Source organism: Phocoena phocoena, chromosome 2 (genome assembly GCF_963924675.1).
Source record: "Phocoena phocoena chromosome 2, mPhoPho1.1, whole genome shotgun sequence".
Taxonomy (NCBI): domain Eukaryota; kingdom Metazoa; phylum Chordata; class Mammalia; order Artiodactyla; family Phocoenidae; genus Phocoena; species Phocoena phocoena.
Window position 1 is genome coordinate 119440167 of NC_089220.1, and position 144179 is coordinate 119584345.

The 144179-nt window shown below is 41.6% G+C and overlaps 2 protein-coding genes across 2 annotated transcripts; both read right to left on the reverse strand.

Annotated features, from left to right (window-relative positions):
• Positions 1-3071: 3071 nt before the first annotated feature.
• On the reverse strand, positions 3072-21691 carry HYKK (hydroxylysine kinase). Its single transcript, XM_065872755.1, has 4 exons — positions 21346-21691; positions 20304-20443; positions 10969-11152; positions 3072-3532 (listed from the first exon to the last, which is right to left on the reverse strand). The coding sequence occupies exons 1-4, from the start codon at positions 21689-21691 to the stop codon at positions 3072-3074; spliced, it is 1131 nt and encodes a 376-aa protein (XP_065728827.1).
• Positions 21692-31923: 10232 nt separating this feature from the next.
• On the reverse strand, positions 31924-79083 carry IREB2 (iron responsive element binding protein 2). Its single transcript, XM_065900192.1, has 22 exons — positions 78992-79083; positions 77063-77152; positions 59726-59891; positions 58162-58299; positions 57057-57275; positions 54639-54708; positions 53962-54145; positions 52770-52909; positions 50121-50292; positions 48087-48187; positions 45932-46048; positions 44709-44868; positions 43771-43906; positions 42514-42598; positions 41994-42150; positions 41556-41680; positions 39385-39489; positions 39146-39288; positions 36343-36490; positions 36135-36257; positions 33256-33441; positions 31924-32539 (listed from the first exon to the last, which is right to left on the reverse strand). Exons 1-22 carry the CDS (start codon positions 79008-79010, stop codon positions 32429-32431), a joined length of 2895 nt encoding a protein of 964 aa, XP_065756264.1. The 5' UTR covers positions 79011-79083; the 3' UTR covers positions 31924-32428.
• Between the last annotated feature and the right edge of the window lie 65096 nt (positions 79084-144179).

Sequence of the window (144179 nt, forward strand, 5' to 3'; positions counted from 1 at the left end):
TGAAATGTCTATTTAGGCCTTCCGCCCATTTTTTAATTGGATTTTTTTTTTTAATATTGAGCTCCGTGAGCTGTTTGTATATTTTGGAGATTAATCCTTTGTCTGTTGTTTCATTCGCAAATATTTTCTCCCATTCTGAGGGTTGTCTTTTTGGCTTGTTTATGGTTTCCTTTGCTGTGCAAAAGCTTTTAAGTTTACTTAAGTCCCATATATACACTACCGAATGTAAAATAGTTAGCTAGTGGGAAGCAGCAGCATAGCACAGGGAGATGAGCTCAGCGCTTTGCGATGACCTAGAGGGGTGGGATAGGGAGGCTCAGGAGGGAGGGGATATGGGGACACATGTACGCATATGGCTGATTCACTTTGGTGTACAACAGAAACTAACACAGTATTGTGAAGCAATTATACTCCAATAAAGATCTATTAAAAATTATAACAGGGGGTTTCCCTGGTGGCGCAGTGGTTGAGAGTCCGCCTGCCGATGCAGGGTACGTGGGTTCGTGCCCCGGTCCGGGAGGATCCCACGTGCCGCGGAGCAGCTGGTCCCGTGAGCCATGGCCGCTGGGCCTGCACTTCCGGAGCCTGTGCTCCGCAGTGGGAGAGGCCACAGGAGTGAGAGGCCCGCGTACCGCAAAAAAAAAAAAAAAAATCATAACAATACTTTTCTCACAGTTTTTTTTGTAGAGATTAAATGAGATAATGCATGTAAAGTCCTGTGATATAATATGAAATATATGTTTGGTCTTTGTCCCCGGTTCTGGCACAAAGCTTCTAAAACTCTTGTCATTTCCTGAGTGGTAGGGGAGAGAGGAGCTTCTTTTTTATTCATAAGAAGCCCCTTTCGGCTACACATGAATTTATGCTAATGAAGTGGGTCTTGGAGGATGGGAGCTGATTATTAGAGGAACCAACCAAGTGACTAGAGGGCTGGAACTTTCAGCCTCACCCCCCACCTTCTGGGGAGGGGAGATGATTTGATCAACCAGTGGTCAATGATCTGATCAACCGAAGCCAGCATAAAAGCCCTAACCAAAGAGGTTCAAGAGCTTCTGGCTTGGTGAGCAGATCTACATGCCGGGAGCATGGTGCACCCCCAACTCCACAGAGACAGAAGCTTCTGTGCTCAGGATCCTCTGGATCTCACCTTATGTATTTCTTCCTCTGTCCATTTATTATTATACCCTTAAAATAAACTAATAAACATAAGTAAGCATTTCCCCGAGTTCTTTGGGCTGGACTAGCAAATTATAGAACCTGAGGAGGGGGTCATGGGAACCCCCAACTTACAGCCAGTTGGTCAGAAGTACAACCTAGGACTTGAGGCTGGCATCTGAAGTGGAGGCAGTTTTGTGGGACTGAGCCCTTAACCTGGGGGTCTGCTCTAGCTCCAAACAGTTGGTGTCAGGATTGCTTAATGCGCAGGAAAACTCCATATGTTTAGCGTCGGAAGTGTTGTGAGAGTAGAGAGAGTTTTCTTTTAAATACTTAGTACTCAATAAATATTTGTTTTTATTATTTATTGTTAAACAGTAAGGCAGGAAGGACAGGGATTTGATCATCATTTACTGATCTAAAGTTCTGATTCCTAAGAATCAGATCACTGATTGAATATGAGAGAGGCAAAAAGAAAACTTCTCCAAGATTTTGAGTTTGGGTAACCTGGTTCATTCATTTAGTAAGTATTTATTAAGTATTTTCTATGTGCCAAGCCCTGTGCTAAGAACTTTGCATTCATTTCTAAGAAGTCCTCACAACTAACTCTATGAGGTACTATAGGCACTATAAGATAGGTACTACTTCACCTTTACAGATAAGGAAATTAAGGTGCCGAGAAGTTAAAGGTGAATATAAGAATGATACAAGAGTGATACAAGAAAATTCAGAGATAGACCTAGTTTGGGGAGTATAGATAGCTGTATAGGTAGGTCATTAGATGGAGAGATATAGAATCAATGTGTTCTCATGTATATGGAAAGAGATAACTACTGAGAAGGTGTTTGAATGGCCAGGGTTCTAGACTTGAGTCATCTCTAGAGAATGGAGGGTTAAAATGACAAGAAGTAAACAGCTATTTACTATATCATACTAAGGGGGACATGAAGAGAAATCAGTGAAGGAAATACAGTGGTATGATTAAAGTCAAGTAGTACACGTGAGCTATGTTCTTCAATATTACATATTCATATGAAAAGAAACATAAATTGCAGAGAATTTTAAAATATCCTCTTAGGGTCTTTCTTAGTATCGATATGAAAACTATTTCGGTACTTCAGGAGTTAGTGGCCTTGCCTGGGTGTGTTATTTGCTTACTTGCAGTTCCAGTGAGTTCTGGCATCTATCTCTGGAGTTACAGTTTCAATTGCTCTCTCAAACAAGTTAAAGCTTCCTCTTATGAATACCATCTGTGTTTCCTCCTAAGGCACTATGTGTGCCTTATTTTCTCCAGCCTTTCTTCTAGGATACATTAATTTTGTAAATATTTTTAAAGACCATGGGAAAGGCACTATACCAGGTGTAAAAAGGGATGAAAGACAAAAAAAGTTTTACATGGTTTCTGACCTCAAATAGCTCTTAGGCTAGATGACTACACAGCCATCATCCATGATACCAAGTGATATGCCATACAGAAGACAGGGTACAATGGGATTCTGGACAACAAAGAGATGGGAGAAGGCTTCATAGAATTGGTGATACGTTAACTAGGTCTGTGTGTTACATCCACTTATTTAAAATATGTGAATATGTCTATACATATATATTCCTTTCAAAGTTTAAAAAAATCATTGATCTCAGGGCTGCAACAGACCTTGAGAGATTATCCGATTCAGAATATCACTCTACATGTTTGATACACAAGGCAAGTGAGACCCATAGAAAGACATGCTTGTTCATGTAGTACTTTCTTAGGTTTAAAAAATGGTCATGAAATTGCTAGAAGACCTTAGTGGTTTCATGTGCATTGCAATGTTTCATCAATTCATTTTTAATTACGCAGGGAAACCCTTTATGGAATTAGATTTGGTCCTACTGGTTTTTAATTACCCAAGTTAGTGTGCATTTTTATCTGGTCACATGGAGATCCCAGATTCATAGGACTTGGCAATTTCAAACCAGATTTCTTCTACAGCTTTCTGGCCCATGTCAAACATTTGCTGTAAGTGCTTCCACCCAGTTTTTGCAGTAATCATGAGGTACTCTTTGTTCTCTGGGTATAGCTGGCAAGAGTATGCAGCTAAGACAAGTGACTGACAAAAACGACTGCAAACAAGTAGAAACAAAGCACCCCTCTCCACAGGTGTCAGTGGGACTACACTTTCAAACCCTGCAAGGACATGACCTCCTACTTGTATAGGAGTCTTGCTTTCAATCATCATGTACATGATGGTGATTGCCACTTCAAACACATAGTAGCCATAGCTCATGTCATCAAAATCTAAAATCCCAGACACTTGATATACAGCATCTCCAAAGGCTGACTTGCTGGACTCTATTAAAATGTTATGGTCGTTAAGATCTCCATGATTGATACCTGAAAGGAGAAAAATCAAGCCAAGTAAAAACAGTTGTTCAATACCCTAGTTCATTCTCTTTCCATTTCTCTTCCTCAGGTATGGACATTCAGATAATTTGATAAGCAGTCAGAGATAAAGAGCTAATCCCTCTTTTTCTTGAAATAAAATAATTTCCTCTGAAAAGGATAAAAGCAGTTAATTTTGGTGGTTGTTTTTGCTTTTGTTTCTCATCAATACAAGACCAGAAGATGGAGACTGTAGTCATTGTGAACATCTGATTTTGGCTATGAGCCAAGTAAAGGGAAAGAACTGTACACACACACACACACACACACACACACACACACCTACGTGTGTGCCTATTCATATTATTATAAGAAGCAAAGAGTCCTAGAATGAACCAGATGTGCCTTTATTTTAACCTAGGATTTCTAAAAGAAATTTCTGATGACAAGGTAATTCCGAATGTCCCCAGTCTTTTGATTACTGGAATAGGTGGTGTTATTTTAAGACAGTACCGCTCAAAGTGGGGGGCCTGTGGCTAGTGCTGGCCCACAAACTGTTATTAGTCTGCATCAAATAAAAACAGAAATTGAGACTGTTTAGATAATTTCATAGTGGTTTTTCATCAAAGAGTATGACAGGGGCCTTATCTCATTAACAGTATAGGCCAGTTTGGGTGTTGTCAAATGTGCATGGTAAGTCATATATGGTGTGAGCCGTGAACTAATCTTGAATAGTAGGGCCATGTATCAGGCTGCAGTGGGTTGGGAGAAAACCCCAAACTTTTACCATGGATAGTTTGAGAAGCACTGATTTAAACCACTGAGTGAGGGGACTTCCCTGGTGGTGCAGTGGTTAAGAATCCGCCTGCCAATGCAGGGGACACAGGTTCAAGCCCTGGTCCAGGAAGATCCCACATGCCACGTAGCAACTAAGTCCGTGTGCCACAACTACTGAGCCTGTGCTCTAGAGCTCGCGAGCCACAACTACTGAAGACTGCACGCCTAGAGCTCGTGCTCCACAAAAAGAGAAGCCACCGCAATGAGAAGCCCATGCACTGCAACGATGAGTAGCCCCTGCTCGCTGCAACTAGAGAAAGCCCGTGTGCAGCAACGAATACCCAACGCAGCCAAAATAAATAAATTTATTTAATAAATAAATAAATAAACCTCTGAGTGAGGATTAGGAGGAGATGGGGATGTCCACGCCTACTGAAGCAGTTAGTCATGTACTTTATAAGTACATGATATAAAGTCCACAATATTAGCTTCTAAATATAATGTTGATTTCTTCTATATGAGTTAGTATTGTGTAATTCATGTTAGGTGATATGGCACAGCTGGTGGCCTGTAAAAGCAATGAATATTACTGTAAACTACATGCTTCTGATTTTGGGGTTCATCATACAACTGATGCCATGTCATAGTTTTACTGGCAATATTTTTTCTTTCTAGAGGTTCATAAAGTAATTGGATATCTTGTACAGTCAAATGGCATTTTAGAATCAATGAAATGTTACTTCACTAATGCAATCTGTATATGCAAAAACCTCTCTCATTTTGTTGCTTCTCTTCACATGTCCAATGGCCTATTAAGAAATGATACAGGGCTTCCCTGGTGGCGCAGTGGTTGAGAGTCCGCCTGCCGATGCAGGGGACACGGGTTCGTGCCCCGGTCCGGGAGGATCCCACATGCCGCGGAGCGGCTGGGCCCGTGAGCCATGGCCGCTGGGCCTGCGTGTCCGGAGCCTGTGCTCCACAACGGGAGAGGCCACAACAGTGAGAGGCCCGCATACCGCAAAAAAAAAAAAAAAAAAAAAAAAAAAAAAAAGAAATGATACAGCTACTCAATGCTTGGAATAAAATGACAAAAGTTGTTGAATTTGAGAATTAACGAAAGAAAAGAAAGAGTTCTGATCCAGATGGCAGAGTGAATTCATTCTTTGATAACCCCAATATACATAGCAATGATAAAAGTAAAAAGAGAAAACAATAAATATACAGCCAGCCTCAAAACCAAGATAGATTTATACACTAAAAACAGAATAGAAATGCCAAGCACAAGCAGAGCAGGAATAAAGCCACAGGCTTGTCTATTGTGTTCAGATCAGCAGTGTGCTTTCCCCCTTTGGGAGAAGGAACTTAAAATGCTACCTGCTGGTTGGGAAACAGACTCACCACATGAAGCTGGAGGCAGTGATGAGGGCTTCCCAACTCTTAAAAGGATGACAAAATCTGCTACAACCCACTGTTTAGACTACTGCAGGTCAAAGGAGGCAGAAGGACAAAAATATAGCCTTAAAACCAAATGCCAAACCAGGCTGCTGTGTGACTATATTCTATGCCTGATCATTCGAGTTACTGAAGTCTTTGGTTCAGTGTCTATAGTCAGTTTCTTGTTCTTGCTCATGATACCTTATTTCCCTGTGTGCTGATATAGAGTATGTTCTCTGGCCACAAGGCAGTTACTCTAGAAAAATAATCAAGAAGAACTTCTAAAACTGAAAAATACAATGAAAAAATTAAAAACACAATGGTTGGGTTTAAGAGGTTAGACATAGCTAAAGAGAGAATCGATAAACTAGAAAATTGTTGAAAATGCAGCACGGGCAGAGAAAAAGGTTAACACACACACACACACACGTGTGCGCGAGAAGGTAATATACACAGAGGATTCAGTGAGAAGGTCTAACATGAGCTTAATTGGAGTCTCAAAAGGAGAAAAAAGAGAGAAAGGTGCAGAGGCAAGAATTCTCCATAAATGGTGAAAGACCATGTACACACACAGATTTGAGAAACCTGAGTAGATCAAGAAAAAAAAATATTTTAAGAAAACATCTGAAAAGCATCCCAAAGGAGAAAAAGACAAAAGCAACAGACTGACAGTTGGCCTCTCAGCAGCAATGGAAGCTAGAAGACAGGGGAATTCTAAAATTCTAAACCCATGAAATCTAAAGTTCTATAGGCTGTGAAAATCTCCTCAGGGACGAAGACAAAATAAAAAACATTTTCAGACAAAATCAGAGAGAGTTCACCATTAGATAACTGCATTAAAGGAAATTCAGAAGGTTGTATTTCAGGCAGGAATAAAATAACTCCAGACAGAAGGTTTGGGGTGCTGGAAGATAAAAAGGGAATATATAAGTAAATCTAAATAAACTAGACTCTAAAACAAAAATAATAATGTCTTTTGTGGTGAAAATATAGAATTAAAGTTTACTAAAACAGCAGCATATGAGTCAGGAAAGAGATAAATGGAATGAAAGTATTTTAAGGTCCTTGTATTGTCTTGAATAATATCAGACTTTGATAAGTTAAAGTCACATGTTAGAATTCCTAAGGTAATCATTCAAAGAATAGAGAGTATATAATTTTCAAACTGCGGGAGAGAGAGAGAAAAAAAAGACAAAAATAATTAGCACAAAAACAATTCACTCAAAAGAAGGGCAAAAAGGAAAAGAAAAAATGGAAAAGAGAAAAAAATCAAGAGAACAAAAATATGATGGGATAGCTATATAATGTCAGATGGAGTAGACATTAAGGCAGAAAACAATGGCAGAGATGAAGAAGGATACTTTATATTGATAAAAGATACAATTTCCTAGTAAGACAACAATTCAAATTTTATATGCATGTTGCCTTGAAATATATAAAGCAAAATTTGACAGAAATACAAATAAAAATAGACAATCCACAATCAGACTGGGAGATTTTATATATACTTTTCTTAATAATTATTAGAACAAGCAGACAAAAAGATAACAGTATAGAAAACTTAAACAACATGATTAACAAATTTGACCTACTGGACATATGTATAACTCTGTACCCAGCACCTACTAAATACATTCTTTTTAGCACACAGGGACCATTTTTTAAAAATTACCAAATGCTTCATTATAAAGTAAATCTTAACAAATTTCAGAGTACTAAAATCATATAGAGCTGCTCTGTCCCACATAGTAGCCACTTGCCACAAGTTACCATTTAAATTCATTAAGATTAAATAAAATAAAAAATCCAATTCCTTAGTTGCACCAGTCATTCAAGTGCTCAGTAGCCACACAAAAGCTAGTGTGTTAGACATCACAAATACAGAACATTTCCATCATTGAAGAAAATTCTACTCGAAAGCACTGATACAAAATACGTTCTCTGACCATAATACAATTACAGTAGAAGTCAACAGTAAAAGGACAATCAAAAATTTCATCGTATATATCTTTTATTGATCTATATCAATGGAGAGGTAGACCAATGTTCATGGATTATCTTACTCGATCTTATAATAGAAATATATATACCCATTTTCTCCAAATGTGTATATAGATTCAATTCTAGCCAAAATCTAGCCAAAATCTCAACAAAATTTGTCTTTAAACATGACACGCTGATTCCAAAACTGATATGGAAATGTAAAGGACCAAAAATACTCAAGACCCTCTTATAGAAGAACAAGAAGGTGGGAGGACATGTTCTACCAGATATGAAGACTTAAAAAGTTAAAGAAATTAAGATACTATGGTAATCTTTAGGTATGCTCAAAAATATTCCACTTATCTTCCTTCTAGGAACATGCTGGGTTGCAATTCCCTGCTTCTCCAAAAGTTGTATGCGGCCGTGCGGCTTTTTTTGGCCACTTACATACGAACAGAAATGACATCACTTCAGGGCAGAAGCTTTAAGATCCAGCGTACAATTTACTACATTTTCTTTCCCCATAGCAACATTCCAGTTGATGAAAGTTCCATCAGTCTAAATCCCAAAGTGAGAAAACACAGAGCCCTAGTGAATCCATGATAGACCTGCAGCTTGAGTTGGAACTAATAAACCTTTGTTATTATAGTCCACAAGAATTTGGGGGTTATTTGTTACTGCAGCATGACCTAGCCTAGCTGATACACAGTGTGGTATGGGTGCAGAGACTGACAAATAGACCAATAGAGTAAAATAGAGTCCAAAGACATATTTGATTTACAACAGAGGTAGTACTGGAAAACAAAAGGAAAAACATGGCGTTTCAATAAATGTTGGTGAGAAAATTTATCAGCCATAAGAAAAATTCACACCATATATAAAAATAAATTCCAGATGGATTATAGGCCTATTATGAAAGGCAAAAAACTAAAACTTTAGGAAGATAATATAGGGTAATATCTCATGACCACAGGTAGGGAAAATTTTTTTCAGAAAACACTTACCATGAGGTAAAAGATTGATATATTTTAAACCAATAAATTAAGGATTATTCATCAAAACATATCATGAAGAGAGTGAAAAGACAAGCCACAGAATGGAACAAAATATTTGTAACACATATAACCAACCAGGGGCTTGTATCCAGAAAATATTTTGAACTTCTAAAATCAATGAGAAAAAAAATCCCAATAGAAAAACAGGCAAAAGACTTGAATAGGCACTTCACAAAAGAATATATCCAAATGGCCAATAATTGGGAAATGTATATTAAAACCACAATAAGCAACCATTACACACACATCAGATTTGCAAAAATTAAAGTCTGATAGTACCAAGGTTGTAGAGGAATATAAATTTTTTTCTCTGCTAGTAGTGGTACAAAGTCATACAACCACCTTGGCATTAATAATGCCACCTTGTTTGGCATTATCTCTGAAGTTGAAAATGGACATGAACTATGATTCAGCAATCCTACCCCTGAGCTCATGAAGTCATATACTCAAAGAACTCATGAACATGTATAGCAAGAGACACAAGAATATTCACAGAGCACTGTTCTTAACAGACCCAAACTGGAAAGAACTCAAATATCTTTAAAAAGTAGAATAGCTAACGTGTGGTATATTTATGAATCACATACTCTACAGTAATAAAAGTTAAAAATAAGCTATAGCCACATGCAACAACATGGATAATCTTACAGAAGTACTATTAAGAAAAAAAAAAAAGGTTAAGACACAAGTGAATATATACTGCAGGGAGACGGGACAGGGAGACCAGTTAGGAGGCTACAGCAATAATCCATTTGAGAAATGATGGTAGTTTGGACCAAGTGGTGGTAGTAAATGTGGGGAACAGGGTTAGAAGTAGGGTATTCTTTGAAGTTAGAACTGATAGAATTTGACTGGATGTGAAGTGTGGGAGAAAGAACAAAGTCAAGCTGATGACTTGTAGGTGTTTGGTCAGATTAACTAAGCGAATGGTGGATACTATTTTAACGGAATGAAGATGACTGGGAGGGGGAAACAGGTTTGAGGGGGAAAAAGATCAACTTTTTTTTTTTTTTTTTTTACCACATTGTGTTTACACAAAGTAAGTGCTATTGGACTGAACTGTGCCCGCTCACCCCCCCCACCCTGAGTTCCCTGCAAATCTATGTTGAAGCCCTAACCCTCAGTGCAATGGTATTTGGAGATGAGGCCTTTGGGAAATAATTAGGTTTAGGGGAGATCCTGAGTGTGGGGCCTTCATGATGGGATTAGTGTCTTCATGAGAAGAGATACTGGAGAGCTTGCTGGCTCTCTCTCCACCATGTGAGGAGGACACAGAGAGAAGAGAGTCCTTACTAGAACCTGACCATGCTGGCACCCTGATCTCAGACATCTAGTCTCCAGAGCTATGAGAAACACATTTCTGTTGTTTAAGCCACCCAGTCATTTGTGTTTTTTTAATGGCAGCCTGAGCTGACTATTACAGAAAGCAGAGGACAAAAAGGATGTTCAAAGCCTATCCTCGGCTTTATTAGAAATGCCCCCTCAGTTCCTTGCCCTTTGACCAGTACTTCATTCTGGGTCAGAAGGTTTGTTACACCCTAAAGAAATTGTCGTGCATGTGCATAAGGAGATATGCCCTAGATTGCTCATTGCAGCATCATTTATACAGAAAAAGAAAAAGGAACCAACTAAAATTCCATTACCAAGAGGATAGACCCAAAAAAATTACATTAAAATAAATTGTGGAACACACACACACACACACACACACACACACACTATGGAATATTATTCAGCAGTTAAAGCTAACCAACTAAATGAACTAGAACTACACATATTAAATGGATCAATCTGAAAAACAATGTTGAATAAAAAAGCAGGTTGTAGAATGATAATATACAGCGTGATGCCATTTATCTAAAGTTTGAAAGCATGCAAAATACCACTGTAGGTAATTTATGAATATATACATATGTAGTAATATTAAAACATATGCAAATTTAGTACGGAGGGGAGAGGTAGAATCATGTAAAGTTTAGAGGGGGCTTCAAATGTAGCAATTTTAAGGGATTACAGGGGCTTCAAATGTAGCAATTTTAAGGGAAGTGAAAGTATTATTCTTTAAAAGCAACAGGAGCAAATCTGACAAAGTTTTAAGATTTGATAAAGCTAAGTTGTACCTCCATACTTTGCTGATGGCTTGAAATTTGACAATTTAAAAATCAAGAAAAATACTGATTTGAATGGGGGGATACTCACATTCTCGAAAATGACTTAATTTGGTCATTACTTCATCCTTGAACAGCTGAACAACCTGTTCGACAATCTCTCGATTCCGATTCTGGCCCAAGGCATACAGGTATTTCTCCAAAAGAGGAACGTTTTTCAGATTCCAGATGAAGTTCTCCCGATGAAGACTACTTAACTTTGGGTGATGGAATTTCTAAATCAAAAGCAAAGAAACTCTTAGACTTTTAACAGCACAACCACTATGGAGAGGTCCGCACCCTCCAAAGGGTGGGCTGGGTGTGCCTTAGGGAAAGAGCTGGCATTCTCTCATGGTCACTGACTTGCTCCATTGACCTTCATCCACAAAGTGGTAATAACATCATATTTCTAGAGGATCTCATAGTTTTGAGAACACATTCCCATCTTCCCCGATCCTCACAACTGGGCAAAGATAGGTGCCACCATCTGCAGCCTACCAAAGGAATGGAGGCAGCTCTAAAGAACTCTGTGCTGGGCCCCCTGCTCCCTCTCCGACTTCGTCTTCAACAACTTGTTTTCACTCTCTTGTAACCACACTGACACTGGCCTCCCTGCTGTTCAAGGAACATGCCAGGCACGTTCCCACCCTTTTACGTTTGCTGTTTCTTCCTCCTGGGGACCCCAGGAATCCGTATGGCTAACGCCCTCGTTTCCACCAGGTCTTTACTCAGAAATCACCTTCTGGGGGAGGGTTCCCTGACCACTCCATCTAAAATTTCAACCCTTTCTCCAATATTTCATATCCCTCCTCTCTGCTTTTTTTTTCTTTGTAAGCACTTGGTACAAAATGCTGTCTAACAGTCACCATGATTCCCTTACTTACCTTGTTATCCTTGCTAGAACGTAAGCTCCATGAGGGTCAGGAGCTTGTTTTGGGCCTGTTTTGTTCACTTCTGTATCCCCACGTCTAGAACAGTGCCTGGCACATAGAAGGCACTGCTCAAGCAATATCTATTGAATAAATGAATGTTCTTAGCATAGACAATTCTAGAATTGGAAAGGCCTTTAGATGTTGACCACTCTATCTAAAGTTCTAAATGGCTTTGACCATCATTGCACAAATGAAGAAAAGTTCAGAGAAGGATGATGAGTTGCCACTATGGGGCTGAGGGAGGACCCGGGTTTGCAGACTCCAGTCCAGATCCCTTTCACACAGTGAGTGCCTGAAGGGGTCTTGGTTTCCACCCAGTGGAGTAGCTTTCAAATTTTTTTGACCATGACTTGCAGTAAGAAATACGTTTTACATTGCAACCTGGTATACAGGTAACACACACCTAGGGGAAAAAAGTTTCTGTAACAATACTTACAACCTTACATGTGCTGTATTCTGAGATTTTTCACTTTATTCTATTTCTTTAAAAATGTTCCTCTAAATTGATTTTAACACCCACTCTCATGACCTGGAGTTTGAAAACCTCCCCCTGATGCTCCTGTTACTATTATCATGTCCTTGCTAAGTGGTCATGTAACCTCTGTTTGAATACTTCCTGCAGGAGGTACTTTTTACCCTCATTGAGATGGCTCTGTGTTCTCTCTTTTGCAGAGCTAAAAGCTGCCTCTCCCATAGTGTCTATGCAATGGGTTCCAACTGTGACCTCTGGGGCCACGGGAACAGGATTAGTTCTCCCCCACATGACTGTCCTCTTGATATCTGAAGACAGCACTTCTGCCCCACAGTCTCTTCTGTAGAGTAAACCTTTCTAGTTCCTTCAGTTGTTCCTCACATGACATGGTTTTGAATCTCCTGACCATCTGCTGTGTTAAATGTCACTGTGGATCACAAAAATACTCTACACAGTAAGCACTGAAAAACACTGTTAGGAGTTGTGACTTCTGGGGAGTAGGACTGGAAAGGAACTAATAATGAAAATGATGGTAGAGAGAAAAAAGGTTCATTTTACACCTTTCAGTACTGCTTCAGTACTGATACTTTTACCATGTGCATATATTACTTTTATTTTTAAAGAAGGCAAAATATAACACTCTTGTTGGGTTTGCAATAGAGCAACCATCCGTTCAGGGAAGGATCCGAGTCAGTTTCTAAAATGGTAGCACTGTTACCCCGTGCATCCCACTCTGGTATGGAGTAGTGGGAAGAATACTTGGGATCTGGACTTGGAATCAGACAGATCTGGGTTTCAACTGGTTTTATCACTTAATATCTCAGATCTTAGTTTCCTTAACAGTAAGATCAGGTATCAATACCAACCTCACAGGGAATGTAAATTGGTGTAGCCACTATGGAAAACAGCATGGAGGTTCCTCAAAAAACTAAAGAGTTGCCATATGATCCAGCAATCCCACTCCGGGTCATATACCCAGACAAAACTATAATTTGAAAAGATACATGCATCCCTGTGTTCATAGCAGCACTGTTTACAATAGCCAACCTAAATGCAACCTAAAGCCAACCTAGGAAGCAACCTAAATGTCCATCAACAGATGAATGGATAAAGAAGATGTGATACATGTATACAATGGAATATTCCTCAGCCATAAAAAGAATGAAATAATGCCATTTGCAGCAACATGAATGGACCTAGATATTATCATACTAAGTGAAGTAAGTCAGAAAGAGAAAGACAAATAGCATACGATATTACTTACATGTGGAATCTAAAATATGACAAAAGTGAACTTATCTACAAAACATTAACAGACTCACAGATAGAGAGGGAAGACTTGTGGTTGCCAAGGTGAAGAGGAGGTGGGGGAGGGAAGGACTGAGAGTTTGGGATTAGCAGTTGCAAACTATTATATATAGGATGGATAAACAGCAAGTTCCCACTGTATAGCACAGGGAACTATATTCAATATCCTGTAATAAACCATAATGGAAAAGAATATGAAAAAGAATATATATACACAAGTATAACTGAATCACTTTGTTATACAGCAGAAATTAACACATTGTAAATCAACTATACTTCAATAAAATAAAATTTAAAAAATACCAACCTCATGGTCATCTGTTGATAAGCTAAGACATGAAATAAAGATTTCATACATAATAGGTTCTCAATAAATGTTTGTTGAATGTGAACCTTGCAGCTTATGTGCCTGACTTCTCCGGCCTTTCCATCCTTTGGCTCCTTAGCACACCAACCTGAGTTTCTGATAGTTTAATCACTACCCTTTATTAGCCTATCTAAACCTACCCCTTTTCAGCTTCCTCACTCTACCTCTGACACCAATTCCCATTTCTCAAGCACCTTGTTTCCTCTGCTACAAAGCTCTGACCACACTTATAAGCCCACCCTATATTTTCTCCTTTCTTGTACTTAAATGAATCTCCTAAGATTGACCTCCAGCCCATTTGTGAACCAAGCAGCAACCAAATTCCAGTACAGATCAGTTGGTCCCTTCACTTGTGAACGCTCAGTTATGGCAACAACCAGAACTGCGCTGTACTCTGGGCTCCTTGTACTCTGGGCCCCCCAGGCCTGCCCAGCCACTGGAAGCTTCAATGGCCCAGCCACATCCCCAGCAGAGCAGTCACAGCCTCTGCCACACCCCTGGGATTAAAATTCTGCACCTGTGTGGTATCTTGTGCAGACTCCGTGGTTCCTAGTGCTTATACAGAAATTAAAAACTTACCACCTGCAAAGCCATGGGGGGAGGTTAGGTGAGGGGATGAACAATGGGAATAAAGCATGATAAAATGCATTATAATACCTAGTGGGAAATGCTTCTCTTGGTTTCCTCTAGGACTCCCCTGTCCCCTGCGAGACAACTTAAGTTGCACAGCAGAGTGGCAGGTGGTTAACTACACAGCAGAACTCACTGTCGGCAATAATGTGGTGCTATCTCCCCCTGAGAACTGTATTTTCCATTTCAGAATTTAGCAGCAAAAGTTGAAACCTCAATGGCAACAGGCATATTAATAAAGGCCACAGGTAGTGTAGAAGGAAAGATCAGTAATAAAAAAGTCCTCTGTAACAGACACTCATCTCAATAGCTCATTTTGTAGATTTGATTCTGAGGATGGTAGAGAGACTTTCCTGAGCCTTCCAATCCATTCAAAGGTCTTTCTAAATAAAAGTAATATATGAAGAAAATTTCCTAACTGTACACTTAATTAGGAGAGCCTACTTCAATCCAAATTATATTAATGTTCAGAAATTGATGTTTTTAATGGATGTCCACAAATGGATTTACCCCAAATTAATTGAAAACTATTATGACAGAAATGCTTAAACATTTACTAACCAAACCCTCAGTAAATATCTATTGAATAAACAAATAGAGTGCAAGGTGAAATGGTAATTATTGTCAACATAGAGAAAAGTCTTTCAATTGGCAAACATTTACTGAGCACTAACTATGGGATAGTGTGGTCTCGGACTCACAGAATGTATAGTTTAGTGACTCATTTTGGGGTGATGGGATTACTATTAACTTAAAATTTTTTTGTATGTTAATCTGACTTTCTTTAATGAGTCACTGAAAGGGCTTTTAATCAAAAAAGAGTTATTTCTATTTGGGGATAAAAAGGTAAATAAATACTAAATATTTCGAGTGTAATATATATTTCAGTTTCTGGCCAAGAGGGAGTAACAGGGTTTACCCTCCTGGTTGAAATAGTTACAACACTGGACAAAATATATAAAACAATAGTTTTAAAGTTACTAGACATCAGGCAATGAAGGACAGGGATCCCTGAGAGATGGAGAACAAATGAGGTGAGTTTGTTTCGGATTTTGGCCTTGATAGAGGTGGAAGCGCAGGGAGGGGAGACCCAGGCAGAGCCCAGGGAACTCTCTGAGTTGAGGAAGCAGAGCATCTAGGAAGACCAAAGCTGCTAGAGTTTTCAGGATAGATGACCAGAAAACAGGTTGCTACAGAGAGAGAAAGCACTCTAGAGATCTGGAGAATCTGGCAGATCAGTGTATGAGTATGAGGAAGCTACTCAATGCTGGGGAAAGAACCACCTGAAAGGATTAGAGGGAATAGTACTTGGATACACAGGGTCAGGAATAGCACCTGTTCCCACCAATCATACTCATAGTTCATGGGACATTGGGTAGAGAACTCAGAAGGGTCTTGCATTAATAGCGGGAAATAATTGTCCCTAGACTAAACCCAGCCCTGGTCCCAGCAAGTACTGAAAGCAAGACACAAAAGCACCAAACTGCTTCAACTGCATCCACTCAAGGAAGCTCAATGAACACAAAGCACAAGAAACATGACCAAAACTATACCAAGACACATCATGATCAAAGTGCTCAAAAGTAGAGATAGAGAAAATCTTAAGGACACACACACACACACACACACACACACACAGAGGACATATTACGTTTAGAGGAACCATCTGACAGCAGATTTCTTGTCAGAAACAATGCAAGAGAAGAAAGTAGTGCAATGTGTTTAAAGCATGTTGGAAAAGACAGTCAACCTAGATGTTTATGTCCAATGAAAGTATCTTTCAAAAACGAAGGTGAGGGCTTCCCTGGTGGTGCAGTGGTTGAGTCTGCCTGCCGACGCAGGGGACACGGGTTTGTGCCCCGGTCCGGGAAGATCCCACATGCCGCGGAGCGGCTGGGCCCCGTGAGCCATGGCCGCTGAGCCTGCGTGTCTGGAGCCTTTGCTCAGCAACTGGAGAGGCCACAACAGTGAGAGGCCAAAGTACCGCCAAAAAAAAAAAAAAAGGAAGGTGAAACAAAGACATAAGAAAGCTGAAAAAAATTCATTACCAGCAGCCTGACACTGCAAGAAATATTAAGGAAGTCCTTTAGGTAGAAGGAAATAATATGGATCTACAAAAAGTATGAAGAGCACTGGAAAAGGTAACCATATAGTCAAATATATCATTTTTCCCTAATTAAATCTCTTTAGAAGATAATTGAAAGTTTAAACAAAAATAATAACAATGTATAAGTAAAAGGTATGACAACAATAGAATAAGGACAGGAAGGAAGAAACAGAAGTATACTATGTCAGGTGCATATACCATACATGAAATGATATAACTTGAAGATAGACTGTGATGTTAAAGATGTATTCTATAAACCCTAAAGTAATGACTAAAATAAACAGAGTTATAGCTATAAGCCAACAAAGGAGATTAAATGAAATAAAAAAATACACGAACCAAAAGAAGGCAGAAAAAAAAGCAAATTCGAGAATAAAGAATAGATGTGACAAACAGAAAACAAATATCAAGATGATAGGCTTAAACCTAACCATATAAAAAATCATATTAAATGTAAATGGTCTAAACATCCCAACTGGAGGTCACAGATTATCATATTGGATAAAAAAGCAGGACTCATGTATATGCTGCCTACAAGAAATACACTTCTACTATAAAGTACCAAAGAATTTTCCCCTTGTTCCCAGAAGACTATAAATATCAAGTCTCTGAAGGTAGAGAGAATTTAAAAAATCTCCTAAAGCTTATTGTTAAAGTGTTCTCAGCCCTGTCTCATCTCTCACTTAACTCTCCTTAATGTTAAAGTGTTCTCAGCCCTGTCTCATCTCTCACTTAACTCTCCTTAAGGTTCTACCTTACTCTTTTCTCTAAAGCACCAACCAGATAGAAAAAAAAACTGTGGACAGAATCAGGGAGTGGGAGCAGGCAGGCTGATCCCACCGGGTACTAATGGAGCACATGTGAAATGCGTAGAGGCTGATCTGCTTTCCTGTATGGCAGGAAACCTTAGCTTCCACAGATCTCAACACTTTCTAGACCCCATCTCTGACATTTTCCCCTCCCTCTGGTCCTTTGTTCTAGGCTGTGGAGGCAACCACTTGATTGCTACCAGAGAGAACCCTGCCTACTTTAGAATGGAGCTGTGTCCCAGCAGACCCAGGTTACAGTCCATGTCCTGCTCAGTCCTTTCCTCTCTCACACCCTTAACATTAAATCAGTCACCAAATTTGGTTGGCTCTTTCTCTCTATTTTTTTTTGTGGTACGCGGGCCTCTCTCACTGTTGTGGCCTCTTCCGTTGAGGAGCACAGGCTCAGCGGCCATGGCTCACAGGCCCAGCCACTCCGAGGCATGTGGGATCCTCCCGGACCAGGGCACGAACCCGTGTCCCCTGCATCGGCAGGCGGACTCTCAAACACTGCGCCACCAGGGAAGCCCTGGTTGGCTCTGTCTCTTAAATATATCTTGAACCTTTTCTTGGTTCAAGCCCTCAATCAGCTTTTTCCTGATTACTGTATTAGCTTCCTAGATGCATTCCCTGCCTGCATTCTGGCTTTCTGCCAATCTACCTATCATATTGGCCCTCAGAGGGCTATAAATTAGAATTTTTTTTCCTGTTTAAAAACCCACCAAGTCTCCCTACTGAGCAAGCAAATAAGACAAAGTCCAAACTCCTTAGTGTCATATATGATAACATATTTTATAATCTTACTCCACCCTATGTTTCCAACTTTATCCCCTGTCTCTCTCAGGTTTAACCCCTATACTCCAGCCACAGTGAATTATTCAGAGGTTCTAGAACATAGTCATTGTACTGCCATGATTTTTTCATGCTCTTTCCTTTCACTGAGCAAGCACCCTTCCTCCTTTTCTCTGACTGACTGATGGATTTGAAACTTTTAAGAACTAGCTCAAAAGTTTTTTTTTTTAGTTAAAATTTTTTTTTTATGAAGCCCTCCTTGAATACGTACTATGTGTTTGACACTGCTAGACATGAAGGATAAAAGACGAGTAATTAAGATGTAGACCAATTTCTTAAGAGGGTCATTTCTTCTTATGTAGCATATGTAACAGGAAGCACAAGCAACAAAATTACAATACCATACATGATAGACTGTTACCCTGATGGCTCCCTATGAACCATGCCTCCTGGTGTGCATGCCCTTGTGCAGCTTCTCCCGGTTGACTTTGGGATTAGACACGTCACATGCTTTGGCCAATGGAATATGAGCTAGCATGATTCAAGCAGAGGCTTGATAAGCATTTGTACACTGGGGCTTGTCCTCTTGGCACTCTCTCTTGGAAGACAGCAGCTGTGTTGTGAGGATGCTCAAGGCCATCCTGGAGGATGAGACACCAGGTGAAGAGAAGAGGACACATGGAGAGGATCTGAAGCACCGCAGCTGAACTCCCAGCTGCATATAGCTGCACGAGTGACCCCAATTAACACCAAGAAGAGCAGAGAGGCCAGTCAACCCACAGAATCATATGGGTTGACAAGATGTACAAGTTCTGATGAAGCAAAGAGAAGGAAGTGATCCTCTTCGTACAGCCTGGGAAGAGAAAGAAGGGTCCAGGGAAGATTTCACAGAGGAGGTGGTGCCTGGGCTGTGTGTTGAAGGATAAGTAGGAATTTTTCAGAGCAGGGGAAAATGTATTACTGGTTGAGAAGATGGCATATGCAAAGGCGCAGATGCATGAAACAGAAAGGCACATTCAGGGAATGACGGGAAGTTCTATTCTGGTGGTAAGAGAAGCATGAAAGGGGAGACATGGACAATGAGACTGAGCAGGGGAGAGGCAGGGATGAGGCCACACAGTGCCTCGTCTGAAAGAAACGCTGAGGACCTCGGCCTTTACTTTGAAGTCAGTGAGAGGCCACCGAAAGGTTTTAACTATAGAACTGACATAGTCAGATCTGTAATTTTAAAAAGTAACTTTGAACTGGTATAAAGAATACATTGAAGGAGAAAAACACCTGAATGCAGGGCGGGATAGTCGAGGCAGGAATGGAAAGAAGAAGATGGATTGTAGAGACATTTGAGAGGTAGACTGGCTAGGATTTAGTGAGTAATTGGAAATGTTTCACTCATACAAACTGTTGTTTACTTTTTCAAGAAAGTGTCTATCTGTCCCCCTGGAACACACTCGTCTAGGACAGGGGAATCTTTACCTTTCCCACAGTGCCTGCCATAGAAGAGGTACTTAGTGAACATTTGTTAATTAAATGAAGATGTTTCGGTAGGTCTGGAAAAATATTTGTCAAACAAGGTACTATTTCTATAGGACCACAGCATCCTTAACACAAGTCATTTCAATCCATTTGTAACACAGCTATTGCTTCATATAGAGGTCTGGCTATGTCTTATCTGGATGAAAACTTCAGGTTTTAATTTGTGAATGCAGACTGTTTTCAGTGAGCAGCATAAAGAATACCATGGATTTCTAAAGATGTAGGTAATCTTGCTAGTAGACTAGTAAAGTACAGACCTGGGCAGAAAGAAATCTTTTACTGTCATAAAATGTATGCATCTACTACCCTATTTCCTTCATAACACATGTTAAGAGGCGCCATATAAAAAGAGAGTCTGGCCCTAGGTGTATTTAAAGTAAAATAAATCAAAACCAACAAATAAAAAATTCTTATAAGCAAAATAAAACTCCAGATCTTACCTCCAGTGTTTTATCCAATTTGGCAGCTACTCTTCCAATTTCATATAATAGCTGGGGGCTGATGGGAATCTCAGCTATAGGCCTTCCTGGTAGATAAGTCAGCAGCCTCACCAAGTAGCTTTTGATTTCAGAGTCGCTATCTAGATGGATGGAAGTATATATCCTGTCAATTATTCTTGAAAAAATAAAAAGAGTAGAAGCTATTCTGCCTTTCCAATTACTATTGCAAAGAATAATACAGAACAAGAGAAAAAACATGCTAACCTAGGACAAGTCAGCAGGATTCTGTGAAGTAGGGCCAAATGGATCAAGCAAGCAGGTACAACAGACAGACATTAGGACATTGGAACCAGCCATTTACATACTAACATAACTGTGGCCCCAAGTCTGCTGGCCTTAGCTCTAAACATAAATCACCTTCTCTGGTAAGTGAAGGCCTAAAAAACATTTTTTATAAATTTAAAATCGAGGAAGGTATGATAAAGAAATGAGTGTTTCAGAATCACAGGCTTCTTTAGGGACAAACTGCTGCTTGGAGAACTCTATTAGATACATCTTAAGAAAAAAAGAAAGATACATCTTAGAATTGAGAGGAACCAAGTTTCACAGATGAGGTTTCCTTAAGAATTTAAGTTGTGTACCCAAGGTCACATGTACAGTAATTACAGAGCTGGGATCTAAAATTGCTGATTCTGTGTTCTTTCTACAAGATCACAGCACTGAAATATACAGCTGATCTAATGAATAAAAATATTTAATTATTTTCCTAATTAAAAATAAAAGTTCCCTTAGTTTCCACATGTCCCTTTAGGTGTTCATCCATCAGATCCTTCCCAGGCAGAAGAGTTACACCAGACCCAGGCTCTAACCACTTCTGAATCACAGCCCCAGTCTCTACTTGGGTGATGCTGTGTCTTCTCCCAACTGCTGAAAAAGTAACCCTGTCTACACTTGGAATGACATACCTGTTCTTGATATTTCTACTTGTAGCCAAAATGCAGTAATGCACATGGACAGGTGACGACCAGTGGTAGTCTCGTACCTACTGATATGAGAGAGGTTAAGTTGTCTCCTTTAGTACGACACATGGAGGCCGTTGGAAATCCAGCTGCTCTCAGAAATATGATGATGTGACTCTGCACTTCAATCAGGTCTGGAGTTTTGCTTGACTCGCTGTTGCTTATTTTGAGGACATACTCATTTGGGCCATCTGTAGTGTCTTTGGTTCTTAAAATGCATACATGAAAGTTTTGGTCATCATAGCTAGGAAGTGGCTGGATCTTGGAAACTTTTAATCCAAATACCGATTCCACTAATGCAGAGGCTTGTACCTCACTGAAAGTGGGTTTGGTAAGAGCCTGTGATTGCTGACCACCTCCACTTGACATTATTTCTAAGGAAAAAAAAAAAAAAGCCCCAAACAAATAAACTAGAAAGGGGACATATAATGAATATACTTATTTAAAATATTTTTCTTAAGACAGACCAATAATGTTTCCCAGTACTGATTCTGTATTTCTCTTGATTATGAATTTTCACTCATAAAGTTAAAAAAATCAAATGAGTGTATGAGATAAAAAAGCAGTGAATAAAAATCCTTGTACCATAAATGATTTCTAAACTCACCTCTCAAGCAAAAGGTATGTTTCCAGGGACAGAATGAAGACCAGGAAAGCACCTTGGTATCAGCAATTCCTCCACCCCTCCCAGCACCATGAACTTTATTTAAAGGGGGAAGTTAGGTCCTGAGAGGTTAGTGTCTTGCCCAAAGTTATATATAAAGTTACAGTGAGAACTCAGCTCTCTAGACTCCTAATCCATAATTATGTACTTTGGACTATATTACCATCAGTTTTGGTTTAAAATATAAATTCAAATACAGTGATCTTACTTTTCTGTGTTAAATTACAAAGGTCATCATCTAGCTTATTGCACATACTTTGAAGGGTGGGCTGATGTGCAAAGCATCACGTGAAGCACTGTGGGAGACAGGAAATGCACTTAGAGGGCTCTGAAAAGTTAACTCACGGTCACAGATATCCCAAATAATAAAAAACATAAAAGCTGTTCAAAACAAGTTATAAGGCAGTACGTGATAAACTGATAGAATGCCAAAGAAAACACTGAATTGAGTATAAACCTGAAATGACTGAATTATCACTGAAGTGACTAAGTTTACCTTAAATTGTAAAGAATAAAATTTCTACTGTTAAGCAGAATAGGGGCTTAAAATAAAAATTAAGGAGGCTTCCCCGGTGGCGCAGTGGTTGAGAGTCTGCCTGCCAATGCGGGGGGACACGGGTTCGAGCCCTGGTCTGGGACGAACCCACACGCTGCGGAGCAACTAGGCCCGTGAGCCACAACTACTGAGCCTGCGCGTCTGGAGCCTGGGCTCTGCAACAAGAGAGGCCGCGATAGTGAGAGGCCCGTGCACCGCGATGAAGAGTGGCCCCTGCTTGCCATAACTAGAGAAAGCCCTCGCACAGAAACGAAGACCCAACACAGCCATAAATAAATAAATAAATAAATTAATTAAAAAAAATTAAGGTCACTTACAAAAAGTAAAGGTGCTTCTGAGTTTATGCCCTATGAAATTAATATCTACAAAAACTGTGGTAGAAATTCAGGGGAGACAGAAATTACTACAGCCTAAGGATATTCTTGAGAAGATGGATTTGAATTGAGTTAGTAAATATGAGTTGGATACATAGGATGGGGGAGACTGCTTTCTTCCCCTTGATAATGCCACCCCCTGCTGCACATACTTGGCATATTTCCTGAGTATATATATCTAGAGAGAGAGAGAGAGAGACAGGAGGCAATGTAAGGCTTCTGAATATCCTTTAGGACCCAAATATTTAAGATCTTTGCAATCTCCCCCTTTTCCCAAAATAGTTTTATTCCAACCCTTCCTTCATAGTAAATTGTAAATAATTAATAACGTCTTGGGGATGGGTTGCATTTTAGGGTGCAAGTTAGATTGCTGTTCAAGGGATGTAATGTTATATAAAAAGAATCTCATAAACAGCTAGTTCTTGTTGTTTAGAAATCAGAACAGCTGTTGCTTCTGGCAAGAAGGTGGCATGAGGGAACAACTTTCTGGGGGGAAAATGTTCTGTATCTTGACTAGGCTTTGGTTACATGGGTGTAAACATTTGTCAAAATTTAGCTTAAATCTTAGGTCAGAGTAAGATCTGTGAATCTCACTGAATATAAATTTTACCTTAAAAAAAAGGCTTTGTGAGAGACTGGCTAGGACAGATGGTGGGGTGGGATCTTAGGACTTTCTCAGAGCTCCCCAAATCAGAGCATATGCCTGTTAATGTCTAATCACTTCAGATCTATGACAAAGTCCAACTTATTGCAGTGAAGGGAAAGGGATAAAATTCAGGGAGGTACACTAGGGCTCTCCTATATGACCCCCTCCCTGACTCAGCCCCAAGACTATAGCCTGATGACTCAAGTGATAAGAGTATAAACCCCAAATGCCAGTCCCCTCCCCATCCTTCCTTGCCTGATCCTCCTAAGTGATTCCTCCTGCCTCTAAACTTGCATAGCCTCTGGTGCCGCTGTAGGTTTCCACCACCTGTTATAGTTATTGCATTCTTGCCTATTGCTTCTCATGTCTGCTTTCTGACCAGTGCATTTGCTTTCACAAGCAAATTAAGTCGTTCAGATTTTGTTTACTAAAGACATGTGACAAAGCCTACATGGGGTTTGAAACCGTCTTTGCACCTGAAACTTCTGGGAACCAATATATCCCGTCACATTGTATATGGGCTTAAGACTTCACATGGGATTTTAACATTCCTTCTGGAGATTTATAAACAGGTGTAAGGCCCATATTCAGAACGTAATATGAACTAAAGCTTTAAATTCAGGACAAAATCCTGGAGTAATTTTTCAAATCCTAAAGCATTAAAGATGTCAGGATAACTCTGAATTTGATATGAATTATAAATACTTAAAGTTGGAAGGACGCTTAGAGGCAGTTAGTGAAGGCCAATCTGCCTTCCAGTCTAGAAAATGTTTCTGTAACATTCTTGAATGGGGTTTGTTAAGCCTCAACATGAAGCGCCCTTGTTTTCTAAAGCAATGTAAAGCAATGTTGGCAGCTCTAGCCATCAAAAGACAGCCTGGTGTTAACAAAAAGTTGTGCTGGTTAAGTGTATTTTACCACAATTTTTTTTTTTTAATGAAGAAAAGAGGTGCTCTGCTGGGAGAAATAAAACATATTTTATACCTACCGTCTGAAATTTTGGACTATTCACATCTCCTCTAAAAGGGAGTTGGACTAGATCATCCCTAAAAATCCCTTCTAGTGCTAACGTTCTCTTTCTAAAGTTCTTTCTTTTTGAGCTTAAATTTGCCTTTTTTTCTTTGTCTACAAAGACTCCAAATTATGGAACTAATGACACAGATCAAGTCAGCTGCTGTAAGTAAGTAAATACAGAGAAATATACGTTAAGAAATGTCTGTCTTAACCAAATGTCTTTTGCATGGGTGGAGGGGGCAAAGAAGGGAACTCAAATCCTGTAGGTAGTTGATCTATATTTCCTGCCAACAGTGTTTCACTTGGCTTCTGAGAAATCACTCAGGAAGCAAATGCTTTCCAACTCCAGGGCTTATGCCAGAATCTCAAAACCTTTGTCCTACAACCAGGGGAGCTGGACCTTAAACTCTGCACTTTGTGTAAAGTATACCAGAAAATAAACAGGAGTCATTCTTGATTCCCCTCCCTCACAAAGTGTTACCAAGTCTAGTAAATTCTACCTTCGCATGTCTTCCAAATTGCCCTTCTTGACCTGCAATTCTTTCTGCTATGCCCTTCCAAGGTTGGAGAGCAAGGATTATACCCAGTAAACCTCTGTACCCCCAGCCTAGACTCTTATTAAATATCAGAGGAACTAATGAAAGGAGGGTTGCCTTTACTCAATAGGTTCAATGGGGCCGTTTACCCTCGAAGGGAATCAGGAAACAGAAAGGCAGGGAAATTAGAATCTGTAGTTTTTCGTTGCGGAGCACAGGCTCCGGACGCGCAGGCTCAGCGGCCATGGCTCACGAGCCCAGCCGCTCCGCGGCATGCGGGATCTTCCCGGACGGAGGGACGAACCCGTGTTCCCTGTATCGACAGGCGGACTCTCAACCACTGCGCCACCAGGGAAGCCCTGTAGAGAACCTGTAGTTTTTCAGAAGACAACAACAGGTGCTGTGAGTTCCCTTCCAGTGAGAAGGGTGAGAGGGAAAGAGTGGTGGGCGAGCGGGCTGCAGAAGAGTCAGGAAAATAAGGGAGAAGGAGGACACACAAGTTCAGAGCGTTATTACTTTAGTGAGGTCCAGTTGAGCCCTAGAAATTGTTCCCACCAGACACCTGGCCGTGAGTGCCAGGCGCCGTACCTCCCCTCTGTCAGGGTCTCCGCACAGGTCTGGCAGAGTTGGACCAGATGGCTTCTCGGGTCCTTCGCCCCAATTCTGGGATCTCAACCCAGCCCTTCTGGGTTACAGGTGCGATCCAGGGAGGAAGGTGACTTGTGCATCACCTACGCAGCGAGTCTGACGTGGATCAAGGATGGGAGAAGCCCGAGGCTCATGACTCCTGGCCCGACTTGCAGCAAGCCTCCCTGCTCTCTGGGCCAGCCTCCCAGCGGGTTCTGGGGTTCATCTCTGCTTTCCCCACCCAGCTCACCCGCAACGACCCGAGGTCCTGAGGTGACTCCCGCTCTCCAGCAGCCCGGGACTGTAGCCGCAGTCCTCCGCTCTAGCTCGGAGGTCTCGCCTGACTCGCAGCTCCTGGGTCCGCCCCTCGTCCGGGACCGAGAGTCCTGACTTTTGATTGGCTCCTCGAGATCCCACCGCCGCCAATCAGCGCAGACGCTTGGAAGGCGAGGCCCGTCCAGGCCGACCGGGGCTATTCCAGCCCTGTCCCCGGCCTAAGAGGCTGCGAACAAAAATTTCGAGATCGGGCTTCGGATGGTCTTTCTGCAATCCCACCCCGCCTTCTCTCGGTGGTCACCCCAGTCAGAACTCGGCCACCTCACTACAAAACTGGATTTCTTGTTTATGATTGGCTCTTCCAGATTCCGCCCCGCCCCGCCCCTCCCTTTGGTGAGTAGCCATTTAGCAGGCTTTCAGCTCTTGAGTGGCACCCTGCAGTTCCTCCCAGTCCACGTAGCTGTGGAGGCTTCTTGGCCTTATCCCAGGATTCTAGTTGTCTGGGTAGAATTCGCGTCCTCGTTTTTCTTTCCTCGCCCTCCCTTCTCTCCTGCTGGAAACACGTATCCCAGAGGCTTCGCAAGCGTGGCCGAGGTGGCCTCAAACCCATCCTGTCGCCCAAAACATCAAGAGCTCGGAGGACCTGGGAGTTTGACCTGGCAGTGTTCCGCACAGGACCTGGTTCTCCCGGGATACTGGAATGTTAGAATGTGAAATTGTCTAATTTATCAGTTATGTCCACACGTTCCTTGTATTGATGGGGAAACTGAAGTCTAGAGGGCACAGAGCCTCAACCAGACCTGGTTACCCAACTTCTAGTTCAAGCTCTTGCACAGTGCCGAGTTTTCTATTCTCAAGATGTAAAGGAAGCGTGAAGGCCGCCCTAACAGGTCATCCCGGGGTCTGAGGTGACCACAGTTCAGGTCTGCTGTGATAAGTGTGATTCATGTACACTGAGAACTGGTAATTGGATCAGAATCCTTATTTAGGTAGTTCAATCAGTGTATCCTCCCTCTGCAGGGAAGTGTAGAACATGATCATCAGGAGGCTGCCTTGGGAATCCTAACAGCCAGGCTGGTTGGGTGACCTTAATTGTCAAGGTCACCTGGCTGATAGCCAGTTTGATATACGTCTGCAACCAAGCAGAACCTGATAGTACAGAGCACTCTCTCTACTGGAGGAGAGTTCTAGACATCACTCATGTCTGCAACTTGGTCTGTTTTTGTCCATGCACATCTCCCTCTCCCCCTGTGCCCCCGCCCCCCCCCCCCCCAGGATACAGCACACTCTGGTTAGAGTGACCTTGATTGATTGACTTGGTGGTTTCCCAAACCGCTATCAACCACCTATTGAGAGATCACCTCTTTTCTCCCTTTAGATATGCTTCTTATCTGCTTCACTTCTAATTTCCAAGTAGCAGGGCTTTCTTACAGCCCCAGGGCGGCATTCTTGATGTCTCATTCCTTTAGGGTGTCAAAGAAAAACTTTGATTTGGATTATCTGTAACCAGAACCTGACTCCCAATGGCCTTGTTAGGCCCCTCTGCATTCTCTTCCCTCAGGCAGGTCCTGAATTCTCTCCACCCTCTCACTATTCGACCTCTACTGATCTGGTTAATGTCTTTAAGATACACTGCTCAGCCATATTACTGGGTCTAAGAGAATGAACATTTCTAAGGCTCTTAATACATGCTACCAAATCATGTTTTTCCTCAGTAATGCCAATATTGGATACCATGATAATGAAAAAAGTTCCACCAATCTGATAGACAAGAAATGTCCCGTCACTGTTGTATTAACAAGTTTTTTCCTTCTCCACCTGGCCACTAGGACACTTAGGTATTGGCTCTCAAAGAGTTTAGTGATCAAAAATTGGAGTGAAACAAAATGAACAATCTGAAGAGATTATAGATATGATTTTATATTATAAAACGTCCTATAAAACATAATAGCCCACTAGTTTTATGATACAACTATATATTGCAGGTTGTTTAAAAGGCTAAAAATTCAGTGCCATCATCATGTAAACACAAAATTCACAGAGACAACACAATTGTCATTACACAAGCAAATTCTGTGGGGATTACATCTGCTTCTGCAATAAATGTTCCCTTTTTGTATACTAAACACAGCTTTATAATCTGATATTTTGGAAAACTTACCAGCCAAACAACTCATATCAAATTAAAACAAGCTGAAGCTAAACTTATAATTAAAAAGCAAAAGTGGCATCAAGTGAAAACCATAAACTAAGAAAACGCAACACTGGTGTTGCACTAGGCTTCCTTGAAAACTCCGGATATTCAAATATTCAAACTATCACCATGTGTCTGTGTTGATATTGTAAAGCAAATAAGTCTTAGGATACTGAATTGGAATCCTTAGAAAACTGATAATGTACTAATTTTAGTTTATGAATACCAAATTTTAGTAGATTTCAATTACTCATTTAGGTTGCTATTAAGAGTGGGAGAAAGGGCAGATATTTTTAGATCAGTGGGCAGCTGACCATACTTACAAAACATTACTTTAGAGGCTCATGGCCCTGGCTCCTGGCTCCAGATGACTTGCTTCAAGAGAGTGCTGATGAATAGCCAGTGGAAAGAGGAAGTGACACCACCAGCTGGTCCTAAAGCATAGAGGCTCATGAAAACATAGCACCTCCATCCTGCATCCATCAAGAAAAGGCCCTTTCCTCCTGTAATACACAACTTTGTAGCATGAGACGAATTCAGTCCTAAATGTTCACTTTAACATAAATTACCTCCATAAAAAAAGATCTAGAGGGCTTCCCTGGTGGCACAGTGGTTGAGAGTCTGCCTGCCGATGCTGGGGACACGGGTTCGTGCCCCGGTCTGGGAAGATCCCACATACCGCGGAGCGGCTGAGCCTGCGCGTCCGGAGCCTGTGCTCCGCAACAGTGAGAGGCCCGCGTACCGCGAAAAAAAAAAAAAAAAAAAAAAAAAGATCTAGAGTATGGAGGTTATGTTCAGGGCAACTTGTGGAGGGTCCAACTTATTCATCAGAATGGGCTGCCTAGCACAGTCTCCCATCTCTTGAATGTTCAAGAAAAGGTCGCCCAGTTAGATGTTATGTAGACAAGGGATCCTGCTTTGGGTGAGAGATTAGTCTTTTCAACTCTAAAAATGTTATTCCATGAATCTAAGTACCTGTTGGAACAACCCTTGAATCAAGTTCAACTTTACTTACTGTTTCCTCGAGGCTATTCCTACTGCAAACTTTATCTTGGTTTTCATTCTCATTTTGGCAGTTATATTGGGAATAACTAATGTCTGAACATTTAACTAACATGTTTGAAGAGGAATTTCTGGATGGTATCCTATTTCTTTTTAAGTTATCATATTTTACTTTTCAATTACCACAAAATATTTTATAACAAGAGTCAAATATGTGATAATACAATTTTCTTTATTAAAAATAATTTACAGCATCAGTAACATATACACAATTGTCATCAACTGAACTTTGCCTCCAATATATTTCTATACAATACTTAAAATTATTGAACTTAAAACTGTTATACTGTTTTGTTGGCTTTAAATAATAGACAATGATTTATATTTACTTAAGTGAGATATATGGTTTCATAATTACATACTATCTGTAAAACTGATAGAAACATCAGCACTATCACACTTTAGGGGAAAAGTCACTAAAGAAGACTAAGTCCACCTCCTTCCCCTCTCTTTTATAACTCCAAATCAAACTAAGATAGGGTCAACATCCAGTATCTTAGCACTTTCTCCTAAACCTAAAGGCAAAAGAAAGGTGTCTTTTAATTCAACCACAGAAAAATGTCAAATAATTTCTCCTCATCCTCTCACTCAACACTGAGAAGGCAAATGCACACAACACTGTTACCATATATGCAAACAACGAGAATTCTGATTTAGGTCTTAGCTGTACTTTTTGTCCTTTAGTACCACTGAAGTTTGATTCCCAGTGAAAAACTGAGCAATTTAGCTAAAGGGAGTCTAATACCTCTCATTCAAATGTCAGCTTGGAGATAAAACAGGAAGTAACAACTGTCATCTTGGAAACTTTTTAGGTATACTAACGGCAATTCAGTGACTGGATGACATTTTCAGCGATTAGCAACCCAAAGGCATGACATATGGCAATGGTATGTAGCATAATGTTTCTTAAAATATAACAAAAATGCTGCTGTTGATAATGACCTTTGAAATTGTACTTTTAAATTCACAACACTAATTTGCTTCTCTAAGGGGCCTATTATACTTCCTGCCACAGTATTTCTGTATTCGTTTTAGAACACCAAATTATCCAGATATATTCAACAACAGAGATAAGTAAAACAATAAAAACCAACAGGGGCCACATTTTTGCAAACACAGAATTTGGCTGGAGGCAGAAATATAGGTATGCTTTGGGACACACATCCATGACTCTCCTCACAAATTGATAGCCATTGCTTACCAAGCTTTTTGGTTCATTGTATATAAGCAAGAGATTAAGAGAACCTTGATTTTGTTCCTGAAATACAAGATCTGCTTGTATTATTACTGGACTAGGTAGACTGGAAATTTAAATGCTTAATTCACAGCTGGCTAGCTTTATCATCTCTTCATCTCCTAGATGTGCTGTTTATGATGATGCCTAGGCCTCTGCCCATAGGTTACATATTATATTATAGTATGGCTTAAAAATGAAACAGATGTTTTCCCCACACGTAACAATCTGGATTATCATTTCTTCAAAGCCTGTAACAGATATTTTAATGTTCAACTTGTAAATTCTCCATCCCTAATTCATGTTTTCATGTAAATTAAAAACATATGCACTGACAAATACACAGCATTATAAAATATCAAGAACATGTGATTTGAAAGTATCAAAGAAAATATTTATAAAAAATTTAAATAAAAGGGAAATCATTTTGCAAACTCTAGTCCATCTAATTGTCTAAATATATATTTGCAGAATATTTTCAAAAGATTGTATGATTTGATTATGTGCAAAGTTCTCAGTGGTCTTTACCCACTGGTTTGGTAATTTCAGCATTTTAGCTTAAAACAATTCTTTATTCTGTGCAATGTGAGCTAATTCTGAATTGCAGTAACTTAACTAGGTCATATGATGATCTCCATGTGGGAAAAAAAATCACTACAATTAACCTTCTGCCTGCTAAGTTTAATTTCTTAATTAAAAAAAAAAGGTATAGGACTTTTTGGAATTAATTATCCAACCTTTTTCTTAAAAGTTGACAAACTTCTTGTTGACATAACATTTGATGTGATAAATAGACATGCAAATAGAGAAAATACAGTATTCAGACAGCAATAACTTAAGTGTTTTATCCTGACGGTTAGCAAAAGCATACATAATTAATAGTATCATGCTTCCCAGGTAAAATGATTCAAAATGACAGGAAATCGATTTAAATAATTAAGAAGTAACCAACATTTAAAAACTGTTTAGGGTTGAGCAACCATATAATTTAGGGTGGATAATTTTAAAATCTAGAGGAAATCATGTTAGCGTTTAATGATTAAAGTTCTCTTTAGCAACCATAAATGAGTGTGGAATTTTAGTTAATAATACCTAAAATATTAGGTTATAGGAAGTTACAGTATCACACAGAGTGAGCAAAATAATCCAATTGATATAATGCCATCTGAGGCTTGCCAGGGTCACAGCAGCAAATTACTGAAAAATTAAGGGCTGCATATGTGATACACATTTTCACTGCCAATACATGGTGCTACGCGATCAATTGTATTCTGTAACAGTCCACCTTCTGATGTGGAGGAAACCTTGGCTGGGTTGGACAGAATGATTGTGTATGGGGCAGGTTCTATCCCTTGCAGTTAGACTGAGACTTAGGATAACCCTGGCTTATATTACAAACTAAGAATGACAACTATGTGCAACTCAATTCTGAAAAGGAACGAATATATCTGAAAATCCACTTATAAATCAGATTTCACCTTCCACAATTTTAAAGTTATCTGGCTTGTTATATTTCAATCTGCTACTCTTAAACCAACAAACAGTAGTATACAGTTTTATAGGTGCAAAACTAAACGAAAGACTTCAGGAAGGTTACTCATATAAGAATCTTTAACACAAGTTCAAATTCTGCCTTTATTTACAAAATGGTCTGATAAAATACCCCCCCATACTTACAGGCCTCTTCCACAACACACTTCACACGCTGATTTTAGCAATGTTAATAGCACCATTCGTATATTATTTAAAATCAAGAAGATTTCATTTCAGTCACTACGTTGATTCATAATCATTTACATCCATGGATGAGATAAGTGAGCATACTGGGACTACCTGCAGCTCCATGGTAAGGATTCCTGGGTCCAGCACAAAAGGCTTTGTTTGCAGTTACCAGTTATGAAAGGTATCCATGGTGAGTAGATACTATGAGAATTTTCTTGCCACAAAGTTTAATAATCCTCCATGTTTGAACAATGTTATTTCCACATCATTTTCAAAGGAAGCAATCACGCTGAATACTTTTCCAGTGCTTGTCTTTAAACAAACAAAAACATCTCACATGAGTGGTAAAATCTACAAAGTTTTACTTAGTGGTTAAGACCATCTGTCTTCATATTCAATGACTATACTCATATTCTGTCTGAGAAACATTTCTCCTGCTTGAAAACACCTAAGATACCAAACCACAGGCTTCACACCTAAGTAGAAAAACATGTTATTTTAGTCCCTAATTCTAAATAACAAGTATCGCATCACCTAAAACATTAAATCAAATGATTTAGATATTGACTTACTAATTAGGGAAGTTGTTACTCATGGTCATTTTATGTTAAATTAAATATTCATCGCATATAATATTGCTACTTTTTCCTTTCTTCTTGGTTGTAAAGTCTGTGTTATTCTAACCCTGAACACTCAATTTTGGCTTCTCCTAAAGTGGTGTACGTGCCTGGGATAAAATCAGATCAGGACAGAGAGAGCTGATAACGAGGAAAAGGAAGTTAACGTGTGTAATTGGAAGTCCATGTCTTCCTTCTGGACTAAGTATACAGTGTTTTCTACTTTTCCTCGGAGAACATCAACTATATTAACATCGGTTCAAGTACAGAGAAAACAGAGCCTTCTCAAACTACAACTTGTTCACTAACTGACATTAGTATGCAATTTACAGTAATTGTTTCTTACTCAATTTACAACCATCTATTTAAATATATAGTACACAATCATATATTTGAGAATTTTAGATATACCTTTATATTTAATGTAACTCCAGGAGACAGTTCTTCAGGAAATGTTAAAGAAAATGTTTCTCTGCCAGAGAGGCCCAAAGAATCTGCATTTTCTCCTGGAAGGAACTGAAGTGGAGCTATGCCAATTCCAATCAAATGATCTTTGTGAATTTTTTCATAACTTTCAGCCAAAACAGCTTTCACACCCTGTAACAAACATGCATTTTATTTCCTCCATTCATCTCTGAAAGTTGCTTTACTGAGCATTTTAAAAGGAAAAAAATTCTACTTTTGGCTTTTCTGTAGAAACTTTAAACCCAACACCCCATACTAAAGGTCAATGTTATATCAAAGTATTTAAAGAAATCTTTTATAGGTTATTTTTCTCTAAGTAGCTCCTTAACTCCTAACTGCCCCTCGGCCACTCCAGGGTTAAGTACTGCCAGTGCCTACCATATAGTAAGCGCTCTCTATAATTGGGGGCGGCTGCTTTAAACTCAAAAAGGGCTCAGGAGGATTTCTGTTTAATTATGGTAGATCTAACATATGTGTTCATCAAAACTCCCTTTTAAACTGCCACTAAAATAAAAGAATAAAGAAGTGTAAACCCATAGCAACAAAGGGAATAGGATGTGCAAATTCTATAAATATTTAGAAAACAGAGACAGGTAACTGACTTAGCAGACAATGTTGAAACTACAAACTGATAAACTGAAACTAGGGTGATACCAGTAAGATTTGAGTCAATTTGCAACAAAGAACCTAGAAAAGGCTTGAGACTCAGAGGCATGAGGTTCTCAGAACACTGGGATAGTAGTTAGAAGTCTATAAAAAGCAGTAAGATCTCCAGCTCAGTTCCCACACGAGAGGACGCTATTCTCCGAACAAAATCAGCTAACGACCCATGTTTCTCTACTCTTTTTCATTATTATCCTCCTAAGGAGTTTTAGACATTTCCCTTCTAATCACATCTTCCTCCTCATTGCCCACCACCCCCCAAATTTAATGTCACAAATATACTGTATATCTGTTTATGTATGTATATGTATATCTATACTTCATACATAAGAGGAGTAAGATTTTGTTGCACCCCTTGGGAGTGCCATCACCCTATAGAGGATGGATGCTCTAGACTGAAGAGGAACACTAGGCTCACGGGAAGTCTGGGTGAGAATACTATCAGAGATGGGGGGAGTAAGTCTGTTTCTTCAATGTGTCTCACTGAATGGCCCAGAGAAAATATTTACAGATACTAACATATAGGGCTATCTCAATGAAAAAGGTAGCTTATCATTAGTAAGGCCCACTAACAAAACGTAGCTCACAACTACAGCTTGTAATCAGCTTTTTAATGTCTAACTGAATGGACAGCCAAGGATCAACAGCTGTATGAGGAAAGCCCGCAACAACAAAACAAAAAAAGTTTAAAAAACTTGAGGAAAAAATGGGAACCTATACCTATAATTAATATTCACGATATAGACATACCTTGATTTTATTGAGCTTTGCAGCTACTGTGTTTTTTAACAAATTGAAGTTTTTTGGCAATTCTGTGTCAAGCAAGTCTACAGCCTCCATTTTTCCAACAGCATTTGCTCACTTCATGTGTGTGTCACATTTTGGTAATTCTTGTAATATTTCAAATGTTTTCATTATTATTTTATTTGTTATGGTGATGTGTGACAAGTGATCTTTTTTTTTTTTTGCGGTACGCGGGCCTCTCACTGCTGTGGCCTCTCCCATTGCGGAGCACAGGCTCCGGACGCGCAGGCTCAGCGGCCATGGCTCACGGGCCCAGCCGCTCCACGGCATGTGGGATCTTCCCGGACCAGGGCACGAACCCGTGTCCCCTGCATTGGCAGGCGGACTCTCAACCACTGCGCCACCAGGGAAGCCCATCTGTGACAAGTGATCTTTGATGTTACTATACGACTTGCTGAAGGCTCAGATGATGGTTAGCATTTTTTAGCAATGAAGTATTTTTTAATTAAAGTATGTACAATTTTTTTTAGATATGCTGTTGCACACTTAATAGACTACAGTACAGTGTAAACATAACTTTTTATATGCACTGGGAAACCAAAAAACTTGTGCAGCTCGCTTTATTGTGATAATCACTTTCTTGCAGTGGTGAAGAACCGAAACTGGAGTATCTCTGAAGTATGTTGGTACTTAAAATTATTATCTTACGAAGACAAAAGAATTAGACTTATTCTCACAATTCCTTAGAGTATTTACATTTTAAGGGGGAGGGGAATTAAAGATTCAAAACAAATGACGTTTGTATGATTATGATAGCTGTGAGGGCTGTATTTTGACCAGCCTCTTCAACAACTACAATTGTAAAGAGAAGCACAGTATGAGTATGAAATGGCAGAGAGCACACGTCACAGGACTATTCTCTCCAACAGATTCCCTATTTGCTCTTCAACAAGGAAACAGTTTCAACAGAAATGTCTTCCTAGCAGACAGCCAGGGACCAATATCACCTATTAGGAAAAAGATAAAAGTAAAATGTGGCCCACTATCTCTGAGTCGTTAACCTTTGATGGAGCAAATCAGAGAAAATTAAATGAAAAATTAAATGAAAAGGGGGCAAGTAAAACTACCAATGGGTATAATTATTATTATAAAGCAATAATTTAAGACAGAATATCCTTTCCCTCTACCACATTTATTTTCACAAGTAAGACTGATGTAAGTTTAATTAAATTCAGAGTATTAAAATGCAACTAGATTAGTACAACGTATTATGTAAGGTCACTTAAAAACACCCACAGATGAGATCCAAGTAGGCATACAAAGTCTAAGTGAACAAAATGAACTTTGACAGGATGTTACTGACAAAAGGGAATATTTAAAACTCTTTGAAGTTTAAGATAAAATTTAAGAATCAATACCAGCAAGTATGGTCCTTTGGCAGCCCAATCTCTTGAATTTCCTGAACCATATTTCTTCCCTGCTAAAATAATCAGTGGGATACCTTCCTTCTGATACAGCTCTGCAGCCTCAAATACATCTAGCTGTAGATTAAAACAAACATAAGAAATTTTAATACAAATTTTGATCTAGTTAGCAACTGCCTAAATACTCTGTATACATCCTTACCGTCTGTCCTGATGGAAAATGAACTGTTTTGGGAGCTGGTTTTCCAATAAACTTATTAAAAAGCTTGATATTTGCGAAAGTGCCTCTTGTCATCACAGCATCATTACCTCTTCGGGCTCCGTAAGAGTTGAATTCACGAGGGGTAAGGCTGCAACGAAGTTATGAAAGTTAGTTTTTATTTTAGATGGAAGATAATCACATTATTAAATTGTAAAACTTACTCATAAACACTTTTTTATTATGGAAAATTTCAAGCATGCACAAAAGTAGAGAAGACAGAACAGTGAATGCCCAGAAGCCTATCACTACTCTACAATAATCAATTCATGGAATCTTTGTTTCTTCTATAATCATCCTCCATTAGACTGTTCTGAAGAAAACTCAGATATCATATTTTAACTGTATACATTTCAGTATGTTTCTCTAAAAGATATGGACTCAAAAATACTACCTTGTTACAGACAAAACCCTCCGAACTTAATACCAGCTAGCCAGTCAATATTCAAATGTCCCTGGTTTTCTTATTACTTTTTTAGTTGTTGGTTTGCTCCAATCAGGTCCAAATACGGTTTATAAATTCATCCAGTTGATCTCAAGTCTTTTTTAATCTATATGTTCCCTCTCCTTTTTTGTCCCCTCTTATACTTTAGCTAAAGAAATTAGGTCATTTGTAGTATAGTTTCCTATATCTAGACCATGCTGACTGCATCTCCACAGTATCATTTCGTATGTTGTTCTCCCTCCTGTATTTCTTGTTAACCAGATGTCAAATCTAGTGACTTGACAAGGTTTGGGTTTTTAATTTTTGCAACAATGCTGCATAGGTCGTACTTCCATCAGGAGCACATGATACCCAGTTTTCTCTTTCTGGAATGCTACCAGTGATTGATCATCATTGTCTAGACTACACTAGGGCCTGCAAAATGATGATACTCTATTTCTCTTATTCCTTCTTCATTTTTTAGCTGGAAAACTTCTATGAAGACAAACTTTCCTTCATCAATGATTTGGTTATAATGAAATACATTCCATACAGAAAAGACTTTATTGTTAAATAATGAGATGGTTTCCCATCTTCTTCCAAAGGTAACTTGGAGTTTTTAATTTTTCTCTTTTAGTATTATTATGAACTCATGGATTTAAACATATTATGTTTCAACCCATTCCAGTTATATTCTTTATTGACGCTCAACATGTCCCATCTTTGAGCAGTGACAGATTCAAGTGGGCTCCTGAGACCTTTTGACAGAAAGCCTGGAAGTTAATTGTAGTTTGGTGGGAATTAAGACACTCTTTGGTAGTCTCTATAGCTCCTTTGCTTTTGGTATAAGACATCTAGAATCACCTTGTATATTTTCCAGGGCCAAACCTGGAATCAACCATTTCCCTAAGATGAATTGGTTGCTTGTCCTAAGAATTGGTATTTAGACACCATTATCTGTGTGCTATGGGTATTCATTGCTACTGGATTTGTTACTATATAAATGATCTTTTAGGGACAAGAGAAAACTGAGCATAAGCATCTCAACAATCAACAACCAACTTCCATCAGTCTCTAATTTGGTCTTTTATGTGAAGACAACAAATATTCTTCTAATTTAAACATCTCATCTCAGGATGTACATTTGAACACTGTACTTCAGGATGGAGATGGTGAGGGGTTTGAGTATCTTTAAAAATAAAATTTTTAACTGACGAAAACTACGGTATTAACTGTGCTAAGAAATCCATATCAGCAATTACAATAAATATAAAAATGGTGTATTTGAGAGAAGTGGTGGCTTTTTCTTTGGGAGGGGGTTGGAATCTTTGTCACAATTATGACCAAGATGGAAATCACCTTTTAAAAAATATTTGGGAGAAATAAAACTTATTTTATTTCTCACCACTATGAACAAAAGCCGTGTGTAAAACAAACTGATTTATCTTCATCAAATTACACCAAATGGAGTTGCTATTAGCAATTTCTACCAAAAAGTGTTTTAATTCCCACCAAACTACAATTAACTAGAAAATAAATTCAAACACAGATTTCACAATAGCACTAATGAGATTATAGTAAGAGCTATGCAGTATTACATGTCAAACAAAGCTATGTAGCACTGATTTTTATAAGATATTTCAATGAAAAGTCTTATCATTTGCATAGCTCAAGCATCAAAAAGCTAATCAGGCAGCAATACCACAAATTCTACCTTTAGCAAAATTTTGTCTCTGGTGTCAAAACAGTTCTTTGATAACCGAGCAACTCTACGTTATTAATCACACAGAAATGAAACAAAATCTTTCTAGTTTTGGATTTATATATCCTATGTAAATGATCTCCTTCACATTCACATTTATTATTCTTGTGAAATTTTACCCTCAAGAAGCAGAAATTCATTGTCTTTTGATTTGATACAGATCAAGCCTAGCCTCACGCAAGTACATTTTATAGCCCAAAATACACACATTTAAATTGTGCAGTCCAACACTGGAAGATGGTTAGAACCATCAGGCTTTATTTGGTAGGTCAAACCAATCTGACTTTTCAACAAAGTAGCACTGAAAAAGAAAACTCCTGTTTCCAATTAGTTGTTTATTTAATGGACTAGGGCTCAATTTAAAATAGTAATTTCAATTTCTAAAGTTACAAGCAAAAGCAGGTACAACAGGTATCCCAGTTATTGCTTAGGTCAAATACACAGACAATCAGACACCCATGATAGCATGTAATTTACTGGATAAAGGAACATGACCAGTAAAAGCCTCTTAATTAATGAGAAAGATAAAACAAAAACAGCCTATAACCATGTACACATACCCTCTGTTTGTCAAATACTTAGCAGCAGGACTACTCCTAGCAATGCTTCCAGCAGGTGATATATGATCTGTCGTGACAGAGTCTCCCAGATATAATAAGACATGGGCATTTTCAATAGGCTGGAGTGCAACTGGCTCTTTGGTCTAAAAGGTAAAAAATGTTTAAGGCATTTAACTCTTCATGAGGTTTTTTGAACTTCAAACAATTTTTTAAGTATCAAATAGTAAAAAAGTACTTACAAGCTTATCAAAAAATGAAGGACATCTGATATAAGTAGACTTTAAATCCCATGGAAACAAAACTGAATCTGGTACTTCTAAAGAATTCCACCGTTTATTTCCCATCTGTGAATATGGTTTTGGTTGATAAACCAAAAGAGAGATAAAATGGAGTCAGAAAAAGAGGTTTATGAAAATGAGGAAATTAACATAGTACTTAGGTTGGTTAGAATTAAAAAAAGAAAATAGGCCTCATCCATTTGGAAAGAAAGCTAAAATACTGCATTCTATAAAATTATGACGTTTTTGGACTGAATTGATAAAATTTGCTCATCGAATTCCAGCACACCACATTTTCAGGAATGCCCTAAGAGTTAAGTTTCAATACAAACTGAATGTGAAAGACCTTACAGAACCCCAGAAAAGCTAAAGAATTTAGAAAGATCTAAACATGTTGCTTAACTTAAAACATTAAGCGTGTTTTGGGGTATACTTTTAATATTTAAGAATATTATCATGGAGAAAACCTTTTTTTTTCCAACATATTTGTCCTACATCACTGTATTATTAGTCCTGCCTTCAAACTATGTTCAAAATCTCACCATTACTCACCACCTCCACTGCTACCCCAAATGTTCCATGCTATTACCATTTTTTACTTTGGACTACTATATACAATAGGTCCCCCTGACTCTATCCTTATTACCCAACCCTCTTGCCCCAATATAGTTTCAATTCAAAGACAGTGTAATCTTTTTGATTATGACACTCCTGTTCCACACCTTCCAATGGCTCCCCATCTCACTTCAGAGTAAAAGATTAAATTTTAATAATGGCCTAAAATTCCCTATGTAATCTGATCATCATTTTCTACCATGATCCTTCTTACTTCCTATGTTCTAGTCACACTGCCTTCATTACAATTCCCTCCTTAAGGCCTTTACACTGGTCCCTCTACCTGGTAAACCCTGTTCTTTTTTTTTTTGCGGTACGCGGGCCTCTCACTGTTGTGGCTTCTCCCGTTGCGGAGCACAGGCTCTGGACGCACAGGCTCCGCGGCATGTGGGATCTTCCCGGACCAGGGCACGAACCCGTGTCCCCTGCATCGGCAGGTGGACTCTCAACCACTGTGCCACCAGGGAAGCCCGAGCCCTGTTCTTTGTTCAGATATATGACTAACTTGTTCACCTCCTTCAAAACTTTGCTCAAATACCATGTTTTCAACTATCCTATATAAAACTGCAATCTACTCCCCAAATTTTACACAATTGGTTCTCTTTACCCTGTTCTGTAATTTTCTACAGCACTCATTACTTTTTAACATATTGTGTAATTTACCAAATTATTCTGTCTACAGTTTACTATCTGCCTCTCCCCTTGAGAACTTTGTGTTTTCTTCACTGATATATTCCAAACAGCTAGAAGAGTGCCTGGCACATACTAGGGTCTCAATAAATATTTGTTGGGCGTCCCTGGTGGCGCAGTGGTTGAGAGTCCACCTGCCGATGCAGGAGACACAGGTTCGTGCCCTGGTCCGGGAAGATCCCACATGCCACGGAGCGGCTAGGCCCGTGAGCCATGGCCGCTGAGCCTGCGTGTCCGGAGCCTGTGCTCCGCAACGGAGAGGCCACAACAGTGAGAGGCCCGCGTACCACACACACACACAATAAATAAAATAATAAATAAATAAATAAATAAATAAATATTTGTTAAGTGAATATCATTTTTGCTCTATTTATATTCTAAGTTCTTTTTAAAAAGTGTGAATATATGTATTAGCTTCTAGATACACAAGACATCTCTGGAACGATGCTTAAGAAACACGTAACTGGTTGCCTTTGAGGAGATAAAGTAGATGGCTAAGGAATGGGTGGCAGGGAGATTTCAACGTCTGCTCTTATTTCTTTTGAATTTTGAACCATTTGAATGGGAACAACAACAAGGGCATTTTCTATGAACTGTGTCCATGTTCAGAATGCCAAATATAAATGTTTGCTATACATTTCTAATGAGTAAATAAATCAATTCTGATACTCTTAGATATCAGAGATTCCAGATACAAAATGTCACTCACTAAAAACTGTGTATTCAAGATAATGTAATTTTAATTTTGATTCTATTCAGAAAGATACATGAAATAAAGGAACACTGCCACTTTATTAAACCTTTTAAGAAACAAATGAGAGTCTTACCTCTGTCTTCTCTTTTAATGCTTTAAACATGGATAATACAACATGTTCTTCCTCTATCTGATGAACTTCTTCTCGACTAGGCCAAATATCATGTAGGTAAATATTCCTGCCAGTAGGGTCAGTACCTGGTTAAAAATTTTTCATATGAAATTTAATATAAAAAGTAACTCCTTCAAAATGTTCACATCTTTTCAAAGACACATCACAGAAACCAAGTATATTATTCAACAAGAGTGCTTCAGGTGTGTAAGCAGCTCAAAGAACGAATTACTTGCACATTATACATTCTTCATATGAATCAAAAATTAATAATGCATCGTGATAAGATTTTCTGAAATAATTCAATAAATGAACAGTCTAGGAAACATTTCCAAAGTACAACTTTTGGGGAAAAAAGTGTGTGCAGGTATATATGTATACATATAAAGGAAAAGATACCTAAAGGCTCCGTCTGGAAATCTATATTCACTGTGCCTGCTATGGCATAAGCTACCACTAAGGGTGGAGAGGCAAGGTAATTGGCACGAACACAATCACAAAGACGACCTTCAAAATTTTTATTTCCAGATAAAACTCCACAAGTAACCAAATCACCCTGAAAAAACAAAAAACACAAATGAATATATTTAATTCAAGAGATGGTACAAATTTCGATAATCACATATAAGAAATCTCAAATATTACACTTCTGAGGGCATGATAACCAAAAGCATTATTTCCAATTATTAGGTACAGAACTATCAATACTGTAAATAAACTAAAATAATTCCTACACTATTAAGGAATTAGTTCAAGGTTCTAAAAATGACTTCAAAGAATCATTTTATGATTGATAGGTTACTCTTCCCAAGAGATGCAAGGACTACAGAAATATAAATACATTAATATATATTTTTGATAATAGTGAAATACAGTTAGGAAAAACCATTTGGATGTCTTACTGATCCACACAGTTTACCTGTTTTACTGCATTTAAAACTGCTTCTGATAAGGGTGCTGTATTTCCCACACATGTTGAACATCCATAGCCAACTATTTCAAATCTGCATTTCAAAAAATAAATGGATTGGACAGAAAATCACAACATTTGTAAAGAAAGAACAAGTCTTATCTTTCATTTCCATCACTGTAGTAAGATTGCTGAAGAGAATATTCACAACACAGGAACCTTCATCAACATGTTCATTTCACAGCTTTTGAGCAATCTAGTCTGACCCTCAGCCATGCTATCTGTACTGAATGCAAACCTCTGAAGAGCCCTGATACTTAGGACACACCCTAGTTAAATTTGGTTAACTAAATCTGACACAAAACTTATCACACTACGCAAGAAAATTCTTCAGATACTACTCGCTAGGAATATAACATGACCGTTCAAAAAATCGATATTATACTGTCCTCCAAAGGGGTTTAAACTGTCAAATATCAAGAGGACCTGGCTGCAACAATCCGACCAAAGGCCCCCATAGAGGCACTGTAATTGGGTACTCTGATAGGAGTAATCTTTTAATTCTCAAGCAACTAAACCCAAGAAAAGCTCCTGACAAAAACTCCAAGATGATATAACTTAAAAATTACAGGTATAATCCTCAAAATTACTTTCAGCTGCTCTTCTAAACAAAGAAAAAAACCTAAAACTTGGCAGTTTTGCAAAAGAATTGATTTACGTAAGACACTATGTTCCAAAATATACAGTGAAAACACAGCTAGCATCAATTATTTTTTTGAGTACATAAACAACATAAGTTATTTTCTCCAAAGTTCAGGGACAACTTAACCTATGCTTAATGGATATAATAATCTCACAAAACCTCAATTAAGACAATTTATTCAGTTAATAATGCAACCTATATCTTACTCTGTTCTGAAAACTGATGATCTACATGACTCATGCAAATTATGCAGTACTTGGTACCATCCCTTACCTGTCTGTCACTGTTACTTGGTTTTACTTGTTTGTCTTGTGTTTCCATCTTTAAATTAGAGATCACATCTACTTCTTTGTAGCCAACACAATGCCTTGCTGCTCATTGAATATGCCTAGTAAATGTCTGCTGAGTGAAACGGCCTCAAAGATTTTGTGGTAATGGCAAGGCAACAAGTAGAACTAAAGCGTTTTTTTCTATCTTCTTTTTGTATATGAAAGGTCCTAACAAGTAGTTTCAATCACTGCTGAATACCAATTTCAATATAAAGAGTGGTAACCATCACTTACCCGAGCTTACTAAGATATGGTAATACTCCACTTGAACTGAGGTAATGTGTAACCATCCCACTGCCTGGAGATAAACTTGTTCTTATATAAGGTTTAACATGCAGACCAGCTTCAACAGCTTTTTTAGCCAAAAGACCTGCAACAGTAAATAAACAATAATTTATTATGGCAATGTTTCTCTCCCTCTTTCCCTCATATTAAAGTAGGAAGTAAGAAAGAGTTTATGGTTTATTTTACAGGTCATCTCCAATACAGGTTAGGGTAAAAGTCTAAAATTCACACACTTACTGTCATTATTTTGTTCACTTTATTCTACTGATTTGTTTCATTTAAAACAAATAAAAAATTGTGGTAGATATACTAACTTTTACATTATAAATTATTAATACACAATCTGATATGGCATCATGCACACAAATGGAAAAGGATATATAATAACATCATGTACACATGTAACACATATCATTAAATGAACCATTTTAAATGCTATAATCATAATGAACTAATAGCAATTTAACATTTATTATACTTGATTTTATACGATTAATGAATTGCTCCATGTACATACAATTGATTTCATTTATATTCCTTGTGTCTTTTTTACTTTTTTTACTTTTACTTCCTTTGTGTCTCAACTGAATCTAATACACTGCTATGGTAAATGTCTAGTAGATCAAAAGATCTGTTAATTAACTATACTTCTAAATTGACAGAAAAACCAGATACAACCTAAAGCTCATAGATACATGTTATAATTTTAAAAATTCACCTTCTTTGTAATAAAACAAAATTAATAACATAAATCAAACTTAGGCTCCTTAAAACCTAATTAAAAGCTCAGGTTCTCAATATCAAACACAGGCATCAATACTCATGCATAATCTAAGAAACAGAATGTGAATATAACAGAAAATGTATGGCTATAAACCACAACCTACCTGCAGCGAGCATGACAGATGGATTGCAATTATTGGTACAACTGATAACGGCAGCAATGACCACAGATCCATGAGACAGCTTATATTCACTTCCTTCATAATGAATAGAGACGATATCATTTTGCTTTTCAGCTGCAATTTGGAAGCCTTTAAATCCAACCTATACAAATTTGCACATAAATATAAACTAAATATTCCGGATATGTATAAAAAAAAAAGACTGGTAGAAAATATGGCAGACTCTTGACTTTTGATAAGTTCTGACTATTTATGAGTGATGCTGAAGTTCCATGTCATTCAGTAGTTATAATTCAGCTGAAGCATGAATTTGAATAATCATGACAGGAGTCTGGTGGTGTTCCTAAGCTTTTATCTACTGAGTCCAGCCAACTACTCATGATCCAGATCTTATTTGGCTTTGCTGTTCTTTATTCATTCCTACTTAACAGTAATTCTCAAGAGATGGTACAAACATTTTCTGTTAAAAATGGCCTTGAACATTTGCTTCAAAATGATCCTGTGTGTCTATATGTATGTAGAACAGATGAAGCAAGATGGGTTATGAGTTAGTAATTGTTCAAGTGAGGGACACAGGAATTCATTATACTATTTTATTCCTGTAGAAGTTTGACATTTTCCTCAAAAAAAAAAAAGAAGAAAAAAGAAAGGCTCTGAAAAGCCAGCTACTAGTTCTCAGAATAGAAAAAGTGACAAGATTGAAGCCATGATTCTCAAGACGGGAAGTACAAACCCTGAAAGTCAAAGAGGTCACTTCGTATTTAGTTAATTTACCAGACTTTAAGAGAGTAATCACAACAGTGTAGTGGTTTTGTCCTAGTCTGGGAAATCACAAAAGTCTAGAGCAGTGCTGCCCAACAGAACTTTCTGTGATGATGTAAATATTCAATAGTTATGCGGTCCAATACAAAAGCCACAGCCACATGTACCTATTCAACTTGAAATGAGGCTATCATGACCGAGAAACTCTATTTTTAACTTTAAATTTTTATTTAAATATACCCAATCAACCTCTGGTCCTCACAGTGGATCTGGGAACAAGCTCATGAAATGTCTGACTTGCACTTTGGACAGAGGCAAAGGAGGGGGCTGCTGGTGTGTGCCAATAACATAAAAATACAGCAGTTGATTGAGTTCATGGGCCATCCTGCTAGTTCTTCACTACTTACTTAGCACAAAGTGTATTGACAAATAAGGTAATCTACCTTTTCATTTAAGCAAGCTTGGAAATCACTTTTCATATCTGTCAAAGCAACTCTATCTTGAGGTCTTTTTGGACCACTGACAGATGGAACTATTGAATTCAGATTAATCTGGATCACCTAGGAAATGAGAGAAAAGAGGGAGAAAAGTAATTAGAATTCCTAAGTACAGATTCCAACATGAGTACTACTTTCTGATGCAGAATGAATATGCTCACATTTGTTTTAATGCAATTTGTTTTAATGGTGATATACACTCCCAAGAAATATTTTAAAACAACTCCATTTAATTTATGAAACATAATATATAAAAATTTGCTAAAAGACTAGCAAACCAGTATGCAGACTAGCACAACACCAACCATACAGTCTATATAAAATTTTTTCCCCCCAAATGGTTTTTTCCCACAAAGATAACACTGTCTTCACACATGCCTGATGATAAAGTAGATGCCTGCGCCAGCTAAGTTTATTGCTTCTGAGCTCCAAATTCATCCTTCTTTGCCTGCTCTGTGATAACAGAGGTGGGCTTAGTAAACATTTCTCCTTTCTAAGCTTGTACGATGTTAAGTCTGGTCAATAGAGGGTGCTTAGGGGACGCAGCAGAAAGGGTTTTTCTACTCCTGGTTCTAGTTTAGCTAGCCAGGCCCCTGCAGACCATGCTTTTATTCCTTGGTTTTAAAAAAATCATATTTTATAAAAATTCCACCTCCCAGCTAGGTTCCTATTAATTTCTTCTGGTATTTCTACCATTTCCCTATGTACATTTTATTTGTGTATAATCAATTCAAACAAATTTTTTTCACTGTGGCTTTCATCATTATTTAACAGCCCTGTTTATTCTGGTTGAGCACAACTGCAACACCTGCTCTTCCTACACTTTTATTTCATGGATCCAGGTGATCCTGGTCTGTGTATGTATTAGTTTCTCTTGAAATCAACATCCTGGTGAATTTTAGTTTTATTTCTTATCTATCTGGTCAGGTTTTTAATAGGCACATTTATTCCATTTCATTATACCACCAAAATGTTTCCATTTAATTGTTCTTATTCTTTCCCTTTTTTAAAAAAAATGTTGACAGAGCACTAGATTTGATAAATGGTGCTGAAAGGGACCAGAAAATAATCAGAGAAGTTATAAGATTTGCCCAGAACGTCACACAAATTCAATTCCTATGGGTTCTATATGGCACTCAATATACTATATGTATTCACTTATTCACCTAACATGTTACTGAACATCCACTATGTGCCACGCACTCTTCTAGGAGCTTGGGACAGAGTGCCAAACAAAGCAGGTGAAGTTCCTGTCCTCATGGAGCCTACTTGTATTCTTTCTAGTGAGGGAAAGACAGGCAAATAATTATACAAATTGACAGGTATCAGGCAGGGATACAAGCTGTGAGGAAAAATAAAGCTGGGTGAGAAAATGGATTTCTCAAGAAAAAGAGCTTAACAGTTAACCATACCAATGATAACACCAAGTTGATTTAGATCCCTGACACACTTCTAGAAAGTGAATTTTATTACAACTTTCCTGAAAGTGAATTCTACCTACTTCAATATAAATTTCCAAAAGAAAGAAATATTTACTTAGACTGTAAAAATATCTTTAACATTTAAGATCACATAACTGTATATCCCCTTCATAATGGTGGATTTTTTTACAAAGTATAGATATTAACCAGGTGCAAACATCATCAAAATTGATATTTGGGGAGTAGATTATAGTATTCTTATCCTAAAATAGAAAAAAATCAGACTGATAAATTGAGTCAATTTTATATTTTAAGTACTAAAAATCGAGACTTGATAAAAATGTCACAAAATTTACTGTAATATAAATTTATGTAAAATTAATGAATAAAATCAGAGTTGGGTCACAAATAACATTAACTTCTTAAATAATAACAGCTATCATTTATTGAGGACTTACTATGTGCTTGCAACTGTCATAATGAATTTGTACTTAACCTCTTAAGAATCCTATGAGGTAGATATTATCTTCATATTTCAGAGATGAGGAAACAGGCAAAAAGGTTAAAAAAGTGCCCAGGTTGTATAGCTGGTAAGTCTTAGAGGTGGGATTCAAACCCAGGTGGTCAGGCTCCAGAATTTACAGTCTTAACTACTATTAGGTGGGTTACTGTGTATATACCTGGGAATACTCAGGTTCTCTTGAGTTATCCTGGTCATTTCGAAACAATTTCACAGCTTTAAGGTATGTTTCCATTGACTTGAGTTTGGCTTTGTCAAAACCTAAAAAGATGATTAACAACAATAAAAATCCTTTCAGAAATTTTTAAATCTTTGGGGGTAACGATGCCGAATTTCAGTGATGAGCAAGAAACAAATATTACTTATTACTAAGCACTCAGAAAAGATTTCTTTACAAATTGATATTATTCTCAATAGTAAAAATTTTACCCTTCATGAAAACACTTTATAAAATACATACCAGAACCCCCCCTTTTAAAAGTTACTCAATCACAGACAAGATCAGAAATACTGAGCCAGTTATATAAAACTCACAAAAATATTGTTTCCAAGAGAAAAGCCAATAACAAAATTCAACATAATAAATCACTAGCCACCATGAAAGGTGAAATTCATTACTTTCCCTAAACAATAAGCAACATTAATATAATAGTCAAAATGAAAGAATAAAGTAAATAAAAGTTAAGAATAGTTTTACAGAGCAGGATAGAGATTTAAGAAGATCTTCCAGAAATTAAAAGAACTTAGATGTTAACAATAAAGTTTCCAATTAAACACTCTGGTAGTTATCTGTAAGCTTGATGAGAAGTAAGTAACTGTGGCAGATTATATTTGCCAATGATTGCCACAACAATATCTATCCCAAGTTACATGTTCTCTTACAATGTGACATTGACATTCATCCATCAAGAGGTAGAATCTACGTTCATTCCCCTTAAACCTAAGCAATGTAATTTCTAGCCGGCTAGCTGGCTAACTGGCATGTACCTTCTCTCTCCCCAACCCCCTACACCCCTGCTCTCTCAGGTTACCAACCCTTGAAAAGCCACCATGTAAGAAAGCCCAGATTATATATTCAGAAACCATAAATAGGTGTTCTGGCTGACAGTCCCAGCTGAGTTCCCAGCTGACGCCCAGCATTCACTGCCAGACATTCAAGTGAACAAACCTTCAGGATTCCTGGCCCTAGCTTTTAAGTCTTGCAGTTGAGGCTCCAGACATCATGAAGCAGAGACAATCTGTACCTGTATGAATTACTGACCCACTGAAACTATGCAGCAATAAATGATTATTGCTGTTTTAAGCCACTAAGTTTTAGGACAATTTGTTACACAGTGACAGATCATTATGACATTAATTAATATCAATATGTAAGGAATAAGGCATTTCTCTCTTGAACATTCTGCCACCCAAAATCCAGTTTAGAGAAAACTCTGTATTCTATGAGGACCATTCCTTCCAAGGTTCCAAGGGACCAGTCATCCATTTTGCCATTTGACTTATCATAATCTGCCCCCAAACTGAAGAATACTAGGATATATCTCCCCAATATACTTATGATGAGATTAGTAGTTCAGTAATGATCTCTTAAAAAAAGAAGTGGATCAAATAAAGAGACCCTGCTTTTTAAAGAATAGGGCTCTTACAAAACCAACACATTCTGGTTTTGCAAGTATTTTCTATATTAGTCAACAGAAGAGTGGTCGAAGTTCCTAGTTAATCAGGCTACAATAAGAATTTGGAACCTGTAACCCTATGCTGCTTCACAAAATTATGTGCTTATTCTTTAGATAGAGCACTGGTTCCCAAACTCTGTCTCTTGGCTCCTCTCTTCCTGGATGTAGAAGAGAACAGCTGTAAATGTGCGCAAGCCTGACTTCCATTAAACTGCAACCTCTGATCACTAACAGGGTGGAGGTATCCGTTATTAATTATTGGGAAAACGTGAGGCAAAGATCAGTAGTTTGAATAACTCCTCTAAACTGCTGTAAACGGGTTACAGTGGACTAGGGTTTGAGGACACAACACTCTTTAAACACATCTGATGCAGTTTATTTCAAAGCTGCTGTTTTAAAATAAGACAATTTCATGAACATTAAATAACATGTACAAGGTAGTAATTTATTATACAATATTTCAGATAGACACATTGGAAATGTAACACATTTATCCTAGTGATCTTATACGTTCTTACCTGTATGTTCTAAATGTTTTAATGTCACATTGTCAACAGGGAAAAAGCTGAGGATAGCACCATATTCTGGACACATGTTTGCTATTGTAGTTCGATCTACTATAGATAACTGTGAAACTCCACTTCCAAAAAACTCAACAAATTTTCCAGCCACTCCTACTTGTCTGAGGTGCTATATAAAGAGGTACATAGAAACACACACAAAATTAGCATGGATTTTCTGAAAACTATAAAATCTAATTTTTAATCCATTACTACTGACAGTGAAAGAGGTCCTCTGTTATTTTTATGAAACATCAACTCATTCTGGTTTTCCAGGTATTTTAAGGTAAACAGTCAATAGAAGAGTGGTCAAATGTTACTATTAGGGTAAAAAAGGGCTTGAAAGTTCAAAATGGCTAAGATTCCCATTTTAATGTCTCTGAAATCAGCATATACCTTAGACTCTATGGTGTGTCTGTTAGCTGGCAGTCTTCTTTCTTTCTTAGCAGCACATAAAACAGTGGTGCTTCTAACCAATGATGGCATCTTAGATTTAGTGAAATACTAATATACTGATGAAACTGTGTATTTAAATTCAAAAAATTATATACTGCTATAAAAATTCTTCGAATTCCAACTACTGATCCAAATACTTACAGCATCACTAATTATAGGTAAATTTCTTTTTTTCAAAGATATTTTGTTTTTGATGGGGACCATTTTTAAAATCTTTATTGAATTTGTTACAATACGGCTTCTGTTTTGTTTTTGGGTTTTTTGGCCACGATGCACGTGGGATCTTAACTCCCTGACCAGGGATCGAACCCGCACCCCCTGCACTAGAAGGCGAAGCCTTAACCATTGGACCACCAGGGAAGTCCCCCTAGGTAAATTTCATTTTGATAGGATTTAACATGTGGCCTCAAACTTAATTCCTTCTAAAATCATTTTTCTTATTACTCATTTTTAAGTAACCAAAACAGCTACCCACCTTCTCTCAATTTTAAAATGGTGTCAGAATGGTATAGAGGGACTGCTCAGCACAGTGACGATGTATGAAACAACATTCAACCTATGAATAACATTAAGCTCTAACATTTTATAAGTGCTAAGGATCACTTAATCCAAACGTTTTATAGATGCAGAAACTCAACCCTAAAAGAGAGATGTTTCCTAATTTTCACTGTTTTATTTTTGAGGATAAGAGCCATATAGATTAGATACGGCAAGCCAAATGCTGCTTTCCCCAAATTAATGAGGTACCACAATATACATTTTGAAAAACAATATATGATTAATCCTACAAAGATCATGAATAGAACAGGACCTCAAATATGGGACAAAATAATAAAAAAGGTACACCTACATAATAAATTTAATTTTTGCATCAATAAGCCAAAATGTCAACAGTATACGTAGAACATTGTTAAGAAAAAATATAGCTGGAGGAATCTAAAAAGCACCATTAATTTTCAGGATGTGTGAAGGAAAAGAATTGATTTTTCTAAAATTATAATGGGCTATCCCTTTTCCTGTAGGAATAATCCTTCAATTCTCTATTTAACTTCTTGATCTTTTGGTACCACACACTGAATCAATCATTTCTGCAAGATGTCAATTTTTTTCTAATTAGGGAAGAGGGATCAATACTAAATGGTGAGAGGGAGGCAATACCATTTACTTTCCCTGCGGAGTATTCTGAAAGCCTTCAGACCAGTAACCTAACAGAAAATGCTGAGACGCTGGGATCCAAATTGGAATTATTTGTGGAACATTTCCCAGGTTCATTCATTTAACGAAATGGGACTTAATCATTACAATAAAGTTAGTGAAAACTAGAAATTTAGGATGGAGAGTTACAAATTATTGTCTTTAGGAAACCCTACAGTACATATATTAAACGCATGCAGCTAATATTTTAAAAATTCAGAGAAAAAATTTCTATATAATACTTTTATCATTTCTTTTTATTTTTAATTGAAGTATAGTGGATTTACAATGTTGTGTTAGTTTCAGGTGTACAGCAGAGTGACTTTTTTTTTAAATGTTAAAATAGCCAATAGAAAAATTTGACACTACCACATTTTTACAGCCTATATTTTTTAAAGTACTAATACAGTAATAGTTTTCAGGGGACAAATGATTCAAATTTGTCAAATTAAAGGAGATGCAATTAGACATTTCCTAAATATGACTTTTTTTTTTTTTTTTTTAAATTCACGAAGGCAACAAACATTCACTGAGGCAATAAGGCATAATGGTTAAGAGCATGGACTTAAGAACCTGACTGCCTGGGTGGGAAACCTTGTTCTACACTGACCATTCAGCCCTATGACCCTCTGGTTAAGTCATTAAACCTTACTGTGTCTCAGTTTTCACAGAATTAAAATAAGGATGGCAAAAGTAACAATCTCATAGGCTTGTAATGAGGAATAAATGAGTTAACATGTCAAGAGAACAATGACACAACAAACTGTTTTGTACTTACTAGTATAAAGGGTTAAAATTTGCTATTATTACTATGATGATAACTATGATGACATAGCTAATAACATCACAGTGCTGAGGATGAGCTGATGAACCCAAATCCCTGCTCTTATGGGGCTCTTCTACTTACAAAAAAAATCATGTCCACTAAGTTATACAGCTAGCAAAATTTTAACTTACCTTTGTAATGCCAAGAACAACATCTATGGATGTAACAAAAGGATTCGATGAGCCAGTTAATTCACATCCAACCACCTCTGGTAAAGTAAGAGAAGCTGGCAGACCAAGCATGACTGCTTCTGTTTCAATACCTCCAACCCCTAATGTAATAAAGACAGGTATATGAGTATAGCACATTTAAAGATAATTTATCTTTGTAACATCTAAATCTCTAGGTGTTTCACGAGCTTGTCTTACACAGTACCTTGCACAGAATTACTATAATGCTATTACTGTAGATATGGAACTCAAGTCTCCTGAAAAGAATGACTCCACTCATATGGTTGGAAAAAACTGATTTTTACCTTTATTTTAAATTCAGAAAACATTTAGTATCTATTATGCTAGATACTATGCTATGCTCAAGATACAGTATGAATAGAACCCAGCCCCTGTCAACCTCAAGAAGCTCAGTCTAATGATAAAGACAAAAAGCCAACAATTATAGCACCCTATAAAAGAGTACATGCACTCTGCCAGACGGAATAGCTGATGCAAGCCGTGAGGTGCAATAGCACAACCCACTCGGGTAAATAAAAGATGTGTTTGGGTAAATGGCTAAAGAGGCAACAGGTTGTGATGGGCCCTATAAAAAACATGAAGAGGGGGCTTCCCTGGTGGTGCAGTGGTTGAGAGTCCACCTGCTGATGCAGGGGACACGGGTTTGTGCCCCGGTCCGCGGCATGAGGATCCCACATGCCGCGGAGTGGCTGGGCCCGTGAGCCATGGCCGCCAAGCCTGCGTGTCCGGAGCCTGTGCTCCGCAACGGGAGAGGCCACAACAGTCAGAGGCCCGCGTACCACACACACAAAAAAAACATGAAGAAATCTGGATTTACAAAGAACGCTAGGAGAAGCCACTGAAGGACTTTAAATAAGGGAGTAAGCACATCACCTTCACAGACATCATCATCATCATCACTAACCACTCCACAAATGGTAGTGCTGTGCTGGGCATGGTCCACATTTCTTTTCATAAATTCTCTCTTATACCACACTGTCCACAAACACTTGAATTAAGATTTACTTTTGCTCCTGCTGTTATACGTGAAAAAACAGCCTCAAAGAGGCTATAAAGACCCTGCTATTTATGTTCTTTTATAGATTTCCTGACATCCTCTCCCCCAAAGAATTAAATATAGTCATTTACTTACCCCACCCCAGAATCCCCAAACCATTCACCATGGTTATATGAGAATCTGTGCCAATGACACTGTCCGGAAAGAGGAGGTCCTTTTCTTCAAAAACCACTCTCGACAAATACTCTAAGTTTACTTGATGAGCCATTCCAGTTCCAGGAGGGATTACAGCCACATTCTTAAAAACTCTTGAACTCCACTGTATTTTATTTAAATTTAAGAAATCCAACTGTTAGCATATATCTGAATTTGCCTCATAATCAACATATAAATAAATACTGACACTAAAAATATTTTACCAATGTTCATCATGGTCAAAGTTTACAGTACATAAAAACAAATACACAGATACTAAACCTAAATATATTCATTTTGCAGATTAAAACAAAATTAAGTCAAAGAAAAATGTTCCAATAGTCCAGATAAACAGTAGCTTTCAACTACATTCCAAGGATTCTCAGGGATGGGAAAAGGGGTAGGCCCAAGTAGAAGACCCTCCAAGCTCACTTGAATTAGAGCCACTGTTTTTAATATTTTGTTATACACTAGCGTTTCTGATTAAGATTTTATTTGAAGGAAAAAAGTAAAAAGGGTTCTACTGCTAGTGTTTAAAAACTTCTAAAGATATAAGAATCAAACCTTTCAATATTTCATAAACTCCTATTAAAAAATTTCCCCCCAGTCATTTATACCTTGAAAAATTGAAGCCTCTCTCGATTTCTGCCAAATTCTACTTCTTGATTTTTTAATACTGTTTCAGGTCTAAAAAGAAGAAGAACTGGCATTAAATATATGTATTACAGAAAAGACTTGCCTTGTTTCTAAATCTACATATTTTAAAAATTCTGGGAATAGCAGTTTACTAGACTTCTCAGAATCAGTTATTTTCTTTTCAACAAGGAAGCTCTGCTTTAAGTAACACTAGAAAGCTACTGCAAGGACTTATTATTTAAGCCATGGTCCACACCAGTGTCCCAAACTGTACTTAACATGTAACACTGTGAGATTTGGCTAAAATATTAAAAGTAGCATGGTAACCTTTGTTGGATTTTCCACTGCAAGGAAAAAGAAGGGTTATAGCTTAATGAAAAATAAGCATGTACATCTCCACCCACTTAACTCTAGTACCAGTTAAACTAGGAGATACTTGTTGATTATCACAATGTAGCAATGACAAACAACTCAATATCACTTTATAGTTTAAAAAGAGCTTTTGGTAAAAATTTTAAATTCATCTCACCCAAAATGGAAGGTTCTATTTTATATAAAGTAGCATTTTACTTTAAATGGATTATAAATCTATTTTACATGAATTATGTAAACTAAGAGATAAAAACAATTCACTGCCAAGCAGTAAACATAGTGCCATTTTTAGGAAGCTATTTTTATCTAATGGATATTTAAAAAAAAATTATTTCTAACAGCTTTAAGTTGTTTATTTCACTTGCCAGCTGGTGATTTAAGTGTTGACTAGAATATCAATATAACTTAAATTATACATGTCCTCCAGGGTCCAGATAATTATAGTTGTGTGTCAACTTTTTTCAAAAAAACAAAGATTAATAATTCATTGCTGATTGATCATTTGAAGCCATAGCACATCTTAATGAGATTTTTCTTAGGACCTCAGGGAACATAGCTTTCTAGAGCCACTCCAATTATCTTACCTTTTCATAGTATATATAGCTACAAAGTACTACACAAACATTTATTAGCTCATAACCTGACTTCAAATCAGGCAGTGATTTCAAGTGCCAAATGTATGCTCTCAATTCTCTATCCCTCAATTTCTTGTTTGAGTCTATAATTAATACTTCACTGATGCATTAAAGCACATGAAAGAGTTACTATTTTCATACAACCAGGGACTATAACATATCTGATCTTAATACTTCGTAATTTAGAGTCAAAATTGAGGGGAAATGTTACACCAGATTGGATTTTTAGAAATAAAAACATACCATCTTAGCACTTCATACCAGTTATAAAAAGATACCCAAGAAAATCAATGATTTTTTGAATCAATATATCTTCCTTTTCAGGAAATTAATTTCTAAATAAGAAGAGAAATTAATCTCAAAATTCAACATGTCCCTAACCATCAGGACCGCCAGGTAGGGAATAAGGAGTACTTACATAAATGTAGAACTGCCATGATTTGATGGCAAAGGACCCACAGATTATACTGAATTCTTAGAAAGGAAGAGCACCTGAGTTCACTTATAACCTGAGGCTTTACAGCTACATTGAGCACAAAATTTAGAAGTACCCAGAATTTGAAAGATCCAATTTAGGGACAAATGAACTAATATACTATTTGGTACTTATGATGAAATATGTGTTGATATTACTCTTAGCTAGCCTAAATCTTAAATGTGTTAATTTTTTTTCAATTTGAAAAAGTGTAAGTCATTTTCAACTCGTCTTTAAAAAACCTGACAGTCTAGTAAACAATGGGATAAACAACACAACTCTCTTAAAATAAGACTAAGACTTTGGAAACTTTATAGCATATAAAAATTCAAATTATAGAACTCTTTTTTTTATTTTGAAAAATTACCTATTAGGAAATTTAACCAACTCTTAAGAACGGGATTCTTTTCCAGGCAGGTTTACTACTTTCCATGGTACTATATAGGAAATTGCTTATCTAAAAGGGCTCATTAAGTTTATAACATGATAATGATAATATTCTTAACATAGAGGTCTCAATGCAATAAGAAAGAATAAGAAATCTCCTAATAGGAAAATAAAGCTAAAAATAAATAGATTTCATAAAAGAAATCTGAATGAATAATGAGCATGTGAATGGTATAAATTCACTAAAATAAAAAATTTACTGTTCAAGGTAATTTTCTGTCTACATTAGTTACAAAAATTAAATATATTTATAGAAAATTCTTAAGAAAAGTTTTCTTCAAAGGAACAGAAATAAATCATGGTATTTAGAGACTACCATTTTCATTAACTTTGCTTCGTTCAGTACAATAGGAAGCACAGTAAATATGAAGGCAATGTAATAGGAATCAGGAGGGGAAGGAGAATAAACATGATTTCCTTAACTGAAAAATAATCTGGTACTAATAAATATTTTTAAAAACATCTCATACTCAGGCACTGGTTGCAAATGAAAAGGACATAGAATGGGTGTATTTTCGATCTGCGAAGAAAATCTTCCTGAGTTTCGGCCTAGTTCTCCAGAATCACACGATCCTCGGCAGGTAGTCTGGCCTCTGCAGGGAAGCTTCTTAGGCTGCACTCTAAGTGGAGAAAGCTTTCCTGCTTTCTGTAAGTCACCACCTCCAGGATTTGGAGCATTCTGTATTGCACTATCGTTCCAAAAGGAAACAAAATAAAACCATTTAAAAGTTACAGAAATTTAGCTCTTCAAAAAGCACACAACAGCAATGCTATCTGGAAGTAACAACTGAATGTTATTCAAAGGTTAATATATCATTTATTTCAGGTTTCAAAAGCAAATCTCAGATTACCAAAAAAAAAAAAAGTTGATTTATTTAAATTTATGGAGATTAAAAAAAAATTGTGCCACTAAAATCATTTTCATATAGTAACTTTTGGCAAGTAGCAAAATCGATTTTTTTCCCCATCTAACAACTTAAAAGAAGTTCAGAGCCATCGTTTAATCTAGAGGGCAAAGGCTCTCACAGGTTTTAATAAATTGTAGCCTTTTCCATTACTCCAGGGAATGTAAAAAGAAAGCTGGTACATGAAAATAGAATCATGTCTTCTCTAGTTTGACTTTGGTCAAAATGACCTTTTAAATATAAGAAATTTATTTCAGTGGAAGGAAAATACAGCTGTAGTAAGCTCAGTGTTTTCAACCACCAATTTAGACATTAAAGGCTCACATCTTTAAATTCTCTCTGGAAGTTTAAAAACAAAAAGGAAATGAAGGCTTAATTCAGATATTCACTCCAAAAAGCAGGTTCCAGGCTTACACATATCTATATAAAATGGCAGCAGAAATATACAAACATGAAAATCAGTTTAAATTTAGATTCAGTTAAAAAGAAAATCCACCAATACATAAAGTTTTCATCAGTTTTTTTTTGTATATTAGTCAATACTAACTGTAGCAAACTTTACTCTGGCACAAATTATCTCTATTCCCTTTCTTCTATACCACACACTCCCAGTGGACTGGCTGCCAGTCAACGTGCGTGGCTGTCTTTATAAATATGTGTATTAAAGTACCATTTGTTGAAGTCAATTTGTAAAGAATGATCAACCGTGAGATCTGTCGGACAGGCAGGATGGACTTTCTTAGGGTCACCTCCAAGAGTTTTCACTGCCTCCCTCATAGCAGCAAAATCCACCATTGCCGGTATTCCACTAAAAAATAAAGAATGATCAACTTCTAATTCTTCTTTTACATTTGCTCAAATGATCAATATGCATTTTTAAATTTAAAAAGTATCCCTTTTTAAGTTGCATTCATGTTTGATAATGTACAGGTTATCCAAAGTTAGATGTATCCTGGTTTAATGAGAATTAATATTAAATATTATCTGAGAATTTGAGGGCTCAAAGGTAAATGTGCCAAAAATACAACAGATGATTTTTAGAGGCATAAGAGAACTTCAAGGGAACTGCCTATGGAATTCTTTCTCTTGCCTTATATTTTAAGATACCCCTCCCTTTTCCCCAGCTCCAGCCCCTTCACTCCCAGTGCCTTCTTGTCTCCAAAGTTATCCACTAAATATATGGATATAGATATAGATGGATCTATATCTATAGATCTATATCTATATCTATACCTACATATATATCTCCAGCCAACTATATAAGAAGCATTTACCAAATGCCTTCAATGTGCTAGACACCAATGGTATAAGACCAAATAAGGGAGAGTAACTGTTCTCAAGGAATTTGTAGGGAAGATAAAGTAGCAATTATAGAATAGTATCATAAGTACTACAGTAGCAGCATATACAGGGTACACAGAGCAGTAGCTTACAAACCAGATTTAGGTGGGTGGGTGAAGGGGATGTTCTTATTTGTCTAGCTAACTCCTACACCTCCTTCAAAACTCAGCTAAAGGTTAATTCTTCCAATAAGTAATCCCTGGACACACAGATTAGGTAGAATCTTTCAAGCTATGATAAAGACTTTATTGTAAGTGCAATGGAAGCCAATTGGAGAATAGGGGAATGATATGACCTTGATTAACATCTTTTAACCAAGTCATTTCACCTACTGTGAAAAGACAAGACTATACATTCCAAGTATGGAAGCAGGGATACCAGTTAACAGATTATTATAGTTATAGTCCAGGTAAGTGAGAATGGGGCTAGAATCAGGATGACTGTGGTGGAGATGGTAAGAAGTATTTGGATTCAGGATATGTAGATTTCAAAGGTAGAGTTGACAGAACCTGCTGATAGACTGGATTATGTACGAAGGACAGGAACCAGGGTTAACTCCTAGATTTTTGCTCTAAACAAACAGGAGACTATAGCGCCATTCAATATGACAGAAAAAAACTTGGAAAGAATACATGAGGGGGGCTGAGCAATGAAGTTTTGGATATGTTAAGATTGAGAAGCCTATTGGCTATGTGGACATGACAAGTAGTTTTTAAATAAATGGTACCAAAAAAAGTGCCTAATTTTTAAGAAATAGCTTCAGTTTAGAAAAGGCAACTTTTTAAATTTATAAACTAATCTTCACAATTAAAAAACAAGACAGCCATCAGGGAGTCTGAATTTTAAAAAGCGAACACTGAAAATTCATCATGAAAAATAAACCTATCACTCACGTAAAATCTTGAAGAAGAACACGGGCAGGGAAAAAGGGCACTTCAACATTGCTTTGTTTGGTTTTCCAGTCTAAAATGTTCATAACATCTTCCCTTTTCATTAAAAAGCCATCACAATTTCGCACAGCAGCTTCCAACAGGACCCGTATTGAGTAAGGCAGAACATCTGATTCAAGAGAAAATATTACTATTAATAAGCGAATAATCATAACTACATATTGTAAAAATTACAATAGCAAAATGATAAAGACACAGATGCTTTGTTTTCTCAATTAAAAAAATTTTAGTCAATAAGCAACAAGGATTTGCTGTATAGCACAGGGAATTATATTCAATATCTTGCAATAACCTATAATGGAATATAATCTGAAAAAAATATATATAACTGAATCACTTGGTGTACACCTGAAACAAAATATTGTAAATTAACTATATTTCAATATAAAAAAAATTTTTAGTCTAGTAAACAGGGAGTGAAACACCATTCTTGTTAATACCAGGCTTTCTATAAATTTGACTTTCCTGTATGTAAGCTGAGGCCCTGAAAAAGCAGAGATAAAACCTTCACCTAAACTTTAATAGAATAAATGAAAAATTAATTAACTAATTAATTAAAAAAACTTCACACAACAGCTGACTTGGGCATATGAGACTGACAAGTACTTAACATTCAGGGAAAACACAGAAAAACTGAAAAGCACAGATAATTAGAATTAAATACAATAATGAAAACATCCCAATTATGGCAAAAAAATGTTTAAACTGTGTAAAAGTTTGTAATAAATTTAAAGGATTTCCATCAAAAATAGTTAAGGTTTAAAAATAAACCAGGGTGCTTAGGTGAATAAAATTCATTTCATGAAAATTGTCATTAACTCTTGATTTCAAGTTTAAGGAGAGAAATAGATTTCAATATTTAAAATTTTTTTGATCCTATTAAATTCTCACACTGGATTTTGCCACAAAGAAGTATTTCCTTAGGACTTAAATGGAAGACGAAATCAGTATGAAATTAGCTAAGTCATGGTAACCCACATAATAGATTACTATGCAGCTGTTTAAAGGAATGATGATCTCTGCATGCTGATAAGAAGTGATCTCCAGGGCTTCCCGGGTGGTACAGTGGTTAAGAACCTGCCTGCCAACACAGGGGACACGAGTTCGAGCCCTGGTCCGGGAAGATCCCACATGCTGCGGAGCAACTAAGCTCATGTGCCACAACTGCTGAAGCCCGCGCATCTAGAGCCTGTGCTCCACAACAAGAGAAGCCCGTGCACTGCAACCAAGAGTAGCCCCCGCTTGCTGCAACTAGAGAAAGCCCGCACCCAGTAACGAAGACCCAATGCAGCCAAAAAATATAATAAATAAAATAAAAAAGAAGTCATCTCCAGACTGTACCATTAAGAGAAAAAGCAATGCAAAACAATGTTTATAGTATATACCTTTACAGTAAGAAAGGGAGCAAAACAAAATATGTATATGTATTTTATATATTAAATATAAAACTAAAAACTATAATTTTAAATATATAATAATATATACTCCCCCCCAGAAAGAACAATGAAAGGATAAAATTTTAAACTTTATATATATATATGCCATATAGTATTTTGGTTGTATCTCCCTACCAGGATATATATTAAGGGCAAAAAGATCCACAAAGAAAACAAATTATGTTCAGTCATTAGTACTGATACTGTAGTTTTGAAATTGTCATATATACAATGAGAAGCAAGCAAAAAGTACTTTTGTTACTATGGTTGGGAACCAAGATTTAAGAGTAATGACGTACAAGTATAAAATCAGAGTAGCCAAGTTTTAAAAAAAACTTACACTTCAATAGGTATCATCAGTACAAACTCATGATTTTTCTCTTTCTAAAAAATATGTACGTATTTCCTATCTCTGATCAGTGAAAATGCCTAAAATGATGACAATGCAATAGTACTGAACCACTAGCAACTCCGGTTGCTGTTTCTAAATACTATTTCCCATTTTTAAAAAAAACAGAGTTCCTTGGAGAAATGGTTAGTTCCGTATTTGGGGAAGGATATGCACAAAATGAGCCTGGAACATCCTGTGTCAGAAACCAAAGAAATTATCAAAGACTAATGGGGACACTAATGGGTCAATCTGAGCAACAAAATGAATAATGACTGTAATACACTAAAACATATCAAATATATAAATAGCCCTGAGTTCATAATGACTCCTTTGCTACAGAAACTCCTTACTCTGAAAACTGACAAATAAAGGGGGGAAAATCAATCATTAATCTTGTTTTTCCTGATTTCAAGTGGCAAAACAGTAAAGAGGAGAAAGTTCCTCGTAATAGCAGAATTACAGCTAATAAATGTAGAAGGGCAGTGATATAATTAGAAAAATCAACAATGTGCAGCACCTAATGAAATAATGGATCTGTACAATGATCATAAGTGGATGCTAAAATCCTGAGGTGATATATGAATGGGGAACTTATAATGGATGGATCAAGCTGAGAAAAACTATACCCAACTCAGCATCACCAAAAGTAGGACATTAATAGATATTATTTGCCTCCTGATGAAGTAGGAAATATAAGCTAGGAGATATTCTTTCCAAAAATACATACATACATAAATAAACCTGAATCTAATCAAACATCCAGCTCTAACTTCTAGTTAACAAGAAATATGGGGGATAGTACAACAATAAAATAAAACCATGAAGAAGCAATCAAATCCAGAATGTAGTACATTCTACAGAACAAAGAACCTGATTTCTTCAACATAAAAATGGCATGGAAAAAGGAGAGAGGATGAATATTATAGATTAAAAGAGATTTAAGAGACATAAAGACCAAATGCTATATGTGGATCCTATTTGGATACCGTGTGAACAAACCAACTGAATAAATGTATTTTTGAGACAACCAGAGAAATCTGAACTTGGACTGGGTTTTAGATCATATTAAGGAGTTACTGTTAATTTTGTTAGTTATAAGAAGTCCTTTCGTACATCAGAGATGTGTACTGGAGTACATTTACAGATTTAAAAAAAGGTGGACTATTTGAAATAAAAGATTGACAAAATGTTGATAACTAGCTGACAAATACATGGTGGGTTATTATACTATTCTCTCCCTACTTTTATGCTTGAAAATTTTAACACACACAAACTGAAGATTAATGAAGTTGTAAGTAAAGAGGATAAAGGACTACATAATCAGAAATACTAGATTCAAAGCCAGTATTTGCTATTTACAATAGGTATGACCTTTGGAAAGCAACTCAAGTTGATGCATTTTCCATTTAAAATGGGAATGCCAGCTACCTAACATATGTGAAGAATATCTTACCTCAGCATCTACCTAGTACACGTAAAACCCTCAAACAAACATACTATGACAAACAGTAGGTACTTAACAAATATTAGTTTCCATTCTTACCTCAATGAGAAACATAATGAAGCCCCCCAAACCAAGAGGAATTACAGGGGGGACATTTTTTTTTAACAGAACATTTGGAAATGATGAGAAGTAAAATATTATCCCAGAAGCAAACACAAAATTAACTTTGGTTAATTATTCTGGAAAAACAATCTTAGGAATATTTTTTGTTTTAAATATCTTTATAAAAAGCATTTTGTCAGATTTCTAGTAAAATATGGTAAAATAAACACCAGTAATTATCTCCACTCTCTCCTGCAACCCACTAAGATAATAGTAAAGAAATAAAAAAAATTATAAACTCGCAAGAACAAAGAAAGAAACAGAGAGAAGCAAAACTAACAAAATTTTGGAAAATAGTCCTTGGTTGACTGGTAATGGACTGAGCAGAATAGAGAAAGCTGAAACTAAATGTCTACATAGGGGCAAGGCAATCAGAAACAAAGACTAGGAATCAGGACAGCCTGCAATTTCTTAAGAGGAGTGTAAGAAACTAGAAGGCAATGTAACAATGCCTTCAAAATTCCAAGAGAATTTCCCACCTAGAAATCTGTGAACAGGTAAACTATCAATTAACCAGGCAACGTCTCAAAAATTTACTTCTCAGGCACCCTTTCTTAGGAAGCTACTGGGATATGTTCTATAAAACAAGGAATTAAGTGGAAAATAAAAAATCATGATATCTAGGAAATAGTCTCTGACACAGGAAAGCACAGACTCTTCTAGGGCAACACCGTGTAAGCCACAGTGCAATCGAAGATGGAGTCCAGATGGTATGCTGCTAAGAGAAGGGAAAAAAATTAATTGATAGATTACCTGATTATACCAGAAGGAGTTTAGTTCTTTTGGAGAGTTTGGAGATGAAGTATTGATAAAGACATAGAAAACTAAGCAAACAAAAAAAGACAGTCATTAATTCCAGGAAAAAAATACAAAGGTGTAAGAGAAACGAGATGCAATCATCATTTACTACATGGATTGGCTGAGAATATTTATAGTCATAATATAAGCACTGAACATTGATTTAACCAAAAATTATAACTATACTAGGAAGAGGTACATGGGATATATGTAGGGGAGAAGAAAAGTGCCAAATTCTCATTTTCCATAGTAAAAAGTAAAGTCTAAAATTGAAAAGTCAAGAAACAGCTGTATATGCAAGGCTATTTAATAATATGGAGGACATTACCAAAACAAATAGCGAAAAGAATTAAAAATAAGTATTCTCTGCAGAGTAGAAATCTGGGGCAGGGTTACTCTTTTGGTTACAATTTCAGTGGTCTTACTGTTTTTTAACTCTATCATTTGAAAATTAATATTAAGTTAAAAACCAATATCAGATAAGAGTGTGCTAAGAAAAAAAGAATCACAAATGTTAACTGGACATTTTGTCACTACGGAGCACTAACTTGCAGATTTGTCTAATTTCTGAATAACTACTAGAGGCCTACAGCAAGGGAAGATGCAAATAAACACCCTCTCCCCCAAACAAAAACAATTTATTTCTTCTTTCTCTCTGTGGTAGCGAGCCTCCAAGATGATACCAGTAATCTTTACCTCTTGGCATTCACATGCTCTCACATAACCTACACTGAAGATCAGTTGTTTGTATGACCAAGAGTATGGCAGAGATGACAGTGGGGGACTTTCTTCCTCTCTCTTTCTTTCATTGAAGTACAGTTGATTTACACTGTTGTGTGAGTTTCCGGTATACAGCAAAGTGACTCAGATATAGATATACAGATGTATTTCTTATTACAAGATATTGAATCTAGCTCCCTGTGTTATACAGTAGGTGCTTGTTGTTTATCTATTTTATATATAGTAGTACATATCTGCTAATTCCAAACTCCTAATTTATCCCTCTCCCCTGCCCTTTCCCCAATGGTAACCATAAGTTTGTTTTCTATGTCTGTGAGTCTATTTGTTTTGTAAAAAAGTTCATTTGTATCATTCCTTTAGATTCCACATATAAGTGATAACATAATGTATTTGTCTTTCTCTGTCTTACTTCACTTAGTATGATAATTTCTAGGTCCATGACAGTGTGTGACTTCTAAGGCTAGGTTATAAAAGTATTCCAGCATTAGCCTTCCTCTCTCAGACTGCTCACTCCAGGAGAAGCTGGCAGCCTATTACAAGGACAATCAAGCAGCACTGATGAGAGGCTCATGTGGAGCAAACCTGAGGCCTCTGTGCCAACAGCAAGCACTGACTTGCCAGCCATGTGTGAATGGGCCGCATTAGAAGCAGATCCTCTAGCTCCAGTCAGGCCTTCGGATGACTGCAGCCCCAACTAACCCCTGCTGTAACCTCAGGAGAGATCTTGAGCCAGCACTATTCAACTAAGCCATTTTTGAATTCCTGACCCACAGAACTGTGAGATAATAAATGTTTACTAATGCTTTAACCATAAAGCTTTTGGTTTAATGTATTACATAGTAAGGGAAAACTAATACAATTCTCTTCCTCAACTTTTAAAACAGTAACATCTACAGTTATTTACTTAGGATCTACTAAGGAAAAAATATCAATGTGTTTTACCTACATTATCTCATTTAATCCTTAAAGTAAATCTATAGGTAGATACTCCAGAGCCCTACCAGTAGAGAATAAGCTGGCAGGTGTGGAAAAATGGACACAGGTGCTCTAGTTTGTTTTTAGCAATATTAATTCCATATCCCTCACCAAGGCCCTTAACCTCTTTCTTCTTCCCTATTCTCCCTATGGCCCCCACCACACACTATCTCATGCTCCAATTACACCATCGTAAAAGTTCCTTCTCCAAACCTCTCTGATCCCCATTCTCACACCTTTTCTTCAACACCATGAGGACTTACTTTCTCCCTTATCCATCAGCACCTGCTTGTCTGTACATCCCCTCACATAAGCAGTTTAGGTTCTATGTGGTCAAATCTCTCGTTTCCCCAAACTGTACACTTTTTCCCCTTTGTTCTTCTATCCTATCTGTCCATCAAAACACCAACCTGTTTTGTCCTTTCAGTTGGTGAACCCCACATCACTTTCCCACTTATGAAGAACTGTTCTTTCTTTTTAAGAAGAACTTCACTGAGGCATATTTTACACATAATTCACCCTTTCCAAGGATACAATTCAACGATTTTTTAAGCAAATTTACCAAGTTGTACAATCAGCACCATAAATCAGTTTTAGAATATTTCATCACTTAATTAGATTCCTCACGCCCATTTGCTGTTAATCCCTGTCCTCTCCTTGCCCACACCTGGAAACTACTGACCTACTCTGTCTCTATAGCTTTGTCTTTTCTGTATATTTCATACAAATGGAATCATCCAATAAGGTCTCTTGTGTCTGGCTTATTTCACTGAGCATACTTTTGAGGTCTGTCCATGTTGTAGCATGTATCTATAGTTAATTTCTTTTTATTGCTTAAGAGTATTCCATTGTATGGCTATACCAAATTTTGTCTATCCATTCACCCAGTGAAGGACATCTAGGTTGTTTCCAATTTTCAGCTATTATGAATAATGCTGCTGAGACGATTCATTTGCCAATCTTGGTGTAGAGAACGTTTCTATTTCTCTTGGGTAGATTCCTAAGAATGGAATTGCTGGGTCATATGTTAAATTTATGTTTAATGCTTTAAGAAACTGTCAAACTATTTTCCAAAGTGGCCACATCACTTTACATTCCCACCAGCAGTGTATGAAGTGACCTCATTTCTCCATATCCTTCCCAACATTTGTTATTGTCTGTTTCTTATATAATACCCATTCTAGTGGTTGCGAAGTAGTTCACTGTGGTTTTACTGGTGGTGATGTGTAAAGGAGGAGGAAGGAAAAAACAAATCCCTAAAACATCAACCAGAGAAACTGGTACCAATATAAATACACAATTACAACCTCATTTGGGTCCTCACCATTCACCCAGAAATTCTACTTTGTTTCTCTGATCTGCTTGTTTTCCCACACTCCACAATAATTCATTCATACCTTCAACTACTCTCCTTAAAATCAAATCTCTATTTGCCTCCTACAGGATCTAGCCCCACTTCCTACATCCTAGATAAATAAAAACTAATAGTTCCTATCTTCACTTCCTCCTACTTTACACACAAGCCTAGATACCTCTTGATTTATCCTTTTCCCAGTTAAGAAGGCAGCTGTGGACCTCCTCCTACTAAATGCCAACTTTTATAGGAGTTCTGCATCCAATTCCCAGTGATACATTTTAGGACCCATGAGTCATCAATTCTCTCTCCTTTTTCTGTAATCTATCCTTCAATTGGATTCTTCCCATCAGCATTTGAAGTCTTTAGCCCCAGTTTCACATACACACGTGTACACACAAACACACACAGCTTCCAAGTACTATTTTCTTCAAACTCTCAACCAAGTTTTTTGAAACAGTCGCCTATATTCCCAATGTCCACTTTTCTACACATTTCATTTTATACTTCTACACTTCCATTCACTCTTCAGCCCAGCCCAATCTGATTTCTTAAAATATCAATGAAACAGCTCTAACTAGTGTTTCAATATTCTCTCAACAATATTAAATGGAGCTAACGATTTCCTCCTTCTTGAAACACTCTTTCTACTGGCTTTCACAATACCATTCTCCATGTCTCCAATCTCACGTTTCTGCCTTACTTGCATGCAGAAGCAATGACTTGCCTTTGTTCCAGACTATCTTGAAAAAGATGTTAATATAGTGAATAGCCTTGGAAGATAAAGATAGTGTCTCTTTCTGGAGCAAAGGGCAGGCATGCTTACTGTCCATTATAAAAGATTTGGGTTCCCTAAGTCAGACTTCATTTTCTGTAACACAATCTCTGTGTGCAGGTATTACCTGGCCTTCTGCAACAAATGTTGGTACCAAGCACACTGCTTTGCTGTGGGTAATAAACTGTCCATTGTCTCTGATTCAAGAGTTTTGTGTCTTCTGCCAGCATCTATGAAACTGTCAGTTTAACTTACAAGGAGAGTAAAATTCTGGCACTTTTACAGTTCTCAACAAAATATTTTTCTGCAGTCCAGATCTGTCTTCTGAGCTCCAGAACCATGCAGCTAATTGCCTCACAAACATCTCTACTTGAATACTGATATGTTTCCAAATTCACTAGTACCTAAACTGAACTCTGATTTCCCCTCTGCCCCTGTCCCATATTACTACCACCTCCGTGTTCCCTAGCTCAGTAAACAGCACCACCTTCCACCCAGATGCTTATGCCAAAGTATCTAGGCAACATCCGTGACACCTCTTTCATATATTTTGAATTTGTCTACTTCTATCACCACCACCACTAACAAGTACAAGCCACCACTATGTCATCTCTCACCCAGATTCTTTAGTTCATCGTTCTATCTCCATACATGCCCCATACCAGTGGTTTTCAAAGTGTGGTCCCTGGACTCCTGGGGGGCCCTGAAACTCTTTCAGGGAATCTGCAAGGTCAACTAAGACATTATTTGCTTTTTCCACCATTTTGACATATGTGCTGATGGCTCAAAAACAATAGTGAATAAAACTGCTGATGCCTTAGCAGGACTCAAAGCAGTGGCACCAAACTGTACTTGTACTCACTGTATCATTCATTTTCAGGCAAAATACCAGTTTCACTTAAGAATGTCCTTGATGAAACAGAAAAAGTGTTAATTTTATTAAATCTCAACCACTGAGGTCAAGTCTCAATATTCTGTGTGACAACAATGAAGTGTATACAGCATTTCTTTCTTTTTTTTTTTTTGCGTTACGCGGGCCTCTCAATGTTGTGGCCTCTCCCGTTGCGGAGCACAGGCTCCGGACGCGCAGGCTCAGCGGCCATGGCTCACGGGCCTAGCCGCTCCGCGGCATGTGGGATCTTCCCGGACCGGGGCACGAACCCGTGTCCCCTGCATCGGCAGGCGGACTCTCAACCACTGCGCCACCAGGGAAGCCCTGTATATAGCATTTCTGCTCAAAACCAAAGTACAATCGTTGCTCAAGGGAAAAACACTTGTGTGATTGAATTACAAGCTAAATTAGCCACTTTTTCCAAAGAACACCATTTTCACTTGAAAGAACAAATGACCAACTATGATTATTCAAATATGGATATCTGGCAGACATTTTCTCAACAATGAATGAAGTAATAAGCCTGTCTGCTCATTATCTAGTCCCACCACTCTCTGCTCACTGTGTTCACTGAAGATCTTTGAGAAATAAAGGTTCACTAAGTTATGCAGATCTTCCAGATGTGGACACATTTTATTATACAATATATAAAAAATACAGACATGCACGTTTGTTAGTATCACCGCAGCCCTTTCAACATGGGAACCAGAGCTCCCATGAAGCTGTGCACTCTGAAAGACTCCTCCTGCCTGTGCCAGAACCTGGACCAAGACGCTCTGCGCAGAAGACCCTTTGTCCTGCCACTGCCTGGACTTCCCCTGCAAGCTGCCTGGACGGTCACACAATGAGCTGCTGCTGTTTCTGCAAGCCCCCATGTGTCCCATGCATCGTGAAGGGCTCTTGCTTCTGCCAGCATCTGTTCTCTCAATACACGTTCACAGTACCAGTTGCTGGTTGCCTACTCCCCTGCATGTACTTAAGATGATGGCCTACTGCCTGCCCAGCAACTCCAGACCAGCTCCAGTCTGACCAAACCAGCAAACTTCTCTGCGATCTAATGAGCTGAACCACACCTTCTCCAATGGTACCTGACCCCCTTCCAATTTTTTCTTCCTTGGGTATTCTCTGTCAGCTCTACAGGTACCATAAAGAATTTCCTTACATCTTACAATTACTCTTGTATCACAGTTAATAATTATTTACATTAAAGTTCCCCTATTCTATGCCCCGACTGGACTGAGACTGCTACAACATACTAAGGCACTGTACTTACATTTTCCATTACTAAACTGTGTGCTTTCTTTAGCACAAAGATGTTATCTTAGCCATCTTTCACCCACCAGAAACATCTGAGTACTCAATCTTAGCTGAATGAGTTAAACAGCATTGTTGAGAGATGCATGCACCAAGTATCAATAGAAAACTGGGCTGGATTAATACCACCTCTTCTAACCAGGAATTTCCAGAATCCTATGAATCTGGAAAGCTAATCCTCTAAAGATAGGTAATCAAAAAGACATGCAGGGAACCAGAACATGCCTGTGACTTAAACTGAAAAAGTATGATAACGTGTTATCATACTTCGGAAATGAACTGCTAATAACAGATATCTTTTTGATCAATTACTCAGTGTAAGATCTAAGAGGTGGTTCAGGCTTTAAAAAAAGATGCCGAGGTCTGCTATTTTATATGGGAGGCAGCTGATGAAAGGCATATCCAGGTTTCCAGGACTGTAGATCTTACCACTCAAGGCTAAGTGGCTGCTACTATGATTAGGCAATAAAATTTCTCTCTCAGGGCAGAGGTCGCAAACTGTTGGCCTGCAGATGTGTTTCGTTTGTTCTACACAGTTTTAACATTTTAAAGTTTAATTGCCAACACCGAGAAACCAGAGATTTTTTTACATGGAAATCCAAATTTCTGGCTTAAGATAAATAGAAAGTTTTACAACACCAACCTCACATTTCTGCTGGAATTGAGTAGCACCTACTCTTTTATATAGGGCATTTGCTCTCCTGCTTGCCACAATTCCAGCCAGGGCCATTTCACTTGTTTATGGTGCCTCTATGGTCCTTATAAGCATGAGCATCCAACCCCCAGTGTAGCAGTTTTATAAGCATAGATTTTGGAATCTCAAAGTTTCATCATGTTTTGATCAAGTTTCTCCTCTATCATTTATTAGGTAATGGTACTTAGTAGCGGGACCCTGGCCAAGTGGGTAATAACAGAACTTACAGAATGGATACAGTAAACAATCAATAAATACTAGCACTTTATTACTGCCCTTATTAAGCTGGGAAACAGAATGGTATTAAGGGGGGAAAAGTGTTGGTCTGAAGTCAAAAGATATGAGTCTAAGACCAGATCTTCTCACTTAGAAGATATGTGACCTTAGGCATATTACTGAGATTTTTAGCCTCATTTTCCTCATGTGCATAAAACTATCCCCCCTGCCTAACATTAAGCAATGTAGTGAAGATAGATAATGTAAAAGGGTTTTGTTATTTCTCAAAAGTGATTAATTCCAGGTTTAAACAGTAGATGGAGAAAATACCCATAGGAAATACCAATATTAACAACAGGCTTTGGATAAACTAAATATGAAAGAGAAATACACTGAAGACTGATGGAAAGGGGAAACAAACACTCAAACACTCTAGGCCTGCCTAAAGCCTCAAGGAGGCTATCTTTGGAGTCCGGGCTAAGAGAGCAAGGGAACTGGTAGAGTAGCTTTAGTGTAAACCTAAAAACCCTGTTAAAGCCAGGAACCTGGAGAAAAAAATTAAGAAACTGTTCTAGAAGGCCCTGTAACCCCAGACTTTGCAATAGGATTAACTCACACCCATGTCTCACTAGTCAAGGTACTGTTTATATCTCTAACCGGTACCAGGCTGGAATGGAACTGATTTCCAATAAAGAACTCTGACCTTTTTTGTTTTGTTTTGTTTTTTAATATCGCCATGGAGAGTCCAAGAAGGCAGAAAGAGAAAACAGATTCCTGCTTCTTTAAGATTTTTTTTTCACTCACTGACAAAGGTAGAGGAAACCAGAAAAATAATATCTATTATTGATAAACGTACAGACACACTTACTCTTCTCATTTGCTCCTGGTAAGCATGTCATCTAGCACTATCTGCTAACATAACAGGCATACTTCATGGTGCCTGTCCAAACTGCCATCCATGGAATGGACAGTGCTCAGTGTCCCATTACCGCCCTGGCTACAGTGCTGAAGCAAATGCCAACCCCTTGGCAGGTGAATGACCAACAGCCTGGTGGAAAAAATATAGATTCCTCTCTCAGGAATTTGCAATCAGGTCACAGGCTGAACCAGAAAGTTGTTAAGAGCTAAGCTAGAGACAGAGGTTGCCATTTGTGGCCATGTATAAAGTTAGTAAGCAGAGGCAGCTTGTCTGCAGTGAAGTAGAGGGAGCAGAAGAGTGGAAGAGGGCCAGGAATCTGAAGCCCTGAGAGAAAAAATAAAGAGCTCCCTCACTTCTGGCTCATTGCCCATTTTCTTGAGATACAGCCACCTTTCATTTGCCCGGGAGCTCTGTATCATTACAATAAATCTTTCTTCACTTGAGCTAGTGGGTGTCTGTTCTCTGCTACCAAAAGGACCTAATCTAGAATAGAAATTGTCTACAAAGGCACAGTTAAAACCAACAGATCGTTGGACAAAATGTGGAGGGTTGGTGAGTGCATGATTGTAGATGGAATAGAATCACATTAGGTAAAGGTAATCCTTAGAAAGTTATGTATTGTGTGTAAATATTACAAGCAAACTATTTCATTGCTTACCAAACTTACAGCCCTTTCCAGAGTCCATGGAAGAGACAAGATTAGAAAACATGGACTTGTGTTCCTACCAGCAAGATAACTGACCAGCAATAGACGCCCGACTTGCCCAGCCAAACCACAGGTTAACTATAGGTTAAAACAATAGGAGAAAAAGTCATCTAGAGACACAGTCTTAACTGGCTGGTAAGCTAATCATAACACACAAAGAATGGCTGGTAGTGGCTATATTGGGTATTACACAATACCAATAAGTAAAGTGGGCTGTGGAGACAGAAGACTGGAGAGTAGATCTTCAAAAAGAAACAGGTGACAGAAAGAACAGCCTCTGGCTTAGAAATTCTAGTTCCCATGAGGCCTGACTGTGCTTTCTTCCTTTGCCTTTGGATGTTTGGAAACTGTAACAGCATCTTCTTTCTTGAGTGCTGAGTTAAGTGAGTTTCTGTTCCTTATATTCAAGGACAAAGACTGGAAAAGACAGTACATATTCAGTAAAAGTGAAAAAGAAAAGTGATGCGGGTGGAGGGAACAATACTTTCAATCCGGTAACTATATAATAAGGTTGCATCAAAATTTTACTACTACACAAACAGCAGCAGCTTTATTTATAAATAGGGAAAACTTGGTTAACAACCTCAATATTCAAAGATCTGCTAACTAAACCATGATGCACTCATATAGGTAATACCGGGCAGCCAGTAGAGTAGAAGCTGTAGAAAAGTACAGCTATCCCTTTCTACTCAAACTCATAATCCCTGACTCAGAAACCAAACAGATTCAGATAGCAAGGGATACTTATATTCAATGACATGGAAAGATGTTCATGATATACTAAATAAAAAAAGGTTACAAAACAATATATACTGTATTTTTTGTTAAGTAGCACATTTACATATATTTGTATATGCACGTAAAAATGAAAGTGTTTCTACACTGCCTATAATGTTTTTGTCTTTGATTACCAATCCCAACCTAATTTCTTATAATCAATAAAAACTCTCCTAAAAAATTAAACACAGATTTTCTTTCAGAAATTACAAGGTAGGATTAGGAAAACCAAGTCCTGGCTCTACTACAGGACTAAGCAGTACCATGGTTAAAAAGCAAGCAGTTAGGAAGGAAAAAAGAAAGATGAATGAAATAACGTGAGGTAAAGAAGGGGACCTGAGGCTTTACACCAGGCTGAAGGCCCTCTTGCCCAATAACAGCTACTCTCTAAAATACGTTTCACTAGAGCCAGGCCAGTCTCTTCACTGTCTTCCCCCTTACTCATTTTCCATTATGCTTGCTGGTCATTCTAATTCCCCAAGTGTTGACTGGCCTCTGTGATTCCTCTGTTTAACATCAATTCAAGTCCTCCTTCCTTCAGAAAGCAGTCTAACTATTCCAGGCAACAGTGATTTCTCTCTTCCTTGGAACCAGGTATATTTTCAAAATCAGAGATCCACTTAAGAGAGTCACTCAAAATCTCTAAGGTTGTAGTTAATGCCCTGGAGTGCCAGACAGGCAGCTCCAGATCATTAAAAAGGTATTTTGCCACTAGTGAAATTATGAAAGTTTAAAATGTGGTCTACGTGTACAATATGCCCACTTCCATAAAGATACTTTGAGTATAGGACTTCCCTGGTGGCGCAGTGGTTAAGAATCCACCTGCCAATGCAGGGGACACGGGTTTGAGCCCTGGTCTGGGAAGATCCCACATGCCACGGAGCAACTAAGCCCATGCGCCACAACTACTGAGCCTGCATTCTAGAGCCTGCAAGCCACAACTCCTGAGACCGCGTGCCACAACTACTGAAGCCCGAGCGCCTAGAGCCTGTGTTCCGCAGCAAGAGAAGCCACCGCAATGAGAAGCCCGCACACCACAACAAAGAGTAGCCCCTGCGCAGCAACGAAGACCCAACGCAGCCAAAAAAAAAACTAAGTGGCTCTCAAAATATGGCCCCAGGCCAGCAGCATCAGTATCACCTGGCAACTTGTTAGAAATCCAAATTTTCAGTCTCTACCCTAGACCAGAACTCCAGAGATGGGGCCCAGCAAGCCTCCAGCTGATCCTGATGCACACTGAAGTTTGAGAACTACTGACTAAGGAAACAGTTGGTATTAACTAATTAAAAAAAAAAAAAAGATACCTTGAGTATAAACTTGGGAAGCAAAATGATAAAATGGCAATAAAAAAGGAGAAATCAAGTAATTTGTGTTGTACTCTATCTAAAGAAAGACTTAATAAGGGAAGGTACTGTTAGTGAGGCAGATAGTCTAGGCTAGTTCACTCACTACCCACTCCCAACCACTTCAACCACTTCTCCCTTGTCTTTCTTTACTGCAAAATCCAGAAAGCGAAATACACCATCTTTCAGCCTTTAAAGCCGAGAGTGGAGATGACATTTTGGCCAAGGAGATACAGGCAAAAGCTCCTGGGGTGGGCTTTTCTTTCTGTTTTGCTCTTCCAGCTGCCTAAAACATGGACCTAATGCAGGTACATCAGCTATTTGCAACCCAAAAAATGAAAGCAAAACAGAAAAAAGTGAGAAGCCTAGGTCCTTGCTGATGTTGGTGCTATACAGTCCCAGTATGTCCACATCCAGACTTCTTGTTACGTGAGAAAAATAAACCCCTATTTGTTAGTCACTGTACAGTACGTTTTCGGTTCCTTGCAGCTGCAGGCATTCCTGATACAGTTAGCAGGGAGCTTAGAAGAGTGTTCTCAACTATCTTTCCTCCCTAACATATAAGAGAGCTAGAACACTTGCCCTTCATTAAGTTACTCACTACAACTGTGATTCTCAGCCTGGAAGGCATCCAAATGTGGGAAGCAGAGAGGGCAGTGGTCCAGAACCCTGGTGATTACCAAAGCAATGTCTCCTAAGCACATGTCTGGGAGGCCATTCAATCTGGTCCCTCCAAAAATGCAGCAAGGATTTTTTGTTTTTCTACTCAAGTCGCTCCTTTCTTTCAAAGTCAATTCTTCTTCCAAATTTTATTCCTACTAATTACTAAGAAATTATGTATGTAATTACTTAGTAAACCTCTCATAAAACCATTCTATTAAAAACAATGTTTTAACCCCACAGAAATAAAAACCAAATTTCTGTTTTAAAGGCATTTGTATTTACAGGCATTCTCTTATTATATTTATCATGGTTATAAAAACCCTGGTATTCTGGAACTCAGTTATGTACAGATGCCTGTGACAGCTTATTTTCCAGAGATAATATAGCACTTACTTTATTAATCACTTTCAGTGCATTTTACAGTTGTTTTGATAGTTTCCTACTGATTTCCTGCATTTGGGAAATACAGGCTATCTTCAAGTAGGCACATTTCCACAAATTATCCATTAAAAGAACTTATACTCAAATTAAAAAACATCCTCATGTATGTTCTTTTACTTTACTAAGCTATAAAATGTGGGTTAAGAAACTTCCAGGCCAGAATCACTAGATATTTGAGAGAAGGGAAATAAAAGATCTTTCTTATATATAATCAACTTAGCTGTTCCCTTTTCAAAATTAATACAAATTCATCATCAGTGAAAATATAAAATAAATGTGAAAGACACATGGCACTAAGAAAAGACCAACCTCTCAATACAAATCACAGCAACTAAACATGCAAGGTAAAGGATTTTGGTGAACTGTTTATTTTGAAATGGCAACCTAATTCTAGGATAGGGATCTTCTCCAAAATATACTCTAAAATATCCAAATATTCTCAGAATGTACAAGAAAATACTGCTAGTCTAGAACATTTAAACCCACCAAAATCCACAGAAAAATCACAAAAGCAAATCTTCTTAAGTAACACGAGAAGGAAAAAACAAAAACAAAAACCAAGGTTAAGGAAAAGCTCCCTCCAAAATTGCAACAGATATGGCATTTAATTCTTCTTTTCACTGAAAAGTCAGAAAATAATAATCTAAATCACTCTTCCAAACAGGTCTTCCCTTCACCGGCCTGGTTGAGAAAACTACTTAGTTGTCAATAAAGTAAAGACTTCCATCCAATACTCTGGGGTTCCGCCAAGTTCACTCTTCTGAAACCTCAGTGAAAGGTTTGATCCAGGTCAGGCGCCTGCAAAGGTCTGCCAAGAGTGTCAGGGTACAAGCCAGGGCAAACCATGCCCTGGTCAACAACTCAAATCAGTGGGCCCTGCTGATGATTCCTATTCAAAGGATAGTGACACTGTTCACTCAGAAAATTAAAATATACATTTAATAGCTCTAGAATATCATCTGGCAGGTTTCTGTTGTTTTTAAAATTGTATTAGTAATTTCCTGGGGGTAAAAATCATTACTAAACTAACTTAGATTTTAAAATGAGAAGCTATGGTATGGGCTTACATCCTCCTCAAACAAAAGCTAGCCCAAGAAGCTTTTAAAATGTTAGACATATGTGTAGGTGTACCTGCTACGACATGGTGGGAATAAATTTAAAATTTCTTCAACTCAGCTCGACAAATGCATTTTTATTATTAGAAACTAAACAAATCCAAGAAAATTTAAGCAACATTACCATACTTGGTGCCTCCAAGTCTAGGTACATTGAAGAACTTCTTATGTGAACTGTCATTTAATGTTTCAATAAGGTACTCAAAGGCATATCCTGAAAAAAAAAAATTATACTTTCATTAAACACTGCTACAAATTACCTTACTCAAAGTGAAAATACCTAGAAACCAGCTTTGTCCAAAAGAATTTTCTGTAATGGCTCAAATTTTCTATATTTGTGCTATATTACCTCTATTTTCTATAGGTAGCCGTGGCCATTGAGCACTTGAAATGTGGTTACAGCGACTGAGGAACAGAGTTTTTAATTTTATTTAATTAGTTTAAATTTAAATAGTCACATGTGGCTAGTGTCCATTGTATTGGACAGTAAAACTCTAAGCCATGACTCTTGTCAAATAAAAACTGAAAAAAAAAATGCTTTCATTAAACACTGCTACAAATTACCTTATTCAAAGTGAAAATACCTAGAATCCAGCTTTGTCCAAAAGAATTTTCTGTAATGGCACAAATTTTCTATATTTGCGCTATATTACCTATATTTTCTATAGGTAGCCGTGGCCACTGAGCACTTGAAATGTGGTTACAGCGACTGAGGAACAGAGTTTTTAATTTTACTTAATTAATTTAAATTTAAATAGTCACATGTGGCTGGTGTCCACTGTATTGGACAGTAAAACTCTAAGCCATGACCCTTGTCAAATAAAAACTGGTAAAATAATTAACTCGTGAAAATGTGATAATAAAGAATACCTAGAAAGGGACAAGAATACCTAGAAAGTAAAATAATTAACTCCTGAAAATGTGATAATAAAGAATACCTAGAAAGGGACAATAAGAATGATTTAAAGGATGAATAGGCATGTTTTGTGAAGACATGTCCTGAAAATTGCATAAATACAGACAGGACAACGCCACAATTATGTTAGAAGAACTGATTTTTAAAAAAATAACCAAAAGATGGACTTTTACACAGCATTCAACAACAGGAATAAAATCAAAACCAAACAACTTATCAGGTAAGACCTTCACAGGCTTTAAGACTAAAGGTAAAGGTGAACAACAAAATATCTGGGCAAATTAGCAGATTCTCCCTAAAAGACACGTCTTTCTGGTTTTGTATGAATTGAAGCTTAACTACCAAGTCAAGACCCAGGGGACTTATTTGAATGTGCCCCAGCTCCTAAGGTTCTTGGGGGAAGTGGCGGAGAGGCAGCCTTGAGGTTAAAGAACCTTCAGATCTTTTGTGCAGATTCACTGCAGTAGGTGGGCAGGACCCCCAACATCGCTAGGACCTTGGTCCGAAATGAGAAGCGATAAGCATTGTTCACTTTTTGAGAATATCTAATGTTTTTCCTTTTTTATTGACGGTTAAGCGAGGGAGGTGGATGGGGGGAGGAGACCCAGCGCTGCAATAAATGGTCCGAGAACTGGCTGACCAGTGTTCGGCCTTGACCACCCCCCACTCTGCTTCTAGAGGCAAAGAGAGAGGGAGGGGCTCGAGGCTGGACAGCGGAATAAACAACTAGCTGCGTGAGACGCCACCAAGGAGACACTAGCCCCCACCCTCATCTCTTACAAATGGGGGGCGGGGAGAAGATGGTGGGCCTCTCCTCGACCCTAATGCTACTGAGGAGTACCAGGAAGCCGCTGGCAGCCAGCAGTGGCCAACGGGCCGAGGCCGGTACGGGTCAAGGCCAGCGGCGGAGCGGACGGCCCTGCTGGGGTCACGCTGAGGGACGAGGGCGGCAAGGCCGGGCCCTCGAGGCCTGGGCGCACAGAGTGCGGCCCAGCAGGCAGGCCCCAAGGGAGCACAACCTGAGCCCGGAGGGCCCCGGCGCCGGCCGAGCAACTCCAGGAGAGAGAAGCAAAGAACTCCGAGCCGGGGCAGCGCGCGTCTACAGCTGCCAGATCCAGTCGGTGAACTGAAACTAACCTGCACTTGGGGCGTCCATCGCCGGAGACCATATTATCCCTGCGGGGAGGGGGCCCGCGGGGGAAGGAGGGGGAGGTCGGGCGGGGAAGAGGGGGAGGAAAGCAGCCGGACCGGCAAAGGAAGCAGGAAAGGAGCAGTCTCGCGCAAACACCGCGAGACCGCAGAACCGGCCCCAGGTCTCAGCTCGCGGGATTTGCCGCCCAAGTCTCGCGAGCTCTTCGGGCTTGGAGACAAAGAAAGAGAAGGGGCGGAGCCAGCCAGGCGGCGATTCCTTGCGTAATCGCTTCTGTTCTCGCGAGCTGGGGCGAAACGCCGGGGAGGCTGTGGCGTTGGCGTCACTAGTTTGGCCCTCTTAGAGATCCGTTAGTTGTGGCTTCAAGTGTCCAATTGAGGTTGTGAGATCCAGGGGTGTTGGGGCTCCTTTCGGGTATCCGGTGATGTGGGGGTGGGGGGTGGGAGGAGGGGCAGAGGGGCAGAATTGGAACTCCTATGAAAAACAGCTTGAGAACCTCTTTCCCCTGAAGATAAAGCCTTTGGCTAAACCTGTCATATGTGTAGCCTACACGCGTGTTCTCTGGAGTGGATGGGAGAACTGATCTGGCACGTAGGAAGCGCTCAACTAATTGTTGAATGAATTTCCTTACATTCCTGTAGCTTCAGTCTCTCCCTTTCTACTGGCTCCTTCCCAGTGGCAGTTAATCATGCTTAAGCCTCTGTCCCTCCTCCACCTCCGCTCCTCAAGTCCCTACGTTCTTCTCTACCGTCTTATCTCCCGTTGGCAGCCAACTCTGCAGAAAGAACTGCTTGTGTTCGTCCTTCCCCTCCCACTCCTTATCTCTCTCCAATCTGCCTTCCACCCCCTAGAAATGCCTCTGGTCAAGGTCAGCCATAACTCCACTTGTTAATCTCACGTTTCTCAACCGTTACTCTACTTGATCTCTCCCCTTGTTGAGAAATATTCTATCAGCTTTCGTGATCTCAGACGCTACTTCTTGTTTTTTCTTCCTATCCTTAAGGGTGCTCCGTCTCAGTTTCCTCTGCAGGCCCCTCTTCCTCTGCCCAGCCATTAAATGTCCTGGGTATTACATATACCTCAGGGCTCTGGCCTTACACCGCCTCTCACCAGTTGTCCTGGCACGTCCCACCTTCTCCTTTGGTTTCAGTTATTAGTTATATGCTGTTGCTTCCCTGTCTACCTGCAACCCAAACACATCTCCTAAGCTCAGAGGTGTATATTCTAGTACCTATTGGATGCCTCCACATCCCACAGGCACCCCAGACTCAAAATCTGCAAAACGGAACCCCATAATTTCCCCCTTAAAATCCACTACTCCTTTTGTATTGCCTGTAACAGTGAATGACACATCAACCACTCAGTTACCCATGCCAGAAACCGACACATCATCCTTGATCCTGTACCCTCTCCCTTTAAACACTGACTCAACAAGCCTTGTCGAAGCAAACCCCAGTATGTTTCCTCTACTTACGCGCCTTTATAACCACCCAGGTCTAGATTTGAACATTTCCTGTCTAGATGATTGTGACAATCTTCTCAAAAAGACCCTAGGACATGAGAACTACCATAACTGTCATTTTCATGATGATGAAACTGAAACTCAGAGAGGCTAAGTAACTTAGAGTTACCAAGTGACTGAGTCAGGATTTGATCTGGTATCTCATACCTATTGTTTATACCTTTTTCAGGAAACCTACTTTCTGGCAGAATCATTGCTCTGTCACTCTGTAGTATTTCACTTGCTGTTCTCTCTATATGGAACACTCTCCTGTGCCCTGTCCTGCTAACCCCCTACTCATTCGTCAGGCCTTAGACCAGGTATTTCCTACAGGTAATACTCACTCACAATCCCCCAGCCCCCAGTTTGGGTTGGGAATGTGAAGAAATGCTTCCCTATCTTCCTCTATTTCAATTAGAGCACTTTATTATACTTGATTGTAATTACCCATTTACCGTATTCTCCATATATTGGTTAGATACTTTTAGCTGCGTGCAAGAGAATACCCGACTAACAGTGGGTTAAACAATATAGACCTATAATTATCCACAGTCGGCAGTTCTAGGATTAGTGCAACAGATCAGTGACACCATCAAATACCCAGGCTCGTTCCATATTTTGGCACCGCACTTCTCAGCATTTTAATTTTTGTTTCTCAGACTTGTTGCCTCCTGCTTGCAAGATGACTGCATCATACAGAAGCATTATGTTGTCCTAGAACTTCCAAAAGAGGGAGGGAAAGTGGTGCAGAGCCCCTCTCTTTTTTTTAATCAGAGAAGAAAATATTTTCCTGAAGATCCTCCACAGACCTCTCATTGACCAGAAATTAGACTAGTAGTTCTCCACTCTATCAAACTCAACACCCTCTTCTCAAGACACATATTTTGTAATGTCTCCTTTACTCATCCTGGCATGAAACTCATAGATAATATAACTTACATATATTACAAATATGTGTAATGTAATGTGTAATATTACACATATCACAAATAATCTATATAATGCCCTAACTGTAATATAAAAGTAATTTTTTAGAAATTTATGAGAAAGTATTATAAGTATTTTAATAGTATTTTTAAAGTATTAAAAGTAATTTATTAGAAAATAACATGTATTACAATATGGAGGTACACAGGCACATCTACATTACACAACATGATGTAATCAGATGCTTGCATCTACTTATAATGATTTTACAGAACATAAGATAATATTTAACCAAATATAGTCAACACTTTATATTTGACATTTCAAACTAAGCACTAAATACATGTATCATTCAAAAATATATATCATGGGACTACCCTAGTGGTTCAGTGGTTATGACTCTGCGCTTCCACTGCAGGGGGCACGGGTTTGATCCCTGGTCAGGGAACTAAGATCCTGATGCCATGTGGCAAAAAAAATAAAAATTAAAAAAAAAAAATATATATATATAATAAATGCATTTATATAATAAATTACATATGTGTATATATATCATGAATGACCAGCTTAAATGGAGGCTAATGAAATGTATTGGTGACTCAAATATTATTGGAAGCATTGTCACTGTTGATTTTCTGGAATGAGGAATAATTCTTGGCAAAGTTCCAAGCAAAACAAAATAACAACTTTTCCTCTTTTTACACAATATTAGCATTCCTGGAAAATTCAGAGTGTATTAAAATAATACATAAATTACTTTTACATTTATTTGTAAATGGGATTAAATTCTAGGTTCAGATAAGTATAAACATATATGTTGTTACTGTTCTTCTGTTTGTGTGTGTGTTACCTACCTGAATATCTGGCAGCATGTTCCATGGGGGAGGTTGATTCTTTGTTGTAAAATTCTGTCCTATGAAATATGGGAATCTCACATTCATTAAATTCTAAAAGTGCTTCCCTCCCATGGTGACAATCAAAAACACCCTCCCGTTTTCTGTCGTGTATGTGTGTGTTTTTTAACAGCTTTCCTGAGATTTAAGTCACCCATTTAAAACACTTTATTTTGTGATAATTTTAGATTTACATGCAGTTATAAGAAGTAATGGGGGCTTCCCTGGTGGCGCAGTTGTTGGGGGTCCACCTGCTGGTGCAGGGGACGCGGGTTCTTGCCCCAGTCCGGGAGGATCCCACGTGCCGTGGAGCGGCTGGGCCCGTGAGCCATGGCCGCTGAGGCTGTGTGTCCGGAGCCTGTGCTCCACGGTGGGGGAGGCCACAAGAGTGAGAGGCCCGCATACCGCAAAAAAAAAAAAAAAAAAAAAAAAAGAAGTAATGGAGGGCTTCCCTGGTGGCGCAGTGTTTAAGAATCCACCTGCCAATGCAGGGGACACAGGTTCGAGCCCTGGTCCAGGAAGATCCCACGTGCCGTGGAACAACTAAGCCCGTGAGCCACAACTACTGAGCCCATGTGCCACAACTACTGAGCCTGCACTCTAGAGCCTGTGCTCTGCAACAAGAGAAGCCACCACAATGAGAAGCCTGCACACAGCAACCAAGAGTAGCCCCCGCTTGCCACAACTATAGAAAGCCCATGCACAGCACAGCCAAAAATAAATAAAAATAAATTAAAAAAAAAAAGGAGTAACGGAGATTCCATACAACACTTCACCCAGTCTTCCCCAGTTCTTAAACAGATTTCAGCAGTTTTACAAGCACTATTTTGTTGGGAACATGTGTGTATTTAATTCTATGTGATTTTATCACATGTTTAGATTTCTATGACCACCACCACAGTGAAGATACAGAACATTTCCAAAGATCTCACATGTTGCCCTTTTATAACCACATCCACATTTCTTCTAGGCTATACTCCATCGTCCCCTAACCCGTGGTAACCACCAATCTATTCTCCATTTCTATAATTTGTCATTTCAAGAATGCTATACAAATGGAATCACACTGTATATAACGCTTTGGGATTGGCTTTTTTTCACACACTATCATTCCCTGGGGATCTATCCAGGTTGTTGTATCACTAGGTGTTTCATTTTTATTGCTGGATGTATTCCATGATATGGTTGTACCACAGTTTGTTCAACCATCACTGAAAAACATTTGAGTTGATTTAAGTTTGGGGCTATTATGAATCAAGCTGCTTTGAACATTCATGTACAAGTTTTTGGGTAAACATAAATGTTTACTTCTCTGTAATAAATGCCCAAGAGTGCAGTTGTTGAGTTGTATGGTAGTTGCATATTTAGTGCTTAAAGAAACTACCAAACGGTTCCAAAGTGACTGTGCCATTTTACATTCCCACTAGCAAGATATGAGTGGTCCACTGATCCAGTTTTTCCACATCCTTATCAGCATTTGGTGATGTCACTATTTTTTATGTTAGCCATTCTGATAAGGATGAAGTGATATCTCATTGTGGTTTTAATTCCCAGTTTGCTAATGACTAATGCGATTGAACAGCTTTTTGTGTGGTTATTTTCCATCAGTATATCCACTTTGGTAAAATGTGTGTTATGTTTTTGCCCATTTTCTAATTGGAGTGATTTATTTCTTTCTCCCTTCCTTTCTTTCTTCCTTCCTTCCTTCCTTTCTTTCTTTCTCTCTTCTTTCCTTCTCTCTTTCTTTCTCTCTCTCTTTCTTTCTTTCTTCCTTCCTTCCTCTCTCTATCTCTCTTTCTTTCTTTCTTCCTTTCGTTACTTTTGAGAATTCTTTATACATTCTAGATACTAGTCCTTCGTCAGATATGTGGTTTGCAAGTATTTTCTCCCAATCTGTAGCACACATGGCTTTCCCTCTCACACATTGCTTTCTGCAAAATTGGAGTTTTATCAGCAAGGAAGAAAAGGAAATTCCTGTAATGTTGGCAACACCTAGTATCTGTCATATATCACTGTTCTGTAAACTCCATGAGGGCAGGTGCCATATCTATGTTGTTCCTTGCCAAGTCTCCAACATCTAAACAGTACCTGGCACAGAGTGGGTACTAAATAAACGTTTGTTGAATGGATGAAGTGACTTGTTCAAGGTTGTACAGCTGGCAGAACCAGATTAAAAAGAGAGGCTGGTAATTTGGTTCTCTTTTAAACATTAAAAAAATATGTAATTCATTTTTATTTAGAAGAGAGACTGAGAACTTCACAGGGGAATGGTAGAGAAGGAGGACCTTCCCTAAAAAGCCAAAAATGACAGTAACTGTCCACGGATCCTTCGCTTTGCCCTTAGGAACTTCATCTCTCAACCACAAGTGAGTTGTATAAGCATTTTTTCCCAATCACATTCGTATTCTCCAAAGAGAAGTTTTCACAATACATTTTTTTCAAGTTACATTTCTAGTTAGATTTTTAACACTCCAGTAATACTTTTGCACCTTTTTAGTTCAGTGTCTTGGACAATATCCAGTCTGGTTCATCTCTTCTTTTTTAATTAAACTTTTTTTTTTTTTAATTTTTATTTATTTATTTTTGGCTGTGTTGGGTCTTCGTTTCTGTGCGTGGGCTTTCCCTAGTTGCGGTGAGCGGGGGCCACTCCCCATCGCGGTGCATGGGCCTCCCACTATCGCGGCCCCTCCTGTTGTGGAGCACAAGCTCCAGACGCACAGGCTCAGCAGCTGTGGCTCAGGGGCCCAGTTGCTCTGCGGCATGTGGGATCCTCCCAGACCAGGGCTCGAACCCGTGTCCCCCGCATTGGCAGGCAGACCCTCAGCCGCTGCGCCACCAGGGAAGCCCCAATTAAACTTTTTATTTTGGAAAAATACAAGGATAGAGAAAAATTGTGGGAAAATTCTAATAAATTTTCTAATACACTTCACCTAGATTTATTTAATGTTAACCCTTTGCCACATTTGCTTTCTCTCTCTCTCTCTCCCTCTCTTTCTTTACATATTACACAATCCTCATTATTTGCGGGGGGTTATTTATTTATTTTTCAGCTTAATTGATGTACAATTCACATACAACACTGTGTAAGTTTAAGGTGCACAATGTGATGATTTGATAATACATATATGATGTAAAATGACTACTACGATAAAGTTAGTTAACACATCCATCACCTCACATAGTTACCTTTTTTTCTGGTAGTGAGAACTTTTAAGATTTACTCTCTTAGTGACTTTCAAATACCAATACAGTATTTTTATGTATAATTACCAATCCTCATTATTATTATTTTTTTGCGGTATACGGGCCTCTCACTGTTGTGGCCTCTCCCGTTGCGGAGCACAGGCTCCAGACGCACAGGCTCAGTGGCCATGGCTCACGGGCCCAGCTGCTCTGCGGCATATGGGATCTTCCCGGACTCGGGCACGAACCTGCGTCCCCTGCATCGGCAGGCGGACTCTCAACCACTGCGCCACCAGGGAAGCCCACAATCCTCATTATTTTTTATTCTAGTTTTCTTCCTGAACCACTTAAGAGTAAATTACAGAAACTACAACACTTCAACCCTAAATACATCATGTATCTCCCCAAAACAAGGACCATCTCTTACACAACCACGCTATGATGATCAAATTCAGGAAACTTAACATTGCTACAATACTATTATCTAATTTATAATCCGTATTCAAATTTTGCCAATTTTCCCAATATTGCTCTTTCAAGAAACTTTTCCCCCCAATCCAGAATCTAATTCGGGATCAAGTATTCCATTAGATGTCATGTCTCTTTAGTCTCCTATAATCTGGAACAGTTCCTCTACCTTTCATTTTCTTCTCTTTTTTTAATATTTATTTGGCTGCACTGGGTCTTAGTTGTGGTATTCGGGATCTAGTTCCCTGAACAGGGATCAAACCCAGGCCCCCTGCATTGGGAGTGTGGAGTCTTACCCACTGGACCACCAGGGAAGTCCCTGCCTTTCATTTTCTTTTATGACATTGACATTCTTGAAGAATACCTATTGTTTTGCAGCATGTCCTTTAATTTGGGCTTGCCCAGTTGTTTCTCTATGATTAAATTTAGATTATGTGCTTTTGGCGGGGGCACTATATAAGCAATGTTGTGTCCTTTTCAGTGCATCATATCAGGAGGCACCTGATTTTACTTAGTTCCCTTTTTGGTAACTAAGCCAACTCTTAATGTAAAATCAGGGCAGAGTTTCAAGCCCAAGTCTGTGGGACTCTAGAGCCCATGTTTTTACCCATCCACAGCTTTGTGGTTAAACACGGTCTCAGTTACTGTGAGTGGTGGGGTGTAGACTCCCACACTTTTCTAAATCTTCTCAGCAAAGCCTCTCAATAGCTAAGCCCTGAGTGTCCTTCTAACCTACATTTTCATTCTACCCAGAGAAAGCCTATTTAATTATTGATAGTTCCAAAATAAAGGCCATATCTTAAAAAACCGACATCATGATGAATAAGAACACCCGCCATTCCTCAGCTCCCCTTGGAAGCCACTGCTGAGCCTGATCACAGGTAAAGTAAGAGCAGTTGGCTGCCTGCCCTTGGCATATGAAATCAAAGGGAACCATTGTACACCCAAAGTAGGTAACCACATGTTCTGCCCATCTAGTCAAATGGAATGCAGTTAAGAGTTTTTTCTTTCCACCAATACGAGTAGACCACACAGTAAAATTTTTAGAAACTCAGTGAAATCTCTGTCTCTTGCCACCAGGTATGTCAACGCAGACTTGTAGGGTAGAACACTATCCTTGGCATTGTGATAAGATATAAAGGAAAGAGAAAAGACTCTTATTCCTCAGATCCGTATTTCCTTTCCCAAGGGAAAAGACAGAATTACCACCAGTAACATGACATAGGACTTTCAGAAGTAGTGTTATGAGTTGAATTGTGCCCCCCTCCAAAACCATATGTTGAAGTCCTAACCCCCAGTATCTCAGAATGTGACCTTATTTGGAAATAGGGTCGTTGAAGATGTAATTAGTTAAGATGATGTCATACTGAAGTGGGGTGGGTCTTATGACTGAGTCCTTATGACTGTGTCTCCTGTGGGGACACTAAGGACTCGTGTCCTTATAAGAGAAAACAGGGACATGGATATACAAAGTGGAGGCAGCCATGTGAAGAGATGGGCACACACACACACACACACACACACACACACAGGGAGAATGCCATGTGAACATGAAGGCAGAGATCAGGGTGATGTGCCTACAAACTAAGGAAAAAGGCCTGGAACAGGATCTCCCCCACAGCCCTCTGAAGGAACCAACCCTATCAACACCTTGTTTTCAGGTTTCCAGCCTCCAAAACTGTGAAACAATAAATTTCTGTTGTTCAAGCCACCCAGTTAGTTGTATTTTGTTATGGTAGCCCCAGGAAACTAACACAAATATCTTCTTGGGATATCCAAGGTACAGTGAAGCTAGAATAGTAGAATAGTCAGGAGACCTGGGTTTCAGTCCCAACTCAGCCCCAAACACACTGTGTTGTTGTATCAAAATGAATGAATTTATTATCAGGCCTCAGCTGTAAAACTAATTGAAGTAAGTGTTCTTCCAGGTTCAAGAATTATTTTATATAGCCTGTGATTGTATATTTCCAGTTTAGGACAAATGCCCTTTCCTTTGTCCCTCTCACCAAAGAAATCACGGTATCCTATCAAATTAGACTTCCTAAATGTCTCTTGGTTTCATCTCCTCTGCCTCTGCCTTCATTGGGGCTCTGATCATTTCTTACCTGGACCACTGTATTAGGTTGAACCGTATGGAATTGATGACATTTGACCATTTTCTAAAAAAAAAAAAAAAAATCATGATTTTACATGGTTCCACCTAACAGTCATTTCCTCACTGGTCTCTCCCTAACTGCTTGAGGCGTGCCTCCTCCACCCTCTTGCCACAGCTCCAATCAACCTTTTTATCACCACCAAGGTAGTCTTTCTGAAACGAATCTGATCATGTTTGCTTAAAATCCCTCAAAGTTCTCCCCATTGTCTTCAAGATAAAATCTGAACTTCCCCCGCACAGCATTTGAGGCCCTTTGGACCTCATCCTCGCCTATTCTCCGTCTTACCTCTTGACACAAGTGCCATTCTTACATAAGCTGTACCCAATCAAAACCAATGCTGTCAATACTTGGAGTTCCCCGAAACTAAGCTTTATGTTACCTTAAGCCTTTGCATGTTCACCAGCTAACTTCTAGTTGTACTTCAGAAACAGTAGAGCCTCCTCTTGATGAAGCGTTCCCTGCTTTCACCCACTTCCCACCACCTCTGCTCTGGGCTTCCTCTTTCTTGCCCTCCTAGCCACCTTGCTGTAATTCTTGGTTTATTGTCTGTTCATTCATTAGGCTGTGAACTCCCTGAACACAGGGGCCAAGTTTTAACTCTATCTCCCTATGTCCTAGCACAGGGTTTGGCATATGACAGTTGCTCCAAAAAGTTGCTGAGTAAATGAATGGATGAGTGAACTACTGAATGAATGGAAGAAACCTGATCATGCATATAAGAATTTCCAAATTTGTACAATAGGCGAATTAAACATAAATGATTTGAATTATGAAATGATTTATCTTTGAAAAATAATTTTCTACAGGAAGATTCTGTAAATAGCAAGTTAGCTTAGTGAATTTGAACATTTAAAAATTCGATTGATGGAAACTTAACCCTTGTAAAGTGGTGCCCTGGATACTTCAATTTGTTTCAACCATTACTTAAATATCATTTACTACATTCCAGAATGGGCAGTATTCAACCTGCCCTTGAGGAACTCATTAATAATGTCATTATAAGTGGTAATAAAAATAATAATAGCAGGCTTCCCTGGTGGCGCAGTGTTTGAGAGTCCGCCTGCCGATGCAGGGGACACGGGTTCGTGCCCCGGTCCGGAAAGATCCCACATGCCGCGGAGCGGCTGGGCCCGTGAGCCATGGCTGCTGAGCCTGCGCGTCCGGAGTCTGTGCTCCGCAACGGGAGAGGCCACAACAGTGAGAGGCCCGCGAGCCGAGAAAAAAAAAAAAAAAAAAAAATAGCTAACACCTGTTAAACGTGTTTAAGTACTTTACATGCATTATCTCATTTAAATCCTCACAACACCCACCCCATAAGGCATTTGTATCTGTTAGGATGTTTTTAGCTGCAAGTAAAAGAAACATCCAACTCAAACTGGCTTAAATCCAAGCCACTGCTTATATCCATTGGAGTACTTACATTTTCTCAGAAACATTTAGCTTGCTTGGGCACCATCACAGCTTCACACAGAATCAGAGAAAGGTAGCACTTCCTGAATGGCTCACTTCCCTGGAGAGAGCAGCCCCAGTGACCAACAAACATTTCTCTGATGATCGATCTCAGCTAGGCCATGGGCTAGGGGCTGGGAACACAGAGGAGATTAGGATGGCTCCAGGCTTGTCCCTTAGTCTCACTGAAAGATTAAACAGACAATGACCATGTGTCCAAAGAGTCAGAAAATGACTTTACTGGGAAGCAGTAGTGTTTGAACTCAGAAACTTTGTGGTGGACCTTTCCTAGCCAGCACTGTGGACTTTTGATATCAGTTGCCTGTTTCTCCTGCCCAAAGGACTCTGATCTCCTTTCAGGCAATTCAACCCTTCCCCACCCCTCATTCACAGGTCCACCATGGGGCTCAGTATTTAGCCCAGGAATTGGGGTTTAACATAATTAGAAGCAACAAATCACTACAAGAGTTTTGCTGGGCCGTCTGAAAAAGCGAAGATTTCTTTTTTCCTCTAGAAGTTGTGGGGAGTGAGGTTGTGACATCTGGAATTGCTGTAGCCATTTTTGCCACCACAGCGGTGAGCCTGGAGCCATGGGGTCCATTGTGTGGAACCTGAGAATGAAGCCAAGATTCTGGAAAACAGACACAAGAGATAGAGAAATACTGGATTTTTGGTGTCATCCTTTTAGCCTGTGGATCAAGCCTTGCCTGGTCTCCACAAGTACCTCCTCTGGAATTTTTTTTCAGTTATATGAGCCAATACCCACCCACCAACAGGTTGAGCCAATTTGTGTCTTGTTTGTTTGTTTTTGTAACTTGCATTGAAAGATCTGAGAGCTATTTATTAGCTGTGTAGTTTTCTACAAATTACTTCTCTGAGCTGCAGGTTTTTCAATTGTAAAGTGGGAACAATAACAATGATGACTTGGATAACTGTACAAATTAGATGTATGTGAGGGGTTGTATTAGTTCCTAACAGTGGCTGTAACAAATTACCACAAATTTAGTGGCTTAAAACAACACAGTTTTATTATCTTATAGTTCTGGAGACCAGAAGTCTGAAATGGGTCTCACTGGGTTAAAATCAAGGAATCAGCAGGGCTATATTCCTGCTGGAAGCTCTAGGGAAGAATCCATCTTCTTACCTTTTCTGGTTTCTAGAGGCTGCTCTCATCCCTTGGCTCTGGGCTCCCTTTCATCTTCAATGCCAGCAATGGTCTCACTCAGACCTCTGCTTCTGTCATCACATCTCTTCCTCTGACTCTCCTGCCTCCCTCTTTCACTTTTTAAGGAGATTTGTGATTGTATTGGGCCAACTGGGTAATCCAGGATAATCTCTCCATCTTAAAGTCAGCTGATTAACAAACTTAATTCCATCTGCAGCCTTAATTCCCTCTTGCCATGTAATGTAACATACCCACAGGTTCCAGGGATTAGGAAGTGGACATCTTGGGAGTGGGTGATAGAGGGTATTATTCTGCTGACCATAGGTGTCTAGCCTGCTGTGGACATATATCCAGCACTCAATGAATTATTTCCATAGTCTCTGAAGCACAGATGACAAACATTTAACCCCACTTGGTGGAATCAAAGATTTCTTAGAGAAGATGATGTCTAAGCTGAGTCCATTCTAAACTAATGTCTGCCATTTATCGAATACCTCAGACACTCTGCCAGACAGTTTGCATAAAGAATTTGTAATCCTCATAATAACCCTGAAGATAAATATTATTATTAGCTGTGTTGTACAGATTTAAAAACCGAGGTTCCAGAAATGTGGAAAAATATGATCCCTCATTAGCACTCATTAGTTAGTTGATGGAACTAGGAGTGATCAGTTTTGATGAGCAAAAGAAGAAAAAAACTCCAAAAATCTTGGGGCACAGGCAGGAAAGGCAGGCCCAGAAGGAGCCTCGCAGTATGGTTTCCCAGGTTTCCTTGGGTGCCAGGAGGGATGTTTGGGGAGAGAGAGATGAAGGGTGCAAGAATCCCAAAGGAATTGGGGATGATATGGAGACCATACTCCATTTAATGTACAGATTCCATAAGCACTTTTAAAATGTCAGAGCAGGAAGGGAAAATGAGAAACTGTCCAGTTTAAGGGCCTGCTATTTGAGCACGGGTCTTGCTTGAGTTCCACGGTGAGTTATCCAGTGAGATGAGAGCCAAGCAGGAATGGGAAACCAGATTCTGGGCCCCCAGTCCCGCATCCCTTATGGGAATGCAGGTCAGATGCCCCGGGGTTGGGCATCTTAGAGTCACCTCTCTGGTCTCAGTTCGCTGAGGGCTCTGCCATGCTGCTCTGCACGTGGAGCCCATGGTTTGTGCTCAGAAAACACGGTGAAGTTTGGGAGGTACAGCCTGGTCTGCAATTAGGCTAGTAGCCTCTAGGGGGCAGCAGCATGAGACATTGTCCTTTCGAATGACAGCGACATTAAGGACTGAATGTCCTTGGCACCAGTGGTGAATGAAACGCTGAGGGAGCAATCAGGGAATGAAGTTCCCAATTGTGTCCTCTAACGTGGCAATGAAAACTGATTTTCTTTTTTACACTTAGGACACCCAAATAGCCCTTTCAAAGCAGCCATCCTGCTAGGCTTGATATCTATTCTAAAGGAGTTTGTCCCTGAGCTTCCCTGGTGGCACAGTGGTTAAGAATCCGCAGGGGACACGGGTTCAAGCCCTGGTCCGGGAAAATCTCACATGCCACAAAGCAACAAAACCCATGCACCACAACTACTGAGCCTGTGCTCTACAGCCTGCAAGCCACAACTACTAAGCCCATGTGCCACAATTACTGAAGCCCGTGTGCCTACAGCCCACGCACTGCAACAAAGACCCAATGCAGCAAAAAATAAATTAATGAATTTAAAAAAAGAAAAAGTTTGTCCCCACTCAAAACACTGCAGCAACTCTTCTCTCAGAATAGCCTTCAGAGCCCAGGGCTGGACTAGAAGGGTTGGGCTTGAGGGCAAACACATGTTTGGGGGCTGTTCATCTGAAGCTCATAATGTTAAAATCTGACCTTTCCTCCCCAAATTTCAGGTGCCCTGGGCCTTACTCCCAGAGATGTCTGCTCTTCCCCCACTGATAAGATCACCCTGATCTGAACTACCACCAGATTATCGTAGTGGCCTCCTGACTGACCTCAAAACAACAGCCAGAGGGAGTCTGTCCAGATGGGAGCCAGCTCTTATCATCCTCTGCTCAGAAGTTCACACCGGCTCTCATCTCACTTGGAGAAAAAGCCAAAGTCCTTACCATGACCTCCAAGGCCCTCCGCCATCTGCCCCCTCCTTCTTGACCTCACCTCCTACCCCTCTCCCCCGCTTACTCTACATTAGCCTCACTGGCCTCTTTGCTATTCCTTGAGCACCCAGCACAATCCATTCTCCAGGCCTCTGCACTTGCAGGTCTCTCTGCCTGGAACACTCCTCCCAGACACCCATATGACTTGCCCTTCACTTTCTCTGGGTCCCCGCTCCAATTTGACCTGCTCATCGAGGCCCATCCTGACCACCCAACACAAATGGCAAATCCCAGCATTCCTTATGCTTATTATTCTGCTTTATTCCTCTCTGTAGCACTTATCATGATCTCACATGCTGTACATTTAACTCACTCTTTGTTGTCTATCCCCTACTAGAATGTGGACTCCATGAGGACAGGGATTTGATTGTTTCATTCACTCTTGTATCCCCAGTGCCTAGAACTGGCACATTGTAGGTGTTCAATTCATATTTGTTGAGTGGATACATGAGTCAATTCACCCCATACGCAAGCTCAGAGAGTACTTAATTCGTTTCTCTGAATGCAGAGTGGAGAACATCAGAGACAGGGACCTCTACTGACCTCTGGTCAGATCCATCTCTGTGACCTTAGTTAACTGAGCACTTAAAGTTTCAAATTGGAAAGGTTTTTCCCAGTTGAGAGTATGCCTACGGTGTCAGCAGCAATGATGGTGGGAAATTGTTTAAAAGCAGAAGCCAGACAAGCTGAGACTCCTCAAATCCATGCAGCAGAGAGCCCCATAGCTCTAGGGAAGACTTCTCAGTCCTGGGCCAGAGGTCACAAAATCTCATACTCTCTCTTAGTCTTAGGACCCAGAATACTTTTGTGTGTTTCTAAAGCAAGAAGGTTTGTCTCTGGAAATGGGGTGACTTGGTCCTGACATTCAGAAAGAACTGTAGGGGATCAACATAGTGTTACATGGAAGGAATTGAAGTTTGGCTCCCAGGTACCTGAGCTCTGAGCATGCTGCATCCTTCTCCTACCTTCTCCCTTTCCATGCTCTCACCACTACCCCATATGGGACCTGGATTATCTCTAGCCTGGGTTCCTGTCTGACCTCCTAACTGGCATCCACCTGCACCCCACTGACCAGCTGGGCTTCCAGGAGAATCAACTTTGATTACAGTAATTTTCCTGCTCAAAACCCCTGGTCTCTACACAAAGGCCAAAGTCCAAAGTCTCTAGCCTGATATTTGAGCCCTCTGGTACCTGGCTCAGGACACCTGTTTCCATTCCCGTTAATGTCTCACCTTCCAGGCTCATCTGGCCATCTAACAGGTCCTGAGCTTCCCCACCTCAGCATTTCTGCTTTTGCTATTTTTGCCCCGCCTCCCACTTGTCTCCCATGCCAGAATGCTACCCCCATCCTCCCCGGCTATGCAGACCCACCCAGCACCCTTGTTCTGCCCGAAGTCTTCCCAATCTTCCACATCTCAGTAGGATCACTTCTCTCTCAACATAGATAACATAATTATCTGAGTCTTTTCTGAAGATCTCTTTGCAGACCTAGAAGAAGGGCCCTTTAAGACCAAGCAGTGCTGAGCAGAAAGGTGGTTGGGTTGGAGGGCGCTCGGCAGGGTTGCTGAGGACCCCTTCAGCATCACTGTGTCACTTTGGCCTGATCTCTGGAGGCCCTCCCCCAACCTGCTGGCCTTTGACCTCTTGGAGTCCCACCCTACACATTCCCCTTGCTGCTGGTGTCAAGGACCATTCCTGTCCTTCCGCTGGACTTCGCTTTGCCTGCCCAGCCCCTGCATCTCTCCCCTCAGTGGAACTCAACCTTTCATAACATGAGCATCTATCTCCCAGCACTGGGTGTGTCTATAGCACTGAACATTTTCTATTTTCATACAACACAGTCCCCAGACACAAGCCCACTATTATATTTGGTGTTCAAATATCCTAAACTAGAGGAAAAACTGGCTGTACTGATCTTATTGAAAGATGATATTGTCATGCAATGCAGATACAATCTTGGGGATTTTCAAGGGTAATTTTGACTAAAGAGGATCTTTACTTTAAGTCCTGACTTTAGGACCTAGCCCTGTATGAGCTGTGAGTCCAATATGTATAGTTCGTGAGATCATTAGGAATTAAGACTCTGTTTGAACAAATAGCTGCTCTGCATAGGTAGAGACCTTTGTCTTTGTATACTATCTCCTGAGTCCCAGGATGCTTCCCCTCTAGCGGGTGAGCCCACCATTAAGCCTTGGAATCACAGATCTGAGCACTGGGAGGGAGGTGGGGGCTGGCACGAGGATATAACTGTCTTCTAGCCCTCTTTTTTTTGGGGGGGGGTGGAGTGGCATGTGGGACCTTAGTTCCTGACCAGGGATTGAACCCGTGGCCCCTGCAGTGGAAGTGCAGACTCTTATCCACCGGACCACCAGGGAAGTCCCTCTAGCCCTAGCCCTTTTTGTTAGATGAAGCAACTGAGGCCCAGAGAGAGAGAGAAAAGGGGAGGTGAGATCCAGCTTTCCAGTGATTCCTGGGGCACAACTCTTTCCTCTGAGCCTCACCAGTTGTCCCTGGAAAGAATAAGAAAGAAGTCAGGATCGGGAGAGCCTGTGTTTACCGTGGGAAGCATCAAACTGCACTAAGTTGAAGGCTTCCTTTGGTTCAGCCCCAAGTCATACATCTTAGGAACAGTTCTCAGTCAGTGTGTGCTCCTGCAACAGGACCTAATGGGCCTCCCTTCTGCTTCATAATGAATAAACACCAAATTTATGGAAGGTACTAAACTTTCCCAGTAACTCTCATCTTAGATATAGCTTACACTGGGGCATTTGCCTGAAAAATTGCCAACATAAGAATGGGCCTGGAGATGTTTGCAGGCTTATGCAGTAATTGAAGGGTTAAGTTTCCATGGCAAATTCTGAGAATTCTAAATTCTGTTGCTCTTTTAGGAAGTATCTTCATGTTGCATAAAAATATAACTACATGTTGACTGAATACCAAAGAGTTGGGAATCACAGGACTAATATTTATTGAGCACTTACTGTATGTCAGGTGCTTTTGACATTTCACGCTTTGCAAAAACCCATTAAAACAGACATTACAATTGCCCACTTTGCTCAAGAGGAAACTGAAGCTCGGAGAGGGTAAGTGACTTGTCTAAGGCCACACCGACGACATGAAGCGGTCAGGATTTGAAACCAGTTTAGCCTAACTCAGAGGAAAGAAGTTTTCCAAATCCCATAGTGTTTCCTTTTGGAAAAATAATATGGATCCCTGGACACTGGGTATATATGGTCTAGACTCCCAGCAAATGCAGGAATTCCTTCCGGAACCCATCAGAGTTTCAGAGAGAGAAAGTGGAGCAGGTAGACAGGGCCAGATGTTCGTACTCATGGATTTTGTCTCTAATCAGCTGTAATTTTGACTCTAACTTGGACAACCCAAGTTCATCTGTCTCTGGAGGCTGAATTATCCTCCTCTCTAAGATCTCTCCCAGCCCTAAAAGTCAGTGATTCTGTAGTACATACTGTGGACTGGCTCACATGATTCCTTTCTGAACTGTAGAGGCTAAACCACTAATGACTACATTTCCAAGGCTCCTCTGCAGGTCAGGATCTGGTTGTGATTCATATTCTGCTGGTCAAATGCATCTGTGTGAGACTCTGTTTCAGAACTGAATTATGTGGAGAAGGAGGTGGAGCATGGACGTCTGTTTTGCTGGCACAGGACGGGGTAGACTTGGCATGATTCTGGGGTGAGCAGGTGAGGACAGTCCTGAATGTCACATAATAACAACTCCCTTGGTAGCTCAGATCTGCAGTGTAGTTTTGTGAATTGTTCCTGTAAACTCGCCCTAGACAGAGTCCCAGTGATTTGTTAGGCACTATGTATCTCTTTGTATCGGCTAGGGCTCTATAACAGAGGACAGAGTCCATTCTAGTTCATTTAAGCAGAAAATGATTCACTACAGGGTATGAAAGGGCTTAGAGTTGATGGCAGAGCTGTAGACATGACTCTAGGCTGAAGTCACGTGAATGACTCTCAGAGGGGCCAAGAGAGCTGCTACCTCGTCTGTGATCAGGACGCCATTGGTTCCAGCACCACAGGGATGCTGCCACAGTCCAGAAGCCTCTATGGTTATCAAACTGTCACAGTCAGGACGCCACCATGATCAGAAACCACAACCACTGCTGCAGCTCCACCACCGAGTCACACTGTGCCTGTTAGTCTACACCAGGGAATGCCTTGTGCTCTGCTTCCCAGTACTCGTAAAGCTAGTGATTGGACACTGGAATTTCTGCAAGGGCCACTGAAAGAATCAGTAGACCCAGTAGAATTGTAGCTTCCTCCTCACCTCTACCTTCTGTGCCAGCCCATCTGCCAGCCTGGGAAACACAGACTAGCTTTCCGGCCTTGCCATTAGAGGAAGGCACACATGAAGGCGGAAGGGAGTTGACATTAAGCACAGTCCACCTGTATAAACTCTTTTCTGTTAAAACTCACTGGAGCACATTTGGATGTCTACAAACCAAGAACCCTTGTCAAACAGGCTCTGTCTCTGGGGACAGGGCACTGACTACGAGACGCCCATTGAATGTGCAAGTATGTCTATGAAAACGTTTTCTATGTTGGGCTGAAACCTGTGCTTCTCTGTCTCACCTGTGCCAGTTTTGCTTTCTGGCACCAAACAGAATGAATCAGTTCCTGTGTCCATGTCCAGAGATCTAAGGATGGTGACGATGATGCTCCCCAAACTGCACAGTGGCACTGAAAAGCCTGGTTTTCAAATGGAAAACTGTCGAGGAGAGCAAAGCACCAAAGCAAAGGCAGAGAGATGGCCCGGCATGAAAAAGATGGCAGGGCTAACCACCAAGAGAATATATTCATGGTGGCTCAGCGAAGGCATAGCTACTGTCATTTGGCAACTCCCAGTCTACCGAGAGGCTGTAGAAACTAATTAATTCAGAATGTATTATATACAGTATGCTAAATTGGTCACCAGAGGGAGTCTAGATATAATAGGACTTTTGGCTAAAACCATCATTATAACAGTATCCGGAGAGCTTTTTCCTCCTTCTTTCATCCAAAGTGCTCCAAGAACCTTGCTATCATTGGTCTCATTAATGAACTAGTGCCTCAGTGAGCTAGGCAGGTGGCCACTCTCATTATCCCACTTTTTAAAGAAGGGCACCTAGAGGTCAAGTGACTTTTTTTTAACATCATGCTAATTAAAACCTTCTGTAGCTGTTATTTACAAGTTCATGGGCTCCTTAAAAGCTTTGTTAGTGATTTTAAAAGCCTAATTCACTCACTCACTGCTTTGGCACTCTCACTGAGTCAAAAATGAAAAGAAAAGAGGCAGTTTTCCCCTCATTTTGGTTATGTATGAAGGCCAAAGAATTTGGTAAAATAAATTAACTGCCTCTGGTGCCAAATGTGTTTATTTATTTTATTTATTTATTTTTTTGCGGTACGTGGGCCTCTCAGTGTTGTGGCCTCTCCTGTTGTGGAGCACAGGCTCCGGACGCGCAGGCTCACGGGCCCAGCCGCTCCGCGGCATGTGGGATCTTCCCGGACCAGGGCACGAACCTGTGCCTCCTGCATCGGCAGGCGGACTCTCAACAACTGCGCCACCAGGGAAGCCCCCAAATGTATTTATTCGTAATACTTCTTGGTTGCCTATGTTGATAAATATTATAGGTTATATAGAGACCGAGAACTTGACCCCGAAGAAACACAGTCTAGCTGGGAAGGGCTGTATGTGTGAGCCACTTCTGCCTGGGGTGATGTGGAAATGCTTCAGAAAGAGATGGCAAAGGACAGGAAAAACAGCACAAAACAAAGCAGTGGACATTTACTCCTTGCCCTGGGAGCATTCTGAGGAAGTGACCAAGGAGTTCTGGATGCCCTGGCCCTTCTCCTGGCTCCTGCTCTGCCTCCTGGTCTTCCCACGGATTCTGGTGCAGTTCAATAGCTTTCCAGTAAATTCCGTTTTGACTTAAGCTCACCTGAGTCTCTGGCTGATAAAGAATACTTTCTGGGCAGAAGCAGTGAGTGAACAATGTCCTGGAGAAAGGAAAGACCAGGCCTTTCAGGGAGGGATGGAACAGAAGATTTGCAATGACAAGGTTTGAACCACTAAATCTTCTTTCTATACTAGATCCTTGCCCAAATGGTACAAGTACCAAACACATATTTTATTTAATTTAATTAATTAATTTATTTATTTTTGGCTGCATTGGGTGTTCGTTGTTGTGCTGGGGCTTTCTCTAGTTGTGGCGAGCAGGGGCTACTATTCATTGTGGTGCGTGGGCTTCTCATTGGCGTGGCTTCTCTTGTGGAGCATGGGCTCTAGGCATGCAGGTTTCAGTAGTTGTAGCACCACGCCACCTTCAGTAGTTGTGGCTCACAGGCTTAGATGCTCCGCAGCATGTGGGATCTTCCCGGACCAGGGCTCGAACCCGTGTCCCCTGCATTGGCAGGCGGAATCTCAACCACTGTGCCACCAGGGAAGCCCAAGCACATATTTTAGAAGTGTAATGCTGACATGTAAAATGTCACCATAGGAGGAAGCTGGGTGGAGGGTACATAGGACCTCTGTATTATTTTTGCAAATTTCTGCAAGATTATAATTATTTTAAAATAAAAGGGCTGTTTGTTTGTTTCTAAAGCACATTGCTTTTGATATGACGGAGACAGGGTCTGAATTTCCACCTCCTCTGCTAAGGTGTGTGGTTGGGGAGGTTCCACAGTCAGACAAAGGAAGAAGCCGGCACCAGAGGTGTAAGCCAAACCGAAACCACACGGGGGAGCTGGCTGGGGGCCCTGTCAGGAAGTGGAGGAAATCCAGGCGCCTAAGGCAAGGATCAAGCCAACTCAGTGTACCAGGCATTCAGGACCAGGGGGAGGGAGGGAGGGCAGAACAGGTTGGAGCTTTGGGCTAAGACATGAGCCATTGCTTCTTGGGTCCGTCACTGTCTGAAATATGCTCTTCCAAGTTGCTGGGGTGTGATGCAGGGGAGTGTTGGCCACAACTACAAAAAAGGCAACAGAGGGGTGAAGAGAAAAAGATAGGAAGAGGGATACACGGATAAACTGGAGAAGAGAAAAACCTTCACTGCTTGCTTGCCAGACACTAGACACTGAGCCAGGTCCTCCTGTGGATTTCATTTAATCCTCACGTCAACTCTTCATGGAAGGTGGTACCATCTTCAGTGAGTAGATGGAGAAAAGCAACTCAAAGTGACTTGTGTTAGACCACACAGCTAGTACGTAGCAGAGCAGGGACGAATGGACAGGTCTGCCAGATTCCAAGCCCTCCCAGAGTGGTCCCCTTGTGACCAGGAGCTGCTCCCCGGCCCCAGCCCCAGCCCCCTCTGCAACTCAAGTGACACAGAACTGTTTCCCCTCAAGGTAGTAACAACGCCCATCCCCTCACTCACACCCCAACAAGTTCTAAGTGAAGCTCCCTCTGCCCACTCCGTGCTCGAGTGTGGGTGGCGTGTTTTATACCAAAGGAGCCCAGGTTGTTACCGCACTGGCGGAGGGGCCCTCTGCAACAAGCTACCACTAGTTCAACTGCTGCACCCAACAGCGTGGACATTACTGATTTTGCTGACTCTCGCCAACTTGCCCTCCTCGGACTTTGCACTGGATGACCCCACTTCCCCACACCCTTTGATACCCGTCTGTTTCCAGGAATTTTGATCTTTACCAATTTCAGGGTAGTTATGTTTTAATTAGCTTTATTGAGGTATGATTTACGTATGATACTCAGGGTAGTTTTGATTCACACTTCCCCCTTTAACAAGTGAGACTCCTGTCTCTTCATATGCTTAAGTGATGGGGAGTGTTTTAAGGTCCTTCAAGTAAAAAGAGTCCTGTCCTGCTAGGTATCTTACCTTAACCCAAATTCCCCGTTTTTGTGGGGCAATAACACTTCCTCTCTATCCCCATTAAAGTGCCGGCAGTTGTCACTTGGGTCTTTTCTAGTTTTAAGCCCAAGACAGCATGAGTGCCCTGTACATTATCCCGTCTGATGCTCACAGTTCTGTGAAGTGGCTATTATTTGCATTTCAGGGACGAGGAAGCAGAGGAGACACAGTGAGCCAGTGGCAATGCTGGGTTTAAATTCAGGTCCGTTTGAATCCATAGCCCAGACTCTTCTGACTCTCTCACTCTGATAATTGGACTTGGAGTCAGACCACCAGGACTGACATCCCAGTTCAGCCTTAAGTTGCTGTGAGACACTGAGAAAATCTCGTCCCCTCTCTAGGCCTCTATGCAAAGAGTGGTTGCGGTTGCCAACTTCCATGACCTGAGTGGGAGAATGGGGCAGGAAATAATCCAAGACTGTCTAGACCCCAATCTTTTCATTGCTTATCAGAGTGAGTGAGTCACAAAGCCGAGGAAAAGCAAAACTTCTGCTCCTGCCATGCCAACAGCAGAACTTCTTGATGCATTCAGCTCTGAACCCTGGGGACGGGTGGGTGAGGGGGGAGAAAATCCATATTTCAAGCATTTATCCATTTATCCAACACACCGCAAGGCAGCCCAGCCTTGTCAAGAGGCTCTTCTTGTCCCAGGAACCAATTACAAAGGCAGGTGGAAGTAGTTATCCTTGTTGAGAGAAACAGGGCACAGGAACTTGCTCAGAGGCCCTGAAAGATGATGAGAATGAAAACCAGATTCCACAGGGTTATGGGAGCGAGTAAACGAGAGCTGCCATTTAATTTTAGAAACTGGGGTAGCGGGGGGAAGGCACACATTTTAAAGGAGGGGAGAATGAGGCATAGACAGTCAAGCGTCTTGCTCAAGGTCACACAAGCTTTAAGAACACGGGTCTCTCGATCCCCGGTGCAATGCTTACCATCTCCCCACACCCGCTGCGAACAGCCAATCTTCTCTTCCACCAGCACACAGGGAGACTTGGGAAGGCCTGTACTGCTGGAGAGGAGACACAGTTTGGAATTAAGTCTTGGTGATGCTAATAGGATACATCTGCTAGGCTTCACAATTGGGTTTTTATTATTTGCACATTGGTGATGCCGTTGTATAATTACCTTTGGATGTTTGGTTACAATGACTCTGTGTTTTGCTCCGCAATTTGCTGGAATCTGTAGAGACAGAAGTTTACTATAAGGGAGAAAATAAATGAAAAATTCTAAAGATGTGGTTCAGCCTAGGACCACATGATTTTTATCCAAAGCTTGTAAAACATCTCCATCCTTTTAAGCCCCTCTCAGCTGTGCAGCACATGAACTTTCCTTCCTTAGGGAAGCCTGGAGACTAGCAGTCTCTGAAATGTGGTGCTCCATGTTGATCACAGTTCTGGTTGTATTCTACCATTGGACTGGGCAGGGGAGCTATGCTGGGGAAGGTCTGGTGGTGCTAAGAAACGGGGGTAGGGAAGGAGAAATAGCAGCGTGAAGACCAGCCCACAGGTTGCTGAGCATTGGGTCAGCTACCTTCTGTTTTTACTATCCATGCGTTAGGTTGCTAACACCTGGAAAATAAGACTGTAGTTCTGAACCAGGATTCAAAGGTTGAGCCCCAAGGCTTTGGAGTCCTAGCTCTGCTTATCAGCTGTTGACCTTGGACAAGTTATTTCACTTCTGAGTCTCAGTTTATTCACTAGCAAAATATGAACAATAATAGTACACACAGTATAGAGCTGGTAAGAGGATTAAATGAGGTAATATATACAGTCTGATTAGCACATTATAAGGACTCAGTAAACGACAGTATGATTATTACACATTTCATCAAGTCTATGATGTCATAAATTGTAAGATGCACCATTATTTTATGTACCACTAGAAAAAGAACATTACCTAGTAAACTATGGCACAAGGTTTTCTCATGTAGAATTTTTAAACATGTCCTTATTAAAAAATCTCATTTATTTAGACATGGGTGTTTGATAATATATCACTTTTGTACATACATAAGAAGAAATATGTAAGCAATGATAATATATCACTTTTGTACATACATAAGACATATGTAAGCAAAGTGAATTCCCTTCAGAAGAGTGCAAATCTTGGGTCACTTTTTGATTCAGCATCACTAATGACCATATTTTCACATAATATTGTCCTCTGAGCCATCAATAGTGAGTGATGCACCATTTCTTTCTTTTTTTAAAAAGTTTATTTATTTATTTTGGGCTGCGTTGGGTCTTTGTCACTATGTGCGGGCTTTCTCTAGTTGCGGCGAGCGGGGGCTGCTCTTCGTTGCGGTGTACCGGCTTCTCATTGCGGTGGCTTCTTTTGTTGCTGAGCACGGGCTCTAGGCGTGTGGGGTTCAGTAGTTGAGGCATGTGGTCTCAGTAGTTGTGGCTCGCGGGCTCTAGAGAGCAGGCTCAGTAGTTGTGGCACACAACCACTAGTTGTTCCGCAGCATGTGGGATCTTCCCGTACCACGGCTCGAGCCCGAGTCCCCTGCACTGGCAGGCAGATTCCTAACCACTGTGCCACCAGGGAAGCCCGATGCACCATTTCTTAAAAGGGGGGTCTTCTCTGCTGTCTCCAGAATTTCCTTCCAAGTTTTATGCACGTGTGCAGACAGTGACAGCTCTGTGTGATGGCCACCTGCCAACCATGATTGTATGATACACCCTGAGTACAGAGAGGTCAAAGTGTGGGGAAAGTGTGCATTTAAGAATTCATAACTTGTGAAGTATATTGTGAAATATTTGTAACTATTGAAGCTTGAAGTTTGTGAGTGGCTTCCTTAAAAAATATTACCATGTTCAATGTTACTATTCTCCATGGCAGAGTTACTACTACTATTATTACTATTACATTCTCGAAGTGACATTCACTGACATAAATTATTAATGTATTTAAGGGACTTCCCTGGTGGGGCAGTGGTTAAGAATCCACCTGTCAATGCAGGGGACACAGGTTCGAGCCCTGGTCTGGGGAGATCCTGCATGCCATGGAGCAACTAAGCCCATGCACCACAACTACTGAGCCTGTGCTCTAGAGCCCGCAAGCCACAACTAGTGAAGCCTGTGTGCCTAGAAGCTTGTGCTCTACAACGAGAAGCCACCACAATGAGAAGCCCGCACACCGCAACGAAGAGTAGCCCCTGCTTGCCGCAACTAGAGAAAGCCCACACGCAGCAACGAAGACCCAACACAGCCAAAAATTAAATAAATTTATTTTTTAAATTATTAATGTATTTAAGTATTAATACATTTAATTCTCACAACAACCCTATGAAGTAGATACAATTATTATGCTCTTTTTACAGATGAGGAAACTGAAGCACAGAGAGGTGAAGTAACTCATCTGAGGTCACACAGCTAGTCTTTCTAGAGACTTTGTTCTTAACCGCTACACCAGGGTTTCTCAACTCCGACACCATGGGCATTGGACCAGATGAATCTTTACTGTAGGGGGGTTATCCTGTGCCTTGTAGGCTGTTTAGCAGCATCCCTGGCCTCTTCCCTCTGGATACCAGTAGTACACTCCCACACACCCAGGTCTAATGACCAAAAATGTCTCTAGACATTGCCAAATATCCCCTGCGGGGGGAAGTCACTCCAGCTGAGAGCCACTGCATTATGCCTGGCCCCTTTGGGCGGCCACTGAGAAAGCCAGACCCCAGGCCCTGCTGCAGATCCCAGGTTCTGTTTCATTCAAGCCCGGAAATGATGGGAGAACCCAAGATTCTGGGCATGCGGCCAGTCAGCCTCAGGTGGAACCAGGTGGGCCTGTGGAGCGTCAGTTGCTGTGGAGTGCCAGAGGCAGAGCAAGTGGTCAAGGGTTCAGGAGACAGGGGAAGTCAAGAGAATCTGAGATTCATCAGATGCAACTGACATGATAGCTTTACAGAGAAAGTGAAGTTCCCTTCGTCCTTCAGAACATCCCACTCCTTTCCCCCTTTTCAGGGAAAACAACTGTCATGTATGTGGTATGTTCCTATCAGTCTGTTTCTTTCTCTTTTACATTTATAAATTTGTATACACCTATGATAAATATGTAGTACTGATTTTTCTATTTGAGAATTTATATAAATAGAATTTAAATTTTGTATCAAACAGTAATTTTCTGTTTTCACTTAACAATATATTTTTGGGATCTATCCCAAATGATACATATAGATTTAATTCATTCCTTTTAACTGCTGTGAAATATTCCGTATTTTGCTGTGTCTCTCTCCTATTGATGGACATTTGAGCTGTTTTCAGTTTTCCATGAATACCAACATCGTGTAGTGACTATCCTTGGAGGTGTTTCCTGTGTACATGCTGAACTCCTCTCTGGAACATCCTTAAAGATGGAATTGCAGGCTTATAGGGAATACAGTCGAAAAGACATGTTTTCTTTTATTAGATGCAGCCAAGTTTTTCTCTATTGGGTCTATATCAATTTATACTCTCACTAGCAATGTATAAAAGTTAACCTTTCCCACCAACACTTGGGGCGGCCATTCTTTACCATTTTTGCTGATCTGAGGGAGTCTATTCCCATTGGGGGTGGGTCAAGCATGTGGATAAACATCGTCCATCATGTGCATCTCACAGGGAAAAAAGGTTGTGAGTCACTCAGTCTGCGAAAATAATCATGTCTGACCGCAAACACCATATACTGAGGTTTAAAAGTTGAAGAATTGTTTAACAACTCCTCAGAGCAACTCACCTTAGGCAGTGAAACACAAACTACTCTTAAAACAAAGCAGTCGTCGAATTAACTGCCGTGCTGGACTTCATATACGTGGTCTGATCTGCCCAGTGAGTCCCCGTGGCTATTCTTTGGCGATGGAATAACATTGAACCTGGAGGTCCGCCCTCCATTCCACAGGGCTCTGCACATGGGCAGGTGTGAAATGAGGGGCAGTACCTCTGGTACCTCCTCTCTCATCCCACCCCCACTGTTTGACCAAGATTGGTGGGGCGGACGGATGATGGCCTGCAGCTCAGCCCACCACAGGATAGGACAGGATTGGCCCAGAAATACTGCTTTAGGAAGTGAGGTCATCCTGGTTTGGAGTCTGTCTGTACTGAGATCACCTCCTGCCCCAGGCCTTTCAGACCTTCCTTGCTCACCTGCTCCCTCCCAGTCCTGTATCTCATTCCCTCCAGAGTCACAGTTTTTAGGGTATTAAGAAAATACAGCAGGAAGCCAAGGAATCGGATCTGAATTCCACTTCTGCCCATCACCCTGTGTCCAGGGGACTGTGTCTGTACAATGGAGAGGATCCCTTTCCTTGGGACCTCTCAGGGTTAGCGTGAGGAGAGCCACGGGTGACAGGTTAAGTGTGGGGGAGAAGTTGGTTTAGCAGAGGAGGCTCCAGCTGGGCTGTTCAGTGACCTGGGCTCTACCACTTAACCAGCTAACTTCAGGAAGCCTCTTCTGTTCTCTGGGCCTCAGTTTCCCCAGCTATGAAATTAGAACATTGGGCTAGGTCAGCACTTCCACAACTGTATTCCACAGAATGCTCTACATGCTCCATGGAAAAGGGGTTCCTGTCTACTAAGTCTGGGACATACTGAATGCCATAACTACCCTAGAAATCACATTGGAAGGCAGCATTTAAAGGTTCAGAGATATCTGGCAGGAAAGAAACTTGATGGTTCCCAAACATCTCTGGCTTTGGAACACTTTTCCTGTTGAATGAATAAAAATATTTTAACATCTCTGAAATTACGGATGTCTCACAATTGATGTATCGTAAGAGACTTAGAAATACAGTTTAATAAATAATAGCTACTGGGTATCAGCTAAATGCTGGCACTCGCTAAGTTTTTCACATGTAGTATTTTATTTAATATTCCCAGTAATCCTGTAAATTAGGGACTATTACTATTCCCACTTTGCAAATGAGAAAACCGAGTCACAGGGAGATAGATAAAGAAACTCTCTCAGGATCGTACACCTAATAAATAGCGGAGCTGGGACTTAAGCTCTGATGACCCTGAACTCTTTTTTTTTTTTAAGATTTTTTTTTTGAAGTGGACCATTTTTAAAGTCTTTATTGAATTTGTTACAATATTGCTTCTGTCTTATGTTTTGAGTTTTTTGGCCACGAGGCATGTGGGATCTTAGCTCCCCGACCAGGGATCGAACCTGCACCCCCTGCATTAGAAGGTGAAGTCTTGACCACTGGACCGCCAGGGAAGTCCCCTGATCCTGAACTCTTAAACACAGGTAACACTGACCTTTGGAATTGGATCTGTGATGCAGTGACCATGAAGGACATAAGGCACGGTCATCAAAGGCCTTGAAAGGACCACATTCCATGAGAAAGAGCAGAATCATAAACAAGCAGACGCTGTTTTTGTGCCAGTATCAGGAGAGAGGAAGCTGGTCCAGGAATGCCCTCGAGTTACTGCGAGGAGCGGAGGGGGGTGGGGCTAGCACTGAGAGGGATCCAGATCTGGTCTTTCAGCAAATAATTTTATAATGTGGCTTTGCAGGGCAGAGCGATCAGGCACCTGGTCAACCTAATAATACGGATTGTGCCCTAGACTTGCGTTCCACTCTGAACCCTGTGAACCGTTTCCCACACTGGCAGGTCTTAAATCACACCTGCGAGGGAGGTGGGCAGGATTATGATCCGCACCAGATAAGGTTGCTGAGGCCCAAGGAAAGTGAAACTCAGAAATGCTTTCTTGCATCTCTTTCTCACTGGTGTCTGCAGGGGCCATCAATTCTCCAGACTGCAACATACAGAAAACAAAAGCAGGCACAACTTCACCCCGGGAAGGCGGATTTCTAGGACAATGTGTTTCTAAAGAAGGCATGCACTCCTCTCCCTCTGTCTCTTCCTCCCTCCCTCCCCTCTCCCTCCCTCCCTCCCCTCTCCCTCCCTCCCTCCCCTCTCCCTCCCTCCCTCCCCCTACCTCCCTCCCTCCCCCTCCCTCCCTCCCCTCTCCCTCCCTTCCTCCCCCCTCCCTCCCTCCCCCTTCCTTCCCTCCCTCCCTCCCCCTTCCCTCCCTCCCTCCCTCCCTCCCTCTCTCTCTCTCTCCCTCCCTCCCTCCCCCTCCCTTGTGTCCCTCTAGAACCCGGTGCTCCCTCTGGGTTCCTAACATCCTGCTCCCCAAAGACAATCTGAAACATCCCTGTTGAAGTGTCTCTGACTTATATCAGCTGTGTCCCTCACGCGAGTGGGATTTGCATCATTACAAGGGAGGGAGGCATTTATAACCAGGCATGTTTCTCAAACTGTAACGTGCATATCAATCCTGGGGGATCTTGTTAAAATGCAGAGTCTGAGTTTGTAAGTCTGGGTCCTGCATAACAAGCTTCCAAATGGATGCTGAAGCTGCTGGCCTTAGGGCCACGCTCTGAGTACCAGAGACAGTGGTTTGGTGGAGAAGCTGGAGTCGGGATGTCTGGCCACCTTTCCATCCAGCTGACTTTTGGAAAGCTACTTAACTTCTCCTAGTCTCAATTTCCCCATCGGTAGAGTAGTAAATCCTAATAGTATTTAGTAAATGCCTAATTATTAGTGAAAACCCAAAATAGTGCCATCTACTTAATGGAATTGTTAAAAGGATTAAGTGCAAAAAGTAGGCACATAGTACTTAACCCAGAGCCTGGCACAGAGTAAACTCTCACTAAATAATAATTAGCAGCTATTATTAATGGGTATGGAAAGGCTAGTCTGATAGAATCAGGCACCAGGAAGCCAGCAGGGAGATGGGAGAGAAAGGGATTATTTCTGGTGTCATGAGGATAAAGCCATTCAAATTCTGGCTTAGAGCCATCAGAGGCAAGGTCCTCTCCTATAATTCATCACCACTGCTGCCCTGCTGGTTTCCCTGGAAAGAATGAGAACCCGGGTCACCATGGGCAGACAGGATGACAGGTCATGGGTCCAGCCTCCTGTCTCAGCAGCTTTGTCTTCCCAGGAGTGTCCCTGCGGGTCTTTCACTTGCTTGCAGCCACCCTCAGCTGCTTCTCCTTAAATCATCTCCACATCACAGAGGACTGGGAGCCTGCCTGCATTTCGAGGGCCCCAGCTGTCTCCTGTGGAACATCAATATTCCCATCAGGCTGTTTGTAATGTCGGCTTTGCAATCTGCTTTCTGCACAATGTCTAGGTGGGGCATGTTTGCAGGCTTAGTGAAGCCATTATTCTTCTCGGCGACATTTTCTGGGAGTAGCATGGATTCATGAAGAGATGAGGACAGTCCTTGCTTATGATGGGATCTATGTGGCCCACTTGTCATCTGCATCTATTTGTCCTAGAGACCCATCCATACTCAGACCAAAGAATCCCAGGGCTGGAGCTCAGGTGTCAAACTGTATGGTACATGTGAACCCCCTAGGGATCTTGTTAAACTGTGGAGTCTGATTCAGTAGTTCTGGGGCCAGGCCTGAGATTCGGCATTTCTAACAAGCTTACGGGTGACCTGATGATGTTGGTCCGTGGAACACACTGTGTGTAGCCAAGTGGTTCTCAAGCTTTAACATGCATCCGAATCACCTGTAGGTTGGTGTAAAACACATGTTGCTGGGCCCCACTCCCAGATTTTCTGATTCTGTAGATCTAGGGTGGGACCTGATAATTTGCATTCCTAAGAAGTTCTCAGGTGACCCTAATGCTACAGATTCAGGACTGCACTTTGAGAACCATTGTTCTAGTTTCCCAATTTTTTCATTACCTTTATTAGTATTCTTTGAGTTCTGTGACTTTTCCTAGAGGTCTGCAGTCCTAATTGCTTGCGAAAATTCAGTGCTGCTGAGGGCCTTTAGTCTGTCATATGCAGAGCTGGCAATGCCCCAAACTTGGCCAATGACACCCTTGCATTTGTATGACTCTGTCTTGAACTGGTTGTCTTGACTTGCCTTACACTCTGCAAGCTTGCTGGCCTCATTTTCCCACTGACAACTTCTCCTGGCCCTTTTTTTTTAAGTTAAGCATTTTCTCTCTTTTTTTAAAATTTATTTATTTTATTTTTGGCCGCGTTGGGTCTTCGTTGTTGCATGTGGGCTTTTCTCTGGTTGGGGTGAGCGGGGGCTACTATTCTTTGCAGTGCGCGGGCTTCTCATTGCCGTGGCTTCTCGTTGCGGAGCACGGGGTCTAGACGTGGAGGCTTTAGTGGTTGTGGCCCGTGGGCTCCATAGTTGTGGCTTGCGGGCTCTAGAGCGCAGGCTCAGTAGTTGTGACGCACGGGCTTAGTTGTTCCGTGGCATGGGGGATCTTCCCAGACCAGGGCTCGAACCCGTGTCCCCTGCGTTGGCAGGCGGATTCTTAACCACTGCGCCACCAAAAAGCCCTCTCCTGGTCCTTTTGACCTGAGCCCTATCAACAGCACCTCTAGCCTTGGTCTTTGTATCAATGGTCTGCCACCCCCAGACTTCCTGCCCTGGCTGCCCTGGGCAAGCAATCCACTCCTATCTGCACCCCGCCCACTGCCCTGGGGTATCCCCCTCTTTTCCTGGCTCCTCTAAGGATGCCAGGCAGCTGCCAGGGGCCTGACATGCGAGGCTCTGCCCAAGGCAAGAAGAAATCATGGAGCTAATTAAACCAACATGGACACACTGCACTGGAACTCAGGAGCCTGCCCTCTCCCACCCCCTCTGACCAGAGCCTCACAGAGCTGGAATGAGTTAGTTGACCTTCTCAATTGATGTAGTTAATTATGTGGTTGTGCAATGCTTTGCTTAACAGGACTGGTTTCTGGGCCTGGCCCAAGGCTAGGCTGGACTCTGGTGGGCTTCCACGTCCCCAGCCCTGCCTGCTCCCTTGACCCTCACCCTGGCCAGTGCCCTCTAGATACTCAGGCTGGTATTATCTTGTTGCCAGCATCCCTGAACTCCTCTGCCTCCGCAGAGGAACCTGAGGACGATTCCTGTGACCTTTCCCTGAAGCTCCATCTCTGTGAAGCTTTCAGTTTTACGAGCTGGCCTTTCTTGGCTGGAGAATCTGTGTTGCTGTGTTTGTAGTCAGAGCAGAGAAAAGCTGCCCAGAGAGGTTATGTGACCACCTGGGGTCTTGGTAACCTCTTAATACCTCTGCGATTAAGAATCTCTGGCCTCACGCATGGCACAGGGATATCGGCTCGGTGCTTTGTGACCGCCTGGAGGGGTGGGATAGGGAGGGTGGGAGGGAGGGAGACGCAAGAGGGAAGAGATATACGTATGTATATGTATAACTGATTCACTTTGTTATAAAGCAGAAACTAACACACCATTGTAAAGCAATTATACCCCAATAAAGATGTTAAAAAAAAAAAAAAAGAATCTCTGGCCTCAAAGGTGCCATTTTCTCTCTCTTCCTAGCTATAGTTCCCAAAGTTCTTCCTAACCTTGTATGACAGCTTGTGCCTCAACTGTACCAGGTGATCTTCCCTGAGCCTAGCACACTGGAAGGGCAAATGCTTGGGGTCAGATTGGCCTGGGTTCGAATCACATCTTCACTACTTTCCACCTCTATGACCTTGGGCAAGTGACTTAACCTCTTTGAGCCATAGTTGCGTCATCTGTAAAATAAAGAACACGAGTCCCACCACCTACTAGGAGTCTAGGGAGGAAGTGAGAGGATGTGGTAAAGTACCTGGCACAGTGACCAGCATACAGGGTTGTCACTGGTCCCCCCCCCCCAACCCAACCTTAGCACCCATCAAGCGGCTGGGCTTCCAGTAGCTCAGCTCCTCAGACAAGGAATGAGTGGGTAGGATCCCAGCCTGGCTTGGTTGCCTCTTGGCTCTAAACTGGGTGAGGATGGCCAGGTGGGCTAACAGCACCAGGACAGGGGCCTGAGACCGAGGCGTGGCTGAGCCCCTCCCAGCCTGTATGATGCCAGGCAACCCACCTTCCTTCTCTCTGTCTTGATGGTCTCATCTGTAAATGAGGCAGTTTTGACTGCAAAACCCAAGTTCTCTCCAGCTCCCTGATTTTAAAACAGGTACTCAATAAACGCATCTGGGCCATAGATGGGACTTGCACGAGATGTGGAGTTGCTAGGGCGCATTCTGGGCCCTCCTCAAGCCTCGCCTCTTGGAGAACGCTGAAAACCAAGACCCAATCCCTCTTCCCCTGGGCTCACCCTACAGTGTCCCCGCCTCCATCACAGAATTCTCAAGCCCTGCCCTGCTGAACTGTGCTGTTACGGAGTCTGTGATTTGCATCTTTCTCATCTAAGTGCAGCTTCCTGGTGAGCCCAACATCCATCGAGCCACATGTGGGAGAGCGATGAAAGGTTCCAGGACCTGTAGGTGGTCCCTCCCCAGTGGGCTTGTAATCACTTTCCAGATTCCAGAGGCTCGTTATGTGAAATCCAAGCTGGAAGCCCCAACCGGGGTTTGCCTCTCCTATCTCAGCTGTCAGCGGGTGCTTGAATTGTTTAGATTTGTGCTGGGGGGAGACAGGAGGACCAAGGCCCAGGAAGGTCTGTTTGCAACCCCCCTCATCCTTTCCCTATTGATGTTGGCCCCGTTGGAGTCTGCCCGAGAGCCGTGGTCCCGCCCTTTGGGTGCACCTGCTGCGGACCTGCCAGCCCTGCTGGGCTTGGGGGCAGAGCATTTGACTTGGGCCTGACCCTCCCATCGTGGGTGTGTGGGGTGTGGGGCAAAGCATCGGGAAAGAGCTGACAGCACAGTCACAGTACCAGAATTGAACTTGAAATGGGTCTGGACCTCGTTCTACCATTCCTTCCATTTTTCCTTTCATAAGGAGGGCTAAACGCCTCTTACAAACCCAGAGGCAGGTACTGTGGGGGGCTTCGAAGAATTATCACACACAAATCCTGCCCATAAGGAAAGAACAATCTAGAAAGGGGTCAGAGAGAGTCATCCCTCCGTTCATTCTTTCATGTTCTGGGTCAGTAATCTGTCACCAAGCCCCTCTCCTTCTCTAGAGCTCTCAGGTAGAAATGGATGTTTGGGGGTGGATGTGGAAGGACAGAAGCTGAAGAGAGTCTGTTTTCATACTTGTACTCCCTTCCTGGGGGCTGGTGCAGATGGGAGATACTGAGATGAGAAGTACAGCCCCTTCCTGGGGTTGCACAAGGCCTAGTCATTACACAAACAACTATAACACAAGGCTGACTCCGGGAAGTGCCTTCATGAGGCAGAGAAAGAGAACCTGGAGTTCCCAGGAGGGAAGGGTCACACCCAACGAGGGCACCCAGGAAGGCTTTGAGGTGTGCCTGAAAGGATGAGGGGTTTCTACAGCTAGAGATGGAAAGGAGTGAATGACAGGTACTCGCAATGTGTGAGAAACCCACAGGAAGGCTGGAAAAAGCAGGATGTGCAAGTTCACTAGAAACTAGGAGAGATTCCCCTTCTCTTTTTAATGGCTGTGTGGTCTTGGACAAGTCACCTAACCTCTCTGGGCTTTATTGCTTTGTGTACACAATACAGAGAAGGCAGAGAGCTCCTGTGAGGCCCTTTCATCTCATCTTTCTTTCATAAAGCCATGAATAAGACCGACAAAGTCCCTGCCCTCATTGGGTGGAGAGAAAGAATAAACAATAAATAGGAGAGATGGTGCGAAATGCCTTGGAGAACAATAAATTAGGGAAGGGTGTGGAGAATGGGGAGGGGTGGGCTAACAGTTTGAAATAGGATGCTTAGAGAAAGCCGCACTGATAAGATGACAATTGATCAAAGATCTGAAGGTGAAGGAGCCAACCATGTGGATATCTGGGGAAAGAGCTATCAGAACAGAAGGAACAGCTAGTGCAAAGGCCCAGGGTGGTCACAAGCTTGCTGTGTTCAAGGCCCCGTAAGGAGGACAGTAAAGCTAGAAAGGAAAGGAAGAGCTGTAGGTTTCTATAGAAACTGGCTCTAGAAGGATGTGTATAACTGGTCCTCTCTGCCAGGGGTAAGTACCATTGTGTAATCAGAATCAGCTTGATAGGGCTGGTTAGCAAGAAACACTCTGCAATGCCGGCATCAGCAGCTGGCAGAGTGCCCAGTGCACCTGGGAACAATCATTGGCTGGACCAAGTGGCTGTGCTGAGAACATGCTTCCTGACACACTGACTGTAGGGATGCTCAAATGCTCCCACCTTTGACTTAAAGGGCTCTGCAGCTCTGTTTGGAGTGTATAGAGGTACAGTGTGTTCCCGTAGCAGCAGGCCTCCAGCACTAACACCACTATTCCTACAACCAGGCACTAGCCCTGAGCAGAAGCCTCAGTGAGGTGACAACACATGTGGGGAGAAAACAGTTGACATCTTTGTTGGGCCCTGTTTCCCCAACCCCCAACATTTCCTTCCACCTCTTGGCCCTTCCCCTTTCCACCAGTCAAAGGATTCCTTCCCCGCTCCTTGTTGGAAGAGATGACATAGCAGAACCCCCAAAACAGTCTTTTTGGCTATGAGTCACAAACTCAAGCCAAATATTGCTGAGGTCCTGGCAATATTTTTGGCACTAAGACATGAGGATGAGTGAGGAGAAACAAGTTTATGGTTGGGAGGTGGGAGGGGAGGCAGAGGAATATGAGGACTGTGGATACTGGAGGCTGGGTGGTGGCATTGAATGGGGTCTGTGCTCTGCCCTCTCCTAGATCAAGTGCCCGGTGTGGAACGGGGGCAGAAGGGGTGGCTGTGGGGTGTGTCCAGGCCAGCTGGGGTCGGAGAGAGTCTTCCCCAAGCTCTCTGCGTCCAGCTTGTTGCTGGTGCCACATTTAGTCCTGTGTAATTAAAAATGGCCTGGATGGGGTCCTGGGAACGCAGAGAAGCCAGGCCACTGGGCATGGGGGAGGATAACAATGTCAAACCCCCGTATAAAGAGGAGTAAATATTCATTATATATAGCATTTATTCTAAAGCACTTCACATGCATTAACTCATTTAGTCCTCACAACAATCCAGTAAGGTAGGTACTATTATTATCTCCATTTCACAGATAAGGAAACTGGGAGGATAAGTAACTCAGCTAAGGTCCCAGGGCCAGTAAAAGAGACGAATAGGTTTTACACCCAGGCAGTCTGGCTCTGGCATCTGTTCCTTTAACCACTCCACTATATTGCTAAGATCAGGCTGCCTTGCTGGATGATGCCCACGTGGATCCTTCACCACACGGAGGATCAGGTTCCGTACCGAACCACCCACTCCCCTCCCCGCACCCCTGGTTCCCCATCAACCTCCCCAAAGCTTAGGCACAATCCAAATAAAACAGAGAGGGAAACTTCCAAATTGACTGAGATTGAATTTCTACCACCTGCTAGAAGGGGGCTCACCAGTCAAATTTAGTTCTGTTATAGATTAATAAAGTGTTTGTGGACTAACATTCATTCCCATTCCAATAACCACCTAGTACCGGCGTGCTACTCCCTGTTGTTGCTGCTTCTCCTGCCACTGTCACCACCATTAGGCCGCCTGCCATGGAGCAGGAAAGGGTGCCACCACACCTAGGGTAAGAACAAAGATATACCTATTACTGGGAATACGGCTTCCTCTTCCCCGGTCAAGGGTTTCTCATTCTTAGGTTAAGCCATTCCAAGTGGGTTGGGTTGAGGCACTTCTCTTGTCTCCAGCAGAAAGCTCCCTCCGATTGGCTGGAGGCATCAATCACCCCACTCACTCATCCAATTATGCCTGCAGTCATGAGGGTATGCCTACCCTCATCTGGAAAGAATGAAGGCAGCAAAGCACTATGGTCGCCTAATGCAAACCATTTGTGTAGTCAGAAGGAAAATGGGATGTGATTCACATGGACTTTCCATCTTCTTTTTCAAGAAGCCAGTATGGAAAGGGCAGGGCATTTTGCAGAGAAGGGACATTTCTGGTCAGGCTGGATTCATTCTCCGTAACCATCCCTGGACTTCTTTGGGAAGCTGGGTCTGATTCATTCTCGGTTCCTTGCAGATGAGCTAGGTGTGTGTGTAAGAGGTCAGGGGTTTTAGAAATTCCAAGTGGGCAAGTTTGACATCATCTTAACTTCTTACAGGTCATAGGCCAAGTTGCAATAATGTCTTTGATACACCAAAGAACACTGAAAGGAAACTTTTAACAGTTATCATCCCGTTTTAATACATTGTAAGCTCCTTGAGGGCAGGCATGTTTATAATCGGCTTGACCTCCAAGACCTAGCATAGGGCGCTAGGAGGTAGATGCAGAGTTTTATCTCAACACCCTTTCCAGTCTCTCTTCCCTCCATGTGTCCTCTGACTCACTGATCCTTGGACAGCCAAGTACTCTTCTGCCACAGGACCTTTGTACATATCTTCCCTAAGCCTAGAGTGTCCTTCCCCGCCACCCCTCACTTGCCTAGTTAACTTGTATAACTTCTGAGCTCTCAGTTCAGCCACCACATCCTCAGAGAAGTCAGCCTCCCTGACTAGGTCAGTTTCCCCAAGACAGATTCTCATTGCAGGCTGTTGCTCTCCTTGTTGCATCTGCCACAGTTGTCATTTTATGCTTTTTCATGTGCCTGTTTGATGAGTGTCTGTCTCCCTCTCCACACAATCAAGTCTATGAGGACAGGGGCTGTGTCACCATCATCTCCCCCACTGTCTTGCCTAGCACCTGGCACTTAGTAAGTATGGAATGGGTAGGTCAACCTTCACCGAGCACATGGTCCTGTGTACCAAATGCTGAATAACCCCGAAAAATAGGTATTACCCTTCCTTTACAGAGAAGTAAACTGAGACCCAGAGAGGAAAGGAGAATTGCTCAAAATCCCATGCTTTGTAAGGGCCAGAGGCGGGCTTTGAATCCAGTTCTTCTGATTCAGGCACCAGCATTCTTTCTGCTACATCTCTACTGGTTGGTTGAAAGATTAACCCGACTATTTGGGTTGGATGGCCTCAGCCTTGCTTGTGAATCTATAGACATAAGGCTGCAGTTCCCATGCAAATTAGCAGAGTCCTTGCCCAAGGAAGGAGGCTGCTTGGGTTCAGTTCCAGGCCAGTCTTTCACTGCTTAGCTGGGGACAACAGTTCCCCAGGCAGACAGCAAGGCTGCCCCATTCTCTGGTCCTTTCCAGCCCTGCTGGGCCATGAACTCTGAGGGTGGTGAGGCAGGCATTTCTGGGGCCCCGAGTTATGCGCCTCTCGGGGTGATTGCTACAGCTGGCCACATGTTCACCAAATGCACTTTGGGCAATTGCCCCAGGTCTTGGTTCACAGAATTGCTGGGAAAATGACAGCTCTGGGTCCACATGAAAGGCATTCTTGGAAAATCTCTCCGCCCTCCCTCATTCCCCTGCTGGAGAATTTTGTGCTGTGAATTACTGCAGCAACTGGCGGCCCAGATCGGTTTGAGTGGTGGGGGCTGGGTCTCATTGCTTTATTGCTCCAATGTGTGTGGAATCAACTCAGTTCTCTGACATTCTCTTCTCCCCTCCTCTTCGTGGAATGAAGATGCTCAGAGAAGTGGAAGCAGTAGACAAAGGGCCTCAGTTTCTTTTCAGTTTGTGCTGTAAACTCCCCTCCACGTTCCAGACCCTCTAGCAAATATAGAAGGGAAGGGAGTTGGGGTGGGGCAGGTTATAAGCCTTCCCTCTGCACTGAATCACTGCTCCACGTCTCCCAGAAGTGACGGCCACGGTCATGACTGACAAGATGCACCTATAGTGGTGGGCCTGGCCGTGAGGAAGAGGAAAAATGCAGTGTAAGACCGAGGACTTCATCTGGACAGGATGATACCTGTGCTTATGCATTTGATCTCAGGTAGATTTTGGTCTGCCCTTGGCCACTCTGGGGGTGTCAGGGAATGTCACATATCACACTTTGGGGGTTATATTTCCAACTCCTTCAGCTCTGGAGAGCACTGCTGTCCAATTGGGCTTCCTGCAATGATGGAAATGTTCAACATCTGTGTTGTCCAAGATGGTAGCACCTGGCCACATGTGGCCGTTGAGCCCTTGAAATATGGCTAGTGTGACCGAGGAACTAAATTTTGAATTGCATTTAATTTTAATTAGTTTTAATTTAAATAGCCACACATGACTAGTGGCTATCATATTGGAGAGGGCATTTCCAGGGTTTTGCTGTTCGACGTGCGTTCCAGTGACCATCAACATCTGCATCACCTGAGAGCTCATTAGACCTAAGCCCCACCCAGACCTATTGAATCAGACTTGCATTGTAACAAGATCCCAGGTGATGCATATTTACAATTGAGAAGCATTTCTCTGGAGCACAGTCAAGAACAAAGGAGGTTTTAGAAAAGAAAGAAAGGAAAAAGGCTAGTGGACGGAAAGAACAGCTATCATGAAGTCTTTGTGTCTTTCACGTAGAATTCTCAGCTCTCATTTGGGGGGTCTTGATGCTTACTTAGGAGTCCATTCTAACATCGTTGGCTGCGGGATTTTTTTTTTTTCCAGCCTGCAGTAGATTGGAATCAGCAGTAGATAGAAGCAGCTAGAGGCACCATGGGAGCATCTTTGCCGCCTCTAATGCCACATGTTAAATCAGCACAAAGTGCCCTGCGAATGTAAGAGTCACGATGACCAGTGCCGTTTGGGAAGGTGAAATCTGGGGCATCTCTCTAAGACCACACTGGAGTCTCTTTGCTAGAATTCTGCAAGCCAGGGCTGCATTTCAGAATTTCATTTTTAAGTACATGTTAGTGTCTGCTGTAATGAAACACATGCTGTAGACCGATGAAATTGAATGTTGAAGCTAAATAATAAAATCTTTTATTTATGGGCAAATTTTGCATCTCCCTGTGGGGAGATAAGTTAGTGTAGAAGTCTTTCCCACTTCTGGGTCTGATGTGAAGCCAGCTTGTTTCCCCTTGACATCACAGGGGAAATATGGGGAGAGAGGGAGAGGAAGGGTGGGGGAGAGGAGGCTTTACATTTACACGCCTGTAGTACAACGCAGCAAGGTGCAGATTCTACTGGGTTTGTGGGTGTGAGGACAGTGGAGGAAGGAGTTAAATAGGACTACCTTTCTGACCTCTGCCGACTCCTCTGCCGAGGGTTGCGCTGGAGAATTTTTTTAACTCTAAAGAGACCACAGATGATCTGACAGTGCTCGGAAGGGCTCCCAGCCCCTACAGACCCTACCCTTCACTGATAAGCTTGCTCTTTCATTTTAGGAGTCAATCAGCAAACATGGATTGAGCTCCTTCCATGTGCCAGGCACTGTTGTTGAGGGATTAAAAAGTATGAAACAAATCACAGACCCCGTCCTCAAGGAGTTTGCATTCCAGTGGGGCATAGACATGTACACAAGTAATTTCAGGAACTGAGAAGGGTTGTAAAGAAGAAGAAAACAAGTCGAGAGGTGTGACAGTGGTCAGAGAGGGCTTCCTGGAGGAAGTGACATTTGAGTTGTGTCCTTAGAAGTAGTGAGAAAAGGCAGCCCCTGAAGGTCTGAGAGAAAGGCATTCCATGGAGAATGACAGGGGACGGGTGTGGAGGGTTGGTGGTGGTGGGGAGTAGGGTGGATCATGCTAGGCCACAGTAAAGTGATGGGATTTTATTCTAAGCAAAACAGGAAACCATTAGAAGGCTTGTGTCTCAAGCAGAGGAGTGATATTTTCCAACTCACTCTGGCTGCCGTGTGGAGGAAGGACTGTAGCTTTGGGGGGAAGAGCAGAAGCAGGGAGAACAGGGAAGAGGCTCTTGTGTTCCAGATGACAGAAAATGGGGACTTGGGTTGGGGGGGTCATAATGGAGGTGTAAGAAGAGGCTGGATTCAAGATATATCCTGAATAGGGGGCAGACAGGTCTTCCGGTGAATTGGATGCTTGTGGGAAGGTCAAGCTCAGTTGTCTGAGCAAATGGGTGAATGATGCCATCTCTTCCTGAAAGGAAACTATTTGGAGCAGGAAATCAGTATTTCTCTAAGTCAGAGATGCCATTCAATATGCAAGGGGATTAATATTTAGGAGTCTGGAGCTCCAGATCTTGGGCTGGAGATATTTAAAATGTGGTTGTTGTCAGCATATAGAAAAGATATGGAGCTACAGGGTCACCTGAGAGCAGAGAATGCCTAGGGAGGGATAAGATTAAAGACTGAGACTCAGGGCATACCACCACTTAGAGAATGAAAAGAGATGGAGGAGTTAGTGAAGGAGACTGGGAAAAAATGGCCAGAGAGAGGAGGAAAATACAGTAGAAATGGTGGACCATGTCAAATGCTGCTGAGAACTTGAGTAAGACAGAGACAGAGAACTGTCTCTGGCCTGAGAGAGGTCACTGGTGTGGGTGGAGATAAAAGGAGATTCAGAATGGATTGAGGTATTTACTTCTATATGGAATGAGAAACAAGGACTATCAGTTGCCTCTGGGGAGGGAAACTGGGTTGCTGGCAGCAGCGGAAAGGGATAACCTTCCTTTTCACTATCTCATTTTGTGGTTTTTTTAATACGCTGTTACAAGCACCTATTCAAAATGCCCCAATGGGTTGAGGAAAGAATGGGCAGTGGGCTTCCCTGTTGGCGCAGTGGTTGAGAGTCCGCCTGCCGATGCAGGGGACACGGGTTCGTGCCCCGGTCCGGGAAGATCCCACATGCCGCGGAGCGGCTAAGCTCGTGAGCCACAGCCACTGAGCCTGCGCGTCCGGAGCCTGTGCTCCACAACGGGAGAGGCCACAACAGTGAGATGCCCGCGTACCGCAAAAGAAAAAAAAAAAAAGAATGTGCAGTAAGACAAGAGGGGGGTATCAAATAGAGACAACACTCGGGAGATGTTTTCCTGTGAAAAGGATGAGAGAAATGGGTTGCTGTGGCATCAGGAAAGGTTTCTTTAAAGGATGTTTATACATTGATGAGAGTGGCCGGGCAGAGAGGGGGAAATGGGTAATACAGGAAGGGGAGGGGATGGCTGCAGGAGCAAGATCCTGAAAGAGGCCACAGAGATAGGATGGAATCCAGAGCGAGGGGTGAGTGGGGGGTAGGGACTGCCATTAGACTGACAATTCATCTCACGTAACAGAAAGGAAAGTGGGGTGTAGGCTTAAGTACAGTGGGATGGTGAATAGATGGTGGGATGATGAGACCATCAGTTAAGTGTGACTGGGTGTGGGAGAAGATATTGGAGATTCAAGAAGAGTGTCTGAAATGGTTATTCTAGGGAGTGGAAAAGTAAATTCCCTAGGGCAGCTGTGATAGGTTTGTTTAGCAGTACTGAGTGTCCACTTGAAGGCTGGGGTCATAAAATCGAAGTGCAGTAGTCGAGGGGAGGGTGTCTCTGAGAGCAAGGGGTGGAGTTACTTCCTTTTCATTTGGGTCCCTCTGCATCTGGAGGTCTGCCTTGATTCTTCTTTGGCAGAGAAGTCTTTCGTCTGTGCTCTTTTGGCTCCTTGGATACTTATTGGTGGTGAGGGACTGTCAGAAAGTGGGGTGGCATGGAAACACATGAGTGGGACAGAGGTGGCATTACCAGGCATTTAGAAGCGCACCTGGCAGCAAAGGACTGCCTAGTTCTTGGAAGAGCTGTTGGTGATGGGGCAGTGGGATATATTGGTAATGGGACGGATATGTGGATTTGGGGTGCTGGCTGCGAACATTGGCACTGGGTTGGTAATGATGGCATATGGGCAAAGGGATATTGGCATTGGGCTGTTGGCACCGAGGTGTTAAAGGGCCAAGGATTGGTATGAATGCCCTGAGCGACACCAAGAAGGGCTGCCATTGTGAGGTACAACCCAAATTGTGCAAATGAAGCTATCAGAATGAAGCTAAATCTATAGAGACAGAATCGCTTAGCAGTTGCCTGGGGCTAGAGGTGGGAATAGAGACTAACTGTAAGTGGGCACAGGGATCTTATACATGTTCTAAAACTGGATTAAAGTGGTACTTATACAACTCATTAAATCTACTAAATATCATTGAATTGTATACTTGAAATGGATGAGTGTTACAATGTGTAAATTATACCTAAATAAAGTGGAAAAAAAAAGAGAATGACCTAGCATCATGCCAGGCACATAGCAGGTCCTCAATAAATAATGACTCCTAGAGAAATGGAAGTAAAAACAAAAATCAACAAATGGGACCTAATGAAACTTCAAAGCTTTTGCACAGCAAAGGAAACCATAAACAAAATGAAAAGACAACCCTCAGAATGGGGAAAATATGTGCAAATGAAGCAACAGACAAAGGATTAATCTCCAAAATTTACAAGCAGCTCATGCAGCTCAATATCAAAAAAACACACAACCCAATCCAAAAATGGGCAGAGACCTAAATAGACATTTCTCCAAAGAAGATATACAGATTGCCAACAAACACATGAAAGGATGCTCAGCATCACTAATCATGAGAGAAATGCAAATCAAAACTACAACGAGGTATCACCTCACACCAGTCAGAATGGCCATCATCAAAAAATCTACAGACAATAAATGCTGGAGAGGGTGTGGAGAAAAGGGAACCCTCTTGCACTGCTGGTGGGGATGTAAATTGATACAGCCACTATGGAGAACAGTATGGAGGTTCCTTAAAAAACTAAAAATAGAAGTACCATACAACCCAGCAATCGCACTACTGGGCATATACTCAGAGAAAACCATAATTCAAAAAGAGTCATGTACCACAATGTTCATTGCAGCTCTATTTACAATAGCCAGGACATGGAAGCAACCTAAGTGTGCATCGACAGATGAATAGATAAAGAAGATGTGGCACATATTTATACAATGGACTATTACTCAGCCATAAAGAGAAACGAAATTGAGTCATTTGTTGAGATGTGGGTGGATCTAAAGACTGTCATACAGAGTGAACTAAATTAGAAAGAGAAAAACAAATATCGTATATTAATGCATGTATGTGGAACCTAGAAAAATGGTACAGATGAACCAGTTTGCAGGGCAGAAGTTGAGACACAGATGTAGAGAACAAACGTATAGACACCAAGGGGGGAAAACCGCGGTGGGGTAGGGATGGTGGTGTGCTGAATTGGGCGATTGGGATGGACATGTATACACTGATATGTATAAAATTGATGACTAATAAGAACCTGCAGTATAAACAAACAAACAAACAGACAGACAAAAAAACAACTAATACTGAACTTACTTTGGGTTATTTGTATGGAAATATGTTAATATAAATGTTTCAGACATTACGTGAAATTTCTGAAAATCTTATATGTTCTAGTATAATGTTATAAGTCATAATTCTAGTTATTACTTTAAAATGTATATCTCGGAAATAACTAAATTTCCTTGTCAGCTGCATTATTATGAACTTTCATCAAATCTTTAACCATGGTCATTTTTAAGTGTTTTGTCATCTACAGACAGTTCTGGGTGTACTCTGATACTTTTGCAAAAATGTTCCTGTGAAAGGGTTTCATCATCGAGGAATTCATGGAACAGACTCTGACAAGTACAGGTTTCTGATAACTGACTATAGTGCTGAACTGAACGAATAAGCATTTTCAGAACTCTAATGGAAAACTGATGAACTCATGAAAGTACTAACAAAAGATCAAGATGAAAAAAATTAATTACGTGGAACTGAGTGAACTGATGAGGATGATTACAATTTTTGTGACTTTCTGTTTGAATTAAAAAAAAAAATCCCACAAGGACTCAGAGGCAAAAAATATACAAATCAATTTTCACTGCAAAGTAAAGGAGCTGTTACAGTGGAGGATTACTGGACTGAATGTCAATATTATGACATAGAAAAATATATACATATATGTGTCATCTTGGGCATGTTACTTAACTTCTTGTCTCATATGTAAAATGGGATAGTAGTAGTATTGTTGGGAAATTATGTGAGATAGTATATGTAATGTAGAGCACTTAGAATGGTATATGGTTCAACCAAAGACTATATGTTTTTGCTTTCTTCATGGTATTTTATTGTATATATGCAATATAATTAATTTAGCTAGTTTCCCATTGATCAATGTATAGCATTTTCAATTCCTCTGCTATTCCAGTGTTGTTGTCAATATCCTTACATATCCATTACCACCGGCAAAAAAAAAAAAAAAAAAAAGATACTATTTACCATTTAGTGTTACAATCTTCAATTCACTTTCCTCACTGCCATGCCCTAGATATTGGTTTGTAGAAATGCAATGACACAGGATAGCTCTTTTTGTAGCAGAATATCTTGCAGCTGTTGCTTACTGTAAAAAAATGTCTCTCAAACTTACTTCTGCTGACATTTACAGACCAGGTGCATCTTCTGACATACACCCAGAATTTGATGACGTACCTTCAAAATACAAAGAAAATAGTACTTCAGAGTTTATGTTTTGTGGTGGTATGAATGAACACATGTCTAACAATGAGTAATAAAATCAAAGATTAAAAACTTATTTTTATGATAAAGTAAATACACATGGTTAAGCTAAGTTTTAAAATATTATAATTTATTTTTTAATACGAGTAATAACTTTATCCTGACATATTTCTTTGGTAAAAATGTGATCAAGTGTATTCTATTGGAAAGAAGCAAAAATAGACCATATTTACTGTCTAAATTATATAATAATTTAATGATATTTAGCATCTAAAAAAAAAAGAGAAACTAAATTGAGTTATTTGTAGTGAGGTGGATGGACCTAGAGTCTGTCATACAGAATGAAGTAAGTCAGAAAGAGAAAAACAAATACCATATGCTAACACATATATATGGAATCTAAAAAAGAAAAAAAAAGGTTCTGAAGAACCTAGGGACAGGACAGGAATAAAGACGCAGACGTAGAGAATGGACTTGAGGAGACGGGGAAGGCGAAGGGTGAGCTGGGACGAAGTGAGAGAGTGGCATGGACATATATACACTACCAAATGTAAAACAGCTAGCTAGTGGGAAGCAGCTGCATAGCACAGGGAGATCAGCTCGGTGCTTTGTGACCATATAGAGGGGTGGGATAAGGAGGGTAGGAGGGAGACGCAAGAGGGAGGAGATATGGGGATGTATGTATATGTATAGCTGATTCACTTTGTTATACAGCAGAAACTAACACACCATTGTAAAGCAATGACACTCCAATAAAGATGTTAAAAAAAACCAACCATATATTTTTAAATAAATAAATAAACAATGACTGAATGAATAAGCAATCTTTTCACAAACAAGGAGGGATGCCAAAAGACTGGCCTCATTTTTTTTTATAATGAGCATGTATAACGCTTACAATCAGAAGAAAATGGAGTGTTTTTAAAGTGGTGGTGGCCCTTGGTGCTCTGCCTCAGTCCTCTATTCTCATACAAGATGCCCTTCCTGTGCTGAGACCTTCACACCTGGGTTTCTGCTAGCACCTGTCAGCTGTCGGCGCACACAGTACCCAGCCGGGCCTCTGCTCCTGAGATCCTATGTTCCCAGGAACCATGTTTCAAACATACCCACCATCTTCAACCCTCCCACCCCCCACCTGCTCCTTTTCTTCTTCCCCACCTCGCTGACTAACCTCTCCCTCCACCCTGTGGTCGAGCCAGCATCCTGGAAGCCTCCTGGACTCCCCCCAGCACGTCCAACCCACCGCCATGCCCTGACCTCCACCTCACGCCCCACTCCCCTCCCCACTGCCACCCTTGGTCTGGGGCCCCCGCTGTCCCATCCTTTCTCCCTGCACCTGCCTCAGCTGCCTCTGCCGCTATTCCTGCCTCGGCCAAGCCCTCCTCCACACTTCAACCGGAGTGAACATCCCAAAGTGTAAATATGGTCACCTGACACTCAAACTTCTCTGATCCTCAAAGTCCGCAGGATAAAGTCCAAATTCCACTGAAGGGCCATTTCAGGGTTCTCCACCTACCTCCCCGCTCTATTTACCACGCTTCAGACGCTCCCCTGCACGGAACGCCTCCAGGCCTTTGTGTCTGTGTTACCTCTGCCTGGAACTCCCTTTCCCTCTCCCACTGGAAAACCACCCATTCCGCAGGGGTTCAGCTCTGGGAACCTTCTGCAGCCCATTCGAATGGAGGCGTGATTCTCTCCTCTGGGCTCCCTATCGCTGTGCACCCTTGTATATGTACCCCCGAACCCCCTCCAACTGTGAGCCATCTCGAGGGCAGGAGCCCTGCCTCATACCTGTGTAGCCTCAGCACCTGGTACTGGGCCTGGCACAGAGTTGAATCCCAATTTCCTGGGAACCTGCATTAGCTGCCCACGGCCAGGCTGCCCAGTGGCTGTGAAAAGGAGAGCACGGTAGCACCTTGGAGGGGGCCTGGGCTGGACCCTGTAGGGCCCTCCTTGTTCTTGGCCATGTCCCCACAGGGCCCGGCCATAGTGGTGCTCAAAAACCAGTCGTTGAAGGGACAGAGGTTTGCAGGCATGAATAAAACAAACCCCCGTGGCTGGAAAAACCCAGAGATTGTCTGGCCCAACCTGTACCATCCACGTGTGTCCCAACATTTCACGAAGGAAGAAGCTGAAGTCCCCCGTGGGGCAGGGACTTGCTCAAGGACGAACAGTGGCCTCTTTCCCCACAAAAAGCCTAAAACCCAGGCGTCCTTCAGGTCTAAGATGGTTTCCTCTCCAAAATTTATAAAAGTGAAGAAGGCTTCCAGGAGCAGGTAGGGCTTGTTACTAGCGCTCTCCACCATGCCTGAGCTCGTACTGTGTGCCAGCTTGGTGCTGGCTGTCTTCATACATCACCTCACTTAATCCCACATGAGCCCTGCAGGGGAGGCACTATCGTTACCCCCAATTTACAGCTGAGGAATTGAAGACTCAGGCAGCTGAAGTTGGCAAGAAAGTGCTGGAGACAGAATTTGAATCCTGATTCATCTGCCCCCAAGACTGGTATTCTCAGAAACCACACCCTCAGGCACTGGAAAGGAGTGCCTGAGGAGTGGGGTTGACTGAGCAGTGTGTCCTATGTGAGGGAAAAGGCCCAGCAGGGTGATGGCCCCTCGAAGACCTGGCCCCTGGCCCCCGGCTCCTGGGGGCAGAGTTGGGAGCAGGTAGCACTTAGGACCCGGGAGAAGAGGCCTCCCTTTCTGAAGTGCTAATTGCACAGGGTGCAGGCCCTTCTCCACTGTGGCCTCTGATGATCTTAAAACTGGGGTGGATTTCCAGGGAGTTGAACCGGAAGGACTTCCATTTGGGTGCAGAAAAGATAGATGCCAAATGAGAAGTCAGGTCATGCCCAGAGCTGACACCTCCAAACCATGACATTTAAAACCTTTATCAGGGGCATTGGGGGCTCTTCCCTCCATGCCCTGTACTCCCATCCAATTCCTTCTTCACAAGCTAAACTGGCCCACTTCTGGCCCCAAACCAGCCATGGCTGTTGGTTGTCAACTAGATAAAGTCCAGATCCCTTAATTTGGCATTCATGCTGCTCTTTGGTCCCATCCTTTACTATTTGTCCTACCTTATATCTCTCACTGACCTCCTAAGAAAACTCTTTGCAACATTACCCTGCTCACTATTCCTCTAAACATTCCTGCTGTTTTTCTGCCTCTGGGCCTTTGCTCATGCTGTTCCCTCTGCCTGGAAGGCCTTTCATTCCCATCTTCTCCTATGGAAATCTTACCCACTCTTCAAAGTCCAGTTTTATTGGTACCATCTCTTTCCATGGATTTTTCCTCCATCTCTCAAATCTGAAGGGCTATTTTTCTCTGTTAAATCCCAGGGCACTCTGTACAGACCTTAAGGCTCTTAACTTGTTGCCTCAAGTATGGATTATCTGTATGTATGTGTCCTTCTCTTTCTGTACAGTGTATGTGTGAGGGTCCTATCCATCTCCGTACCCCCAAAGGCCTTGCACGTGGCAAGTGCTCAATGAATGCATATTGGCCTAATAAAGGCCTGAATGGACTCCTAAAATCAGTGAGAAGTATTCCTGGCCCAGGGGCATTTGAATTTTAACAGGGACCACCACTTGCCCTAATGTAGAGAAATTACCCAAAACTTGGAAATAAGACAAAAATGTGCCCTTTAAAAGTCCCCCTAGAGCATTTTCTAAGGGTTGTCTAAGGGTTACTGGCTCTAGGGATGTAACTTTGTTTGACTTACTATTTGTCATTAATTAGGGACCAGACTTCGTAAAAATTGATATTAACTTCAGAAAATTGATAAGCTACAAATGATTTCCAGACATTCAGAAAAGCATAACCCTAAAGGTTATGGTTTGATTGTCCTGTAGGACATAACCAGTTTCCTATCTAATTTAGCAATCTTATTCCAGCTTTTTTCTTTCAGTAACTATATATACTCCAGTGTCTTGTGCTCTCCTTTGAACAAGTTTTGCCATTCTTCTGGGTTCCCTCATTTATGAGTTAAACAAATCTTTGACATGTGTTATAAGTTTTGTGTACATTGACACAACCTTTGGAGCGTATTAGAATCATCTGTGGGGCAGTTAAAACTTTTAGATACCCAGGCTTCACCTCAGTATTTTGATTCAGAAAGTCTTGGGTGAGGCCCTCATGCCTATTTTTTTTAAATTACTACCTCTCCTTGACTTTTAAAAAAAAATTATTTATTTTCTTTATTATTATTATTATTATTACTGGCTGTGTTGGGTCTTATTTGCAGCACGCGGTCTCTTTGTTGCTGCGCTCGGGCTTCTCTCTAGTTGTGGTGTGCGGGCTCCAGGGCACTTGGGCTCTGTAGTTTGCGGCAGGCCGGCTCTCATTGAAGTGCGTGAACTAAGTAGTTGTGGCGCAGGCTTAGTTGCCCAGTGGCGTGTGGGTTCTTAGTTCCCCGATCAGGAATCGAACCTGCGTCCCCTGCATTGGAAGGTGGATTCTTTACCACTGGATCTCCAGAGAAGCCCCTATTTTTTTTTTAATACTCTAAGGGAATTCTAATTAATATTCAGAGCTGAGGACCTCTCTACCAAAGGGAGACAGGCTTTATATTAAAGCACTTAACCACAAACCTGGCACATAGTAAGCGCTCATTAAAGTTAGTCATTATTCCTGGTAGCCTTGATGATCAAATTTTAGATATTGAGAGTGAAGGGCAACTTCACATAGGGCAACTCTGGGTGTTTCTGAAGCCATACCAGCTCCACGCTGGGCCTTTTAGATCATGTATACCAGGTTTATTACTGTATTCATTTTTTATTGCAGCTGTAATAAATTACCACAAATTTAGTGGCTTAAAACACACAAATTTATTCTCTTACAGTTCTGAAGTTCAGAAGTTTAAAATGAGTCTTAGGAAGCTAAAATCAAGGTGTCAGCAGGGCTGGTTCTCCTGCAGGCCGAGGGAGAATCAGTTCCTGGCCTCTGCCCACTCCTGGTGGCATCCAGCATTCCTTGGCTCCGGGCCTTATCACTCTAGTCTCTGCTTCCGTGGTCACATGGCCTTCTCCTACCACCTCTGATCTCCTGCCTCTTCCTCCTATGAGGACCCTTAGGGTTACACCGGGCCCTTTTGAATAATCCAGGTTAATTTTCCCTTCTCAAAATCCTTAATGTAACCACATCTTCAAATGCCTTTTGTCCTAAAATGTAACATTAACAGGTTCCGGGGATTAGGATATGGACATCTGGGGGGACATCATTCAGTCCACCACAGTTCCCATTCCCCTCAGCCCCTGGGACCCGAGATATCACCCCTTGCCGAGAGCTGGCTACCCTTTCCCCCAGCCTTGTAACTATGGGGGACTGACCCTGTTCTGTGTCGGGGATCAGAAAGAGCAAGGGAAAGTTTTGCAAACCTCCCAAACTAGGATTTTCATACTGAAAACAGTAATATGTTGAGGAATCAGGAAGCCAAGAGGGAGAATTTAAAGGCAGCTCTGATGATCCGGTTGCCTGTGGGTAGTCCACAAAGCAAGTGTGACATCTGCCTGCCACACAGCCAGGTCACAGCCACCTCTCTTCAGTACTGGACAGTCTGCCCTCTGAACTGCAGCTGCATTTACTATGTACTAAGCTGTAAAAAAAACAAACAACCCCCCTATCTATTGTTTTTAAAAATTATCTCTATAGGTAGTAACAGAAACAAGTTGAGATTGTTGCGGTTACGTCTCCACTAAATAGTTATAGTCTAAAGAGCGCCACAAAAGCCCATTAGAGAAAAGGCAGAGGTTCACTTCCCTCCCTCCAGCTGGATGTAGCCTGAGTTTGCAAGGGCAGGCAGGGACACTCTGTGTACCATAAAAAGGCATCCCTCCACGGTCCTGTGCCAGGGTGAATGGCTTGGCAAGTAGGGTAGGAGCTGGATGCCAGACTCTCTTGAACAGTCAACAACATGTAGATTTGGACACAGCGGCCCCGCTCACCCAGCTGTATCACCCCTGCCCCAATATATGAACTTATTTCACAGAAGTTCAGTGTTTACAAAATCTCAAAGTATTCCCCGACGTCCTCTCACTCAATCCTCACAACAACCCTGCGAGATTGGCCACGTTGGTATTACTGTCCCATTTTAGAGGTGAGAAAACTGATGCTAAAAGACGTGAATGACTTGCCAATGTCAGCTGGCTAGTAAGAGATGGGGCTGGTTGTAGAACTGCCACCTTTGTGACATCATTCAGTGCAAGGTGGCCCTGGAGCAGGGAGTGGGGCATGCATTGTAGCAGGCAAGCTTTCCATCTTGTCACTTGCTGCCAGAGGCCCAAACTTCAGGAGGCTCCTCTTTAGAAAGCTACCCACTTTCCCCACCCCTCCCTGCCCTTTTCAGCGTTCTCACTTTTTCCTCTTTTTCTGATGGATCACACCCCCCCACCCCCCCACCCCCCGCCCCCAGCATCATTACATTAGTTTCCACATTACAGGCTTCAGGGCAGATAAATCACAATTACTTATTCAAAGGAGTGAGGGAATTAACATGCCCTGAATGGATTTTGCCTTAGTTTAACAAGCCAGTGCATTTGCTGTGGGTCTAGGCTAAGGGCCGTCCCACCTGGGCAGGAGCTGGCTGGCGTTTCATGGGGCATCAGGGCCAAAAGCAGATGAAACTCAACCCCTGCTGACAGGAGGAAGAGGCAGCCCAGTTGGAGGACTTGGAAAACATTTTGGCGCCTTGTTCTGGGTGTAACCAGAAACCTGCTCTAACCGGGAGGCGTGGTTTCCCCCGCACTGCTGAGCGATGATGCTGCCGGCTCAGCTTTCTCTGCCGGCTCAGCTTTCCCTGCCTGCTCCCTGCCAAAGGGCAGAGATTAGAGAGGCCCCCAGACATCCCACCCATCCTTTGTTTAAAAACCTTCTGCCCTCAGTTTGGCAGTAGATCCCACCTGGAGACTTACGGTGAGAACAGCCACTAGACCAAGGGGGGCGGGGGGAGGAGAAAGCCATTCATTCCTGAGGGGGATCTGGGTGATGGTTCACAATCCACCAGAGGCTCCACCCCAGGCCCATTGCAGCTGAATCCCTGCATGGAGTCCAGGACCTTTCATTTTTAAAGCTCTCCCAATGATTCTGATGCTCTGCCAGGTTTGGAAGCCCTTGATCCCAGAGCTGGAGGGAGCTCTGATATCATGACATCCAAGGGACTTGTTCAACACCAGGAGGCTGCTGACCTGGCCTCATCCATAGCACCTTTCAATTTACCAATTTCACTCAAAAATATTTATTGAGTCTTTCACCATGCTGCGCACTGGGGGTGCACTAGTGAGCAAAAGAGACACAGTCTCTGCCCTCAGGACACTTACAGTCCAGGGCTTCACAAGGCTCTCAGTGCAGGATGCTGCACAGGGGACTGAGTTGGCACAACTTCTCTGCAGGACAAGTTGGCATCATTATCAAAATTGTAAAGGTACCTACTCAGCATGTCTACTTCTAGGCATTTATCCTGCAGCTAGATCTCCATATGAGTGAAGTAACATAAGGAAAGGATATTAACGAAGAAATTATTTATAATAGTAAACATCTGGAAAAGCCTCAGTGATCATCATAGGGACTGGTTGAATAAACTGTAGTGCACACAAAGGAGTCCTATGCAGCTATTAAAAAAAAAAAGACGTAACTCTATATATGTTATATATATATAAAACCCAACAACAATCCTACAGGGCATATCAGTAAACAATAAAAAGGGGGGGAAGATGCAGAACCATATATAACATGTCAAAATCTGGGTGAGAAAAGGGGAAATATTTACGTGAACCCATGAGTTTTTAGCTGTGCAAGAGTTTTAAAAAATGAGGGAATCAGTCTGTCCAGTTAGAAAAACAGAAACCACCCAAGGTGTTTTAGACAGAGAGAATTTAATTCAGGAAATTGATTAGACAAACGAGGCAAGAGCTGGGAAACCAAATAGGGGAAGGCAAGGCAGCTCAGAAACTAGCGGCTCAAGGAAGCTGCTGGACCTGTCCACTGGAAGGACAAATGGATGAGGCTGTCCCTGGGGCCGAGAGGCTGGAGTCTCAGTGGGTCTGGAATCCTGGAAGGCCCGTCCCCAATCCATGGAGGAGACGCAGCTGCTGCCAGAAGCAACCCAAGGCAGAGAGGGAGGGGAAGAGAGGACCTTTTTTCTTCCCCTTCTGCCCTTTATCTCCTGCCGGGTGCCTCCCCTTGACTTGTGCTCAACCTGAAGCCAGCTGACCCAGTACCTTGGAAACAGTAGCCTGTGAGGGGCAGCCTCTTTGGTAAAAAGAAGAGCAGGGGAGAGCGAGGCATGGACCTGTGGGCTAGTGTAACAGTGATGAGCATAATGAGTACCTGCTTATAAAATGCGGAGTATCTCCCAGAGGCCACAGAAGAAGTAGTAATGGTATGGCCTCTAGGAGTTGGGGACTTGGGAGGGAGACCTAGTTTGTATTAAGTTCCCCCGGTACTTTTAAATTTTGTAGCATATTGCCTATTTGGAATAAGATGCCTGCCTGACATTCATATTTAGTTCATCAGAAAGGGCAAGGCTGTTAAATTTTTACATTGAAAAACATCCTGGAAGAAAAGTGCCAGCAGGGCTTCCCTGGTGGCGCAGTGGTTGAGAGTCCGCCTGCCGATGCAGGGGACGGGGGTTCGTGCCCCGGTCCGGGAGGATCCCACATGCCGCAGAGTGGCTGGGCCCGTGAGCCATGGCCGCTAAGCCTGCGCGTCCGGAGCCTGTGCTCCGCAACGGGAGAGGCCACAGCAGTGAGAGGCCTGCGTACCGCAAAAAGAAAAAGAAAAAAAAAAGTGTCAGCAAAATCTCCCCCCAAACCTCCTGTGATTACACAGCCCACCCCGAGACAGCACAGCAGTTTTTCTGTGGGTCTTTTTCACACATGTCTTCTTCCCATCCCTCCTTTCACTGCCCCATCCTTGAGAGGTGGAAGTGCAGCCCTGAGTGGAGGCCTGCGAGCAGGAGGATCTTTTCCTCTCTTCAGCAGCTGGCCTGCTGATGATCTCATGCCACATCTGTAGCCACTTAGAAAACTGCCTGCCGGAAGGCCTCAGCTCACAGCCCAGAGCGGCGCCTGCCTGTCAGAGCACAGGGCTTACCACCTCCGTGGAGGGGCGGCTGCTCGGACGTGGGGCTCCTACCCTTCCCCAGGGAACAGTGCACACTGTCTGCCACGGCCAGAGCCCCAGATGCCCATGGGGAGGATGGTGTGGGTCCCTGTACTCTTGGGCTCTGCCCTTGACTGATGCCACGTTCTACATGCAATACTCCATAAAGATGGGCAGTGGAAGAAGGGAGGGGCCCCCTCTTCTCTTTGAAAATTAACTCTTGTTGAACTCTGTGACGAGAAAGCAGAGGCACAGGAAGTGTGAGCGACTTGCCCAAGGTCGCACTGCTTGTGAGTGGCAGAAGTGGGATTCAACTGAGATCGGGGTGGAATCACAGGTCCAGCCCTCTCTCTGCGCAGACAGGAACTCCGAGGCCACCAAGGGGGTCACAGAGACATCGGCCCAGGGGTCTGAGCCCTTCTGTGCTTCCTCCCTTGTCCGTTAGGGGATCCCAAATCAGACTGCAGCAATTCTTCGCTGAATCTCAGTTTTCTTGGCTGTAAGGTGGGACCACAAAAACACGTCTAAAAGGTTATGATGAGGATCGTTTGCCAACGACTGCAATGCTTCTGGCACATATGTCTCAACAAATATGAATCCCCTTCTTCCTTCTCTTTAGTATCCTTGTTCTGAAACCTCACAGGTTGCCTGAGGCTCAAACAAGAACACTGCCCTCTCTCCAGAAGCCTTGGGCTATGCCAAAAGGTCCCATGGGCAGGCCTGGGAGCTGGGCTCTGCATCCTGAATCCTTCTACCCTGAAATCCACACCCAGATCCAGATTCACTCGGCATGCCGTCTCTCCTCCTAACTCAAGGCAGCGAGTGCAGGTTGGGTTAACTTTCCCTGCTATTAACATTTCCAGGACTGGGTTCCCAAGTAAATTCTGAACAATTTTCCTAAGGAAAAGCAATGAAAACGCTCTCTCAGCTTGAGCCTCCCACTGCTCAAAGGCAGGGCTAAGTGGGTTCTCTGGCAGATGAACTTCTGTTAGCATATCTGGGGCTCTGCTCAGCTCCCTCATACCTGCCCCCTCCCCACCCCCTCCCCACCCCCAGATTATGATGATCTAAATAAGCAACCAGATCTATTATTGAACGGGGCTGGTTGTAACCTTTGTTTCTCAAATGAGTCTCCCTGGCTCCTGGCCCCAGAGCTCTCCTTTCTGCGTTGACGGGAGGCCACGTCACCCTCATCGTGGGCTCAGCCCCTCTCCAGCCTCTGAGACTGATTCTGTCAACGGCTGGCACCAATGGAAGGAGCCTGAGGCTGCCACTTACCTCAATGGCTTAATTTCAGGTCATCCTTGCTGTGGGTCTCACTGTGGCCTCCCACCTAGAGTACTGCCTCTGCTGTCAGCTCCCACGGGATCCTGCGGCTGCTAACCTGGCTAGACTTCCCTTGTTGCCTGTAACAGCTGGACCTGCCGAGGGCTTCCCCAAGCCATCCTCATTCTCTCTCTCTCTCTCTTTCTCATCTGCTAATGTCTGATAACTGCAGCTCCTGGACGTGGAAATATGGAGATGAAGGAGATACAGCCCCTGGTCCCCTACCTTCCCAGGACTTCATAGTTGAGCAGAAGAGTCAGGCATGTAATGAGACGACTACAGCCCAGTAGGCCAGGGTTCTGTTGGAGCGATGCACGAGGAACTCTGAAAAAACAATAAGGGAAGACGCATCGAAGTTTGCCCAGAGGAGTCAAGGGTGGTGCTCCAGTTATCTCTTGCTCCAAAACAAACCACCCCAAAACTTAGTGGCACAAAACAACCATGTGTGTTTGCAGATTCTGTAGATCAGGAATTTGGACAGGGCACTGTGGGGCTGTGTCTTCCCTGCTCTATGATGCCTGGGGCCTCACTGAGGGTGACTCTAATGGCTGGAGGTGACTTGAAGATTGGGTGTCTGGGCTGGGCTGGCTGAAGAATGAGCTCAGCTGGGACTGCCGACCAAAGTGCCTACTTGTGGCCTCTCTAGAATGGTGGTCTCAAGGTAGTTGGACTTTTTACATGGTGTCCCAGGGGTTCAAGAGTGAGTGTTCCCAGTGAACAAGGTGGAAGCTGCATGGCCTTTTACGACTTAGCCTCAGAAGACATGCAATATTTCTTTCAACGTGCTCTATGAGTCAAGCAGTCATAAGACCAAACAGAGGGACTTCCTTGGTTGCACAGTGGTTAAGAATCTGCCTGCCAATGTGGGGGACATGGGTTTAAACCCATGAAGAAGAAGAATCTTCCCATGTGGGAAGATCCCAAACGCCATGGAACAACTAAGCCTGTGTGCAACAACTACTGAGCCTGTGCTCTAGAGCCCACAAACCACAACTACTGAGCCTGCGTGCCACAACTACTGAAGCCCACGCACCTAGAGCCCATACTCCGCCACAAGAGAAACCACCACAATGAGAAGCCAATGCACCATAACAAAGAGTAGTCCCCACTCACCACAGCTAGAGAAAGCCCGCGCACAGCAACGAAGACCCAATGCAGCCATAAATAAATAAATAAATACATTTGTTTAAAAAAAAAAAAAGACCAACCAGATTCAAGGGATGGGGTTGTAGAATCTACCTCTTGATGTGAGGAGAAGCAAAAAAACAAACAAAAAAAAACCCCATTGCAGCCATGTTTTCAAACTGTCACAGAAGTTTCTTGGAAGAGATACTCTCTGAGCTAAATTTTGAAGGCAAACTAGAAATTTACCAGATGGACAAAGTGTGGAGGGTGTCCCAGGCTGAGGGATCAGCATATGCAAAAACCCAGGGACACAAGAGTGGATTGTATTACATGAAATAAGTCCTATCAGATTTCCTAGGAGCTCAGCAAAGTTATCCTTCCTGCCTCTCACCAGGCAGCCATCCTCTGCTGGTCCTCCCCAGACTGCTGGGGCCCAGAGCTCAGACACCAGCTCCTCAACAGAGGGCTCATCCGGATCAGGGTTTAAGTGGCAAATCCACGTCCCAGCGGTCCCACTTGGCTCCCCAAGCCATAGTGAGCACCCAGGGAGATGCCACCTGGGAGAGGCTTGAATAGAGTCTAGTCCTTGCCCACATCCATGTTCTCATCTCAGCTCTTGACTTAGAAGCCACTGAGGCCCAGCCAAAATTTTCTTGGTTTGGTTTTTCAAAGCACTGAAGGCTCTGTGTCTGTTGGCTTGAATCCCAGCAATCTTTCCATAATGGTTAGTTCTTTTGATTCCAGGCATAAAAACTCAGACTAGATTAAACAAAAAAGGGAAATTATTGGTTCTTGTAACTAGAATGTTCTAGAAACGAATCATGGAGTTTAAACAATACCAGAATTCTATCTCTTCCTCTCAATTTCTCAGCTGTGCATTTTTTCTGTGTTGACTTCATATTCAAGTAGCATCTCCTCAAAAGTAACAACCAGTAGCTTGGAAAACTCTAGGCTTAACTATTTAATACTGAGAGGCAGCAAACGGCTCATCTTCCCCAAATGCTCGAGCTTCCTTCCCAAAGAGGGTTCTGATTGGCCCAGCTCCGATCATATGTCCTTCCCAGATCCAATCACCAGGGCCACAAACGTGTAGTATTCTGACTGGCTATGACTGAATCAAGCTAACCCCTAGCAGGGGTTAAGGGTTAGTTTTTAGTCCTGCAGTAACCACATAGAATCACTTCATTTCAAGAAATAAGGGTTCTAGGGACTTCCCTGGTGGCTCAGTGGTTAAGAATCTGCCTGCCAAGGCACGGAACACGGGTTCGAGCCCTGGTCTGGGAAAATCCCACATGCCACGGAGCAGCAAAGCCCTTGTGCCACAACTATGGAGCCTGTGCTCTAGAGCCTGTAAGCCACAACTACTGAGCCCGTGTGCTGCAACTACCGAAGCCCATGCACCCTACAGCCTGTGTTCTGCAGCAAGAGAAGCCACTGCAATGGGAAGTGCGTGCACCGCAATGAAGAATAGCCCCCGCTCGCCGCAACTACAGAAAGCCTGCACACAGCAATGAAGACCCAACGAAGCCAAAAATAAATAAATAAATAAAATAAATAAGGGTTCTAGATTTTAAAATATTTTGTATCATTTTTTAGTCATTTTCAGGGTGTTTATAATTACCTGCTCCTTCACCATTCTTAGAAGTTGAACTCATGGCCTCTGTGTTCACTTTTGAAAATGGTGTCCTTGGCTGAATAACTGCATTAAAATTTTCTTATAACCTAAAAAAGAAAGAAAGAAAGAAAGAAATAGGGGTTCTGTAACTAGAATAGAAAAGGAAAATGTGAAGGGCAGACAAAAGTTAGCTGCCATGGTCCCAGGGCCACTAGAACAGTTGCACAGTTTGTACACTGTGCAAGGGAGGATGGGGTGCCTTCCGAATTTTCCCAGAGGGCGTTCCTTTTTCTAATTCACACAAAGGTGGCCATGTGGACTACTGCTGGGCTTTACAAAGTCGACCATGCTTTCCTTTCCCCAGTGCTTCAGTACTGCCTGGAAAACCCCTCCTCATTCTTCATGTCCTTGTTCGAATGCCTACTCCTCCATGAACTGGCTTGGATGAGCCATGAGTTCCCCATAAGCCCTCAGAATTATGACTTCTGCCTCAGTCATGATCTTACAATTGAACAGTTGTGATTCCTCACCTGTGTCTCCTCATCTGGCTGAAGACAGGCTCCACGAGGACATGGAGTGGGTCTGAGCTCCCCTTCCTGGCTGGCAGGAGGGACGCACAGGTGGGAAATGTTCAGTGGATGGGAAGAGAACAGAATTGTCCTCCTTGCTGCCGCAGCCTCTCTCCTAGCTGTGGCTGCCCAAGTCAACTACAGGGGAGCATGAGCCCTGCACTTCGGTCACAAAAGACTGTTGCCTGATCCGTGCATCTTCTGTTTGTCTCCCCTCACCCAGCCTCTGGACATATTCCCCAAAGGAAGGGGCCTTGAAAGGTGCATCCACAGGGCCACCACCAAAGGCGGAGGCTCCAGAAATCAAGCACCCTTCTCCAGGAAACCTCTGGGGAAGAGAAGGTGGTTGGCCTCCATCGGGGCCTCACCGAGGACTGCCAGGCAACTGCTCTAGGGCTCAGCTCTAGCTCCTGATTAAAACCAGATCCAGGAGCTTGGAGCCTTTGGTGAAACTGGATACCTATCAATGTAGGCAAAGGAAATATACTGCGGGAGGGAGGGAGGCTGGCCGGCAGCCCGGCAGTGCTGGACTGGGAAGTAGGTTGAGCCTTCCTTCTGAAAGGTCCCCAGGAGCCCTTGCTAGGTGGGATGATGACAGCTTTGAGAAACTGGAGACCAGAACACACCCATTGCTCTGTCACTTTCTTCCCACTTCCTCTCTCGTTGTCTGCTTCTTTTCTTCAGATAGGAGACTTGGGTTCAATCCCACTACCAACTTTTATCCATTTGGGTTAGTTATTTAACCTCTCTGAGCCTCAGTTTTATCATCTATAAAATGGGGGTGAAAATAGTACCTACTTGATTGGCTTATTTTAGGATTAACAGTGATACTGCGTGAAAAGTGCTTTAGCACAGGACCTGGAACAGAGTATAAGCCCTTATTAAATGTCAGTTATTGTTATGCTTTCTGTCTCCCTTTTTTTCTATGAAAAGCTATTTGGTACCATTAAACTATAAACATACTCTTTGATGATCACAGTAAGGAAAACATTTCATGTCCCCAATGGCAGAAAAAACATTGGCTGTGGGGTCAGACAGCCCAGGACTGTAATCCCAGCTCTGCCATTTACAAACTGAGTAAGTCATTCCAAGGACTTAACCTCTCTGAACCTCAGTGCCCCCATCTGTAAAATGGGATACTGATAATACCTGACCTGCCTACACCCCAGGATTGCTGTGCATGTCACATGGGGTACATGTGTGAAGGGGCACTGGAAACTGTACAGAGCCATATAACTTGGTAATCGTTATTTATGCTTCCATTATTGTGTCTTCCTTTTGGCTGTCTTATTTTCTCTTCTTTGGTCCTTCTCTTCTTTTTCCCAAAGTCTTGAGTCAAAAAAACTTCGTGGGACCGTAGAGTGTTAGAGCTGGGAGACCTTTGTGACCATGGGTTCAGTTGTTCTATTAGAAACCACGGGACTTCCCTGGTGGTCCAGTGGTAAAGAATCTGCCTTCCAATGCAGGAGATGTGGATTCGATCCCTAGTCAGGGAACTGAGATCCCACGTGCCGCAGGGCAACTAAGTCCACGTGCCACAACTACTGAGCTCACGCACCTCAACTAAAGAGACCATGTGCCACAAACTACAGAGCCCATGCACTCTGGAACCCACGCGCCACAACTACAGAGCCCACATGCCCTGAAGCCTGCGTGACACAACTAGAAAGATAAAACCCGTTCGCCACAACTAGAGAGAAGCCCACGTGCCTCAATGAAAGATCCCGTGTGCCACAACTAAAGACCCGACGCAGCCAAAAATCACTTGGAGAAACACAAAGAAATTCAGATTCCTGGGCTCTAACCCAAACCTCAAGAATCAGAATCTCTTACTTTATTTTTTAATTAATTTTTATTGGAGTATGGTTGCTTTTCAATGTTGTGTTAACCTCCACTGCACAACAAAATGAGTCAGCCATACACATACAGACATCCCCTCCCTTTTGGACTTCCCTCCCATTTAGGTTGCCACAGTGCACTAGGTGAGTTTCCTGTGCTGTACAGCATGCTCCCATCAGTTGTCCGTCTTATACACAGTATCAATAATGTATGTGTGCCAATCCCAGTCTCCCAATTCCTCCCACCCCACCCCTTTCCCCCTTGGTATCCATACATTTGTTCTCTACGTCTGTGTCTCTATTTCTGCTTTGCAACTAAGATCATCTATACCGTTTTTCTAAATTCCACATATATGCGTTATTATATGATATTTGCTTTTCTCTTTCTGACTTTATTTATTTATTTATTTTTTTGCGGTACGCGGGCCTCTCACTGTTGTGGCCTCTCCCATTGAGGAGCACAGGCTCCGGACGCGCAGGCTCAGCGGCCATGGCTCACGGGCCTAGCCGCTCCGTGGCATGTGGGATCTTCCCGGACCGGGACGCGAACCTGTGTCCCCTGCATCGGCAGGCAGACTCTCAACCACTGCGCCACCAGGGAAGCCCTGACTTACTTAACTCTGTATGACACTCTCTAGGTCCAACCACATCTCCACAAATGACCCAATTTCATTCCTTTTTATGGCTGAGTAATATTCCATTATATATATGTACCACATCTTCTTTATCCATTCGTCTGTTGATGGACATTTAGGTTGCTTCCATGTCCTGGTTATTGTAAATAGTGCTGCAGTGAACATTGGGGTGCATGTGTCGTTTTGAATTATGGTTTTCTCTGGGTTCATGCCCAGTAGTGGGATTGCTGGGTCATATGGTAGTTCTATTTTTAGTTTTTTAAAGAACCTCCATAGTGTTCTGCATACTGGCTGTACCAATTTACATTTCCACCAACAGCATATGAGGGTTCCCTTTTCTCCACACTCTCTCCAGCATTTGTTTTTAGATTTTCTGATGATGCCCATTCTAACTGGTGTGACGTGACATCTTATTGTAGTTTTGATTTGCATTTCTCTAGTAATTAGTGATGTTGAGCAGCTTTTCGTGTGCTTCTTGGCGATCTGTATGTTTTCTTTGGAGAAATGTTTATTTAGGTCTTCTGCCCACTTTTTTTTTTTTTGCGGTACGCAGGCCTCTCACCGTTGTGGCCTCTCCCATTGAGGAGCCCAGGCCCCGGATGCACAGGCTCAGTGGCCATGGCTCACGGGCCTAGCTGCTCCGCGACATGTGGGATCTTCCTGGACCGGGGCACATACCCATGTCCCCCGCATCGGCAGGCGAACTCTCCACCACTGTGCCACCAGGGAAGCCCCTGCCCACTTTTTGATTGGGTTGTTTGTTTTTTTGATATTGAGCTGTATGAGCTGCCTGTATATTTTGGAGATTAATCCGTTGTCAGTTACTTCATTTGCAAATATTTTCTCCCATTCTGAGAGTTGTCTTTTCATCTTGCTTATGGTCTCCTTTGCTGTGCAAAAGTTTTTAAGTTTAATTAGGTCCCATTTGTTTATTTTTGTTTTAATTTTCATTACTGTAGGAGGTGGGTCGAAAAAGATGTTGCTGTGGTTTATGTCAAAGAGTGTTTGGGGGACTTCCGTGGTGGTGCAGTGGTTAAGGATCCGTCTACCAAAGCAGGGGACATGAGTTTGAGCTCTGATCCGGGAAGATCCCACATGCCATGGAGCAACTAAGCCTGTGTGCCACACTACTGAGCCTGCAAGCCACAACTACTGAGCCTGCCTGTCACAACTACTGAAGCCCATGAGCCTAGAACCAGTGCTCCACAACAAGAGAAGCCACTGCAACGAGAAGCCTGCACACCACAATGAAGAGCAGCCCCTCCTCAACGCAACTAGAGAAAGCCCGCACATAGCAATGAAGACCCAGTGCAGCCAAAAATAAATAAATAAATAACTAGAGTGTTCTGCCTATGTTTCCTCTAAGAGTTTTATAGTGTCTGGTCTTACATTTAGGTCTTTAATCCATTTTGAGTTTATTTTTGTGTATGGTGTTAGGGAGTGTTTTAATTCCATTCTTTTACATGTAGCTGTCCAGTTTTCCCAGCACCATTTATTGAAGAGACTGTCTTTTCTCCATTATATATTTTTGCCTCCTTTGTCATAGACTAGGTGACCATAGGTGTGTGGGTTTATCTCTGGACTTTCTCTCCTGTTCCATTGATCTATATTTCTCTTTTTGTGCCAGTATCATACTGTCTTGATTACTATAGCTTTGTAATATAGTCTGAAGTCAGGGAGCCTGATTCCTCTAGCTCCATTTTTCTTTCTCAAGATTGCTTTGGCTATTCAGGGTCTTTTGTGTTTCCACACAAATTGTAAAATGTTTTGTTCCAGTTCTGTGAAAAATGTCACTGACAATTTGATAGGGCTTGCATTGAATCTGTAGGTTGCTTTGGGTGGTATAGTCATTTTCACAACATTGATTCTTCCAATCCAAGAACATGGTAGGTATATCTCTCCATCTGTTTATGTCATCTTTGATTTCTTTCATCAGTGTTTTATAGTTTTCTCAGTAGAGGTCTTTGCCTCCTTAGGTAGGTTTATTCCTAGGTATTTTATTTTTTTGTTGCAATGGTAAATGGGATTGTTTCCTTAATTTCTCTTTTTGCCCTTTAATTGTTAGTGTACAGGAATACAAGAGATTTCTGTGTATTAATTTTGTATCCTGAAACTTTACCAAATTCATTGATTAGCTCTAGCAGTTTTCTGGTGGCATCTCTAGGAGTCTCTATGTATAGTATCATGTCATCTGCAAACGGTGACAGTTTTTTGTTTTTTTTTTTGTTTGTTTGTTTCTTGTGGTATGCGGGCCTCTCACTGTTGTGGCCTCTCCCGTTGCGGAGCACAGGCTCCGGACGTGCAGGCTCAGCGGCCATGGCTCACGGGCCCAGCTGCTCTGCGGCATGTGGGATCTTCCTGGACCGGGGCACGAACCCGTGTCCCCTGCATTGGCAGGCAGACTCTCAACCACTGCGCCACCACGGAAGCCCTGTTTGCTAGTATTTTGCTGAGGATTTTGTGTCTATGTTCATCAGTGATATTGGCCTGTAATTTTCATTTTTTGTGATATCTTTGTCTGGCTTTGGCATCAGGGTGATGGTAGCCTCGTAGAATGAGTTTGGGAGTATTCCACCCTCTGCAATTTTTTGGAAGAGTTTGAGAAGGATAGGTGTTAGCTCTTTTCTAAATGTTTGGTATAATTCACCTGTGAAGCCATCTGGTCGTGGGTTTTCATTTGTTGGAAGATATTTAATCACAGGTTTAATTTCATTACTTGTGATTCGTCTGTTCATATTTTATATTTCTTTTTGGTTCAGTCTCGGAAGGTTGTACTTTTCTAAGAATTTTTCCATTTCATCCAGGCTGTCCATTTTATTGCCATACAGTTGCTTGTAGTACTCTCTTATGATCCTTTGTATTTCTATGGTGTCAGTTGTAACTTCTCCTTTTTTGTTTCTAATTTTACTGATTTGAATCCTCTCACATTTTTTTCTTGATGAGTCTGGCTAAAGGTTTATCATTTTTGTTTATCTTGGGCTTCCCTGGTTGTGCAGTGGTTGAGAGTCCGCCTGCCGATGCAGGGGACACGGGTTCGTGCCCCAGTCCAGGAAGATCCCTCATGCTGCGGAGCGGCTGGGCCTGTGAGCCATGGCCGCTGGGCCTGTGCGTCCGGAACCTGTGTGTCAAGAGCCTGTGCTACACAACGGGAGAGGCCACAACAGTGACAGGCCCACGTACTGCAAAAAAAAAAAAATTTTTTTTGTTTATCTTCTCAAAGAACCAGCTTTTAGCTTTATTGATCTTTGCTATTGTTTTCTTCTTTTCTACTTTATTTATTTCCTCTCTGATCTTTATTTATTTCCTTCTACTAACTTTGAGTTTTGTTTGTTCTTCTTTCTCTAGTTGCTTTAGGTATAAGGTTAGGTTGTTTATTTGAGATTTTTCTTGTTTCTTGAGGTAGGATAGTATTGCTATAAACTTCCCTCTTAGAACTGCTTTTGCTGCATCCCATAGGTTTTGGGTTGTCATGTTTTCATTGTCATTTATTTCTAGTTTTTTTAAATTTCCTCTTTAATTGCTTCAGTGATCTCTTGGTTATTTAGTAGTATATTGTTTAGCCTCCATGTGTTTGTATTTTTTACAGTTTATTTTCCTGTAATTGATTTCTAATCTCATAGTGTTGTGGTCGGGAAATATGCTTGATACAATTTCAATTTTCTTAAATTTACCAAGGCTTGATTTGTGACCCAAGATGTGATCTATCCTGGAGAATGTTCTGTGAGCACTTGAGAAGAAAGTGTATTTTGCCACTTTCAGGTGGAATGTCCTATAAATATCAATTAAGGCTATTTGGTCTATTGTGTCATTTAAAGCAGGGGTCCCTGACCCCTGGGCCACAGTCCTGTACCAGTACTAGTCCGTGGTCTGTTAGGAACCAGGCCACCCAGCAGGAGGTGAGCAGCAGGTGAGCGAGCGAACTTCATCTGTCGCTCCCCATTGCTCCCCATCACTCACATTACCACCTGAACCTCCCCCCACCCCCACATCCATGGAAAAATTGTCTTCTACGAAACCAGTCCCTGGTGCCAAAAATGTTGGGGACCACTGATTTAAAGCTTGTGTTTCCTTAT

What these genes read in the sequence shown, in the direction of transcription:
- IREB2 (XM_065900192.1), bottom strand. An exon ending in TTTCCAGACGGAGCCTTTAG is followed by an intron (nt 41,681 to 41,993) that starts GTATCTTTTCCT and finishes ATTTTTAACCAG; the next exon opens with GTACTGACCCTACTGGCAGG. An exon ending in CCAAAGGACCATACTTGCTG is followed by an intron (nt 33,442 to 36,134) that starts GTATTGATTCTT and finishes TGTTTGTTACAG; the next exon opens with GGTGTGAAAGCTGTTTTGGC.
- HYKK (XM_065872755.1), bottom strand. Translation starts at nt 21,691, where the DNA reads ATGTCAAGTGGAGGTGGTCAGCAATCACAGGCTCTTACCAAACCCACT. An exon ending in AACCTCTCTCATATCAGTAG is followed by an intron (nt 20,444 to 21,345) that starts GTACGAGACTAC and finishes CCATCCATCTAG; the next exon opens with ATAGCGACTCTGAAATCAAA. An exon ending in ATTAAGTCATTTTCGAGAAT is followed by an intron (nt 3,533 to 10,968) that starts GTGAGTATCCCC and finishes TTCTCCTTTCAG; the next exon opens with GTATCAATCATGGAGATCTT.